This window comes from Watersipora subatra, chromosome 11 (genome assembly GCF_963576615.1).
Source record: "Watersipora subatra chromosome 11, tzWatSuba1.1, whole genome shotgun sequence".
Lineage (NCBI taxonomy): Eukaryota > Metazoa > Bryozoa > Gymnolaemata > Cheilostomatida > Watersiporidae > Watersipora > Watersipora subatra.
Window position 1 is genome coordinate 39878393 of NC_088718.1, and position 144179 is coordinate 40022571.

The 144179-nt window shown below is 36.0% G+C and overlaps 4 protein-coding genes across 7 annotated transcripts; 2 read left to right on the top strand and 2 right to left on the bottom strand.

The window, feature by feature from the left end:
* Positions 1–824: 824 nt before the first annotated feature.
* Positions 825–3110, top strand: LOC137408520 (ctenidin-3-like). Of its 2 annotated transcripts, XM_068095077.1 has the most exons (5): positions 825–960; positions 1236–1357; positions 2012–2266; positions 2443–2677; positions 2726–3110. In XM_068095077.1, the coding sequence occupies exons 2-5, from the start codon at positions 1280–1282 to the stop codon at positions 2887–2889; spliced, it is 732 nt and encodes a 243-aa protein (XP_067951178.1). In that variant the 5' UTR covers positions 825–960; positions 1236–1279; the 3' UTR covers positions 2890–3110. The 2 variants fall into 2 exon arrangements, with proteins under 2 accessions (XP_067951178.1, XP_067951177.1); XM_068095076.1 differs by having other exon boundaries at positions 2443–3110.
* A 4387-nt stretch (positions 3111–7497) lies between these two features.
* Positions 7498–77878, bottom strand: LOC137408781 (unconventional myosin-VI-like). Its single transcript, XM_068095364.1, has 28 exons — positions 77842–77878; positions 74920–75081; positions 74189–74255; positions 71624–71697; positions 62541–62670; positions 58355–58519; positions 55482–55595; positions 53087–53310; positions 51021–51204; positions 47769–47913; positions 46252–46385; positions 43211–43326; positions 42418–42490; positions 41848–41973; positions 40898–40995; positions 39643–39855; positions 38603–38827; positions 35814–36021; positions 30912–31002; positions 29447–29597; positions 28711–28928; positions 26945–27023; positions 26575–26723; positions 25828–25922; positions 19541–19672; positions 13948–14076; positions 11024–11110; positions 7498–8164 (listed from the first exon to the last, which is right to left on the bottom strand). Exons 2-28 carry the CDS (start codon positions 75037–75039, stop codon positions 7956–7958), a joined length of 3756 nt encoding a protein of 1251 aa, XP_067951465.1. The 5' UTR covers positions 75040–75081; positions 77842–77878; the 3' UTR covers positions 7498–7955.
* On the bottom strand, positions 75473–77853 carry LOC137408783 (uncharacterized). Of its 2 annotated transcripts, XM_068095366.1 has the most exons (5): positions 76943–77853; positions 76763–76810; positions 76441–76647; positions 76076–76251; positions 75473–75926 (listed from the first exon to the last, which is right to left on the bottom strand). In XM_068095366.1, the coding sequence occupies exons 2-5, from the start codon at positions 76787–76789 to the stop codon at positions 75635–75637; spliced, it is 702 nt and encodes a 233-aa protein (XP_067951467.1). In that variant the 5' UTR covers positions 76790–76810; positions 76943–77853; the 3' UTR covers positions 75473–75634. The 2 variants fall into 2 exon arrangements, with proteins under 2 accessions (XP_067951467.1, XP_067951466.1); XM_068095365.1 differs by having other exon boundaries at positions 76763–77853.
* A 272-nt stretch (positions 77879–78150) lies between the features above and the next one.
* LOC137408438 (SET domain-containing protein 4-like) lies at positions 78151–94122 on the top strand. 2 transcript variants are annotated; one of them, XM_068094967.1, is made up of 9 exons: positions 78151–78288; positions 82118–82324; positions 82844–82973; positions 84482–84688; positions 86210–86417; positions 90109–90283; positions 91542–91614; positions 92072–92252; positions 93228–94122. In XM_068094967.1, exons 2-9 carry the CDS (start codon positions 82162–82164, stop codon positions 93396–93398), a joined length of 1308 nt encoding a protein of 435 aa, XP_067951068.1. In that variant the 5' UTR covers positions 78151–78288; positions 82118–82161; the 3' UTR covers positions 93399–94122. The 2 variants fall into 2 exon arrangements, with proteins under 2 accessions (XP_067951068.1, XP_067951069.1); XM_068094968.1 differs by having other exon boundaries at positions 84482–84680; positions 86214–86417.
* The last annotated feature ends 50057 nt before the right edge of the window (positions 94123–144179 follow it).

The window sequence follows — 144179 nt, forward strand, 5'->3', positions numbered from 1 at the left end:
TGTATATATATACTGTATACATGTACAGTATATATATACTGTATATATACTGTATATATACTGTATTTATACAGTATATATACATGTATATATATACTGTATATATATACATGTATATAGAGTATATACATGTATATATATACATGTATATACTCTATATATATTGAGCTTTCAGATAATGTATATATATACTGTATATATACTGCATATATATACTGTATATATACTGTATATATATGTATATATATACTGTATATACAAGTATATATACTGTATATATACCGTATATATATATGCTGTATATATATTATATATTATGTATATCTATTTATATATACATGTATGTATATATATGAAATATATATTTATATATGTATACTGTATATATATTATATATATTTATATATACTGTATATATTATTATTTATATATATAAATATATTAAATATATAGATTTATATATATACATATTTATATATATTAGTGACTGCATAATCAAACTGATGGAACACAACATAATGTTATTAGCTTTGAACCAATGAGAAATGGAATGAGCTTGGTACTATATTCATAAATATTATCTATGCCATTTTTCATAAATTCATCGTATTACAAAACGGCTTGGGTTCATTGGCGCAGCCTTTGGCATGCAATAAATCAAGGCAGAAATTTACCATGCAGGAGGTTGATAGACCAGCCTTTGTAGAGAATACAAGCGGTGAGTTCTACCTTAATCTCCACGCAGTAAGACTAACACCGCGTAGCACATCCAATTTAATCACATTAATATATATGCGGATTAACTCGAGCTCGTTGACGTATATTCCGCTAATCCGCGAAGACAGAGCTATAAAATCCCTAACAAACTTTGAGAGAAATCAGTACTGGCCTAGCATTGGATACTCGAGCAACAACTAGCAATTTCTGTCACCTCAGGAGCCGGACTCCATAAGATAGAAGGTTGGTTTTCAACAATTCTCTTTTCGCAAGAGAAGTCTCTAATTCCAAGTAAAGACTTTCAGTGCAAAGTTATCATTTCAACTCAAAGTGATAAATTTTTTTTCTATTGAGGGCTTCAGATAGATTCAACTTTAGAGGTTCATTTGTAAAATCTTAAAAAAAATGTTATAACTCTATAAAGCTTTAGACCAACTTGCTGAAATGCTCTGAACATATTTTTATTTGTATTAACTGTCTATTTATATTATTAATATTAACTTGATTTCTCTTTCCAGTGCTAAACAAAACATTCGTTGATCGAAGCTAAGAGTAAAGGAAGATGAACAAGTTAACATTAGTCGTCCTATTGGCCGTCATATGCGCCGTATACGGTCAGAGTTACAGTAATGGCAGAGGGGTAAGTTTACAATTATTTAATATATAGGTCACTTGACCTGATATTCTAATGTATAACTATGAGTGAGGGTTGTTGAATTTACAACAATACTGACATGCTGCAGGGACATGACTAATTAGTTAAAACTAGCATTTCATAGTTTATAAAATTATTATAGTTATTTTTTTGGTACGTCATTAAAATTCATATATTTTATAGAATAGACAATACTATTTTGTAGCTACTATATCAGCTCACACACTGCTTTCTAACACAACATAGTGATGTAACTTGCAATATTTTATTGGTTTTTGGGTACTTTATAGCATTTACAATTATTGTTTGTTATATAATATTATATATATTTGTATAATTATTACTTGTATTACCTTGTGTAAATTAACATAGTTTAGATATAGTAATTCTTTTATGATTTAATTTAAATTACATCCTAAGAAGTTTTTGTATTACAACTATATTGTAAAATGTTATGTTGTATTTTGCAATACTATGTTATGTTTTTTAATCTATATTATATTAAATCGCACATATTATGCTATTGTCTTGTTATGTACTTCATACAATTAAATCTTATTGTAATGTATTACACTGTATTATATAGCACATATTGTATATTATCTGTAACATACGTATATTCTGCCGATTTTCTTATAGAGCTGCAGGGAACTTTGGCGACGCAATAACTGCGCTCGCAATACCAGAAGTCCAGTATGTGCGAACCTAAGAAGAAGAGGTTGCGGTGGAGGAGGACCAGGACCACAAGTCGGATTCAGCTCAAGTAGTTCCAGCAGTTCCAGCAGTTCCAGTTCGTCATCATCAAGCTCATCATCATCATCATCATCAACATCGACACCCTCCAGCACCTCCTCAACCAGCACCACTCCATACTATACCTCATCATATGCACCAGTAAGTAGGATCTGAGGTTAATAACAAGGAATCAATTTTAATGAACACGAATACAATTGATAAGTTGGTAGTTATAATTAGCCATAAAGATCTTGGAGGTAAATTACAAAGCTCTTAAAGGCAATCACTGACCGCTGTTTCCAAGGCTCAGTTTCACTAGCTCATCTTTTTTGCAGGTACGAAGAAACCCTGGATATAATGGGGGTGGATTTCCTGGAGGTCCTGGTGGTGGATTCCCCGGAGGTCCTGGTGGATTCTCTGGAGGCAACAGAGGTGGACCCGGAGGCAACCGAGGTAGACCCGGGGGCAACAGAGGTGGAAATGATGGAGGCAACCGAGGGGGAAATGACGGAGGCAACAGAGGTGGAAATGACGGCGGCAACCGAGGGGGAAATGACGGAGGCAACAGAGGTGGAAATGACGGAGGCAACCGAGGGGGAAATAACGGAGGCAACCAAGGTGGAAATAACGGAGGCAACCAAGGTGGAAATGATGGAGGCAACCGAGGTGGTGGATTTTTTGGAAACCTCGGTGGTATTATCAACCGTTTCAGCGGTGGTAATCAAGATGACGGAGGTCATAGACGAGGTGGCCTACTCGGTAGTTTCAACTTTTTAAAGTAATTTTTATGGATTGTGAGGACTAAATACATGGTTTTTAACACTAAATTGGTTCAAGCTTCAATCTAACCATGCTTTTGTACAGTAATAAGACGCAGACCCACTACCTATGCTGTATACAGTCTCCTTTTTATTGCACACAACCATTGGTTTTTGAAATATTTTTTACTGACGTTCTTACTTCGATACTCAATTAAATGGTAATATAATATTATTTATTTATATATTTCTTATTGCTAACAGTACTATCACAGCGAGACAAATATACATGTGCAACTGAAAGTAGAGACACTTGGCTGAAGAGACACGGAAATGTTGGCAGTAAATTACATGATGCCTACAAACTTGAACAAATATAAGATAAAAAACAGCTTTAAAATATAATCTGTAATATTAGATTTATAATTTACAATTAAAACAGTTTATCCAAAGATAATGTCAACTTAACGGTAAGCTAGTTGGATTATGCGGATAAATGTTCGGAGAAGGGATTAAGTGTAAATCCTCCTGGATTATCTCAAACAAAGGAAGAGAGATCATTGACTTAAAAGTCATCAGCTAGCTATAAAAACCTGATGTGTTCATACTTAGCATGTTGGTTCACATGGAATAATGGCAAGCAATATGTCTACGATGTGCAAATAAACGAACAAGGCTGCAAGCATCCAACCACCCATCATAGCAAATAGTCTACCAGAAAACATACATGTACATAAACAAAGCACCGACCATGGATGTGACAAAGTGGAGCTCCTCTACAGGGCAGAACTGAATGGTAACAGATACAACTGCAAATGGTCTTTCAACATCATAAAACCAAGTGAACAGTTACAAGTTAATCTGAAAGACGTCATTTGGTACATCCGATTTGTCCTTGTTATGATACCTAGTTCACAAACTGAGTATCAACATGCCTGACAATTATCCACAACTCTCTAAGCAGCTTGTTGAGGCGTAATGCCATAAAACCTAGTTAGTCCCAAAATGGGCCGCCAAAATACAAAAAAACACTAATAAATGGCAAAAAGGAAACTTCCAAAACAAAAAACTTTCTATCGTAAAAACATTCGATAACTTCAAAGACTTGTATGTCATGTGAACAATACATGCCTTCAAAAAAGGGTGATATACATGTATCAAGTTAGAATGACAAAAGCTAAAAGACTCAGAAACATACATGCGTGTGTAAGTTTGCAAAAATGATTTCACAACAAGATACTATGATTAAATGACTCATTTAGAAATATTAGCTAAATATCCAACTATATTGAGAGATTATTATTATTATTATTAACACCTTTGGACACTAAAAGATAAAATCATAAATTTTAATCACAAACATACAACAATTAATTTACAACAGGAAAATAATTTGTATAATTTTCATTATGTTTTATATAACAAAATAATATATTTCTTCATGAACCTTCATACCTTTGTATATGTACATATACACACATACATACACAGATATATATGTATGTGTATATATGACCGTGAGGCAGTTTTTACACTCAGAGTTACTTGTCTGTCTGAAGTATAGGCAGAGCTAACAAAACGCCTTGTATAAAAACTTGCGCAAAAACATTTCGTTCTACACACTAAACTGATACAGGTTTTTGCATAAAATGTAGACTTGATACATCAATAAACTAACCTTATGTTCCGAACTATTGATGAGTTATCACTGAACACCTGCTAGTAACCGGCTGCCGTGAACGATGAGTGAGATAAATAATAGTACACCGTACAGACAAACCTAACATTGATGAACAAGAATTGATGGATTACAATTTACATTGCATTTCAAATTTCTGATTGTCTTCTTGAGACTTAGGATTATTTAAATTTCTTCTGTGATGGCAGGAATTTATTAAACACACTAAATCGGTATTTTAGTGTTATCCCATTTGTTTGTAAAGCAAGATTAAAGTTCTTAGGCTAAGCCATATTTCTAAAATGTTACTTGTTCTCACTTCAGTATGAAAAGGAGGTCAAAAGTGATAGAACTAAAAGACTTACACTGTGATGAAAGACTACACTGTGGCAGTTTTACCTTTAGATGCAATGATGAAGAAATAATATTCTAACAAGCTAAAAAAATGACTATTTGCAATGTATCAAAATATACAGCTTATTTCGTGAATATAGATTACCAAATTTATAAAGTGTATTAATGAGCATCGGTTTATACACAGTTTATAAAGTTAATTTTCGCGGAAAGTGACACCAAATAGGTGCATGATACATCCATCAATTCTAACAAAACAATCAGTAAAAGATAATTATTCATAAAATTAGCTCTGATTGGTTGAACGATCTGAAGAACAGGCGGCGCGATATTACATCCCAAAAACTGCTAACAATAAGCAACGGAGTAGGTGGAGCGGGATGCAGTGCATGAAGAACCGGATTGCTTTTGGTCAAGAGCTGAGTAGAACATAGAAGAGTATAGACAATCATGTAAACATCATTTTATATAAAGCCTCACTTCCGGTGGCGGTGTACGTTCAGAAAATTTGCATACACTTGCATTGAGCTGAATTTTTTACACTTTTTGAAGCTTACAACCAGTGCTAAAAATAAATATTGACTGGAGGAATGTTATGTTAGTCTAAACTAAAAAAAGACTTTAAATTCTAATAATAATCCAAAAATTAATTATTATTCAAAAAACGGCTTTTACCAATTATTTGATATACAAATTTGGGATTGTTTTTAAACATTTAGGAATGGAAAACTTATAATACAGGGGAATCACCAACAAAGTAAAGAATGGAAAAGTAGAATTGTTGTGGATAAGTAACCCTAGCTACTTTTTGAAGTGGGTTTTTGGAAGGTGAAAGTTAGTGTCTCAGTAATATGTTCTCAATTGGAGGCATGGCATTTCCGCCGCCACGGCTAACTAGCTATGACGTCATTGTCTAAACTCTTATAATCTCAAACTCAGGTTCAGAGTAAACCAAACTTTTAGCATTTGCGCTACCAATTTGTTTCGTGCGAAGCACTCATCAGACGCGATTGTACTAAAATGTACATTTGTGTCTGATGAGTGCTTCGCACGAAACAAATTTGTAGCGCAAATACTAAAAGTTTACTTTTTTCGCAATAATTTTTCAAATATATATATATACTGTATATATAAACAGCAAAGTAAACTTACTGGTACAAGATATGTCGAGTTACTCTACCAAATCCTTAACACACCCAACCCGAATAACACAAAAAATGCAAATCGGTACTGCTTCCATTATTTATACTAGCAAACATTCTATCAAATACAGTTCTACTTACCAGAATGTCTGTAGATTGAAAAACTGAAACCATGACTCTAACATGAAGGAATTCTGGTCCTTACCTCTACAGGAAATACAACAAATAGTTAACAGTTAACAAACAGTTAACACAACTCGACAAATAGCTTAGTAATATATGATTCAAGTCATACTATAATTCTACAAAAACGTAGTGTATATTTATGGAATATGTAACAAGGAAGAGAATGTGAGTCATTCAAGCAGTTATCTAACAGTGTGCGTAAGAGAAGTCTTACAGCGGTGTGCAAAATAAACCGGGCTTCTTTGCTGGAAAACTGAAATTCTGACTTTGATACTCATTGTGAATTTGGCAAATAGCCATTTAATATATATAAAATTAATCCTTATTTTGTCCTGATTTCAAATATTTAAACCAAACAGCTGGAATATTATGTTTTTGTATGATTATGTAGGCTAAATTCTATACATTTGGTTTTTCAATGGTTGAAGATAACAATCTGTACAGATATGAACACACCACAAACATTTTCATTTGCTTACTTCAAGTCATGTACATGGTTTGACTTATTAAACAGTGTGCATAAGAAAAAACTGTATGAACAAAGCTCTTAGGAGAGGAAATACATGGTGAGCTATTTATTAAATCAAGAGCCTGAAGACTAACTGATCATGAATACATATGTTGAAGCATCTAAGACAGCAAATTTTGAATTTGTAGAGCTGACATGAAAAATAACTTAATAAATCTGTGATTTTGTGGAACAATAAATAACCTTGAGCGGAATAAAATCATATCTCTGATACAAAAACTGCATGAAACAGTGAAGGTTGTTTGAAATGGAATTGCTGGCCAAATTCCACACGATACCTGGTCAAACCAAAATATCACCAACGAGTAAATGACACTTCGGCGAAAGCATTACTGATGCATAGAACTTTCACCAATCAAATATGTCAAACGACACAGACATTAGTTGTTCGACATTGCTCTAACAACCTTTACTATGACGACAGCCATGCCTATCCGCCCGAAGTCTCGGTTGGAGTTTGGAATAGCATTTTATTTCATAAAAGATTCCAACTGTAACCATCAGCTTTGAGGACCGATGCATTAACACCTGCACAAATTATTATAGAGCATCATCATTTGTATCTGAATAGAATAATTGCGCATATAATTATTCTCAGTGCTCTATCAGCACACCTGACTGGCTCTCGCAGCTTACTGGAGTGATACTAGTGAGATACTTGTGCTTTATCAGCACTAGTTTATCAGAGTACTAGTATAGATAAAAGCTCAAACCGGTAACAAATACTGATTGACACGAATCTGTTTGTGAATGTTGTTTTTAGCTTTGTTAAAAATATGGGTGAAAGAATAAATCACAAGAATTACCTAAATAGAGTGTCTTTGACAGCAGAGTCTGTCACAATAATCTGATGCCATTTAGGAATACAAAAAGGATTAAAAATGCTGAAAACCTTCCTGGGAAAATATGAAAGTTAAACGAACCATGGACGTGCGAGAGATTAAAATACGAGATGCTATGCAGCCCTAACTGATGAAAATAGAATGGTGAAAAGCGAACTAAAAGCCTACTTATCATAATTATAATTTTCCAAAAGCTAAAGCCATATAAATAGGGAAATAGTAGAGAAATAGAAAGAAGATTAACAATATTGCAAATCACAAAAAGGTGCAGAAATAAAATGTATGTGAAAAGACAAATACTAATGCCTACAAATGAGGCAACTTATTATAGTCGTAGAATAAGTTCTTAATGTGACTTTTTAGAATTCTGCCGGCAGGACAGTCATCTTTCCCAGGCGCTTCCTTATATATTCAGAAGATATGTCGTTCTTATTCTGTCGTATGTACCTATGACCACCCTGACCGTTCCACTCTCGGTCAAAGTCGGCAGCGAGAATCTCAGCACCCTTCTTGCGACACAAGCCTGTTTCTTCTAGAGACAGCTCACACATTTGCATATCATCCACACCTGCAATATGTAAGAAGTTTTTGGTAACTTTTCACTGAATCTCTCGGAAATAATAACATGCATCTATTCAGTATTATTCTCTTACACTTAACTTTGAGAAACACCATAAACAACAAACATAAATAAAAGTTTATGAAAGCAAAAATGTGATCTAGTTGAACCATTAAGTACAAAGTTGAAGATGAAATTACCCAAAACTTTAGTAGATTATATTAGAAGGCATTGGTATTTTTCTACCATTTGCGATTGTTTTTGATGTGATCTGATTGTCAAGATGTTTCATGATTACAATCGACAATCCTTGATCGTGGTTAAAACGCAATTAAAACAAAAAGAAAAATACGTATGAAATGATGTCACTAGTTGCTATCGTTGCTATAGTTGCTATCGTTGCTATAGTTGATATCGTTGCTATCGTTGCTATAGTTGATATCGGCTAGTGTATTCAAGTTGCAGCGTTACGCGTCTCGACATCAGTCTTTTTACAAGTAAAGATGTCATAATCGCCCTTTCGCTTGACCTTACCGTTTTAACCGCGATCAAGTTTTATCAATTTTAATCTTAAAACATCTTAGCAATTATATCACCTCAAACATCAAACAATAATCGCAAATGATAGAAAAACGCCGATACTTTCTGATAAAATTTATTAAAAGTTTGTGTGAGTTCATCTTTAATCCGTTTTGATATTTGCATCGTATTTGACAAAAATATTAATGCACTAAGGCTATGTTTACCACTAGCGCTCAGTGTAGTAATACCTTGAGATAGGAGTTTTCTGACATGTGAGCAATTTGAGATACAAAAAAGATTCCAAGCAAACTTTTGCCTTGAGATACGAGATGTATTTGCGATACAAGCATACAAGACTGTACTCGATGCAGCCACTAGGTGGCCGTGTGTGAGGGGCCGCTTACGAGGACAGCATCGTTCCATCTATTTCATTGACTAGTTTCAAAAAGTTTTAAACAAGCCAGCTAAAAGTGAGTCCAAAAGAGTCAAACAGGAATACGAAAAAAAATTAAAATGAAATTAAAATTAAGTTTAGTATAATGTACGATTAAAACTTTAAGTTTAGTTCAAAGTTAACGTTTCGCAGTGTCACAAAAGTTTAGTATATCGAACGTGTTCGTGTCAATTATCTCTACCAATGCCATTAGCCGTTACTGCCTGTCTAACAAGTATGAACTCCATACATTTCTGTACATAATAATATCATATTTTATAGCAGATCATAACCACTAAATAGGTATTTGTTATTTTGCCAATTTAACTAATCCATGGTGAATAAGAGCAATTGAAATCATGTCTTTCCATTGTAATATTAGAGTTTTTACAAGGGTGGGAACAGATTAATTTGTATTTAGTTAATTTATATAGGATAATTTGATTCGAGATACAAGTGAATTGACATACATTGGCACAAGAACGCATGTAGCTCCTATTCCCAGGTATCATGCACTAAGGCAATGCTTCAAGCAACGACAAGGTTAAAGGTCAACTGACAGCACAAAACATTATTTCCTTAGCCGCAGCAGATAACATACAGACTGGGGTTTGAATAATATTCATGAGTAATTTCAACCAAATACCAGGTTTGACCACCATTTTAAGTCATACAAATTCTTAGAAAAATTTGCAAAATATCAACTAAAAACAGCAGCGACGCTATTACATTAAATTTGCTTACCCTTGAACTAGATCATCGTTTCAAAATCCTTCATACTTTGATAGGTTTTAAACAGATGACGTCTGAGAATAGCTAATTTTTACAAACATTTCTATTAGATTTACTATTTGTGTGAAGGAAGAATTTCTTGCTTGTGCACTTCACAAGATGTATACACAAGTTGATAGGTGTAATTCTATAACCGCCACTCGGAAGACTATGCAAAGCGTATGAATACAATGCAGACTTTGTTCTGTATTTGTTAAATCTGCTTTGCCCTTGCTTTAGATGTATTATTAAAACGTAAATATATAACATAAATTCAACTTACAGCGAAGAATTTATGTTAAGTATTTGCACTTTATTACGTAAGAATTTCCATATAACGTAAAGCGTTAAGTCGGTGCAAATTCTCAAATTTGATTTGAATAACAAGAATCCCATAGTTGGCCTTTCAAATGTTGTTTTCAATCAATATTACCCAGATTATTATCTGCTATATTAGGTAATTAAAACATGTAGCGGGGTGACTAGAGGGGAAAATGTATTAGAGTTGCACCAAACAAAAACACTTGTCTCGCCAGCATTGACATCATGTCATTTGCTGAAAAAATACCTCCTAATGTCACAGCTCAGAGGTTGCATTTCAAGTGTTTTTGTCTCAAACCTTATTTTTGTTCTTCTAATATTAAAACCTTTGCTGAAAATGAAATATGATTATACTGATACTAGCCGAATGACCGGTGTTGCACGGGTAATCAAAAACAGCTTAAAACAGTAGCAGGTCATGTAGTTGCAATTGGCTAATTTGAGTAAGATAGTAGCATAATGCTAAATTTACTGATAAGAGCTGTGAGAGCAAACTTTAGTGACGTTGCGTGTAACGCAGTGCAGCCTCGCTATGCATATTTTAACACATGTAATGAATAGAGTCTGTCTTCTCAATGAATCCATTGTACCCGTGTAGGTTAATGGGTTAGGTTGTTATCTTGTGAACCGGTGGTTCTGAGATCAAATCCTCTGCGATACAGATTTTCCATTGCTAGATTTTAATCCCTATAAATGGCCACAGAATTTCACAGAAGATAATCACTGAGATTTATATAGATATATGTAAGTGAAAATACTGTTAGTTAATCTTTAAGAAACCTTATCCAATGTGTGTAACTGGAAGTCATGGGCAAACTCACCAGCCAATAAGAGCACAGGCACCTTGTCCGGATGGAACTCTAGTTGTCTAGCTATCCACTGACCATCAAAGTGGGCATACCACCAGCCTGTACAAAAACACTTTTTTTATGACAGAGCGTAGCCATAAAACCGACAAACACTAAGGGTCAACTTTGAAAACTAGAATAAACAGAGCAAGAAAGACGGTGTGAAACAATTTTTTAAATCAAATTGTAGATGGTGTAATGAATGTTGGCACACATAAAGTAGAACTAGAATGCAATTATTATTATAGAACAAAATCAAATGGCAGAGCTGGCTGATCAGCATATAAAACTGTGAACTTAGTAATGACTGAAATCTGCAGCATTCCATTAAGCAGACATAGAGCTGGTTTCATTCGATTTATGAATACTTTGGTAAGTCACTACATTTCCATGATATGGTATTCTTTGAATACACTAAATACTATTTCAAAAATTAAAATGTCTGCACTCCCAAATAATATATATTTTTTTGACTTTGAGTGACAAGTAAAGGGCACAAATATGTAAACATATAGCCTATGGCCAACATTTAATTCCATTAACTAGCTAATAATAAAATTTAGGCAAGCCACTAGGTGATTGATAAACTTTAGGCCAATGACTAGGTGATTGATAAAATTGAACCCGAGTAGAAAACTATATCTACTGAATTGAGTAACATATTTGTTACGGTATCAGTTCCTTAAGAGGAACAGTTATGCAAGAAATAATGAGAAAAAACTTGCTCCTTTTGTTTAGGTTTCAATGATATAGTCGAGCTAACTCAATAAGAAAAAATAAAGCTATGCAGATACAAAAAATAATATTCTCTCTGCTTGTGAAGGAACTGGGTTTAACAGCTAGCTATCACTACTCTTAAAGGTTGACTTGCAACAAAATTCACATTACAGTTATTTTGTATCAAAAGATTCACCATGTCTTACTTTGCTGTGTTGTAGGTGCAAAATATATGGAAATGTGATTACAAGCACTTAAAAGCTCAAAAACCAACAGTTAATCGCCGCCATCACGAAACTGCCGTAGATTAGATAAATTAAGATAAAAAATAAACAATGAATACATGGAAGTGTGTGTATAAAAAAGGTTACTGTTGCACCAGAAATTGTTTTCAAGATTTTAATGAGCGATACTGGTACAAACGTAAAAATGAGATGTTGGCCTTTTTTTGTCTGACCGAACAGAAAGAGAATGCAGAGGCAATTCCTACTCGAGATAATATAATTGTCCACATAAAAATATTTAGCCTTTACAGATTTAGCGATCAAACCTTAGGAAAAAATGAAATAGAAATGTAACAGCACATATGAAATTGAAACCGCACATTTGAAAATTACAAATTAAAAACAGGTAACAGTAAAAAATAGTTTTTATAAAATTTCAAAAGAATAACAAATAACGGTAATACAATGTACTCTTACCATATGATTTTATTTCATTCCAGTGTTGGCATCATAAGGAGAAAATGTCATATTTAGGGGTATAAAAATCCATAGTAATTATCTAATGCTAACAACCACTGGTAAAATCATCAAAATTTTATATACTTACTGTACATATCAAAAATTAGTAACAAAATAAGACATTAACCTTAGTAACTAGAGTCACCTACAGTAACTTTAATGTATTTAGTGGTTATGATCTGCAATAAAACACAACATTACCATGTTCAGTATGTACTGTAGGGAGTTCTTACTTTCAAGACAGATGTATAACATAGACGTTGAATTTAACTTAAATTAATTTAGCTTACTAAACACATACTTAAAACCAAGTTTTACTAGGTATTTTACTAAACTAAACTTCAACTTTTTCATCGGCTAAAATTTTATCACCTATCTGTGGTTGGTTCTGTTTTCACTACAACTTATAGCGAATAATGCTGAACTGAGATAGAGAGCAAATGTGAATCGCATCTCTTTGAGGCAGTGTGAAAGGGATTTTAGCAGATAGCATTTCAGCATCTTCGTTATTTCGACATAATCAGCACACTGACTGCCACATTTTAATTTCAAGAGAAATTTTTGTTGATATTGTATGTCAAAATAAATTATCTCCTCGTATGGGGAGGACGAAAGTACATCGTGTTTCACATCGTAAGGTGAAAAATCGTATAACAGGAGCATCGTAACCCGATGGCACGCTGTATAATCGATAATAAAAAGTACATATTTAGCATGGAAAATCGCGAAAAGGATATACATTACATTATTTGGTAAAAGCGATGATTGTGCTAAGAATGTTTAGCCTTGTTGTTATGGGCAAGCACTTGTTAAGAGACTAGCGATTTGAATGACACAAATTCAAATCCAGTTTGAAAGTGATTTTGCATCGCTAAAACTTTATCGCTATAACCGGACAGACGAATGACAAACACTGAGATTTATATACAGTAGACTAGCCGAATGCCCCGCGTTGCAAGGGTACTAAAAACAGCTCATAAACACTGGCAGGTAATGTAGTAATGTAGTTGCCATTGACTAATTTAAGCTAATAGCTATATTGCTAAACTTACTTATAAGAAACATGAGAGCAAGCTTTTGTGACGTTGCGCGGAACGCAGAGTTGCTATGCACATTTTAACCCGGATAATGACTCATATCGCCATATGATTCCGTTGCATCCCGTGTAGCTTAATGAGTTAGCTTGTCGCATTGAGATCAAATCTTCTGCGACACAGATTTTTCATTGCTAGATTTTGACCGCTCTAGCTGGACAGACGACGAACGATGACGACAAACTTTTAGATTTATATATATATATATATAGATTGACAGCGGTGCACACCTGTCACCAATAGTCATCAGTGTCATCCATCCATTTTCAATCAACAAGGAATCAGACTAAAACCTAAAGACACGAATATCTTTCACGTGACACGCCTGAGTAAGTTGTCTCACCCTTCCGCTCGTATTCCCCTGTCCTGTTCTGGTCACATGGTCTGACAAAAGGAATCCTGAAATATCGCTGCTCGGCCTCAGAGCTGCCACCAGCTGGCACTGCCATCCCCATGTGTATTGCTGCCTCTCCTATGACAAATGGTTAGGCGTCAATCTTCTATCCTGCTTTCGTATCACATGGGCAATGATAAAAAAACTGGCCTAAACTTAAAACTAGAGCAATTGTCAGGTCTAGCAGAAAAACACACATAAACAACTGCAAATATCTTTTAACACATTAAAGCCTGGCGCCGATATAATTCGGGGAGTTGTTTTCCCACCTGATCCTACACCTGGGTAAACTTTGCTGCACAGTTTCGGTTGTTTTTCTGCAAATATATTCAGTATAATTCCAAAGTTTCAAGTCGATTGGATTATTAGTTTTTGAGATATTGTCGAAATACCGTGGGAACTTCTAAGTAACCGAGAAAAAAAAGTGGCTCTTGACAGAGCATTAGTTTCTAATGACATGCTGATTGAGATTTTTGGTAACGAAGGATAAAAACTAGACAAAGCTAAAAGTCTTTTCTCCCTTTCTACCAATAGCTTTACACTAAAACCACTTGTTTTTCTGTTCATAACAATTACTCAGTCTATCAGACTCGGTGTACTGCAGCCACTATGTTTTTCCAGTTACTTCTACAACATAATTTCGTTGGAAGAATGTGAAAAAAATCGATTTACTCTATTTTATTTCTGTTCTTTGCATTGAGTTCTACAAACTTGGAGCTTAAATATGGTATTTAGTTCAAAAAACTTGTGCCCTTCTAGAGTTCCTTCACAGTTGATGGAAAGGTATTAATATAGTCTAGGATCAGGGGTCCTGCTTGTAGCTACAAGATGAGGCATCAATGTTTTGAAAGACCAAGTTTCCAATGCGATGTGACAAAATTACCAGTTACCTAAATGAGTTGATATAAAAACGATTTTCAACACGACTTCTACAGGTGACAACTAACTCTATTTTAAAAAATCTCTCCACTAAATTTACTAGCCAAGGAGCCAAAATTAGCAGAACGAGGAAAGAAGTTAGTTAACTTGTCAAATATTACCTCGTAAACAATTAAAACAGTCCTAGTACAATAGACATATAATGTAAACCTTGTATAACATAAATTCAACTTAACATAAAATATTTATGTAAATATTTATGTAAATATTTTATGTACAGAAACTCCATTTAACAAAAGCGTAAAGTTGATGCAAGTTCTCAAATTTGATTTGAATAACAAGAGTCTTATAGTTGGCCTTTAAAATATCGTATTTCTATCTTGCTGCACGATGGAGAGAAAATGATGTATAGAGGTACATTATGTTCATTTACAATGTTATATCATGAGTAAACATTTGCTATTCAAATTTCTAACTTTTTTTTCAAGTTGAACCATCACACCAGTTACTATCATATGATCGACTTTATATTAATCAATATACATGTAACATCACCCAACTCCCCAATATTAACTAACTAGGCATGACAGTTGCACAATGCATCTGATTAAAGCTGTGCCAATGTACACGGAAGGATTATATAAAAGGGTTTTGGCTCTGGTATGGAGTTTGTCAACCGGAATCTTAAAAGATCCTCAAAATTTAGCAGAGGTTGCCAAGGAGCCCCAACTAAGATTTACTTTCTCCAATTTCATGGCTATTCTTATAGCGATCCACGCAGTACGTTACCCAATATAGATGTACAAAGTTATTCTTATAGAGATCCACACAATATGTCACCCAATATAGATGTACAAAGTTATTCTTATAGAAATCCACACAGTATGTCACCCAATATACATGTACAAAGTTGTTCTTATAGAGATCTACACAGTAAGTCACCCGATATAGATGTTAAAAAGTTGTTCTTATAGAGATCCCCGCAGTATGTCACCCAATATGAATGTTACAAAGTTTTTCCTATAGAGATGGTGATATTATGAATGCTCCTGCACTTGGTTCTCTAGCAATATTTTAAAATAGTTATAACTAAACAAAGAAATGGATTTAGTGTTACAAGATATGTTGATTTCATCAGCACAAATTTTCCATAAAAAAGGAAAGGCATGATGGAAACGGTAATCCTTAACACTGTCATACAAAACAGCACAAAAAAGTGTAATAAACAAGACGCACAATGAGCTTTTAGTAGCAAACATTTTACCCAATGCAGTTCGTCTTACTGGAATGCCTGTAGTTAAAAAATAACTCTAAAATGATAGAAATCTAGTCTGCATTCAAAGGACAGCTTTTGCAAAGCTTTGCAGAAAATCGCAATGAACAGAATGTTATATAAAATGGTGTGATAATTTGTGATATGCAATTTTTTTAAATTGTAACAGCAGCAAAGCTTACATATCATGCAAAACTCTTTTAAACATGAAAATTTAATGCTAATCAGAAGTAATCTCTTCATGAAACAATCTATAATCATTCGGCATGGTCGTGTTCGATGAGTAGTACAGGCAAATGACAAAAGCGAATTAGTATTGTTACGAGTTTGTAGCCAGCCAACTACCTAACTATGGTATGGTAACTTGGTATGGACAACCATTTCCTTTTACCTGAAGATTTGTTTAAGATGGCCTAATTACTATCAGAAAAAACCTTATTACAAATACAATTATGGGTACATATTTATCATACCCAATTTTCCGGGAAACCATAGCTAAGGAATTTTTACTATTAGTCAAAGCTACTAATAGTAGATGCCATATTATATCGCTGTCAAAATAGCACGCAATTCAGCAAGGTTTAATATTACTTGAATATATGTTTTGCTTTTAGCAAACTTGTTCAAGTATCACCAACATGGCGCAAACAAAATCTCTCAATTTTAGCTGCTCTAAAAACATAAAAATAGTTGATTCGGCAATTTTTTCGCTATAATTATGCCAATATGATATACTGCATGGACAGCAGTATTTAAAAATGTCAGTGCAGCAGTGAAGATGCACCATCAAAAAAAGGGCGGACAGAAAATGATAAAGCTAAAATTGGTTTTACTATAAATGAACATGTAAAAAGATTTTTACTGTGTAAAGCTTTTAAAATTCTCATACCATATTTGTTTTAACAAATTGTTGCCTTTGCAGATAACCAACAACAATAAAATAAAATAATTCCTTTTAAATACTAGCTACTATTGACTGAAAATGTTTATGAATAAAAACTGCAATACGACAAAATAAATAAAAGAAAAGTGAGACGAGTCTTTAAAAAAATTGTGGCCAATCGACTATGATAACTCCCTCCAGTTTAGCATAAACAGATTGCTGCCGATTATCATGAGCACACAACCCATCGTTTCCTGCTTAAACTTGAAATTCTGCAACTGTTTTGAGATTGTAACGTTGCTCACAAAAACAGATACAAACCCTATTTTAGGGTGCTGAATCATAATTTGGAATAAAAATAACGGCCTTATTGTTTCATAAACTAAACTTGTGTTTTAAAATTTTGCTCTTTTGAATCATAAGCTGGTTATAAATTAAAGTCAAACAAAGAAAACTAAACAAAACTAGAGAGTATGACTATGAAAAATTTAGAAACCTCAAAAACATGCAGTTTGAGAATTTGAACACTACAGCACTATAATAGTATACAAACTATAGTATATAATAGTATAGCAGAACTATAATATACTAAGCAAAGCCTTCCCTAATTTGGCATGCGCTGTTTACACATGTACGATGAGTGTGTAAGGGCAATAAGCTTTGAGAAATGAGCTAATCGCGATAACGATTTCCCAGCAAGCTTTTTCAAGTGTCTTAACATCATCGGAGCCCGGATTAACATCATGACAAGATAAATGCTTTGGCTTATCGGCTAGCCTAGAGCAAAAAGTGTACGGAGGCATTCCTGCCATGTCCCACAAATCTAACTTTATACCATCCAAAAACACATCAAATACAATAGTAACTAAATAATGGTGCTATGATGAGCAAAGCTCCGGAGCTGTCTCCACGGATTAAAGCCTCCTATAATCCTATCAAAAATTACTTATTGCCGGTAAAATGTGGGTTCTGAGTACCGGCCCGCAATCCTTCTCGAGTATATTCAGGTAATCACAGCGATGACACTAAACAACCTCTGCGTCGACTTGCTGAAAACAGTAATTAACAAACGGTGGCCATTACAAAAGGAAGAGCCATTTTGCATGAAATACGCAAAAGTTTTGTAAAGAAACCTTACTGCCAACGTCAATATTCTTGTACTGTGACCTCTGTGAACATCAAAGGGCTGAGAATGTCTATAGAAACGGCGTCGAAAAGCTGCATATGTCTTTTAATAACAAGAATAATTTCGCTACACCCAGAGAAGCCTATGCTTGGGCTACTACAAATGGTTAGACAGATACTAAGGCAACATCAACTGTACCCTAAGGTGGTACGTATGATAAACTATAAGGAAATATTTATCGTTGAATGGGATATGCAAAAGGCATTTTCTGAAGTTATCTTTTATATACTGTTTTCAATGATGTGCAACTCTATTAATTTATTGAGGACCTGTGAGCGAATCCACTAAAAACATTTCTAGTATATATCGATTGCGTTTATTGTAATGTAAGCATGTGGTTATGATAGGCTAAAAACATAAAAAACTGTTTATAAACCTCTTGAGTTGTTAATCTTGATTGGTTAATTAAATCTTAATTAACCAATAATAATTAAACTGTTAATCTTGAATTGATCAACAAACCTCTTGAGTTGTTAATCAGGCATCCACCGCGATCCTCCTGCGATTGTGAGGGATGCACAATTGGAATATGAACGCCAAATGTGTACCCATTGTACACTCGCTATGGGAATGAGAAAACACGTCTAACCAGGTGTAAAAAGCGCAGGTACCGTTGTTTCTTGCTAATCTTTAATGCGAGCCTAATTAATGTTGATGGTAATTCATAAGCAAATTATTGGGAATGGTTAAAAAATCTTCAGGAAATATTTATGTTTTAAAATATATAAAATGCGACAAAATTTTTCACAAATACTCATGCTGGTCAATACCATAGTTAGAAATTGTCTGACTCTTTGATGTTTGAAGGTCATAATGCATGAATAGGCCAAGGTGACACAAAGGTAGTGCTCACATACCTCGCACAGGCCTCCTCGGGTCCTAATTTTATGGCTTATATAAAATTAACGATTACAACATTTAAAGTAATATCGGGATGATGGTAGTAACCAAATAAAAAATAACAGGGGTTGACAACTCCTATATATTTCTACACAAAACTTTCAAAAATTGAAGATCTTGCTTTTGAAGATCTAATTAGCCGATATAGAAATGACTAGCTGTAAAAGGTACAGCAGTGGTTGACCTGATACTTTGGATTAAAGCCTTAACAGACCATTGTTTAAACCCAAAGCTCTGTATTTTGTTTTAGAATCGGGAAGACATTCACACCTTTTTAACTGAGGCATCAATATCCAATTTGCTAGATTCTTTTAACAGAACTACATGCGAACATTTTTAATCAAATGGTAAAAGCTGAATCGTAAAACAAGATATTTTGGAGTTTTCAATACCATATAGATAATCACTAATAACATTTTACCTGCATCGACAACATCCTTAGGGGCTCTCTGTTCAACCTCTCCACCCTGTTTTCTGTTCTTTGTTTTCCAGGTATGGTAGACCTTGAGCCGTCTATGAAACTCTTCACGACATGCATCCAGCAACTCCATATCTTCAAAAAACCAAATTTATGATATAATAACCTTAAAATGTCGATGAACAGTTGAACAAAAGAAATTACCTCAAAGTTTTGTGTTCTACGCTCTTACATTTTAGGTTGGCTAGTGATCTATCCAGGTTAGAACTAAGGATTAAGTACGCTATTCTCAGAAATGAGGTCAAATCGATAAGCAATAGCAGGTGGCTGCTGAGTGCCAATATGTGAAAGTCTTGTATCTACTGCTGCTAGCTAAGTTCACTCGATGCTTGATTCAATTGGTTAATGATATTCACGATTTCTGTTGTTCGTATTTTAATGTAGCAGCTTAAAATTGTTTTTTACAAATATCAACTTAATATTGATCTCAAACTTGACCTTAAAAAGCTCTATTAAACATCCAAGCTTTAACAAGCCTTAAAAACCTTAAAGCAACTAACCTTAGTAAGTTATACACAGGGCAGGCATTGAGGTTACCTTGCTGCTGTATTCAGACATGTTCAGCTAAAACCACAGAGCTAATGTTTGTGTAACATTGATCTTAAATAAAAACATGTAAGCCTCTATTTGCAGTAAGCTATGAAGACATCATACTTTATTTTCAAGAGATTGCTCCAACACGTAATCACAGCAATAGAGCATCGAGCCAAGAGAGGACAACTTCTAGTCTTTAGAAAAAGCCTGAGTCCAGCGTGCATAAATGCATTAATACAATGCAAGAAAGCTCATGAGCAGGCAAAATAGGCCGGCTGATCAGCGTGGTGAACGCTAATCTCTCTTCCATACGTATTCTTACACGATATTAGCTTATTAAGTTAACTGAATGATTAAAGTTTAAATGATTCTTAAAATTCTAAGTTTGTCATCATACTTGAGTGATATCCGCACAAACTCCATTTAATATTCTAATGAAATTCTCCGGTTAAGAAAGGATCAAACGCTCAGTTTCCATTTTAACTAAACGTATAGTAATTCAATGTGATGCACAAAGTATTTTGTTATTGACGATTTTTGACAACGCAAACAGTATTCCAAATACCAAATTCATCTTTTCAATAGCTTTCCTCAAAATATTAGCCTTTCAGACAACTTTTGCATTGCGATAAATACTAGACCAACTCCATCCACTGGAGATGGAGACAGCTTAGTGACAATTCTGAGTGCACATCTGACTTGTGACATTAAATAGATATTTATACTCCAGTGTAGCTACTTCTCATACCAGTCTTATGTATGATCTATATATGGCCTATTATTACCGCTATTACAAGTCCAAATATAGGTCAGACTAGCGCTCCTTGTAGAACCAAAGTACCAGCTTACAGGAATGAATAAATTTGCGTTGATTAAGGTAATCTGGCAAGACAACTGGGGGCCTTGACATACACTGTTCAGCAAACCTGCCTAGTGATTATGTAGAATGTCAGGGATAAATGAGGGGCGTGGCTAACATATTATCGGACTCAGCTGACATGATGGATGTGCTGTGTGTAGCTTAACAAACCAAAAAACTCCATTAAAACATATCAAATGCAATTTGCAACCTGCAGACGCACTGTATGACCATCCATGTTAATCTGTTTCGGAAAATCTCAAACACATCTATACCATCAATTAGTATTCCCGTTCAAATACTGCTGCTATGGTTTTTGATTTTGTCAGGATGTTCTTATAAACTTCAACTTTTAAAAATTTCTAAAAACAGTCCTCTGAACCATGTAATAAAATATATCTGCAGGATTTATGAGTGTCACAAAGAGGGCAACACAAGTAAGAAATAAATCAAATAATAATAATGTCAAATAAATCAACTCTAAAGTGTTAGTCCTTTCTTTTTATTATATCAACACTTTTCAATAATGTATTTTTATACAAAGTTATTGTTAACTAATATAATTCATTGAGTTAATAGAAAAAATCCTATTCATAGGAAACTCGAGCATTTCCATGATTTACTTCATTCAACGAATCATCACATTTTACTAACACCAGGCCATCAAAATTCACTGAAGATAACAAACTATACTGCTGTTTAGAGACCTTCAATATATAGCTGTAGACTGTATTGCCAACAAGTCGAATGCACTACCAGGGCACTATTACACATAGAAGCTGAACTCGGATCTGTCACGATCAGTATGGAGATTAGCTAGAAACAGTAACACAATTCTATGTCAGACTCGAGAGTTTTTGTTTAGAACAGCGCATACTCTTTCACTACCCGTTATGTTAACTTATTTTACTAACATTCAAAATACTCAATTTATTAGGATTCACTCAATCTACTGTATTCAAAATACTGAATAGTGTAACTCTCTCATACATCACTGATATGTTTCAATTCTCTAGCACCAAATATCAGCAATGTGATGATTTTATATTGTACTTACTAAAAGAAGCACTCAACAATTGTATTGCTAAATCTTTTAATCTTTTGTCAAAAGAGATATATTGTATGCATAAGGCCTAGTAATTTCAAGTATTACCCGTATAAAGTTTTGTTATTGAGTCAATGACACCACATGGCAATACCACTTGTTTCTTTATATATTTTTTGGCACCATAATTATGTAAAACATTTTTCCTACAAAAATGTTTACGGACATCCTAATAAATGTATATGTATATATACTTGTATATAAAATTTACTGAGTATCAAACAACACAAGAGTTGTGATTCCTTTGAAGAACTATTTGTAAGTACATGTAACCCTATTTTTTATTAACTAATCCATGGCTGTTGCGTCATATAAACATCAAGTATACAAATAAAGTAGTTGACGAGAATAAGAGTTTCAGCTTTTCAAAACTCAGTCATGAGAAGGCGATTCCAAACCAAAGTTAACTAATTGAAAACAGCTGTGACTGCAACATACCAAGTATATAAATTCGAGTACAACTTAGAAATCTTTTTTCTTGCAGAAAGTTCCTTTTTTGAAAACAAAGTCAAAGTTAAATCAGAATTCTGGTGTTGTCTCATCCTGGTCTATTTTTGTTAAAATTTTTAAAAAAGCTAGTTTAGTCAAGGGTGCATTGAAACAAGGTTTGCTTATTATTATATCTACTAGTACCCTGGCAGTCTAGTGTGCAGTGAGAGATCGTCAGGAGTGCCGATAAAGCATAGCGAATAAGCATATTCACAACTGTTTCCCAATAATGGAAGGTAAACGATTTGCCTATGTATTAACACGCCTGGCTGCAAAGTGGAATGTAGTGAGTTCAAATCGTAAAAAAGTGAAATATTTTCTACTGAATCTCTCTCCGTGGCTCTGGATGGACAGTCACGGCTCTTGTTAGAGCAACGATTACTGCATTCACCGGCAGTTCAGCCATAAATTTTTAAGATACAGACTGCTGTATTCTAAGCTCTGTGAAAGGAAGGTAGAACGAAGATGCACTTCGCTCTTATTTAAGTTACCAAAACAGCACAAAATGAAGTGCTGAAGCAAATCTGTGGTCAAGCAAAGCTAACAGCAGAACCTTATGGAGCTCTGCCACAAATGGCTATACCATTTGCAGTTGGAACTGAAAAGACTGACAGCAAACGTACATACAGTAGGCGCTCCTACAACGTAAATAAACCGTTCCAAAAACATTTGTGTCATGATCACAGAAACCATGGTTAAGTCGGAATTATAAGATTTAGAGTTATCTGCATTAACAGAAGGAGAAAATTCTCACAATTATTTTGCAAAATAAATTTTTATTCTAGCTTAATTACATCAGATTTTATGGTCAATAAACTGAATGCATGTTTACCATCAATGCGAAAACATAGTTCCGAGAAAACTGGTGTTAAAGTCTGAGAAACGAAAACCGATGCACAGCTTTGTTTACATTTCAAAACGTCATAGCAACCAATATTAAGAGGTTGTGATATTTATCTAGATTTCTGTCTCTATATCAAAAAATTATGCTGAATTTAAAAATCTAAACAGATTTTGGCTGGTTGTCATAGAAATGGCTGTATATCTATAAGAAAATGTATTACCTAATTTTGCAGATATTAAAAACGGCTTGGCAGTGCCGCGATATTGAGCACAACCATAGTATGATCAACAAAATGTTTAAAAAATAGTAACAGTAACATATTGCACATCATCGGTCACTCTATACTTTGATCTTGCAAAATTGAATAATTTTTTTATAATGAAATCTTATAAAATCAAATAACTATTCTTATAATTAAATATTGTAAAAATCTTATAAGAATGGTTAGGAATATATCATGGTCATTCCCTTTACTTACACTGCTTTTGACATCAGTTGGAAAACCAAAGTACTCATTATAAGTGTCCAAAATGTCAGAATTATCCTTCAAATCGGCAAAAAATAAACGATTTCGTTTTTCGGACGCCATTTTTCAGTACTTCCTGTTTAGCATAGCAACGGTTTTAAGGGTTTTTTTTCCGAGGTTTTAAGACATTTATTATCTAAACTGACTTCAGATTCAGAAAGATCACTCTTTGATTGGTCCAGAAGCACGTGTTACAAAAATCCTTATCAAAATTATAAATTCAGTTAGTGCAACTTTAAAGTCGAATAACTCAACTTCGTGATTTGCGACTTAACCATGGTTTCTGTGACCGCGACCCATTTACATCATAGGGATTTTACGTTATAAAAACAGTAGAATACACGTAATTGGCCTAATCCGTTCCACGATCTTTCCAAACTCACCACTTTGGCCATAACAAAGAAAAAACTAGACTCAAGGTAACTTTTTACTGGTTTGCATCGACAGCTTTTTAACTTTTTCTGATCAATTTCATTGGTTTTATAGACCATGACTGTAGTAATTTGACAATAAGTTGATGGGGAACACACATTTTCGACATTCATTTACAACAATTTGTTTATTTTTTCTAAACAGCAAAGTGTATTGTGTCTAGTAAAACTAATGTCAACTATTTTATTCATCTACAATAGAGCTGAACAAAAAATATTTTTACTATAAAAAAGCGGCCCTACCTGTCCGTCGTCTATCTGTATCCAGGGGTCAAAGTTAGGATAAAAAATAACATTTGACGATACTCAAACTCGTGACATTCAGATTGGTAGACTGACGCTGTAACACCTGCACCAATCTATTGCCTTTAAGTATTTTTTAACAATTGTGCATCTACCTATTCTCTGTTTTGTCGACACATTTGTCAATCTGTCACAACAAACTAGAATGTCATGGATGGAAGTTGTATATATAATAGATGTAACGCTATATGCACGTCATTTTTTCTCTCGCAAGTGCGATGAGATAAATTACCATTCAAATTGAATTTGAGCGATTGCGCGACATGACACTAGCTTATATGGAATTATTTACCTAGTATGAAGCAAAAACTTCACATAAATTCTCTACATTATCGGAAATTTACATTACAGGAGGAATACGTTATAGGAGCGTCTACTGTATTCTATTCTCAAGCTATCCTCACTGTGCCTAGTCAACATAACCATGATTAGAAACATCAAAATTGGGTCAGAGAGAAACTTCCAGCCCAAGAGGATGCCAAGCAAATACCAAACTTTTACTATAATCAGAGCCGTGCCCTTCCGTCCGTCTGAAGCTACGATTGGATGTTGCGCAAAAACGTTGCATTAGATGGGATTTACGACCGCAACCGTCCGCTTCTTAGACCAACACACTAACCAATAACCAATCATTCGCCCTCCATGATTGTGAATGATTGCGCAGTTAGTTACTACATCTGACGATCGCTCATGGCACACTAGACTGCCAGGGTACTAGTATGTATAATGGACACTCGTACACTAGACTGCCAGGGTACTAGAATGAATAATGGACACTCGTATACTAAACTGCCAGTGTACTAGTATGTATAATGCACACTTGTACACTAGACTGCCAGGGTACTCGTATGTATAATGGACACTCGTACACTAGACTGCCAGGGTACTAGTATGAATAATGGACACTCATACACTAAACTGCCAGTGTACTCGTATGTATAATGGACACTCTTACACTAGACTGCTAGGGTACTAGTATGTATAATGGACACTCGTACACTAGACTGCCAGGGTACTAGTATGTATAATGGACACTAGTACACTAGACTGCTAGGGTACTAGTATGTATAATGGACACTCGTACTGCGGAAAAGACTTTGAAGATCAAATACGACTATTCAGGGACCTCTGAACCTTACCGCAGGAAGTGTTGATGGTGTCCCTCAGGTCTGCATACTTCCAGTTGGCCAAGTCATGCTTCTTGATCGAGGGTCTCTTAGTTGCGCCTGTCGACCTACAAGTAAAGTATCCCTAGTAAGCAACTACCACACAAAGCTATCTGATATAGAATTTCTGTCACTATTAGTACAATAGCAGCATGCTGAGAACACTTTCTTCCTAGTTAAATGAAATTCTAGATTAATTTGCACAAAATTTTAGTTGATTTTATCCGAAAATATCAGTATTTTTCTATCACTTGTAATTTTTGATGTTTAAGGTTATCTGACTGCCAGGATGTTTCAAGATTGAAATCGCCAAAACCGGCTCAAGGTTACAATGCTCAGAAAAAAATGTGCGAAATGACATCTCTCGTTGCTATCATTGCTATAGCTGATTATGGCTGATATAGTTGATATCAGCTATTGCATTCAAGTTGCGGCATTATGCGTCTCTATTATGCCAGTTTCTTTACAACTATAAATGTCATAATCGCTCTTTCGATTGATCTTAGTGTTTTAATCGCAATCGAGTTTTTCTGATTTTAATCTTGAAACACCCTGGCAACCAGATCACCTCAAATATCAAAAACCATTGCAGATGATAGAAAAATACTTATACTTTGTAATAAAATCAACTAAAATTTTGTAAGTTTATCTTTCAAAGCGACCCCATCTTTCTAAAGTTTTGTTTATTCTGTGCTTAATTAATTTTCATGCTGCTCTTACGGGGCAGGAAGTGAGACATCTTCTACTTGGTCTTGATCTTCCTGTGCAAGCCTGAGAGCCAGCTCCCTATCTCTTCTCTCCTGCTCAATAGCCTCGCGCCTCCGCTCCTTGTCTTCTGATTCTGCTGCTAGCTGAGCGGCCAGCTTTGCCTAAATTAAAAGAAGACGACTCAGAACCATTGGGTAAGGCAGACACATGACTAATATTTAGAGTACCTTATTATAAGAACTTTAACTTGCCAAAGATCTCAGATAAAGGAAGACAACACAACAATGTTGACATCTGGTGAAGATGTGAAAATGAAGATTTCACTCTCAGGAAATCTGAATGAACTTATGTATATTTGAATAAAACATAAAAAAGTTCTCACAGCGGTGATTTTGTCTTCTTCTTCTTGCTTCTTCCTCTTCTCTTCCTCCGCGCGCCTCACAAGCTCCATCTGGATTCGCCTACAAGATGAAGCGACAAACTTCACGAACCAACCATACGTTCAGCGTCAGGTCACCTCGAAAAATCTTCTCCAGTCAGCTTCCCATTGCTTTCACCTTGAGGGATAACTGACAGCACACATCTTTTTTGTGTTAACAGTGGCAAATAACCATACAGAATGATGTTTCAATAATATTTTTGTGTAATTTCGACCCAATACCAGGTTTTATCAAAATTTTCAAGCTGTAACAATGGATAGAAAGATTAGTGATCTTTGCGAAATATCAACGAAAAACAGCTGCGACGCTATATTTGGCAGAAGTCTGACCAGATGTGGACATGTAACACAGAGTTGATCAATCACGGTGGACATTCACTCAGAGTTGGTCAAATTTGTGTGGCTTGGCAAAAAGTAAAAAACTTCCCTTATTGACGTGAAGCCATCAGTCCTAGGCAATACTTAAAACCAATTTACTGCAGGTGAGCCACCTCTTTACCAAAAGTTTGTATTATTGTGGTAAAAGCCAGTCGGCCCTGTGTCCAAGCACGTGCCTCTGGAACGAATGGGATCAACTCGGCTAAGCAATGAAAAACAAAGGGCCCGGTGATCGGTAAAGGAAAACGGAGCTTACTCAACCAGGATTGTTTATGTAAGGAAGATTCACACAAAATAGTCGGAGCACCTTTGCGCCTTCTCTGTGTATGCGCATCACTACATTTCTTATATACAAATAAATATATCTTGACCAACACAGTGTAGTTATTTTAAGATTGGTGTGGTGACACAAAGCCATCTTTCAGGCTTCCTTTACATCAATGATATACAGCCCCCCAAGGATAGGTGACGGGCATCATATGGGCGGGTTTAATGACCCGGTCTCTGTTGGGATGAACCCAAACACAGCACCCGAACAAACAAATATGCTGAATATAGGCCCCTGTAAATTTGCAAATATTATGAACTACAGTGGTTATTTTACCGATCTGTTGAATTCATTTTGTTGTCAAATAAATATAGTATCCCAATATTGCCACCGTTATGATCAGCCAGTTGCCATTCACAAGCATTCGTGATATTAATAGTCACAATCGTAAAATAGCCCAAAGTCGGTTTTATATTTAGATTTTGAGTATAAAAACTACACTGCACAGCCTTGCCTGCTGTCCAATCCTATTGGCCAGGTAAAACAATGTGACAACGATGAAAGACTGTCATTTTATATTAGGGGTGGCAAAACATCAATCAAAAACTAGGAAAAAACGGCCGTTGTTCGGGTAATTTTGGGTAAAATATATTCAACTCTAAGCATATACTACGACCTTTACCAATTTTAAAATTAGTAAAAGTAGGTAATTTGAAATGTTTTATTTTGCATGGATCCATTATTTTGGTTAGGTATTATCTCCTACATTGTAGAAGTTCAAGGTTTGCTATTGTGAACCGCGGGGTCTACTGACTGAATGAGCTAATGAAACGATAACACTAGTCGTGTTTTCCAAAACCTAACAAGGCAACGCGACCGCCCCGCGAGAGTTGTGTTAGCTCTGAAACCCAGGCTAGCACAATCCTAACAGAGAACGATCACTAAACCCGCCCATATGATAGCCGTCGCCTATCCTTGGGGGGCTGTATATCATTGTTTACATTATGCAACACATTGTCATGTTTAAACAATAAATTTCAACTACAACAACAGAGCTACTCACTGCTGCTTCCTCTCCTCTTCTTCGCGCCTCGCCTTCTCTTCCGCGAGTTTCTTCAGTCGCTCTTTCTCCATCTCCTCCTCTATTTTTCTTAGTCTCTCCCGCTCCTCCTCGATGCGCTGCTCCTCAACCATCTTGGACACAGACGCCAATTGCCCATTCACTTGCGCTACCAGTGCTGTGTATTCCGTGTCAATTTGCTGCCTGGTCAGTGACTGCGTCTGTCAAGGTCACATCAAGGTCATAGCAAACTTATATATGCATGTGAAAGATTTGAAACCATATAAAAGTGGTTTGATATCGTTCGAGTTGTCAGAAACATACTACTTAAAACCAAAGCCTATGGCAATATACAAAGCACTTCAGCAAACTGGGTGAATTTTTTGTGGTAACATGTCGAGTGAATCAGCTATTAAGATTGTCTTTCCTGACTAAAACTCAGTCTATTTTCTCTTGAAGAGTGCCAAGATAGTTCGCTAATGAACGTAATATACAACAATATAAACGGGTATAATGACCAACCAGATTTCCATGTCATAACCATGTCCAAAGGGACATGGTTATGACATGGAAAACACCATTGATAAAGACATGCTAATATTTGGTCAATGATGTTAAATTGATTTCAAGGAAACTGTGGAATGTATCATTCAGTAGCACCGAATCACTAGTTCATATGCTAAGCATTAACAGAGCAGAAAATGTGCTAATCAATGTTTAGAAGACTGAAAGTTAGCACCTTGATCTTCTGCATTGTCATGTTGATCAGGTTAGTGAGCTGTGATGACTTGGCCTTAGCCGGATCTCTGCCCTTTTTTAGCTTTCCAATGATGGACTCCATCTTGCCCAACTCTGTATGCAGTGTACGCACCTTCTTTATACCCATGTACCTATGAATAAACGCTGCCATACATGTTTAGACTCAATTTGCATACAACTGTTATCTAGCTGCTCATTCATACACAGGATCATTTCTAGATACCTACATACTATATACAGTCAAACATGGATAACTCGCCCTCAGATAGCTCGAACACATGGTTAACTCGAACGGTTTTGTTTGGTCCATTCCCACGCAATGATAAATTGCTTCAGATAACTCGACCTCAACTTTGTTAACTCAAACAGTTTTTTGCCCAACAGCTACCGAGATGGTTGCTATCGCTTTAGAATATCCCTTTATTCCAAGCCATAGAGATAAACCCCAACTTTTAGTAGTTCATAGGCATCGTTATAACCATCATCGGCAAAATATTTTCGTCAACGACTTTTCTAAAGGTTTAATGAAATTCAATTAAAAAAAAACATCCGCTTAGCGATGGTCCTACGAAGGCTAGGAAAAGCAAGGTAACCTTCGAATAAACTTCAAGAAAAATCGGCAAAATTGATCTTGGTTAAAACGCTCAAAAGAAAAAGATGTCTTCTCTTCGGAGCATTTCAACAGTGATCAAGTTTTGCCAATTTTAATTTGAAAACGTCCTGGTAGTCACATCACATGAAAACAACAAACAAATCTCAAGTGATAGAAAAATTTCTATACCTTCTGATAAAAATTTTTTAAACTTTACATTAGAAGCATTTAATTTGAAACAGGCCATTCATGCTTTTGATTTATATTATAGTTTGTATATGTACATGTATCTACTAATAAATACATGGACTCATGACAGTGCTCTGATAACTTGAACGCTCTGAAAACTCGAACACTTTCACTCGGTCCCATGAGTGTTGAGTTATCCATGTTTGACTGTATATACATACTATACATACATTTTACAACTAACAGAAAATGACCATTATCAGGAGTTATCTCCACAACACATTCTCTAGCAAAAGATATCTAAGACTAATTAGTTTACAGAAACTAGATCGTTCGGCACCACCTTTAACACAATTGATTTTGAAACCAAATGTTTACTTATTGTTATGACCAGTACCCTGGCAGTCTCATTTGCCCAAAGAGAGATCAGCATGTAAAGTAATTCAAAAGATCCATATATCCGTGGCAGTAAATTGGTGTAGTCGTTAAAGCATTATTTCACTACACCCAAAGTTGTGAGTTTGAATCCCACAGGATGCAACCTTTTTTCAACCAACAATAGTGGCTTCGCACGGACAGACAGACATGCCTCTTACTGTAATCTAGGATCAGGGAACCTGCTTGTACACAAAACTAAGCATCAAAGTGCTAAAGATCAACGTACTTGGGTCTGAACTTCTTCTTAGCTATCCACATCTTGACTGTCTTCTGTACTCTGATTAGCATCTCACACCTCCACTCTATCTTCTTCCTCACTGCAATAAGAAAGCTTACGACTTATTATATAACCTTCAACGAATAATGCAACAAGAGAGAAATCAACACATGTTAAAGAAAATAGGTTGTAGGCAACAAAGAGTTTAAGTCTATGATTAAACTACAGGTATAAACTTTTGCTGAGACAGGAATAAGCAGGAATACCACTACCGATTTTGTTCATGCATCTCAAATTTTATGCAACTTTCTGTAAATTAATTCAAAAAATGTATCTTTTAAAATTTAGGCAAAACAAAGTGAGAACGAATATTACTGTAAAAAAAACCTATTTAAAAGCCACAGCTATTTTTCAACCCTTCCCTATAGTGCCGGTCAAACAGAGGTGGCATATCTTTTAGAGGTATCTTTTAAAACTAAAACGATGCAAAGTGAAAGCGAATACTATAACACCAGAAATTTCACCAAAGAGGAAACAACTCTTATTTCCTTTAGACAAAATTTCCCAAAACGATAACTTGATAAAATTCACTCATTTTGCAGATGGGACGCCTTAATTAATTGAAAAAGACTTAACATAAAATTGTAGCTGGTTTTATCAGAAAGTATCAGCATTTTTCTATCATTTGAGATATTTTTTGATGCTTGGGGTGATTTGACTGCCAAGATGTTTCAAGATTAAAACTGACAAAACTTGATCCCGGTTGAAACACTCAGATCAAGCAAAGGTGTGATTATGATCCCTATAGTTGCCAAGAGACCCGACAGAATAGAGATGCATAACACTGCAACTTGAATGCAATAGCCGATATAAACTATCGCAATGCTAGGAACTAGAAATGTCATTTCACACATATTTCGATGAAGTTTTTTAATTTTAATCTTGAAACATCTTGGCAGTCAGATCCCCTCAAACATAAAAAACAATCGTATATGAGAGAAAAATACCGATACTTTTTAATAAAATCTCAAGGAAGTTCATCTTTAGAGTGACTCAGAATGATATTTTATGAATTTACGGTTATTTTGCGGAAGAACGAGCTTATCAATGACTTTATAGGTTCCCAAGTGCTCAACAATAATTGTTTAAACAAACTTTTTATAACTGTTTAAAATGGCAAAAAAACACTATTTTTTCTATGTAATACTTAAGCCCATGCCTAAGCAAGCAGGTTTTTCACATAGAGCAAATAAATAGAGCTATAACAAACATAAATTGAATAGCTAAAGGTCTAAACTGCGAGATCTCGAACAGCAATTTACATAGAACTCTATGGTTTAGTGGATAAACTGTGAATTATATAAAAACAATTTACATAGAATTGTATAGCTAAGTAATTAAACTAAGACTTCCATTGAAATATTTTGCAATAACACCTCTAAAAGTTGGCACCTTTCAAAAAGAGATGGCGGTAGAAATGCTAAAACACTGGCAAGAGTAGATTATAATAGTAGGTCAAAAAATGGCGCCATCGGCCAAAATGAGCAAAACTTTAATTCGCAGATAATATCAACATTGACTGTAACCCAGCTCTTAAGGATCTACTAGCGCATGAACGAATTTCTTTTTATAAAATTAATGTGATATCTGTTCGAAAGTCTCATGACACCAACTACACCAATAAATGTATCGGACGGATCTGAACAGGACATTTTGGTTGGCTGGCAACATAAGCTTAGGCTGCTGTGTTTCTATGTTCAGACAACACATGTTGTCACTTCGGCCTTTTGATTCATTGTATCATGCCATAAGGAACTATTATTATCATCACAAATCTCTTTTTTCTTGACAAGGTGAATTATTTCTCTGCTGCATAAAGCCTATTTTGGTCACCCACAAGTGATCAAACACTCTGCTGTTCCTAGCAACTTGTAAACAGACTGATTCTTTAAAAAAATTCGTTTTGTAAACCAAATGGTAAATTGATTTATGAATGGCTACACACTACAAAGTAGTGTACACAGGATGAAACAGCTTTTACATTTCTAAATTAAATTTCATTAAACAAAGTTTAATTTAGATGCATGAATATTCTCTAATAGCTATCTCTTTACCTGACCGCACATACCAATAAGTTTCACAAAACACGTACAGACGGTTCCCTACTTAGGAACATTCGAGTTACGAACAACAGTACATACGAACTTATGTACCGTTGTTCGTAACTCGAATAACTTTCGAATTATTTGTTTGAACTTTGTTTGAACTTTACATATGTATTGTAAAGGGATTTGCCGGCCTTTACTTGGCACGATCTCTACTAATAAATAAAAAGAAGAGAGTGCGTGTAGTTTCATTCAGCTTTTAATTAGCGAAGGAAATTTTCTAGCCGAGGAGCGTACGGCTATCTGCTCTGCTCAACTAAATGAGCGCACTCATTTATATACAATAATATCAACCGTTCCGGCTAACGGCAAACTGTAAGAACACCGGCTAACAAGGTGAATAAATAGGACCGCTAGGATAACAATAGCATAACGAGTGAAACAACGATATAATAAACGGACAACACATACAAAAAATAAGACAACAACGATAAGTGATAGCATAACGATTAAAACAACAATATAATAAAAAGGACAAGACATAAAATAAATAAGAAATGCAGTGTCATGGCCCGGCGTCCACCAAAGTATTATCTCCATTTTATTAAATATTTTTTTCAGTACAAACCAATACAGGTTACTTATACAAGCCTTAAACATCTACTATATAAACGGCAATCGTTGTCTGTCTATCTATCTGTCTGTCCGCTTTATAGAGTACCGTACTTTTCGGACTATTAGCCGCTACTTTTACATAAGTGCGTGTCTATTCTGTGGTTATTTTCACCGCTAGGGCGATTTAACGGGAATCTCCGGTTAGTACACGCCCCTATTATAATACGTAACCTGCTATTCATCGTAGGGATGGACGATAAATACTGATATGCTAATAGTATGAGTTGTCTTCTCGATATATTGAGTCACCGATAACTCCCAAATATGAGCAGTATAAATAAATTATATGGCGGTCTTTTTTTTCGATTCGATCGTACGAAGCAAACTTAATTAATATGTGTAGTAACGGTAAATACATTATAGAGCGGTCTTTCTTTTTCCATTCGGTCGAACGAAGCTAACCGAACTAATATGAATACTAAATATCGTAATTTGGTAATATCGTAATTTCGTAATATGGACTATTAGCCGCTACTTTTCTCTGACGATTTGAGCCAAATGGCTTATATAGAGGTGTGGCGATTCCGTTGTTTTTCTTTCACCGCTCGAGCGCATTAACCGAAATCCCCGGTTAGCACGCTTTTTAAACGGCAAATTTTCTGCCGTATTAAAAGCACCTTTCCTGAGTTCTGCGGCCTATACAAAGGTGTCTATACAGTTATACAAATGTACTATTCATTAAATAAAATAAATTAACGAATAGTTATTTACATGCAATTAATATTTACTGCCAACGTGTACCGAGAAGGTCACGTAAACGTTTGTTTCTTGGAGCCACTGGAAAAACGCATTTCTCACCTACTAAATTTCCACATCAAAAAGGTAAGTGTTTCTTATACGATGTTGTATTGTCTATGAATTGCCACATCTCCACTACTTAATAAAGTTGGATTTGCCGCTGTTCGTGATAGTGGGTCATGTTCATTTCCTTCAGCAGCCGAGTTACTAATTTTTTTCCAGCTACGAGTAGGCCTACTGTAACTTACTATTACAGAACATTCACGAGTACTCCGAGGGTTGCGATACGCTATTGTGAAAAGAAAGAGAGCAGCTGCTATCGACTTACTGTCACCCTGCATCAGCCATGACCAGCTATACGTCGCCTGCTCAAAAGTAGGCACACGCCGAAAACTGTTTCTTCATACGCCCGACAGAAAAACCAAAAATGTTGTCTATCCGCATGTGTTGCGTTGAACTAAGGGAGAGAGAGGGAGAGAGAGAGGGAGAGAGAGGGAAAGAGAGAGGGAGAGCGAGGAGGAGAGGGAGAGAGAGAAGGGGAGAGAGAAGGGGAGAGAAAGGGAGAGCGAGGAGGAGAGGGGGGGGGGAGAGAGAGAGGGAGAGAAAGAGGGAGAGAGAGAGAAAGAGGGGGGGGGGAGAGGGGGAAGAGGGAGAGAGGGGAGAGACCGAGAGAGGGAGAGAAGGGAAAAAGGGAGAAAAGGAGAGAGAGAGAGAGGGAGAGCGAGGAGGAGAGGGGAGAGAGAGAGAAAGAGGGAGAAGAGGGAGGGAGAGGAGAGACGGAGAGAGGGGAAAGAGGGAGAGAGGGGAAAGAGGGAGAGAGAGAGGGGAGAGAGGGAGAGACGAAGAGAGGAGAAAGAGGGAGCGAAGGAGAGAGAGAGGGAGGAGGAGAGGGGGGAGAGAGAGAGAGGGAGAAAGAGGGAGGGAGAGAGAGAGGGGAGAAACGGAGAGAGGGGAAAAAGGGAGAGCGAGGAGGAGAGGGGGAGAGAGAGGGAGAGAAAGAGGGAGGGAGAGAGAGGGGAGAGGGAAAGAGAGGGGAGAGACGGAGAGAGGGAGAAAGGGGAAAGAGGGAGATGTGACTGCATATTTGGAGTTGTTTTACCGTATGAAAGACAACTCTCAATAAACCTTATGCTGCCCGTGAATCTGCTCCTGTAGACGGGTAATGCAGCTAGTACTTATATAAATCTTCAATATACTTATATAGGCCTTAAACATAAATTATAATACAAAATATAGCACTGAAGCAACTTACGAACAAATTCACCTTACGAACAATCGTTCGGAACGTAACTCGTTCGTAGGTTGGGAACCGTCTGTATAGCAAAAATCTTTTCATTTCCATTTTTTTTGTTCAAAGATTTTAACAATACTAGTGTAGACAGGTTAAGCTTACATTTTATGACTGACCAAGCACCGTATTGCGCCTTCTTGAACCTTGATCTAATCAGCCAGACCTTGACCTTCTCGACAAGCTTTGCAAGATTTTCAGGGTCGGACTTCATGATCTGATCAAACTCCGCAAACTTTCCGGCTCTGAAGAAGACTTTGGTCATACCAAACTTGAAGTCATTATCGTCTAGCCCGAGCGCCTTAAACAACGCCTGGAAACACGAAAAACTACAGCTAAGAGCTAACAAGAGAAGCAAAGAATTCAAATATGATTCTTTGTTTAATACCATGATCACATGATCAAAATAAAAGTACACTTCTGATGACAGGGACAAGTTACTAGCATATAATTGTTTCTGAGTTGCAATGGAGACCAAGAATGCTAATGACAATATTATAAAACTGAAACATAATACTATCTTACAGAGAATTTTATACTTTAGTGCAATACAAATGAAATGATGGTTAAATATATTAAAACTGATACAATTTATCAATGGAAAAAATTCATAGAATAGAAGATACAATAAGAATTTTATTAAATATTAGAGTTTCACTACAAGTATTTTAAAAGGTTTTCCGGCATAAATTAGACATGAACCAGTATACATTTTATATAGTAGTAAATTTCTCAATTTAGATTATTAAATACCAAATTTAGACTTGTCTCCCTTGAAATGTCTTCTGCATGATGGTACAACTATGACAACTACAAATTTTACTAATTCTCAAAGAATTGTTTCTATAAATGTAAAGCAAAAATAGGCAGTTTGCACATTTCTAATGACATTAGAACTGAACTAACATACCCTAGGACACTTATGTATTCGCGGCATCTAACTTTCGCGTTTTCGCGGTGTCATCCTCTCGCGAAAGTTTCATGTGCGAAACTAAACTATCATAACAAACGAGCGAAAAAGCGAAACTAAATAGCTTTGTTCATTGATATTGTATAATTGAATTTTATAAGGAAAATTATTTTAATGTTTTTAACGACCACTATAGCATCGTTAAAATATAAACCGACAAAATAATTTGACTGTCAAAATTTATTACGTTATTATTTTGCAATTATTTAGGATTATTTTCCCATTAGGAATGATTTATAATGATAGGAATTTGATGTCAATGCACATGCATTAGTTAGCGTTATCGTTTGCTGGGGACATCAATCAATGCAGTGAGCACCGTGTGTTGAAAGAAAATAAGACACATGCACTGACACTCGCAGTACTACACAAGCAGCATGGCTCTGGAAAGGTTTGGATTCACCACTGACACCTCTTCAATAACTTGTAATTTTTTGAGATTTGTTTTGTTTTAAGTGATGTGACTGACGAGACGTTTTTAAATTAAAATAGGCAAAACATGACCGCAGTTAATACGCTCAGAAAAAAACATCTTTTCCTTTTGAGCGTTTTAACAAAGATCAATTTTGCGGATTTTATTTTAAGTTCATTCGGAGGCTTTTACGCTTTCGATGGGACACGGCCAAGCGGGTGATTGATAAAACTTAATCTTTTGCAAACCTTTATAAAGGTCGTTAACAAGAATATTTTTCCACTGATGATGATAATAATGTTTCCTAAGAACTACTAAAAGTTGATGTTTGTCTCTATGGCTTGGAATGAAGTGACATTCTACAGCGATAAAAACCGCGTCCATGGCCGTTGGGCAAATAACTTTTCGAATAAAGGATGTTGAGGTCGAGTTATCTGAAGGAATTTATCATTGCGTTGGAACTGACCAAACAAATCCGTTTGAGTTGACCTTGTGTTTGAGATGAAATGTTACATTTTATCTGAGGGCGAGTTTTTCGAGTTGGACTGTACTTACCGTAAAAAATTCCCAAAAAGTTGGGGCAGCTCAGCCGGCCAGCTGCCCCAGTGAAAACTGGCCTGTTGATAGTCCAAGAAACAAATGGCAGCAAGCGATCAAATTGCATTATCGACCTTGCCCACACCATTCTACCTGCGGTTCACAATTACAAACTAGTCGCAAATTGAAATTTTTTTATCGGTGAACCGAACCTGAGGAATATAATTATGTTTGTTCCACTGCATTTATTTTCACATCACTATATTTTCGCACTCATCAGAGCTGCGAAATTAAGTTGCTTCGAAATTTTACTCTGTGAGCTACTCACGAAACTAAATACTAGCGAAATATAAGTGTCCTAGGGTATATGTATACATATTCTTATTAATTAAAAGAATCGTATTAACAAAAGTAAAAATACCTATTCGGCACAATAGCACAAGAAGACGATCGATGGAAGCAATGCCAAATCTAGTTTCTGCATAACTCAAATATGGCAGAATTATTACCGCTCCAATTGTGGATTATTTTCCTGATCAACCCATTTCACTAATGAATTGATCCAAACAATTAAGCAAAATATGAGAACCACAGAATTGCATGACTTGAATAACTTGTGAAGTGTGGAAAATATTGTGCAGTAAATAAATGAAAGCATTTGCAAAAAGAAACAAAGCTGACCACGCCCCTTTTCAAAATATTTGATTTGCTAATAAAATTTGCAAAATTTAAGTCTTTAACATAAATTTTAACATATTTATAACATTTATTTAAAATTTATAACATCTTTGCATGACCAGAGTCATCAATGCTACAAAGTACAGTGAATTGGCTCTTGTCTTGCTCAAAACTGTTTCCAATACAGAACTCCAGATGTATGAACATGTACTCGATATCTAGCGTAGCAGAAAATACTGTAAGTAAAAAGGTGACAAAAGAAGTTTACAAATGCCAAGATCATAAGCAGTAACTCACTTTGCAGAATAACCTTGGATCTAACCGGGCGAGGGCTGGCGGAAGATAACCTTTGTACATGTTATAAAGATCGCTAAAGGATGTCCGCGAGGGAAATCCACTCTGCATGAGGTCTAGCACGCTGTGCATGCCTGCACATTGCAGTTGCGATAAGACATTTGATCCCTCAAACTTGTGGTCGGCCATAATGTTGTTCGGCTTGATACACCGAATAAAGCTAGTACCCTAAAACCAGTAACAAATTCTACATGCATAAGAAAGCCGTAATCAAAATATTTCATTAAATTCAAGTTACACAAAACCATAAAATTTAAGAAATGCATACAAATGTACTAGTTTGCTAAACTGCAAAGTTTCGTGAAACTTCAAACTTCAACATATAGGAAATGACTTTGTGTCACGACTAATTGATACTAAATACGTCTGTTGAGCTGATCATAACTTCATGTTTGACTGGAGGCGAATAAGATCATTAGTAACAAATAGTAGCAAGGAGGAACAACTTACAGAATAAAACCAAGCGGCTTAACACATTTCTATGCAGCTTAAGGGTGAAGACTCACCAATTTGTTGAGCGTAAAACCTGGGAGAATATCAAAGACCACCGATTGCAAATTTTTAGACATATTGTCAAATTAGAAGTTACTTTCTGTAGAGAACAAACAATCAAAAACACGGAGCCAAAGTTATACATATATACCGGATAGATAGATTCTATATTCAAGGGAAAAGCCTTTATAAACATGGCAAGTTATTAGGAGTGGCCCTATACGGACAGGACATTGTATGATAGGGAAAAGCCAATACAAAAAGGCCTTTATCTAGACAGATCTATTAAATTACTATGCAGGCAAGATTTTACCTGAAGAGACATAAATGTCATCTCTGCGTTTAAGAGAAACTCCCGTACCTACTGACATCATTTATAAATAGAATTATCTACCCACAGGCATAGCTACATAATAAAAAATAACTATAGATACATCATACTAGGGCTACAACGAATACAACATGATGACCTAAAGACCAAATATACTCACAGTCGCTTTCAACTTCTCCAGCAGAACAGTCAGCTGTGACCTGAACTTGCTGCCAACGCTGTCAAAGACCAACTTGCCAGCCGATTTGCCGGATGCGGCCTTGTTACCAGATTGTTGACTATACAGACGCTTGACGAGTCCATTAGAACTCTCGCTGACGAGGGACTCAAGGTTCCGATGTAAAGCATCGTTGTTCTTCTCGAGAAATTGCTCCTGCAATCATAAAATGAACAGATATTATTGTTGTACCTTCCATCTATTGACACGGTTGCAAATCTCCTTCCAGTAGATGTTCCTATAATGTAAACCTATAACATAAATTCGAGTTAGCGTAGAAAATTCATGTCGTTATTACTTTGTATCACATAGAAATTTCATACAATGTCAAGCACCAATTTGGTGCAAGTTCTCAGATTCAATTTGAATAATAAGAATCCTATAGGCAGCTTCAAAATATTGGTTTCTCCGCTGCCACACTTTGAAGAGAGAATGGCATGTAGGGTATCTCTATTACATATACGTGTACTAAAACCTGGAAATCTCGTGTGCCCTGAGAGATCATCAGGTGTGCTGATAAAGTCCAAATGACAATTATGTGCACAAGTATTCTGTATTGCTGAAACAAGTACTGATATAAGTTACTGCACAACTATTCGGAAATACCCAAAGGTAGTTGATTGGTGCAGGTGTTTCACTGTCGGTCTATCAAGCTGAATGTCATGAGTGAGTCTTGTTGAAAGCAATATTTGACCCTAAGTTCTAACTCTGACTTCGTACAGACAAACAAACTGATGCTGCTCTTATTATAGTAAATATATTCTATTGTTTTACTTTATTCCAGACATACAATTTTCTTTTTTGCAACATAAACCTTGCTGTGTAAAACAAAATTACAAGATTGATTGAAATTGACCTTGAAAATGTGGGCTCCTGGAATTTACCATAAAATTGCCGTAATCAGGGACCCTAGATCAAATGAAAGTAATAAGACAAAAAGGAAAAGCTATTGAAACAAATAATACCACAGTTACTGGTCAGACATTAAATTAGAAAGTTGGGTTCAATTTTTCGTAAGAGCCAAAATGGCGAGTTTGAAACAATCTTGGAAAAGATTAGGCAATTTAAATGTAATTTACTGTTCATATGACGTAAAATCCCTATAATGTAAATGTTCTCAGAGCAAATCATTTACAACGTAAGAGTATTTGCTGTATACACTGACATATGAAGGAGACACTAAGTGGTGAGTACTTACAGTGTTATACACAACTCCTCCTGCGAAGTGTCGAATCAGGAAGCCCTGATCATCCCGAATCTCTCTGTGTGCCTTCAGTTTGGACTTCCTGGGTAGACCTGTTCAGTAGGATAAAATGTATTATTACCATGACCATCAGATATACAGTATGGACAGTATGTTATTGACTGTATCAGCCAACTGCCTTACTAACTGAGCTACAGAGCTTGATCGATTCTTTAGTCTCTATATGGAAGAAAATAGGCTAGCACTTTATGTCATGACGTAAAGTCATAGCGTAGCTCCGTAGCTCTTATTAGTAAGCGTACTCAAATTTTCCATTGGCAATGTGCCAGGTTAATAGCAAGTGGCAAGCAACTCTCAATACCTCTCTATGTTGATAAGCTAATTCTTAATACCCGGGCAATGCCGGGTGACACAGCTAGTCTATATATATTTCTCAAAGTTTGTGTGTATGTGTGTCTGCGTGTCTGTCCTTCGGTATGTCTGGCTATAGTTATTAAAATCTTTATAAAATAGATATAATAAATCATAATAATAATAATCTTTAAAAATATATATATATACTAGCGGAATGCTCGGCGTTGCACAGATATTAAAAATCAGCTTATATACTATAGACCTATTAACTATATGTAGAGTATAGTTAATGGGTGTAGGTAATAGGTGTATCAGTTAATAGGTATAGTCAATTGAGTATAGTTAATAGGGCTATGTTATAAACAATGAGAGGTAATGTCGTTGCCAACTACTCGCTATTAGCCTGGCACATTGCCAATGGATAATTTGTGTAAGCTAGCTAATAAGAGCTAACTACTTGTTACTAACTATATATATATATATAAATATATATATATACTACAGGAATGCCCGGCGTTGCACTAGTATATATATACATATGTCTATTCTGAATATATGTCTATGCCATTTACTTTGATGCCAATACTCACCAATACGCCTATGGTTTCTATTCTGAGCGTGCACCTCATTGGTGAAATGGTCAAATGTCGGACGAGGCAGTTTGTTTTCCTCATCGAGAATGTCAAATATTCCATTTCCTTTCCGTTCGATCAGCTCTTCAACATAGGCATGCATTTTCCATACCATTATGTTTCTTAGCGTATACTATCCATGAACAACCCAAGATTCCGAATACTGTTACTAACTAATATTTTTGCTCGAAGGAACTTGGTAAAGAAAGCTGCAAGTTACATCGACATATCGTACAGTTAAATTCACAAACAGCAACTCTCTAGCTTTGTAGATGTTGATATATGATTTCCATTATACAACATAACCAACTATACTACAATGCATCTTTAAAAACACATCATAATTTTTTATGTAACTTTGCACAGTTAAATTTAGAAAGTTTCCATTTTAATAGTATCAGAGAGCTCTTCTATATTGCTGAGGGTATAGCCCTACTGCAGTCATCTACAGGCTATATCATTAGTTCTGCTGTAAGCTACTATATATGAAATTCATATGGTACCAAAACTATCATTATTACGACATACCAATGCAGTCCCTATTGTCTGTAAACTCGATCCTCTTCACCCCAAGTCCTTCTTTCTCGTACAATTCTTGTTCCTGACACAAAAGACTTCACTGATATTATTGTCACAGATAGCCCAAAAAAGATGAGTAGCTGGTAATGATTGTTAAGCTATTATCTGTTAGACAAGTCCTTTATTTAAATAATTTATTAAAATGTTTAAAATAAAAAGCACTTCGCTGATTGATAGCAGAAAAAAAATTCTCATTACATCGGAGCCCTGATTTTTTGAATGTGCTATGTCTAGCAACAGACATGGTTGTTAAAGACGTTTCAGAGATTCTAGCAAAATTATATTAGATAAATTATAACAACCAAAACAATGGAGTTACCTGCACTACCTAAAGCTTGCTTGACTTGTACATGGACAAGTAGTCCTCAAGCGCATACAAACATAACATCGAAATTCTATCAGGTGATGCTCCAAATTTTTACTCTGATGAATAGATAGACTCAATAAGCATGAGCAACTCTATAGATAAATAGACTCAATCACCCGAGCAACTCTATGGTGGAGACAGTCTCCATACCAAACTTACAGGTGGTTAATATAAATAGTTCGGACAGGTGATTTGTTTCAAAAATTTTATTAAAAAATAGCGATCAAAAAATTCAAAATTTCAACGACTGTTTAATCCGCATAAAGAAGTCTTCTGTAATCTAAGTAGCAATGGATGATGGGAACAGGATGATAAAATGCCAATTTATACAGTCGTCTAGACAGAGGAATGTAGATAGAAAAGGAAAAATCTCACCTCCTTGAGAATGCGCAGGTTGAAGAACTGCTGTAGCTTCTCATTGCAGTAGTTGATACAGAATTGCTCAAAACTGTTATGTTGAAAGTACTCAAAACCAGCAATATCAAGAATACCTTCAACAATGTCATAACCGCTGTTAGCTTCATAGGACAAGACGACCTGCTGCTAGGTGCTGTAGTCACCTGCCAATGACGCTACAGCTACCTGCTAAGGTTTACGAAAGATACTACAGTTACTCGCTTACATTGACAGACAATTCAATAATAGTACCATGTACACCGCTGTTAATTTGGCGAATAAATATAGTTGTAAAAAGAATTAATAGCTGAAACTATCGCTAAAACTAACAAAGCAAATGTGATAACAAAGTTTTACAGAGGTGACGCAGCCTGGCACCTACTTCACCAGATGAATTTTCATCCTGTTATTCCACTGAGATCAATAAAAAGGAATGATATTGAATATAGCACTAAACAAAACAGCTGTCATGTTATTGCAAAGGATAGGATATTTTTTACAACTAATTATATGATTCATGTATGATAACATTGACCGTGACCATAATTATATTGATAAGAAACAAAGGCACCACAATGCTGCTGTATATTGTCAACCTATTAATGTACTTCAGCAATGGTAACATCAAGATACTAAAAATGTTTAAACATCACTAAATAACTATAAAAATATTTCTAACAATATTAGCTAAGTATGGCTAAACCACTGTCAACCCAAACGCTCAGACGGCTTTTGTAAAAAAAACAGCTAAATTAGTCAGCTTTCCTGTTTCCATGTAGCAAGCAATTTCAAAGTTTCTATGCAGCAAGGAATTCCAGCTGTCAGCCATACTTTCCCTTTAAAGCTAATTCACCAATACAAAACTACATTTACAGATATTCAAAATGTCCTAAACAAAACTTCATCAAAAACTCTCCTTTAATTGTAATATTGTTACTGATTGTCGTGTGTAATTGTCACTTCAGTAAAATGAAATCCTATTTACAACATCCAACATTTTCCCTTCAGAATCTTTTTGCCACAATTTCCCAGTCAAAACATAACAAAAAACTTTTTAGAACTTCAGATGTAAGTAACCATAAATTACCAGCAATGACTGAGCTCGAAAACGTAAAAAGCACCACATTTAAATAAGAACATTTTTGATCATCTCCAAAAACAAAATGAATAGGCCATCAACATTGACCTCCACAATCATTTAACATGTAACAGGATCTATATTTGTCATCAACACGATGGGGCTGACGAATAAACCCAATGGCATTATAACAGTCTAACATCAATTACGGTTACTAAATGAGTTTTCTAACACCATGTAAAACTTGAGCAACTTTTTGTCGTGACATGCAGAAAGGTTTCCAACATATGATATGGGAAGTTTCTCAAACATCACAGTAATGTAAATCTGTTTCGCATACACGTAGTTTGGTTCTTCATTATTTATTAAATATATATTAAACAGTACTCCATGCTTTCTTTTGCCATTTTACAATTATAGATCCTAAGAAGACTAGTGGCAACTGTTGTAAAAAAAAGTTGTAAAAAGCCCAGGATTTTCCCTAAAATTAAGACAACGTATACCAGCAATGAGAAAGAATGTTCAAACACCTTCATATCAATTCTAAAGTCTCCTTGTAGTTGTAATGAGAAAGACATGTAATGTAAGCTGGATAATTAAAAATGAAACTGGTAAAAATATCAAATAAGCATGGCAATTATATCATATCAATATCATGCAAATAAGCAATATTAATTTACATAGTTCACAGACTAGCTCTGTATCTGGACCATGACCTTCATCTAAGTACTTACTGTTTCCTGTATCATCAGGAATACACCTCAATTAGCCAGCCTCGATTGTAGAAGAAATGGTACAATAAAAACCTATTTTGATTGATTATTACTTTATTCATTTACGGTAATTAGTTTCTTAGATATAATTTAGTTTTTTAATATAATTTTATATAATGTATTTGTTTTAATGTTATACGTAACTAAGTGACATATTTATCATTATGATTTTTTAGCTGTAAAAAACATTAAAGGACATGCAATGCCTTCTTATAAGAGTCCTTGCTTCGACGGTTGCAAAATACGGAATAAATATTTGAACAAAACAACCTCCCATGTTCAGGCTAAACTAAAGGAAAAAAAGACACAACATGCAGAGCCTGCATATGTAAGAACAAGCATAAAAGCAATCTTTACTATAATAAGAGCTGTGTTTATCCGTCCGTCCAAAGCCATGCTCAGAGGTTAGGAAAATAGATCGCTTTCAATGGGATTCCAACTCACAAATTTCGGCTTGGTAGGCCAACACTAAACACCTACATTGGTCATTCGTCTTTAACGGGATTAGAATCGTTGTGCATATTACTGTGCTTTATTGGCACACCTGACGATCTCTCATGGCAGTGTCGGTGTGCTAGTATAATGAAACCTGGTAGCCGCCGATCTAGAAATAAGCACCGCAGCCAAAAAACACACGATAACACTTTCATTTTTATTGTTTTATTTATGTTAAGTTTTGTTTGTGTATTAATAGTAGTATGTGAATTATATTTAAATTGTACTCATGAAATTAATTTAATTAATGCATATATTTTTATATCGAACTAACGATAATGTCATTGTTTACCCGGAACACGGACTATAGTCGACACGACCTTTAGTTAGTTTTCTCCGTGTCCGGGCAAGTTTTATCCAGGTTTTACCCGCAATTGGTAGTATATAAAAGAGGCCCGAATTTCATGAAGGATAGTTGGTGCTTAGACATGGTACCATACAATACAGATATTTTACTCAAAACAGTCTTATTTATTAACCCGGATTATTTGGATGCTAATTAGACACGACCCACTACGTTTCAAGGACACCGAACCGGACTACAACATTTTAACAGGGCTGTTGTTCAGACTACATAATTGGACTCGATGGCCAATATAGTCAATAAAAACAGGTGGTAACGGTGGTGCAGCTTTAAAGGCAGTTGCCCGCAATCCATTACACTAGAAGCTCACCAATAAAGCTTTTTGATGAAGAGAAGGGCAGAGACTGGTTGATCCTGAGTACAATATGGTCAAACAGATGGCTGTATATAGATTTAGCCAAAGCATCTCTGGCTGAGCAAGCCTCTCCACTCTTCAGAGGGACCCTAAAAACATTGAGTAGCATCTAATTGGTATAAGAACAGACAAAACAAGAAAAACCCTTAATAGGTAGTTGCGATACGAGTGCAGTGCAACAAAATTGGCAAAGGCAGAAGAACTGGATATATGTGACACATGAGACACTCTAAATTGACATGCATGCGAGTCAAAACACTCTAAAATGGCAGACAGACATATGACATTAGTGACAGACATGTGACATGAGTGACAGACACGTGACATAAGTGACAGACATGTGACATGAGCGACAGACATGTGACAGACAAGATCACTCTAAAATGACAAACATATAACACAAGAAATATTCTAAAGTGGCAGACATGTGACATGAGTGATAAAAATGTGTGACAAATGTGTGACACAAGAGATACTCTCAAGGATCCTCCATGTGATGCGTGAAACAGTCTAAGATGACAGAATAATGACACAAATTAAGGAGACATGAAACAGAAATGAACGCACGAAACGGTAGAATGACATAAATGTGACCTATATGCGAGACATCAGTGTGACCTACCAGTGAAACAGAATGTAGATTTACACACAATGAACAGGGAGCTATCTAGCACTCAAGAAGTGAATGGATGGAGATAGCAAAGGAACTCAATGACAAGCTAGGGCAGGTATATGAGAGATAGTGAAAGCACTCAAGGAAAGGCTAGGGCAGGTATATGAGAGATAGTGAAAGCACTCAAGGAAAGGCTAGGGCAGGTATTTGAGAGATAATGAAGGCACTCAAGGACAAGCCAGGGCAGGTATTTGAAAGATAGTGAAGGCACTCAAGGACAAGCTAGGGCAGGTATTTGAGAGATAATGAAGGCACTCTAGGACAAGCTAGGGCAGGTGTATGAGAGATAATAATTGCACTCAAGGACAAGCTAGGGCAGGTATTTGAAAGATAGTGAAGGCACTCAAGGACAAGCTAGGGCAGGTATTTGAGAGATAATGAAGGCACTCTAGGACAAGCTAGGGCAGGTATTTGAGAGATAATGAAGGCACTCTAGGACAAGCTAGGGCAGGTATATGAGAGATGGTGAAGGCACTCAAGGACAAGCTAGGGCAGGTATTTGAGAGATAGAGAAAGTACTGAAGAAACAGCTCAAGCCAGTTGATTAAAAAATGATCCATGTCGCCAATCTTAAACTGATGCATTATTTTGTCAGGTGTGAAATTTAGCTAAACATTTAAACATCTCTAAACTTTCATTAGCTTCAATTCCATAAAAGTTCTAAAACACAATATGCTCTGATTTAGATTTAAATGATGGAGATGGTGCTTCAAAACTACGCAAAAAATATTAAATATTGCTACTCTGGTCAGCTGGCATATATTTCAAATATACTAAACTCCGCAACTTGAGCACTTACATAATTGCGGTACTCTTGACTCCACTTCGAGTTGCTTGCATTGCCCGGCTTGTCAAAGACTGCTGGAGGTCGTCTTTATTTAACCCGAGGAGAGTGGCGGCATCAGAAAGACTATGTAGAGATTCAGGATTCACTATGCAACCACCTGTATAACAAAATTGCCAACTGTCTTGCCTTTACTAGTAAGCCAATGCGATGTCCGTTTATTAAGCTTTTTAATTGGTTTACTTTTTACAAATTTGCTGAAAATTATGCTGTTCACAACCTACATGTACTTTTGACCCTTTTTGTGCGGAACTATAAAACCTCACTGCTAAAACAAAAATGAACAAATGAAATGTTCAACATAAGCGGCACTCATCAAACTAATCGATGAATTAATTCAACTATTGTTGAGCCGACAACTCCGGCATCTAAGTACAATTTGAATACTACTAGCTGGGGTGGCTGTTCAACTAAAAACAGAGTACAGCATAAGCAGTACTAGCCTTGTTTGAATCACAAAAATACACTCATAAGAAACTTGTTAAAGATTATGGCGTGCTGAAAGAGTCATGAAAGAATGACTATACGAGTAAAAGTAGCAATCATCTTGAGAGGAGATGTGAACTGAGAAAGTTTGTGCTGACATATTAGTTAACCAATCACATGCTTAATTTCATCATGCACTTTTCATAGAGTCATAGCATATATATAATAGGCAGAGAAAAACTTGCAATTAAAAACAGCCTTATGTTATCTCAGATAACCGCAAGTGTGAAAGTCGACCAAAATAACCTGCACTGAATAATATTAAAAAAACGATGAGTCAATATTAGGAGCAACAAATAAAAAATAATTTAGAAACTCATGCATAAAACATTCAAATAACATGAACGCAGTATAATGATGCAGTGGCTTTATCAATGACATTTTGCACACCAGTTATCTTCCCGACCTATTTAACCACATCGTGATGAAAATGAAATTTGCGGATAATTTTCAAGAGTGCTCAACATTCCTGATAAAATGAAGGTGGTTTGTACTGCGGGTTTTCATACTAACGAGAGAAATAACCTGTTGACACCATTCATATGAGTGACATCAGTATCAACCAGGTTTAGACTACTTGTATAGTTTGATATAAATCTAGCACTAAAACTGAAAAGAAGCTCATTCAGGAAAGACATGGCAATCTAGTCACGATGCTGCTCGCCGACCTTGAAAAACCGTAAAGGGAGGTTTGTATGAACAGCTACATGGACACTTCTTAGATAGAAGATGATCAGTAATCTGTATATACTAATCCCGACAATGATTTTATTCAAGGTGATAAAAAGAACCAATCAAAACCGCCTGAAACAGTAAGCAGAAAACTCAGTGAAGAAAAAGAGAGGTTAACTTTCATGAAAATTGTGGGAAACAGAAGTGAGATACAAACCGGTTTTGCTCTTATCTGCGTAGATGTTCAAAGCAAAGATTTATCCTTCTTGTTCAACAGAAATTATTAGTTAGAGAAGGACGAACAAGTGCAGATACTATTGAAAATGTTCAGATATAATTAAATATGAAGATAAATTAAAATATAATAATATAATATATATATATATACCGTATATATCTGTTACTGTATATATCTATACAGTAACTTTTTCATGCTCGGTTTTATGCTAAAACTACATGTAGTTATAAATTTGCCTCCCTTCGTCTGTCTTTTATTCGAAGAGATGTTGGAATGCCACCTGCTACATATATTTATTAACTAATGGTGTATATATATATATATATATATATATATATATATATATATATATATATATATATATATATATATATAGCGAAAGGCTGCAAATATGGGCTGTTTTCAAATTTTTAAATTTTACTACAATTTTACTAAAATTTGGAGATGTTGTGTGAACTCCTTATGTAATATTTAATAAAGTTCGCTGAAAATGTTATAATATTTTTCAAAACATATATAAAGGGTGTGTCTTATATACGAATGAATAGAGGTAGTCAGTCGAACAACATGCTGTTGCTTGATTTGCTGATGGCTTGCCTAGGCATTGTATGAACTGCTTGACAAATTACCTAAATGATTTCTCCAAAGTGAAGTTTCACAAATTGTAACGCAGCAAAATGCTTGCTATGCTATTTCGGCACATGGGAACAAAAGGTATCAACTATTTCATGAAACTAGTAACAGCACTCAAAAATGATCACTAAAGGCTTCAGTTTAAAAGCATCCAAAACTGTAAACACCTTGCTGATGAGAAAAAAAAGGGTGGACTACTATATTCATGAAATTAATTTTTATTCAAAATTGTTTTATTGTCACAACATTTATAAGAATACAGAGATGTGAGCAAATGTTCATTGTTCCTAATAGCTAAGTATGTATTATAGAGATTTTAATATCAACTAAAATACAGTCTCCCACTCTGACGATATCCTATCCAACTATAGACAAAAGCAAATGAGAAAAAGTGAAAAAACTTGTATACCAGTTTTCATTCAAAAATTAAGAGCGTGCGTTATACACGAGTGTACTTTAAACTCTAATAAATATGATAACTCAATCTGTTTGCCGAAATACAAATCTAAAAACTATTATACATTGGTACATTCTTAAATATTCTAAAGTTTAATAGACAATTACTTCTTTTCCTCACGAGTCGTGACTTAACGAAAAGTCTTAACTTAACGAAAAGTCTTAACTTAACGAAGAGTCTTAACTTGATGAAGAGTCTTAACCTAACGAAGAGTCTTAATTTAACGAAGAGTCTTAACTTAACGAAGTGTTTTAACTTAACGAAGAGTCTTAACTTAACGAAGAGTCTTGACTTAACGAAAAGTCTCTACTTAACGAAGAGTCTTAACTTAACGAAGAGCCTTAACTTAACGAAAAGTCTTAACTTAACGAAGAGTCTTACCTTGATGAAGAGTCTTAACCTAACGAAGAGTCTTAACTTAAAAAAGAGTCTTAACTTAACGAAAAGTCTTAACTTAATGAAAAGTCTGAACTTAATGAAGAGTCTAAACTTAATGAAGAGTCTTAACTTTACGAAAAGTCTTAACTTAACGAAGAGTCTTAACTTAATGAAGAGTCTAACTTAACAAAGAGTCTTAAGTTAACGAAGAGTTGTAACCTAACGAAAAGTCTGAACTTAATGAAGATTGATAACTTGATGTCATGCACTCATACAATCAGCTATTCAGAAAAAACAGCGTAAAAATGGCAGACATTTCTATGACTGTGAAATCTCCGCTAACCTTTCATGTCATCTGCATCATCGATAAAAGAGATGTTGCCAAGGTGAAGGACGCCAGCAATGATAGCAAAAATTGACATCTTTTCATCATCTACCAGGCCCATATGCTCCATGGCAGTCCATGTTCTTTGAAAGTCCTTCACATCGTCTCTGTTGATGTCCAAGAGTGGTCCCCTTGCGACCATCTGCAGGAAATTAAACTCACCGATGTTCTTTTTCACAATTATTACAAAGTTTTTATTTTTCTATTCTCTATTTGTTTTTTTGTTGAGTTCTACAAGCTTGAAGCTTCAATATAAAACTAACTACAGAAGAACTGTGCTATTCTAATAATTCAATCAGCTTAAAACTTTTGAATTATGCTGACATTATATTCCTCAAAAAAGCGATAACAGTCTGGTAATGGCAAAAAATCCAATGCTTTGTCACCAGCCCTTTTTCCTTTTTTGGTCTGCTCGATGTGTCCTTATTTTGGCAATATCTCAAAAAATAAAAGTTTAATCAACTTGGACTTTTGAATTACACTGAAAACATATATTGCACGAAGCCATTAAAGTTTCGGAATTCTACGTAAGCCAAATGTCCCGAATTGCAAACAATATGTGTGTTCTGCCGGTAGCCATTTTTTATTTACGGTTCAGATAAAAATGTCATCAGTATTTTTCCTATATCTAAAAAACTAATAGCCCAATCGACTTTAAATTTGGAATTACATGTATACTTAGATCCTATGTCACACAAAATCCTCAAAATTTCATAATCTTTCATGAACCGGAAGTATGTGAAAACATAACAAAACCACGAATCAGAGTTTACAAGTGTGTAGGATTGGGTAGAAAAACATATTTCGGAGTTCTCGCGGGCCCAGGCTTCTGAGTGTTCCGTCAAGCGCACTATCACTAAAGACTGCAGCCATCTTGGCACAGCTTGGAATAATTGCGCCTATAATCGTTACACATCATGATTTCTCATGGCGCATCGGACTGCAAGTGTTGTTTTTGGGGAAGTCGGGGCACATACTTTTCTTCTAGTAGCTCAGACGCGCTAGCTCAAGTTCTTCTAGCAATTCAAGAGTGCGTATTTTAACCGATCGCTATAGACTGGACATACGAAAGACAAACAGACACTTGGATCTATATATTTATAGATTACGATTATAACCAGGTATGGAAAGAGCCAAACCAAATTTGGTTAGGTGTGCTTAAGAGCAGGTAACTCCTGTGTGTAAGAAATCCCTTGATAATTGAGAATGATGTCTGCTGAGCAGAGATTGTGTGTTTTATTTAGAGCATTTTTACACAAACAATGGCTCTGTGATCTTGGCTGGACATGACTGAGTTCAGTGGCAAGGGAGCCTCAGTGACTAGACACATGCCCAGTTGCAGAGAGCATTTTAAGGTTGGGTGTCATTCCTATCACCATTGGCGGACTTTTTTGAGACTTGAACCGCAACCTGTTGCTTGCAGGTCAGGAGGACACGACTGCTTCATAAACTTTGACTATCCATCAAATGAGAATAAAAGTGTGCATAAGGTGCACATGTAAATCTGATTCGTTCTGAGACATGCTTCATAATTTCTTAGGTTGGACATGATTTGTTGGACGAAATATTGATATTGGAATGAATACACTATGCCTTTCCATTCGTTCTACAGTCCAGCCATGATGAATATAATGGAGCCTAGCCTTAAAACAAATGCATTAGAAAGAGATCTAAAACCACAAAGAACAAAGCAATGAACAGAAAGATGACTTCTATTGTAAGTATAGTTACTTACTCCATCTTACACTAGATTAAATTAAATAAAATCAGATTGAATTTTTGTAATATTTTATAATTGTTGTTTTACTTGTAATTTTCACCTTTGACCCACAAAACCGCTAAGTTTCAAGCAATTTTGAACCAGAAAGGTTCAAAATTGCTATCAAGTGAAATATTTACTAGAATTTCATGTCATATGTCAGGGAGTTTGTGAGCCAATCAATAGTAGAGGTTTGATTGTACAGCTCATCCTTACCATTAACCTCTACCTTCTACACAAACAACCAAAGATCTCTAATGCCAACCTGCTTACTAAGACGGGACTTGTCGACGGTTGACCCCTTCTTTAGGAAGAACTGGGTACAGCCACGATTCAGGTAATGAAACTGGTCTGGTGGGAGAAGCCGCAACCGTTTCTGAATCTCTGGAGAAGCACCGGCACAAAGCTGATAGAATATGTGATAATTACGCTCCTCTCCATTTTGGACACACACCCTAGACTTCTCCAGCAAGTAGTGGGAGATGTAACCTACAGGATGTTAACAGAATGCTCGAAAAGTCTTCATACTGAGCAATTTTGAATATTGAGCAAACAACTCAAATATCTCTACCTTGATATACTTTCAGTATATTTTATTCATCAAGCCAGCAGATAGACAATGATGACAAGAATTTACAATGGCAATAACCTTATTAAAATATTAGTTAGTTATTTGATGTCAGTTGGTAGTAATACTCAAAATGACATTAAGAAGACAACTCCGACAAAACATCATACAAAAGACATTTGAAAATACGTCAAAGAATTTAACACCATGGCTTGAGAGAAAGAATTAACACCGATTAACTTTTGTTAATGTTTCATTAATACAGAGTAGATCTCAGTGAATGAGTGTAGCATACAATTAGGATGAGTAAAAGTATGACTCCGCTAACGATACAACAACACATTTTTAAAATAAACCTAACAAAGTCTTAGTAGACTTTATCAAAAAGTACCGATATGTGTTTTATCATTTAATATTGCTTTTGATACTTGAGATGATCTGACAGACAGACGCTTCAAGATTAAAATTGTCAAAACCTAATATACACCTATTAGCTCCGCTATTAGCTACACCTGTTATCAGCTCAATAGCTGATATCAGCTCAATACCTGATATCAGCTATTGAACTGATATCAGCTATTGAGTTCGTTGCAGCGTTACACGTCTTTATTCTGTCAGTCTCTTTGCAGCTATAGACATCTTACTTTTGCTTGAGCTGAGCGTTTTAACCTGATCAAGTTTTATCTACAGTGAGACTCGGATAACTCAAACTTCAAGGGACCGAGCAAAAGTGTTCGAATTATCAGAGTGTTCAAGTTATCAGAGCACTGTCACAAGTCCATGTATTTGCTTATTTATTAGTAGATACATGAACATATACAAACTATAATATAAATCAAAAGCACAAATGGCTTGTTTCAAATTAAATGCTTCTAATGTAAAGTCTAAAACGTTTTTATCAAAAAGTATAGAGATTTTTCTATCACTTGAGATTGGTTTGTTGTTTGAGGTGATGTTATTGCCAGGACGTTTTTAGATTGACATTGGCAAAACTTGATCGTTGCTGAAATGCTCAAAGAAAGGACATCTTTTTCTTTTGAGCGTTTTACCCACGATCAATTTTGCCGATCTTTCTTGAAGTTTATGGAAAGATTACCTTACTTTACCTGGGATTCGTTAAGAGCAACACTCCGAGGCAGTTCAATTAAAGTTTTTACGAGGTTTTACGGTACATTGTATATCACTCACGCTTTTTGAATGGATACTTATTGAATGTACACACGTATTTTGTGTTTAGGTCAAACGATGAATAGTTTTTTTAGCTAAGACAAAGTATATGTTCGATTTCAACAATTTTTAAGACGTTTTAAACATTCAACATTCCGACGTTAATTCAACACGGAATCAACGTCGGAAAACTATTCATCACGGGCTAGCTGGGTCACGCACTCAAGGATTTTCGCCACGCAAATACAAAACAAAAACAACATGCTGTTTTTGTTTTGTATGTGCGTGGCGAAATTCCTTGCGCCCGTGACCCGGCTAGCCCGTGGTATTCATCGTATAGCAGTATAAATCAAATTTCACCAAACCTTTAGAACAGTCGTTGACAAAAATATTTTGCCGATGGAGGTAATAACGACGCTTATGAATTACGAAAAGTTGAGGTTTACCTCTATGGCTTGGAATAAAGTGATTTTCTAAAGCGATAGCAACCGTTTCGGTAGCCGTTGGGCAAAAAACAGTTCGTTATAACAGTGTTGAATTCGAGTTATATAGAGCCATTTATCATTGCGTGGGAACGGACCAAGCAAATCCAGTCGAGTTAACCATGTGTTCGCTATATCCGAGGGCGAGTTATCCATGTTTCACTGTATTTTAATATTGAAACATCCCTGTAATCAGACCACTTCAAATATAAAAAACAATCGCAAATGATAGAAAAATACAGATACTTTTAATAAAATCTACTAAAACTTGGTGCAAGCTAATCTTTAAAAATTAAAATAATTCATAACCTTGTTATATCTATGTTGATTCTATTGGCCTTATCGAGTCCTGAAGTTCTAGTGTAGGAAAATTATGTGAATTATGGGGCGACTCCACACTTTTGCACGTCACCGATATATCACAATAAGACAATCAGACTTACCTCCACAGACAGAGTTTCTAGCGTCAAAGTGAATTTCCACAAACTTGCCAAAACGACTGCTATTGTTGTTGCGCACAGTCTTGGCATTGCCGAAGGACTCGAGCAGCGGGTTGGCTAAAGAGAGAACCATAGACATAGATCGACTGAAATTTTAATTTTATAAACATGGAGGCAAATTGAAGGGGTTTAGGGAACGATTGTCTCAAGGGGGTACTGTAGAGGGTGATACAAGGTGCTAGTAATAAGATAGAGCCCGCTATAATAACTTGAAGTTAGATTGATGTAGTAGATGAGAATGCTATCTGTGACCACTATAGAGGAAGCAGAATGTCTAAACTTGGATGTCCTATATTTCTGGATTTTAACATACTCAGGTTTACTAAAATTGTTTACAAAAAAGTGACATGGTGCCGAATTTGTGCTAATAACACATGGTGTTCTTGAAAAACCTCACCAGCAAACCAAATTGCCTGGTGCAAATTGCAATTGCCAACATATTTTTAATGAATACGCAGTTCAACATTGGTTTTCAACCATAATTCGTTCCAGGAAATTATTTGAAAAGTACATAGTTCAAATTCCCAAATAATTTTTTTCATTGAAAATAATTTTTACTATAATAAGAAATGTGTAAGTCAGTCTGTTCATCCGAAAACACGTTGAAAGATTAGTAAAAATATTGCATCATACAGGATTAGAACTGATGACATTCAGCTTGGCAGCCTGACACTCTTACACCTGGACTAATTTTCTGCCATCCAGCGTATCAGAATAGTTTTGCAAATGCTTACTCTTTTTGCACTTCATTGGCCCACCTAGCAATCTCTCACAGCCCTCGAGACTACCAGATTACTAGTGTAAATAATTTTAATTAGTTCCAAAACTAAAACTTTTATAACCATTTGTACATTATTTTACATAATGAACTGTACATTTAGAAAAGAGGTGATATATAGAGTGCGCCAGATTTCTTATAAATACTCTATTAAAAGAAAAGGTTCGCCTGAGGAATATATTGCGCGTAGAAACCTCGATTCCTTAAAATTTTGCTCACTCCATAATATGCATCAAAATAGCGTGTGTTTTATTCTTATAAAAGAATAAAACGCAGTACACTACTAAGCAGGTAATCGACAGATAATCATTCTCAGCTAATCTTCGTTCTTCATTTGAGTGCCAAACTTCTGTTCTGTATACAAAGCAAAAAGGTAACAATCTGTTGTTCATTATTCTATTGTTCATTTCTTCTATATGCAAGATCTGATAAATGTGGAAGCCAAGCTTGTACTGTGTATAGTTAACACTTTCAATTACTAATAAAGTACAGGCTACTAAGGTATTTACTATGTACATAAGCAATTTGAATAGCATGAAACACGCTATAAAAATCTTAGCTTTGATAAAAAGAGGTTTTTCCTTAAATGAATTGTGTATCTTCAACCAAAAAGTTGTTACACATGCGAGTTTCCATTGTATAATCCAAATACATGTACATATAGCCATTGCTTATCTGATTTGTAGCAAATGAAGAGCAAACTATGCTTTCACAACCTTAGATAATGCATTTCTAGCAAAGACTAAGCAATGCAAGTCTTCCATATTAAACCTAGCAAATGGTAGGCTTTTGAGGTCTAACTGGTCAGTTGAGCAAATCACTGAGTCGAAGCGAACCTATGCTCTGATTTTACGCTGCACGCTGAAAACTTAGATTGGAGAGGTGACAGTAAATCAAGGTTTGACTATACCTGCCTATATGAGGTAATCAGCACAAGTTGAAGGTCGGTGTTACTGCTAGAGTTATGAGTATTAAAAAGGAATGTGGTAATTCCCTCACAAATTATATTTTTATATTACTAGTGAAAAAATTCAGATTGATTCGTCTGGTACCACCTGAGGTAAGAACCGATCCACAGACTTGGAACTGATGCAGCGCATGAAAAATTGTGGTTAAATGCCCTTCCCAACCCCACTTCAGGTCCCCATATATTCAACCACTGACCTACTGATCATAAGCAAGCCTACTAACCACTGAACTACAGCTTCCTCAATATTTACTCCTACATACAGCAGACTTGGAGCCCCTTTTGAGAGGTCTACAGGCTTTGGACTGATATACCACAGGAGAAATTGTGGTTGGATGCCCTTCCCAGTCCCACTATGGGTCAATGGGTGACTCGAACCACCAACCGACTGAACACAAGTTGGCTCCCTATTCACCACTGATCCTCCAGTAAAGAACCCAACATTAACCCATTTACAGCATGCAAGTCAGTCACGATAAGACGCACCCTTGGAATTGAGCTGAAGACATACTTCAAACCAGTTTATTGTTTCACATATTGTGTGTAGGGCATGACGGCCCCTGCCTGTGCAGGAGTGCTTGAAGGAGCTAATAATAGAGCTGACAGAGCCGCTGACAGAGTGTTTCAGAAGGCTTATCAATATAGAAGCAAGTTGAAGGGCTGTTGAAGGGCTCTCAGCTTATAAAAGCTTTATAAACGTATTTAATTAGATTTGAACGAGGTCATCCTGGATGGCAATAATTACTTTGCCTTACAGTTTCATAACAGGAGGTATGGAGTTGGTCTGCATTTTCAACTCATCCTGTTTAACTAAAAAATAACTGTATGGTTCAAATAGAAAACATTCTAACTTGAATCAATAATAGGAGGCGAGTTGTTTTCTCATGTATGAAATACAGCTAAATTTTAGATTATCTCCGCACATAACTATCTTGTTTAAATTCATCGTACCCTTCACAACATTTTTATCCATAATGAATACAATTGAAACACCAAGAACAGCAAGAACCTCTTGAATCAACTGCAGGCTATAGGCTATAATTACATTAGGAGGTCGATGGCAGCACTTACATTGCCTGATGCGATCTTCAATGCTGCCAGCACCACTGCCCCAGCTTTCTGTGAGATATCGGAGGATATATTTAGTAGACTCAGTCTTGCCTGCTCCAGACTCCCCTGACACTATAATCGATTGACTGAGCTTGGCATGCAGCATGTCCCTGTAGGCTTTATCACCTGCATGTAGTGTCAGAGTGTAATCAGACAGTCCTTTGAAATCAATCGAGGTCCAAGCATACATTTGATGTCAAAAAATATGGAGTATTACGACTGCAATTAAGAAATTAGATTTAATCACACAATACGTAAGATTTGTGATCAATTTCTGATTGAAGAAAGACTACAAGCAATTAGGCTTATCAATGACCAACTCACTCGCTCTTTCATCTTTGGGGCTTACGTCCCAACACAGCACCATTACCAAACAAATAACTACAGCTATATAAATATATTTTTATTAGATTTATAAAAATTTTTGGTCAGCTTACCAAAAAACCACAACACTGAAGAGTGGCAGCAAAAATACAACTATATACCTGCACCACCTTTATTATTTGAATTATTTTGTTACATTTGGGTTATTAATCAAGCATACCATTAAAAAATGACAAAAACAGTCATGCAGATTAGAAAAAATCAAGGAGTAGCTGCAACCAACACTCATGAAGCTAGAGTCTAATTAAAAAGAAAAGCTAAGATTTAAAAATTCATAAGTTCACCAATCCTAAACTCAAGGAGAATTGGCATTGTAGAGAGTAACAATTGCATCTGACCAACCATAAACCAGTCTAATCATCCGTCAATTTACAGTTAGGGATTTTGCACCTATTTTGTAGCCTGAGTGGCTCAAATGGTTTCACAATGAGATCAGCTGATAACATATTCCCATGGTGCAAGCCTTAGCTGAGATCAGCTGATAACATATTCCTATGGTGCAAGCCTTAGCTGTTAGCCCAGATAATGCATTGGTATATCAGAGATCAAAAAATGGAGGGCTGTAGAAAAAAACCAAAGCTTGGGATGAGTTCAAGATAAGAGCGAAGTGTTTGACCTTCAACTTAACTTACCTCACCAAATCTATAACAACTTGCAGCATTTATAGACTTCTCACCAAAAATGGGCAAAGGAAATGAACATTAGCTTATTTTAAAACTCAAGGAATGTTTTTTTTAAAATGGGTACACATGTGCCAATTTTTTTCTGCAAGTTAATATTCCATGCACAGTTAGCACTTCCTGAAGTTGACTCGGTTTTAGAAGGCGGTGCAAGGGGTGGGGTTTCGGGGACATCAAAAGAAGTGCTACTAAAAAGCTAGTCATATAGACAGAGTTTCTCAATAAATAGTAAGCTTCATAAAATGCGTGGTCTTTACCTAACTGATCGGGAGGTCTGCATCAATTACCATGAACCACCATTTTCTCATTCAATGGTAGCGCGCTACATTAACAGAATTTTATGAAATATTAAAAATTGGATGCCTTCACATATCATAGACCATGACAGATTGTAGAACCATTTTTTACCGCAAAGGCAGCGTTTACGTAAAGAAGGTAGCCCTTATGTAAAGAAGGTCGCACTTATGTAAAGAAGGTAGCTTATGTAAAAAAGGTAACTCTTATGTCAAGAAGATAGCTCTTATGTAAAGAAGGTAGCTCTTATGTAAAGAAGGTAGCTCTTATGTAAAGAAGGTAGCTCTTATGTAAATAAGGTAGCTCTTATGTAAAGACGGTAGCTAGTGTGTAAAGAAGGTAGCTCTTATGTAAAGACGATAGCTCTTATGTTAAGTTTGAGCCTCTAACCTTGGATGTGATTTTCTAACTGAAGATGAGCGTCCAGATTTTGGTTGAAGCCATTTGAGCACAGGGCATTGAGTTCAAGTATTTATAGTTGACCTTGACCTTATAGTATATCTACTAGTCAGTAATAGCTGATCCAGTACTATTTACAATCACCCTTCACCCACACTAGCTCTGCTATAATTTATAAATTGCGAGAAAAATTGCGCAAAAAATAGCCATTCACATTTGTTCACCGGGTTGCTTTATCTGAAAATGAAGATCTAAATTAAATTTAAGGCTTCATTTAATTTAAATTTAAAATCTTGTGTGGTTGCCTTTATAATGGTAAGGAAAACACAGCAATTGGAGGCTTTGAGTAACAACAAGCTAGTCTTCAATCTAAGACAGTATGGTTTTTATTAGTTTTAAAATTTGAGTTTACCCTTCTCCCGTGTCACGTACATAAAATGCAGGTATTAAAAATCAAAGCGAGAGGGAAGGGCGAGACCCGAAGTAACAAGGAATCACCATATCATAACTCTAATAGGTAATAAACGGTGTAAAGCACAGGGTAAATTGTTTGGCACTTGATAGTATGTAGTCAACCACTAACATCTCCCTACTTACAAATCATTTATGTAAATATATATAACAGATTTATTGCTTACATAGGCAATTGTTCCATGAGCCAAAGTACAATGAAATCATGAGCAGCCCAAGTCAGCAAGAAATGAAATTATAGAAAAATAACTTGAGGCAATTTTTGTTTAGACAAAACATATACCTCTAGATTACAGATGATCCAAGGTCGAAGGTCAGACAGTAATAGCCAGCATTTGTTAAAAATGAAGACCCAGCTGAGGTTGTTTATAGGCAATTATCAGCAACAGTAATAATTATTGGCAATGGCAATAATAATCTGCTGCGAGGTATCAGCAATAATTTTATGGTTACCGGGTCGGTTGTATTGACATTTTTAATGAAGTTTCCGAACCTCTTGTTTTGACCATGCTCTATAACAGTACAGACTTGCATTACGTGACCAAGACAACGATGACAATTTACTAGAGCCTCTAGTAATAAATTGATATCTTCAATCCATAGGCTATTTATTTTGTGTCTTTTAACAAATTCTTGTTTTCTGTCTGTGCTTTTCACTCCTCTCATTGCAAACTGCTCCTTTAGAGTTTCAATTATAAGCTTAAATTATTTTTTACATTTCGACCAAAATTATGTATGAGGGAAAATTTATTTTATTAGGCCGCGAAAAACAATGAAAGGTCAAAAGGTTATGCCCACAATCTTTACTGTGGAGATAGCCTCATCACATTTCCAAAGCCACACTCTGCGTAATATCACTAGGAGAGGACTACAGTAAATAATCCATTGCGAGAATGTTTACGTTATAGGGACTTTATGCTATACAAACAGTAAAATACCTGTAAATAGCCTAATCCGTTCGAAGATCTTTCCAAACTGACCCCTTAGGCCCTTAAAGAAGGAAAAAACACTAAACCTAATTTTTTAGTTTAAAGAATGTACAGTAGCTGGAATATATTAGTTTGTATCGACAACTTTGTTCTTTTCTTATCACTGTCACTTGGTTTAGAGTTCATGATTACGGTAATTTTACATTAAGTTAAGAGGAGCGCACGCCGTCAATGTCAGTAAATTTTTCCACTTTTTCTATACGGCAAGATCTACACAGCAAGAAAAAATACTTTGTATTTAAACCGGGTGGTTTGAACTGAAAAGAGTGATTAGCAAGTTTCAAAATACCGGCTTAATATTCTGATGACCATATTAAGATATCGTGGGCTGAGCGCAAAATTGTTGTAACTTCCCTTATGTTCTATATATAGAAAGAACATAAGGGATGTTACAACAATTTTGCGCCTCAGCTCACGATATAGTAGATGCCCTGTAAACAAACAATGCTTACTCGTAGGAGTGCAATTACACTAAAGATATATCCAGATATTGAACAATTATGCCCAGTGTCTTTAGTGCAATTACACTAAAGATATATCCAGATATTGAGCAATTATGCCCAGTATCTTTAGTGCAATTACACTAAAGATATATCCAGATATTGAGCAATTATGCCCAGTATCTTTAGTGCAATTACACTAAAGATATACCCAGATATTGAACAATTATGCCCAGTATCTTTAGTGCAATTACACCAAAGATATATCCAGATATTGAGCAATGTTCTTATCAATGATTAATGCTATACCATGGAGTACCAGACTACCCATCTAGTCAGTTCCCTAGGAGGCAGTAGTATCTAGTCAGTTCCCTAGGAGGCAGTAGTATCTAGTCAGTTCCCCAGGAGGCAGTAGTATCTAGTCAGTTCCCTAAGAGGCAGTAGTATCTAGCCAGTTCCCTAGGGGGCAGTAGATAAACTCGCTACTTACCAATAGCAAAGACGTGAGGAGGAACTGTGCCCAGTGAGCGACCATTGTATGACTTGATAGTTTCAGTTGCATAGAGTTTTGGAATGTCAAAGTATGGATTCACAGCCACCAATATATTAGCTACGTACGTCTGCAAAATATGAAATAATTCTTTGGCGAAAAAGACATCTTTAGCTCACAGTGATTTCATTTTGATCATAAATACTCTAAAATACCACTCTATCGATGCTTGCTACTTGTCCAACATTTCTGATAAACATCTGCAGTTGTGTCTACTTCCGATCAGATTATCCAGGTACATAATTGCTAATTTGACTGCATCTCCATGATGCTGAATAAATTTTTCAAAAAATAAATAAGATTCAAGCTCAGCTGTTTAAGTGAGAGAAACTAATAAATTTTGCCATCAGATTAACATAGAGTAAAGTAGTAACGGCATGCTTCTGTCATGTAGTGACAATTCTTGGTAGTGTGGTCATGTTCTCTAGTAGAGAAACACACGGCCAGGACTAGTTTTTTATAAGCTACCTTGGGTGGCCCAAATACTTATCAAGGGCTTCTTGATTCTTGACAGAAATTCTGTCGAGATTTTTGACAGAATCTGACAGTTCAAGATTTTACAACACGTCCAGTCTGACAGAGTCTGACAGAGCCAGGTAACCATTTCACTAACCCGATGTGCTAAGGAAAGAGGTGGATCTTTAATGTGCCCAAGTTGTCAGTGTGGTACACGGGCCTCCAAGTTATGGTCTAGATCCGAAAGACCCAGCAATTTAGGATTGAAAGCTTGCTGAGAGATTTTTGTCAGAGCGACATTAAACAGGGCTCGAACCACCAGACACTACTGCTAGGCCACCCTGACGCCCTAGATGTACATAGATCATGCTAGTTAACTATCAGTGTTATAATTGCCTATGGACCCGTGTCTGCACTGATCCATCTGTGATCAAACAATCAGCTCTATATAAGATGTTGAGTAAATAGAGTAGTAACCAAGGCAAATAAAACCAGGAAAAATGTGATGAATACTGCCTCAAGTGCTTAGGTAAGAGGTGATAACTAACACCCTTCCGTGATATCATATTTACTATCTGCTGCGCTTGCATTCCCATGATAAGACTTCCCACAATCATACCTTGCTACTATTACCTGTTCTACTAGCAAACACCTACTAATTTCAAGGAATGCTTCACCCATCCTCTTCGGGAACTTCTAGGCAAATTTATGAGCAGAGCATGACGCTTTGACATGGTACTAAAAGTACCTCCAGATTCCTACTGGATTGGGGTATGTTTGTGAAGTAGGCCTATGTACTGTGGTGGAAAAGCAAGTGAGCCACCTTTGGTCATTGAACAAATTTATCAAACTCATTTATAATTTGTTGTTCCTGTTTTTATTAATTGTAAATAAACATAAATGGTATACCACTAGATTCAAAATCGTGTCAAGATTCAGAATATACCATCAAATAATGTGCAGGATGCACCCAAATCAGATTAGTTGCAGTTTTTGAACCAATATCATGAAAATGATTGGACTAAATATCACCAGGTTTTATGAAATAATTTCTGGTTTCTAAAAATTGTATATATAAATTCTTTGTTTCCAAAATCTTGTCCAGTAGGCATTGTAGATTTGAACTAAGCACATAAAATATATGAGGTATGATCAGAATATTCCACCATCAAAAAATTAAATGTTCAGAATAGTCATTATTATATCATAACATCATTTTCCAAATAATCATTCTAAAACATAGTTGTACAGCTGTTTAGTTTACATATTTGAAATCAGGACAATATGAGGATTAATTAGGCAATAAATATACAATTTACGACTATTGACTAAATGCACAATGAGCAACAAGGCTGTAAATAAATTTACAAGCTTTGTTATCTACAAGGTCAAGTTTATTTTCACGCTGTTGTTTCAGATTTCTAGATCGAACCAACAGTGTGCAGGCTGAGATATTGGTAGGCTAGGATAACCGAATGCTTGCTGTACAGTAAAATCCCAGCTAGATGTGACTCAACGGTGGCCAATTCAAGTATCCAGTAAAAATTCTCAAAAAGTCCAAAATTTAAGAAATGTGCTAATGGCAGTCCCCAGTGGAGCGGTATAAGGGTGATAATGATTTGGATCAGTTTATAATTATTCACGACTCAATATTCAACATTGCCGAGTTTTGATAGGTCTGCGATTAAGTTCAAGTGAATAAAATAGTAGAGTTCATAGCTTTGTATGTTAGTCGATCACACGTTGAATAACCGAGCCATTTTGGGATGCTTTTTCAGTAGACCTATTGCAATTGTTTCTTTTCATTCTAATAATCTATCATAAGTTTCCATTATTCTTTTACTTGAATTAAAATAGTTTCGCTTTCTTTGTAATATTTTCAGTAACTTTATCTCCTGTAGTAGTACATAATGACTATTGCATAAAACAGCACAATCAATAGACATACTGTAGGTAGCCATATGCATGTTTCGTTTTAATCATTTTTATTACAATACAGTTAGAAATCACTTATAAAATTTTGTTGCAAATAAATATTATAGCTTGTATAGAATATATTCAGAATTTCATTGCCAAGGAGGATACAGCCGTAAGTAAAAGGTTATTGAGTGATAGTGAGTGGTTTTAAGAATGTTTCATGTATCCCCGAATTTCCACATATGCAAGTAGTCATGGAATGATATCTGGTAGAGAATAGTGCCTGTTAGCAAACTTCATGCAACATATTCTTTGCAAACTGAAAACAAATTCTGTCTTTTATTACAGCTAACACATCTAGTATGAAGAATACAGAAACTTCAACACTCTTCCATAAACCCTTATGCCACATTCTCCATAATCGTCAGATCAAAACATCTGATCAACTCAACCATTCAGCAACCTTAGAGCAGTTGAATACAGCAAACCTAATGGTTTGATATGATAAACAACACGCTATACCTAATAACCCGTGACTGAAAAGGTAAACCCGTAATAAAATGGCAGGAAGTAGAAATGGTGAGCCAATGAAGACTAAACTACATGCATCATCCTGGCATGCCTACTGTGCAAGGACAAACGAGACACATTTGTATAGAAATAACTGTTAGCTATAGAAACTGAACGGCTGATTACCCGAATTGAAACCTGATATGAAAATCTAGAACTCAAAGCCATGATGATATGACTACTATTATACGTAAGTATTTATCAATCCTCATTTTTTCGTGACGCCATTTTATCGTTATCGGCCATCTTTGTAGACAACTTTATCGTTAAAAACACATAGCTTTTGCAATGAACTTTTGAAAATGATGCTTTGTAATTTTTTATTATGGTATCAAAACAACACCAAAAAGTACTATTAAATAATAGAAAAACGATCGTTTTCTACAAATATGGCGACTTTTGCGTGAACGAGCGCATGTGCAAACGACTTGATGACGTGAAAAAAAACGATGGATAGTAGTTACAAAGTCACCTGATGGTCAAACTCCTACAGTTGCTCTATGAACTAGAGAACTCTGACTAACATAACTGTAACCCATAATCACTGTCAACCTGCCACCCCCTCCTTTTGCCAATGAATTCCTTGTTTGAATTGTTGGTCTTATAGAATTCATTGTGTAACAAAGAATATCAATAAAGAGTGGATATTAGGTAACCAGTTTTATTAAAAAATATTTTTAATGAGCCAAAATAGATTGAAAAGTAAATGGCTACTGACAAATAGGAGGTTTGAATTGCTGACCACACTATTAGCTATAACACTGAGACAGATATAGAAACGAAGATATACCGCAAGCAAGTAATATTGCAGGTACAGTCTGTGCTAGTAGGCCTAGTAAGCCGTTTAAGCATGTAATTCCTCTTTTCCCATTTTTGAAACAATGAAGCGGTCAAAAATACTGCTTATTCTAAAAGTACTTTAGTGATAAGTAACTGTGAGGAGAACCAGCAATACTATATAATAATAAGATAAATTTAGCGATTAGTAAAATCTTTATTACAATAAAAGCCATGTCTGTTTGTCGGAAATCACAGCTGGGTGTTGTGAAAAAAAGGAGAGCATCCTACAAGATTTGAACTCGTGACTTTCGATATGGTACGTCGATGCCCTACCTACTACGACAATCCAGCACCCACTATCATTCCAGAATAATTGTATGTATGGTTATTACACCTGATGATCTTTCACGGTACACTAGACAGCCAGTGTACTAGTACAATTCATAAAATACACCCGCAAAATTGTTCAAGTCTGCTATTATCATTTCATTCCTGCACAAGACAGCAGAGATTAGGAGAAAGGGGATGAGGTAAATATAATCGACAAGGAGCAAATGCATACTAAGAGTCAAGGTCACCACAGAAACTAAACGCAGAAGAAGGAGATCAGAGGGAGAGAATAAAATCAAGTGGAGATCAGGTAAAGATGGCAAAGGCTCTGACAGGGCACTACCTGTAGCATAATCTAGTGCACAGGATATAATGCAGACCATATCGCGTTGATCAACAGCTAAACCTACATTGTACTTGACAGAGATTATATGATAACACAAACACCGTTATACCGAACGTGACAGTACTAGTGAATGTTTATGAAACCATAAGTTCTTGAATTACACTATGGCGCAGGTGAGCTAGGCACTGATGCAAATGGTTATTGGGGATGCGCAAGGGAGTGAAGGTCATAAACAAGGGCACTCAAGCAAAGCCCCAGAGATATGCATCAATAAACCAGTCACAATGCATGAATTTCTTTATAGCGATACTAGCAAAGTCATAATATTTTTGACGAAAAATAAAAGTTGCTTGGTAGACCTCTGTTTTATATTATTATATTTTAAGAATATGTACAACAAATCAAATAACTTTAAGGGCAACTAGCAGTCATTCAAAGTCACCCACTAAGACTAACGAAGAGGATGATAATAATAAAAATACTGTTCATGCATTAATTCCCAAGAGTCTTGATTTTATGGCCCTTACAGTGGACAGCCTCGCCCGGTTGTAGGCAACATTTTTTTCAACTGACTTAACGCAAATACGTGATAGCGACACTTTCAATCAGATGGAGAGTTGTTTGACATCACCAAAGACCCTAGCATAGAATTACATGTTTCTCTTGAGAAATCTTCACAGAAATCTTGATGTAATCACAAAACAAAAGGTGTATATATATATAATTTATAATAAGCTGTGTCTACCGGTCTTTCCAAAGAAGTCACGCTAGTAGGTTAGGAGAAAAGATTGCTTTCAATAGGATTTGAACTTGCGACTTTCGACTTATCTGCCCAGCTCACAACCACACGTGCTAATTGACCGCCTTGCTTCATTTCGGAATAATTGTGCAGATAATTATTAGTTCCGATGATCTCCTACAGCACACTGAACTGCCAGCGTACCTTACTATAATAAGTTGTGTCCACTCATCTATCTGAAGGTATGGTTGGAGGTTGGAAAAAAGATGGCTTTGTACTAAATTCGAACTAGCAATACTTAGCTAGCTATACTAACACTCTAACACCTGCACCAATCAACCACCTTCCGGCATTTGGAATAACTATATGAATAATTATTACACCTGATGATCTCTCACGGTACACTAGACTGCCAGGTTACTACTATTTGTAACTGTATATATAATTCATAGTTCATCAAAAAACACTTTAAATATCGATTGAAATAGAAACGCATGCAAGGTAAAGTAATGAAATAATTATCAAATATTTTGTAATTGTCTGGATATGCCGTCACTATGCTTAGAGTAGAAACCAAATTACCTAGCAGCAAATAAACTTTTGGCTTTGAGACCAAATCTAGAATATGTACATCCCATTTTATTCTAGGGCCAAGTATTAGTAAAATATACTACTATGGCAGTAATAAGAATCAAGTTAAAGTCACACAAACCCAAAGATAGCTGTAGATGTAAGGATATAATTCAAAAACAAAATGTGATTAAGTTTTACTACACCAAAAGTTAAATGAATAGTTTTAAAACAAAGAACTTGAACAATTTAAAGCCTATGCCCGAGACAGCTTGGGGAGTTGTTTTTCCATTTGATCCTAGGCCTGAGTAGCCTTGGCTCTGCAATTTCACTTGGTTTTTCAGTACTTTCAGTTTACGTAGGATTCCAAAATTTGGTTGCTTTGTGCGTAATACATCGTCAGTATAATCGCCAGTGTAATACTTCGTCAGTATAATCGCCAGTGTAATACATTGTCAGTATAATCGCCAGTGTAATACATCGTCAGTATAATCGCCAGTGTAATACATCGTCAGTATAATCGCCAGTGTAATACATCGGTCAGTATAATCGCCAGTGTAATACATCGGTCAGTATAATCGCCAGTGTAATACATCGTCAGTATAATCGCCAGGGTAATACATCGTCAGTATAATTCGAAAGTTCAGGTCAATTGAACTAATAGTTTTTGAAACATTGCGAAAAACGCTGCGAACGAAAAATGAAAAATGGTTGTTGACAGAACATTAGTGACTAATGAAACATTTTATGAAGTTCTTTGTAACGAAGGATAAAAAGTAGAGAAAACTAGAAAGCTTCTCCTCAGCAACAAGAGTTTTACACCAAAACTATCTGTTTTTCTATTCATAACAAATATACACATTCTATCAGACTGGGTGTACTGCATCCATTATGCTTCTTCAGTTGCCTCTAACACATCACTTCTTTGACAGAGTGTGACAAAAACTATTTACTCTATTTGATTTTTTATAGAGTTCTGCAAGCTGGGAGCTTCAAAATGATATTTAGTTCAAAAGGAAATGTGCTACTCTAAAAGCTTTCACAGTATATAGAAGGTTGTCAATACAATCTAGAATCTAGAGTACTGCATGTATAGCAGTACCCCACTTTGAAACATTAGGCATCAGTGTTAAGGACTCCTGAATTTAGTAGTTTAATCAAGCCATTGCAGGCCTAGAACTGTTTTATTTCAACTTAGACATAAGTTTACATTAAAGGGGAGAGCTGGCCACACTGACTCTATTACACATGGAAGCACACCTGCACAACAATATATGGTATGCTGCATTCACGCTAGTCTTGTCTCAACATTAGTCCTTATGACAGATGTTTCAGCTGCCTTTAACTAAGAATTGTGTACAAAAAATGATGAAAGTAGCAACGTAATACAGAAGCATACATATAAACTTTTACTCTAATAAGAGCCATGTCAATCCGTCTGTCTAATGTTGTGAAAAAAGGTTGCATCTTGCAAGATTTGAATTATCTAGACAATGGGCTTGGTGGCCAGGCCAGCTGTGACCGGCACCAACCGTTCGCCTTCTAGTATGTCTCGGTAATTGTACATATAGTTATTTTCTGGGGTTTATCGGCAATATTGGCAATCTCTTGCAGCACACTAGACTGTGAAGGGTACTAGACTACTAGTGGCATATAATATTATGAGCAGACATCCCTAACATGAGATGTTAGCTGGTATAACCTATACATAACAGATCTATCACTAGAGAGAATGCAATAAAAATGTACCAAAAAACCTTAGATTGAATGCCACCTTTATTTGAATGCCACCTCTATTTGACCACCACTATGGGAGTTGCAAAAAAGAGCGCCATGGTGTTCAAATAGAGGTTTTGCGGTGACTGTGTCTTGCTAATAAATAACTTCCTCTCCAGCAAAAACCAGAGAAAGTTGTCATAAAAAATAAGCAAATCGACATCTTACAAACAATTACATCAACTGGCATCCGTAATTGTAGAGTCATCTTTACTATAATATACCCTAGGACACTTATGTATTCGCGTCATCTAACTTTCGCGTTTTCACGGAGTCATCCTCTCGCCAAAATTTCATGTGCGAAACTAAACTATCATAACGAACGAGCGAAAACGCGAAATTAAATAGCTTTGTTCATTGATAGTCCAAGAAACAAATGGCAGCAAGCGATCAAATTGCATTATCGATCTCGCCCACACCATGCTACCTGCGGTTCTCAATTACAAACTAGTCCCAAATAGAATTTTTTTTCTTATCGGTGAACTGAACCTGAGGAATCTAATTATGTTTGTTCTACTGCATTTATTTTCACATCACTATATTTGCGCACTCATCAGAGCTGCGAAATTACGTTGCAGCAAAATTTTACTCTGAATGCGACTCACAAAACTAAATGTTAGCGAAATATAAGTGTCCTAGGGTAATGGGCGTTCAATGACACTAAAAGATTCTTGTGTGAGGGAGGTTGTAAGAGCAGATAGCCAGAGATCGGCGTATTATCTGCGACTTAACGTAAAAAAGCAGGCACACTCCAAGCAATTCACGGCTAGTTTGTCAATCTTAGCATCATTTTCCATATAAATTCACCATGATCTTCCTGATTAGAAACAAAAAAATGCGTCTTGGCATGCATTAAACCATAACTGCCCCGTACAACTTTTATCGGTTTCGCTAGGTAAATCAGACACGCTTATTCTGATTTTGTACTCAAAATAAAGATTGGTCCACTAACTTGCCAAGTCATGAAGGCTTTTTTACAGCATTTCAATATTGGTCTCGAAAACAACACAATCTCGCACAACAAGCTCCACCCATAAATATGTGACGTAGCCTAGCTTTTTAGGTACGGAAGTTGGAGATGTTTAGTCCAATTTAGAATGATAGAGATGGGTGTCTTAAAACCCATCATTATCTAAATTCAGCCTTCAAAATAATCTCAGTCTTTTATGAATGGTAGATGAACTATTTAAAACTGCTCGTAGCTTAGTACAGGATGTTTAATAGGCCGAATACCGAGAAAAATGAGCTCAAAAAAGCGCGATAACAACGCTAGCTTGTAATATAATCGCGCTTTTTTGTAGCTAAAAAATTGTAGCTATAAAAAATTTAACTATTCAAAATTTTAATATAAACAATTTTTTTTCTCGATGGTTCGGATGTATAGCAACTAAGTGAATTTGGCACATATGGCACTCCGGCTCATCACCCAGAGTCACACAGTGGCCATGCCAATAAAATAAATATTTCCTTATTACTATTATCACCTATCAATCTTATATTTGTCTAACTTACTAGCTTTGGAATAAAATAGCCACTCACGTAAATCTTATTCTTGAGATATCGTTGTCCAATATTGTTCAACAGAGTCGCTTCATTCAGATACATGAGAGCACCTGTAAGAGCATGCCAGGTAAGTTTGTAGAAATATGAGGCAGTACAGAATTTAATACATTGGAGATGATGCAATAGGAACTAACTGAACTCGGCTTCAGCCTAACTCAAACAGCGAACAGTATGAAAGGTTAAAGGTTGACTTGCAATAAAAATTTACATTACAGTTATTTGGTATCAAAATGTTCACCATGTCTTACTCTGCTGTGTTGTAAGTGCAAAATATGTGGAAATGTGATTACAAGCTTTTAAAAGCTCTAAAACAAACAGTTAATCGCAGAGATCCCAAAAACGGCTGTAGGTTGGAATCCCTCTCCAAAACAGCTCAAATGTGACGTAGTTGAACATAATGTGCTTCTGTTTAGTTTCATGTAACCTCATTCGTCAGAATATTTTCACAAATATACTTCACGCATTCAATAAAATCATGTCGATTGTCTTTACAGTTTTACATTGTCTATTTCATTATCATTGTAAAACTGTCACTTTGTGCACTATCTTAAAACCTTATCTAAAAATCAGTTTAGTTTTTTAACTTTAGCTTGAGGGGCGCATATCATCCTCTGATAAACATGTGAAGCCGGTTGGTCACCGGTGATGGTAAAAAATGCTGCAGAAAATGTTCGTGTCATTTGGCGAAAATTATGGGTCACATGATCAGATTATGACTAGATGGTTAGACCAAGCTGAAACGAAACTGTAAAGTATCGAGCATCTATATTTGATACGGGCTTTCCAGTAGAACCTGAAGTGTTTGTCATTAACTAGCGCTACGAAAAGTTTTATATTGAGCATTTTATTGGCCTTTCACTTCATGTGTAAAAACAATAACCACGTCGAGTGGAATTCGTCATCAAAATAAGGGATTCCAACCTACGGCCATTTTTTAACTGTTTGTTTTTGAGCTTTTAAGAGCTTGTAATCACATTTCCCAATGTATATTTTGAACCTACAACACAGCAGACTAAGACATGGTGAAGCTTCTGATAATAAATAACTGTAATGTAAATTTTGTTGCTAGTCAACTTTTAAAGAAAGCTTGCCAAAAAACAACAGCAACTGCTCAGATAGATATTGAAGAACACATACATTTGATTTAAAGATGAGCTTACACAAAATGTTAGTAGAATTTATCAGAAGATATCGGCATTTTTCTACATTTGAGGTGATCTGACTGCCAGAATGTTTCCAGATTAAAATAAATAAAACTTGATCATGGTTAAAATGGTAAGATCAAGCGAAAGGGCAATTATGAGGTCTATAGTTGCAAAGAGACCGACAGAATAGAGACACGTAAGGCTGTAACTTGAACGCGATAGCTGACACCAACTATATCAACTATTTCGGCATGCATTTTTATCTGAGTGTTTTAAACTTGATAAAGTTTTGTCGATTTTAATCTTGAAACATCCTGGCAGTCAGATCACCTCACATATCAACAACAATCGCAAATGATAAATAACAGATAAATGCCGATAATTGCTGATAAAATCTCATAGAAAATGGTGTGAGTTCATCCTTAACAATGTATAAACAAAACAACTTGGAAAAAATATAAAATATGACATAAAATATGGCTTAGATATAGATGAGCAATAAGTCATAAATTGAAGACAGATGGAAAGTTTGCAAATCTTTCTGGTTTAACGTTAAATTAAAAAGCTACCAAAATTGTAACGGTAGCTCACACCTGGAAGTCATTCGTCAGTAAGAAACAACACACTAAATTGGCCTTCCAATGCATGCATCACCTGATACTCCAGTTTCACTTTGTGCTAAACAATCTCATCCAGGAGTTAACTTTAGTTAAATCACAGACCTAGCACAATGCAAAGTAAGCCAATAGAGAATAAAACACTGAACAAAAATATTTGAAGCTGGAAGGGACGAAACACAAAGCGTTAGTTCTTTGTTATTTTTAATCTAAACCACTGTTCAGCTGTTAAATGAGGTATCAAAAGCGTTAAGATTCAACTAAATCTAGCTAAGACTTAAAGAAAATAAGCTATTTCAAGGATAATTATCACATAATTACCACTACTACATAGCTAATACACCTTTGAGCGGTCTAAAGGCATTTGATAGTTTAACATTTCAGAAATCTCTGACAATTCTGATCTAAGAGAAAACATTTGAGCAGGTCACACTGTCATCTTAAATCACAAAATGTGAATTAGATTTTATACTTCTCAAATTTTTAATTACCGTATATAAAATGTGCACAGAATTTTTCAGTAGCAGCAAACACTTAGCTCTCGCTCATAAAACTTTAGGTAGTAAGACAGATTCGAATCCTCGGCATAACTAGTACCACAATAAAAAGAACAAGCACATAACACTACTCTATATTACAAAACTTGTCCGAATTGTAGTTTTCCTAGGTTATTTTACTTTAAATCACCTCCGCTTTAATGTTTTAAGTGTTGCATTTTAGATCCAGCAAACCTCTTTAGCGTCATAAACATTTAAAATAAATAACATAGATTCACTTACAATTATCCTCGACATCTTTATCCTGTTCTTCAGCAGGAAATATCCTATCAAATGGACACACAACTGGCTAAAAAAACCAACAAAAAAAAACATTATACAACATGTAGTTCTTATTACAGATCTACAGTGGGGTATGAAATATACTGAACACCCACATTAGAAAACTAAAATTCTCATTTACAACATTGTTACTCATTGTGAAATTAGTCAATAACCATAAATTATCTATTAAATCAATCCTCATTTGGCATGATTTCGATTATGTAAACCAAACAGCTGTAAAGTTATGTTTCCAAATAAGTATGTAGGCTAAATTCTGAACAGTTTATGTTTTAATGGTTGAAGATTACATATTATATTTTACATTACGCATTTCTATTAGAAAACACAAGTTCATATCTGTATATGCATGATCACACCAGATATTTTTTATTGACTCATTTCATGTCACATACATGTGCATGAAAATGAGAACTTTAGTTTTCCGACAAAGGTGGTCCAGTTAATTTTGCACACCACTGTATGTGATACTGCTAATTTGAGTTGATAGACTAAAAACCTCGATCACACAATAAAATTTATAGCGCAATCTAGTATAACTTATCTAGTCTGTGTTTAGTGTTCCAAATTTCTTAACAGTGAAGAAATACAGGGTTGTGGCAATCTGACACTTTTAAATAATTTGAAAAATACTTGTCGTTTGGATCAAGTGAGAAATTGATATCGTTTACCTTGCCTCCTGAGAGTGGAGAAACAGTAAAAGCCTCAGTTCCAAGATCTGTTATTTTTCCTAGTGCAAAGCCAGATACTGGACAAGGGTACCAGATCAGTCTGCCATCTATCTGGGCCATAATAAAAAGCTGAGAATCCTCACAGCTTTATGCAATAGTTGCCTAAAATTCAATAACATTTTGCGTGAAATCACTGCTTGGATGACAATTGCCATTTTTCTCGTTGGAGAAAACACTGGTTAATTTAGCAAGTTTCTATGTTGTTCATTTTATGTCATTTCCTAACACCTGAGATTACATTGAATATGCTGAAAAGTTAAACAGCTGATGGATCTATTGTTTATGTAACTGATGCAATTGTTATTGATCTAAGTAACTGGTAGATGGACCACATACTGTGTTAACATCTACTAGTTACATATGCCCGTACAGAAGGCGCAGAAGGTATTGTCACAACTTCCTAATCTGTCATTGACAATTGGTAAGAATTTCTCTGCTTAGAGTTTGCCAATTTTGCCATACAGGATTTGAAGTTTAACAACAAAATATAGCTTTATTGATAATGAAATGTTAGTTGTATTACATAGTACAAAAAGATAAATAAAAAAAGACATTTAAAGGACAAACAAAAATTAATGTAGAGTCCGTCATCTAACTATTGAAACTGCAACAAAAGTAATCATTCAGGAAGACAAAAAAGAAAAAATCATGAAAACTAAATTTTTTTAACCAAAATAGTTGCAGTTTTGTGAGAATCTTTAATGTCTTCAGGCATATCTGAGAATGTTGCATATCCATCTGCATATGCCACTTCTAAAACCTTTTCAAATTGGAATGTTTTAATTTTGTTATGCTGTGTATAGGCACTAGTAGACTCTGCACGAACTACAGAAAATCCGAGACCCTTAGCAACTTCTAAAAACTTTGCAGTCATTGTATTTGCAATTCCTCGCTTTTTGTACTCCGGGCAAACAGTAGTAACTTGAATAGCCACTAGTTTATCCACCCTGCAATGACATAATAGCATAGGTTACTATTTGTAACAAATAGCTTTCACTTTATTCAACAACAATAGCGCACAACAATTACACAACAATAGCATCGCAGGATAAGACAAAAATCCATTTATGTCGATAAAAAGGCAATGCATACATACCCAAACTTGTTCAAGATGTCAGCTTTTTTGGCCAAATCCACAAGAAATTTGATCATAGTTTTGAGACCATGAAGAGTGTCTGGATCAAAGTCATATCTGCTGAAACTGTACAATGCTTCATCACTCTCTTCAGTCTTACCCACATGTTCACTCACAGCATACAACCAACCAGCTACCTGCAGTAAACAGTGTAGAAACAGTTAAGCTTGTTCAGTTTTCATTCAGTAGGCACAACATGATCAGTTCATTTCAAAAACACACAACCTCAATAATCTGGTTATCTACAAATCGTTTGCATTTACACAACTGAAGAAGTTGTTTAAAGATACAAGGCTTCAATAAATAATTGTTTATTATACAGTTACCCTCTTATTAACTTTATCCCAAGCTACGATCAGAGGCGTGTCATCAAACTGCATCATATCTCGTAGAACTAAGCCCAAACTCGTCTTGTTAGGACCTTCATCAAGAAGATGAGTAATCGCTGCATTCATGGGTTCGTACTTGCAAAAATTAAACCAAGCATCTAACAGCTCTTCCCATCTCGACTTCTTTTGCTCCTCCGTCCAAACCTATTTATATTTTAGCAGGTTATTCACACAATTAGCAGTAAAATGTATATTCACTACGAGTCAAGTTATAATTAATACAGTGAACTTAATTATGGAAAATATTCTTTTCACGCACCTGTATCTCAATGTCTTCCATTTCCATTGAGTTGTATTTGTAGCACAACTGAAAGAATAAAAAATAACTATTGTTCATTCACGCTAGGCATGCAAATAATAATAGTAAACACATATTGAAGTTACATACAAACACATAGCAAACACACTTCTCTAGCACATGAGAGGAAAATCTGCTTACCTTCTGCAGTGCCAAACAATGATTGTCACGAAACTGTTTATATGGCAAGATATGCCCCAGCAATATCACGATTCCTGTGTTAATGCACTTCTGTTGAGACAATGTCAATATATATACACACTGGTAGTTGACAGCTTTATGCTAAATAGGTAAGTAGGCATTTACCAGCTATAACATAATTTAGTAAGCCTTAATACGGCTTTCGTCGCTGGCTCGATTATACCAGCTGTTTTACTAGCAGCGTAAGCCGAATTAGATTATCCTGCTACACGACACACAACATCAAAGCTTGCAGCATTCTAAACTTGTCTCAAAATGTTTAAAAAGATCGACGAAGGGGACTAAACAACATTGCCACATGATCTTCTTTTTCACGTCTGCGAAAATGTAACATGTGAATAATATGTGCTACCAGGATTGTCAATCGTTATAATTATAAACCCGCTATAATATGCACATAAATCAATAACATATATCGTAAGACTGTAGCACAAAGAAACGTCTGGACACAACGTTTAAGCGATTAATACAAAACGAATTGTCGGGAGAAAGCTGAGACTAGACATAATGTACCGTACCAAAGGAAGGATAACAACATACAAAAATTAAAACAAAGTTTGTTAAACCAAGAGCTTTTACCTATTAACGTATAATAAATATGCTGCAAATATTAGTAAATATATGCACAACTAATTGAAAAATTCGAAACTCTATATCTGCCGACAATCAACTAAGTTCAGCGAAAGTACTTTTTCGGAGGCTACTTGAAGACAACGCACAGTCAATGCACTAGTACACTAAAAATATGTATATTATCCACAAGCCTACACATATTCATAGTGTAATCAGTACTTTTAGCTCTTTCGTAAAACGTAGACATTCTATAAAAAGAGGCTTACAGGAAGAAATGATTTCATAAAAAGAAGTATCTACGCTATCAGTCCATGGAGGTAGACTGCGATCGTAGATTATTTTTGGCGAATCTGATCAATCAAAAGCATAAAACGACAGACTATAAAAATGTATGTGTTATAAAATTAGATAAATGTGGGTTGCAAACTACTACGGTATGTATTACTTATTGAAACTCAGCGTTAGATCTTCTGGCGAAAACGTTGAAAAAACGTAGGCGAGACATAATGCAAACGAGATATAAAACGGCACTATAAAGCGTGGTTGGTCAATTTAATGGTTATGATTTACTGTACATGTAGATTTGTATGTTCTTTTTAAGCCAGTTAAGTTACCTATTCTACAAAAAGAGGTTAACGGTTATAAGCTGTTACGTTTAAAGACAAAGCTGATCTTATTTGAAGTTCACGTATTAACCTAGTATTTTTCGAAGCGTAAGTGAGGCTATACATTAGAAATACATGTAGGCTATATTTTGCATCTTCGTGGTTTCATGTTGATGCTCATGGTAACTAGGAACATAAATTAGATAAGCATTTATGGAAGGGTAGCTTTAAAATCTGAATGTTTAGTTAGTTTTAACTACGGTATTTGCAGCTAGCATGAATTAAAACATCGTACCAAAATATTGGTCAATGGATGTAAATTACGAATTATGGACGGTTGGGCGACAGTCAATAGGGCGACAGACACTTAGGCGACACTTTCGGTTCGAAAGGCGACAACTTCAGACGGAAAGGCGACACAGCGGACAAACAGGCGACAATTCTGGACATTGAGGCGACAATTCTGAGGGCAGGATTAATTCAAAATATTAAGTCCTGCTATGGCCTGTTATGTTGTTGTGAATTAGTAGTGAACACTAACAAGACACCAACTTTATTGATGCCCAGATCGGAAATCTTGCATTAGCATACTTTTTACGCATTGCTCCACCTTACTTCCTTGGCATCTATTACCTGCTTATATCCTCATTAATGCCATTAATCTGATTACACTATTCTTTTGCACACAGTAGAATTTCATATTGTATTAATGAATGTACCAAATATTTATTTAATTGAGATAGTTGTTATTTAAAAAAACTGCTGAGATTAATCTGTCTTTGATCGCCCAACTATTCTTCTGTTCATCCTTTTCTACAAATTTAACTTTAGAGTCTGTCAACACGCTCAGAAGTCATTTAGCCAGTCACTATTTTCTTTTTCACTTCCTTCCTTGAATGCTTGGAAAAACTAGCAAGATGCTTATCAGTATGGCAAGAGTCTGAGATTCCTTACCGCCTAATTTATGACATCATAGAGGTACCAACTTTTTCAACCCCTTTGAAGCGATGCATTCTTGAGTCACTAGCATACCGCTGTTGATGAGTCATTATACTACCTTTGGCTCCTGTATCATGTATTAGGACCCTCAGTAGTAGATCTCAAATTAATGTATATTCTTGTTCTGATCGCAGTATGAAAATAAATACATACATATGGGTTTAGCTTTATACATTTTAATAAATTTGCTTGTTGGTACATTTATACAAATATTAAAGCTGATTTTTATCATATATAACTTTTAAAAATACGTATATCAATAGTTTGCAGCATTAATTTTTTTTACAATGACTTTATTCTGATTGATAATATGTAGATAAACCCATCTAGCGATAGAACTTCTCTTTCCTATCTAGAATGACGAGATCAGGTTCACGGTTATAAACTGGCAACTGAATATTACTTTCTACTAATTCTAAAACTTACATGAGAAGATAATTTGAATTACAGGAGTATAATCGTACACAGTGACTCGCAGGTGCTCGAATGCACTTGCTCTTCCAATCATACACAAAAAGAATTGCAGGAAATTCCCTAAACCACTATTTAATAAAGTTGTTATTAAAGTTCAAGCCAATGGCTGTCTATGTAATATCTTCCCATCTTTTCTGAAGTCTGTCTTTTGTTAAAATAGTCGCATATAAAAAAGATTCATAGTGCGTGTTAAAATGCAAAATATAGTATATGATGTGGTACATGGCAGCATTAACCTGCAACTGAGTATATATCACAAAGGTCTTTGAGGTGTTGATCACTCCTCATAGTCTCAAACTACAGGTTGTGTGTGCCATCGGGATCTGTGACAAGGGTAATTCGGTCAAATATCTCAAGTGACTCTAGGGTAACATGGACCAGTAGATTTCTATGCTTTGAAGTGGATCATTTCTCCATAAGCTTTCTGTGATGCTGTTTAGTCTTCTTGCAACAAGCTGCAGAAGTTAGTAAAATATGGATATATCTTAGACACCTATGTCAGAAAAAGCCTTCACTCTTCATACTCAAATAAAATCTCAACAAAAATAGATCCGTGTGAACCGCAATTTAGCCTATTGAGTCTGCATTATAATGACATTGAATTATTATCATAATTGTAAAGAAACAAGGATAAGGAAATCATTATTTCCACAAGTAAATGAGAAATTACAATAATAGGGAATTGTCTTTTCATCTCACACCAAGAGCAAACTCTTCTCCCAGCTACGGTGAATTTTGACGATCGAAACCATAAAACTATTTCTTTTCGAGGTAAGATAACTCTAAGGTTTCAACAATCAGAGAAGGGATAACTCTAAAGTTTCAATAATCAGAGACAAGATTGTCGACAATTCAGCCGAGAACGTCTTTTTGAAAAATTTTGGACAAACATGCTGATACAAAAACAAGTTTTGGTGTTTTAATTGAATAAGCTAGATGCATTTTTAGAAAAAATACCTCAATATTTTGTTAATTGTCTGGGCTAGCATAATTAGAGAAATCCCAATCCCACCAATGGCGTTTAAAAATACATGTTGCAATTTCGATTTATAAAAAAGTCTGTAAAAAACAATAACACTTTCAAGGCTACGTTTCAAAAATATACGTAAGCATAGCACACAACGACAGCATCTCATAGTTTGTCAGTACATTACCTTGCCTTCAACCAAACAGCAAACCAATTTGTCGCCTTTTAGTCTAGAATTGTCGCCGGTTTGTCTGCCGTGTCGCCTTTCCGTCTGAAGTTGTCGCCTTTCGAACCGAAAGTGTCGCCTAAGTGTCTGTCGCCCTAATGACTGTCGCTCAAAAGTCCAGTTACCGTAAATTACATGTACATGTATTTGTTAAAAAGTCCGACTTACTCATTATGAACTAGAAGCACGATTTTGAAATACGAAGTTATTAAGCACGATTCCTAAAGCTAGCGAGCATTGACATGGGGCTTGGTAAACAATTTCAATGGGTAGGTGTACTATGTTTGCCTAAACTTTATCATTGTTGGGTGGCACACTTGAAAACAATAAATTGCATACTTTTATGGTCCAGAAATATAATGCATCCTAGCATGGCTTTTTAGTTGTGAAATATATTATCTTTTTTTTAGTTGCTAAATGCAATTATATTATAGGAAACACAAAATAAATTCAGCCCATGTTTTTTACAACGTAACAAATGCTCTATTTTACATCTAACTGTAATTGCGGTTGAGGCATGAAATAATTGGAGCAAATGTAAAAGGTAAAGATAGAAGGTTAAATTTCTTTGTGTAGGTACAAGCAAGGAATGTCATAGAAGACTCGTTTGATATTTTTTTAAAACACTCACACAATACAAGACAAAAAAGGACTTGTTTGTCCCAGCTATAAAAACCACTGCACTATTCAACTCTTTCTGGCCAAGAACAACCAGAGACATTCGTGACAAACCAAGTAGAGATGTAGATGAGTGAGGTACTTGCAGGGTATTTTATTTATTTTCTGCTCTGTCTTACCTTTAATCTAAACTGCAAAATATTACTAATTCAAATACTAATTAATAAAAAATATATATGTAGGCCTATATACATAACCACTGGCAAAAGTAAAATTAAAACAATGTGCAGATTTTTTTACACAGAGTTGCCACGCTGTTGCCTCATTTTGAGGATTTTAGTGGGAAAATTTCTGATCTGAGAGTATAAAAATCACACGTAGTTTTCATTCCGTGTCATAAATTAATCAAGGCATTTCTGCTAAAGCATAATAATAAAGTAGAAGTAGAGAGTAGAAGCTTTCTATCCTCCGCAATAACTATGAAGCTCGTTTGATGTGCACTAAGCTTCTACAAAACATGAATTTTGAACATTTGTTTTAATATTCTGGCTAAATTGTGTCAAAAGCTTTAGTTTTTAAAATGTTTTTTTTTTATAATTCTGCAAATTTTGAAAGAATATTGAAGCTTTTTTTACATTTTTAATTCATCATAGGACTATCCTGAGGTTCTACCAAAAGATTATGACACCTTCAGACTATGGGGCGGGCGCGTAGAAGGAGGCGACGTGGCCCAACTGATCATTCTTGTGGTATGGTTGAAGAGGCCCACTGTATTCATGCTAAAATTGGGCGGCTAGCTCGATTTTGTTTATCCAATGGCTGTTCACCCATTAAACATCTCCGTCCGTACAACTTCAAAGGTCTGTAAGCCATAGCCATTTTTTATTTTATTTTATCAAAGCTATTGATTACTAAAGGTTTATGATTTCAATCTGCCAACAATAAAAACATCATTTGAATTTAGAAAACTATCCTTTAGTATTAATAAATTTCTAATGTCTGCTTGCTAATCTGAAGATCAGAAGCAAATTTTGTTGCCAGATAAAAATAATGTGTTCTGACCCTCATTTTGTGATGGTTTGCATTTCTGTACAGATTTATATTTTTCTTAAATTCAATTGTTTTTTATATTACGAGCCACTCTCTATAATAACAAATATAATAAGCTCAATTTTATTACTACGATCTGTTAAATTTAAAACGAATGATTTCAAACTATGTATGATTTACCTTTAATTTGGTTTACTACATTCAAAAATTGCGTATTATCCACAGTAACAAATCTCTCGTTTATCAGATGTTACATGCTATGAAGTAAGAGAACATGAAAGAGAGCTCTTTTTTTGTAACCCTAAATCTCAAGTATTATCATTCGTTAGATTCGGGGAGAGGTCTGCAGACACTTAAGGATATTGAGCCTGGTGAAACGCTTATTGCTCTTCCTAAGTCACTTCTGATCACAACAAGTGTTGCCCTTCAACTTGATGAACTAAATCAAGCTGTCAGTCGGTACTGTCTAGTTTCATAGCTGTATCTCTTTAGATTGGATTGCTCTTCCAAGGGTTTGGGAGTTGGGAGTGCTCTTCCAAGGTTTTGGGAGTTTAGAGTGCTCACTTTGTTACTTTTATGTAATGTCATCAGAATCGAAGCAAACTCATTCAAAATATGATATTATAATTAATTCTGATAAGCAGCAGTAGGTTATGGTGTTTCAGTAGCTACACAGGAGGTCAGTAGTCTACACCAACTGCTAATTATGAAGCAGGACGAGTGTGTGTTAGTTGTACATGGGCAGAGAGCTGCTGTGGCCTAGTTGGCTAGACAACTAGACCACGGCAGGCTGGGGTTCAAATCTCAAAAAATGTCAATGTTTTACAGATATAAAAACTAAAAAGGTTATTCTGAATACATGTAACTAGCATATATTAAAACTTAGTTTACCCAAAACCTGGTCTCTTATAATTCGAAAGGTTTAGTCGAGATGCTTGAAAACGGAATTTTTTATTGGTTACAGTCAAACACATTAATTAGTTAACTCTAGGTGAAGCAAAGCTTTATATAGACATTTCAAAGCTTTTGTAGTTTGGCAGTTTCTAATTTTATGTTGAAGGTATGTGTTGAAAGTGCATTTTTGTAGTACCAGTTAAACGATAAACGCATTATTATTTGGTTTCTTTTTTATGATAATTAATGTTATTCAACATTTACCTACGCTGCAAAAATGGCCGCAATCATGGAACTCTCGGCTATCAGCATAAGAATATGTTTTGTTGTAGCCGTCATCTTGTTAGGAAAGTGTTAAGACTTTGATTAAATTGTGATTCAAAGTAAGGAGAAGCAACTTGAATGTTATACTTGGAAGGCGGTAGCAGTAGGCATTTGAAATTGCATTCAGCTAATAGTTAGTCTCACCTTAGCACTCTAGTTTCACTCGTATGTTTGAAATTTCAATGATTATTTTCTTTGATGATCAAGTACCTAACCAGTGAAAGTGGTTGGTAGATTAGTGATGGAATAAAATTCTGTTTTAGTTTGGTTCTTCAACACAAAAGCAGTCGTAATCCTTGACTGAACTGATATCTGAATCACTAATCACTTTTCTAGAAGGTCAGATGATAGTAACTCGACAATTAAAATGTAGAGGCAGATTTATTAATAATAATAATGTCTATTAATATAATTTAATAATTTAATTTTTTAATATTAAGGTTAATTAACGTAGTTTAATTTATTAATAATAATATCTATTAATATAATTAATAATAATAATTAATTAAATAATAATTAATAATTTACTTTATTGGTAATGTCTATTAATGTAATTTGATAATTTATCAATAATAATGTCTATTAATGTAATTTAATTTATTAATAATATTGTTTATTAATGTAATTTAATAATTTAATTTATTCATAATGTCTATTAATTTGTTTTAATTTATTAATAATGAAGTCTATTAGAATGTGGGCAAGGCTTTTAACTACAACTAATCAAATTGCGCTGTGATATCATTCAGAAGTGAGCTAAAACCAACACCTGTGGAGCTGATGTGTGCCTTCCTGTTGTCCGAAAAAAGAAAATTGACTAGATCAGGCTGGTACGAGTACCTTGATTCGCTGCCAGAGACCTTCACAACGCTGCTTTGTATACACTCGGAGGATGTTCAACTTTTGGATGCTGGCCTAGCCGAGAAATACCAGTCCATGCTAAGCAAGGTGAAGAGGTACTCTTATAATTCATATTTCTTTGCTCTAGACTCTCAGAACTATATGAGTCTAGCTCGAGAACTCCACAGGAAGTTGTCACTGTGTTTAAATATTAGCTACAAGCGCTGGAACGTGGATGAAATGAAGCAAGGAGCTGCGCTAGCTATCAACTAATAGAGTGAGGGTAAACGAGGTATGCCGCAAAAAGTTGCCTCCAAAATTTGAGATGAGGATGTTCTTTTAAAAATTTAGTACTCTAGCTGCTGATGGCGTAGCTCAGAGAGATAGTAAATTTTTCAGACCTGAAGGAATCTCCTACAACTGCTAAAAGAGAATAATCAGTGAGGTTGAAGAGCTGCTTCATATGTGAACCAGTTGTATCTTGCTTCTATTTGGGACAGAGTTGATATTACCACCTGATTGTATTGTAATCCTCTGATTGTATTGATTAAGTTTCTCAAACGAAGGTTCCTCCCAGATTTGACACAGCTTTTATCCACGTCCAAACTGAGTGGCTGTCAACGTAGTAAATGTTTGGCTCTTGAGCTCAAAATCAAAAAGTGATTTTTAACCGACTCACGAGTTTACCTTGAGTCATGAATTCTCAGCATGTAATATAAAGAAAGTCGACGTTGTGAAATGCTATTTTTATTTTACTGGATAACAGAAGGGAGAATTTCTATAAACTGTATAAGCTGATTTTCCCAGTAAATTCCAATTTTTCTTGGTAAAAACTTATTGTCCGCGGCTGTCCAGAAAAGATTGGGTTTTTCCCAAAAAAATTCCAAGCCTCGCATGCATGCAAGATGAAAAATTGCCTGCATGCCAAACCACACAACATTTAGGTTTACAAACAAGAGCTCCTCCACACAACTCCTCAAAGTTTTTTTTGTATTTCTCTCGTGTATCCGATCACACTAATTCTCATATTGTCATTTACTTGGCCAGTCTCGTAGTTCTTGGAGTCTATTATTAGCGGTAGATTGATTGCACCATTAACCACAAAAAGTTCATTATTTCAATCTGCAAACAATAAAAACTGCATTGAATTAAAGTTATATAAGTATCCTTTAAAGTAATAAATTTGTAATTTCAAAATATTTTTTGCATACTAATCAGAAAATCAAAAAAATTTCATTTTGAGATAAGATTAATATACTGAAATTACATCTCCTCAGTTTTAAAATATTCATTACTGAAGCTAAAAGTGCAGAAGCATCTGTATTGAAGTTAAAAAAAACAGCTTCTGGTTTCTTTTCAAGTTGTAAGGTCCTCTGCCACATTATTAGTTTGTAAATGTGCCTTTTTTCTGTCTGTAGGTGAAGTGAAGTATAAATGACTGAATAAAGTGCAAAATAATGCTCTAAGTCTGACCTAATTTATTGTTATTACATAACAAATATTCTTGATTTATGATGTAAACTCTTCACGTCTGCCTTGGTGGCACCTTGTTAAGGTTGTTATATACTGTATTGTTGAAATCTGCGTAAGAGTTGTCATGCCCCATGTATTGGGTAATAAAGCATTTCTGTTTGTAGACAGTATGAAGAAGTGAAGAATATATTTGCGCGTGTCATCGGGGATGTATCCTATACTGAGTTCCTATGGGCTTGGCATGTTACGAATACTCGCTGCGTTTTCATGAACCAACCAACTTTGAGTGATGTAAGGACAACTCCAGATGATTTGGATAATTTTGCCTTGGCTCCTTTTCTGGATTTGCTCAACCACAGTCCAAATGCAATGGTTAGACTCAGTATCTTCTATTCGGCTCGAAAGTGTCACATTATACAAAATAAAAGCATCTTCAAGGCTTGTAGGAGACCCTCCACATCTGGTAAACATAGATGGATCCTTGGCCGACAGTTGTGCGTATCTTTGAAGGCTGGTTCACGCCGTATGTCCTGTTGGCAATTATTCGTCGACTATGTGCGCTGTAAATTGATGGTATCATCGAGGTCACACAGATACGTCGGGGAAAATTGCGGCTGTCAAACATTCCTGATAGTTCGCCAAGCATCTGCAACATTCTCCAGTGCGCACCGCTTCGGGATGGTGGTTGTCGGTTTATATTGCTCCCATCTACCCTATATTTTCTTTTTTGACAGTTGATGCGGGACTTGGATTTCATTGTTTCCGCAATCGCATCGTTTAATAAGAACGCTATACCGCCGACGATTCGCTAATATAAATGCAAATAGGTTTGTGATAATGTGAACATTGTTATCGCGTACGATCACAGAAGTAATGTATTGTGATTAAAACTGACGTAAGACGATATAGTGTGAACCAGCCTTTAACATGTGTTTATATGTTTATATCTACTATATTAACGGCAATCGTCTGTCTGCGTGTTTATATAGCTCATAAACCAGAACTAAAGGCACATTAGCTCAACTATGCGGACACACTCGCTAGTAGGTGCAAATTGGGTATCTCACCAAAGAGATCAATTTCTCAAAAAGATTACAAAGGTTGCTGAGCACACTACACTACTCTACTGGTTTACATACACAATGCTTCCATGACGCGCATGATTAGCAAATTTGAGTCAATCCGCAAGTTAACCTCATCATAGAAACAGCATAAATCCGCAGGCTAAGCGAGTTTTGCGATTCAAAAAACTTCATCGAAGCCATAATGTTTGCGAATAATGGAAACAGCACTTGCGAATAATGCGCATTAAAATACCGCGTCAGCTGTTTAATTTTCAATACTTCTGTTGTCCTTTCTTGATCGACTTTCATGTGTTTGCGTTGCTAGCACATGCGTCACTAATTACTAACTCATGGCGTACAAGTCCTTACCTTTTTTCAACAAAGTGCCGGAGTCAATCCGCATCATGAGAGTATCCATAGAAACATTCAGTTCGCACGGTAACACAACTCCAAATCCGAGTCATGGAAACATAGTTATAAAAGCTTGTCTTTTATGGTTTACATAAATGGTTATGGTTTTATGTCTTTCCCTCAGTCTTTCATGGTTTACTTAGATGAAACATCCCTATCAAACCTCTGAAAGGGTTTATACACCAAACAACCATTTGTTGCAGTACTGAACATAGCTTGATACACCTCTACGCTTTGTATGCAAAGCTGTGACCTTCTTTTGTAAGGGATGAATTTTCAGACTCACTTCTAGCTTGGGTACCTTAGATACGTTATAGCTCCATACTTTAGGTCAATGAGCTAGTTGGTTTCCTAGTAATTTCCTAAAATCACAATCTAACTATCATATGAGTGCCTACACGGCTGATGTAATGTCAGCAAAATGAAACAAGCAAGCTAGTAAGTAGTATACTCCCTGAACATCTCCATCTTGTGTTCAGTTGAACTATCTTGATCTGAAGAAGAGATTGTAGATAGTGCATTCTTTTGTATTCATTCGAATCCCTAATGTTCACTATAGCTTTTAGATTTTTATTGTTTTCTGTATTACACAGAGTTTCACATGACTAAATAATATGCGTGTTTTACACTAGCTGCTGTCATTGATGCTTCAATAAGTGAATTCTATGTAAGTTTCACGGTTGCACCTTCACTTTTTACAAATAGAACCGACTAGCCAATTTACTGGCTGTTATAATACACCATCCATTTGTTTTAACTTGTTCAAATGCACATATTTATTATGTTGTTACCGACTAAGCATACTTGACATAAAAAATGATTGTAACTGATGTATGATGCTAAATATATTTGTTCATCACTTTACTCTAATCGCTGCGTTACATCCTTGTTGGTTTAGTTTGTCTCACTTATGTTTTAGCATGACAGGAGCCCTTTTATCGCATGTCTGATTCAAATGAACATGAAATGGAAGAATTGCCTAAAAGGGAATAGGTAGAATGTTTAGGGAGTCACCGAGTACTATGTTTTTCCGTTACAATTTACCATCTGCATGTTTCTCATAAAATTTTTTAATGTACAGACAACCCTAGCTTAGTCAAACTAATAAAGACTGGGCCATGTCTGAATATTGAACATTAAGTACTGTACATTGAACAGCCTATTTTGTCTCACATACATACTCCTTAGCTATAATATGGTATAATATACATATACAGTGTAGATCAGCTAAGGCCAAATGGCGGATCTAGATCCGATTGCGGATCTCTGTCATTTTTTTGTGGATCTTTCAAGTTGGCTGTCAAAAAATATTTTTGAAGTATTTTTTCAAAAATTTGGTTTAAAAAATGCTTTTGTAAACTTTTCTTGGAATTTTTGTAAATTTATTGTCTTCAGAAATGAATTTTGTAAAAACAATTATAGAGCACGACTCACAAATACTCCTCTTCATGAACTTTAAGAGTCGCTGTAAGTGGCAGGAAACTGTGTTTTGATAATATTGTGAAGTCAAAGCTCGCTCATAATTTTTTTCACTGACATCAGACATACTTATTACAGCACATTCATTTAGGGATTTTTAGTCAAATTATGTATATACACAATGTTTTTTAAAATCGTATTTGTCGCTTTGTTGTGAGATGTACACAAATAATTGTGTGTTTATATATGGCAAAAAAGAAAAATGCACATTTTCAGCTCGTTGTGGATCTTTAGTTTGTCAGATTTGTCTGTAGCGGGTCATGACCAAAATCATTTGGCCATCCCTGGTGTAGATGAAAGAGTGAAATATGGTTATACTTACAATAGGCGACACTATAATATTAATAACAGTAAGAATAACAAACAAAAATTACAATATATCACTCTGGCGAGAAACTCATGCGCACGAGTCGCTTGCATTAATTTGTCATGAGAGCCAGTTATCGGTCTAAGTTGTCATTCTTCGGACAGATACGGCCGCGTCAGACAATTGTTCAGACAATAAAAAGTCGGGGAAGCATACTTTCGGGGAAGTCCGAAAAAGCAGGGGTGACTGGAAATAATTACTGTTTACTGGATGAACCCATTATGACACTACTTCGGCCAGAAACCTACATTTCTTACGAAAAATGCCGGGTGTATTATGGAAATCTTATTTCTCAGGAGCAGTCTTTTTTTAAATAATTATTCATTGTAAATTAATTCATTTAATTCAATTGTTTTTAGCAATTGAGCAGGATTATTTAAATGTGTAAAAAAGATAAAAGTGTGTCTTGTAATTATGCCTTAACGTCGGTAACTTCCAACTCAACTTAGGTAATATGATATGATTTTTCCTTGAATAGCAATTCACAATTTCAGTCTTTCTTCGTCGTAGCATCTTTCATTTATGGTCATATTTGCGCCAACACGCACAACGCAAAACCTATTTGCATCTACAACGCGTACTGTCTGGTTTATAGAGCCTTTTAATAATTTTGTATGTCACCTTGACTGAAGAATCCTTCAAGCGCTCCCAGTTACCTTTCCACTACCATTCACCAATAATAGGAAAACAATTCACACCCTAATAAACTTGAATGCTTCAAGTAATAGTTTAAACCTTTTAGGCAGAGTACGGATACAACAGTGAGACAGGATGCTTCCAGATTGTAACCCATGAAGGCTACAGCAAGTACGATCAGGTCTTCATACCCTATAGTAGCCATAGCAATCGTGCTCTCCTTCTAGAATATGGCTTCTGCATCCCTGGCAATGAGGATGATTGTATCAACTTTTCCTTTGGTATGTCTGCTCAAACTCCGAATGAGAGATCACCTCACCTAGTTTAGGCTTTGAAGTTTTCTCCTCATATACTTGCAATGACTGCATTACGCTATATGGATGGTTGTTACAAAGTGTAGGTTTTGCGCTGTGATAAATGTATTTCTTTGTACATTGTACATACATCTCCATGGCAACACAGTTTCATGACAATATATACATTGTGGGCAAACCAGAGCTTTGGTTTGTCGCTTTACTTTACCATTATTGTACCTGATCGATGCATGAAAAAGATCAGTATAGGCAGGTTCTTATATGGGCAAAGTACTAGCAATATAGTAGTTTATGCTTTGAACCTCCTCACTTCAATAGCCCTACAATCACACTGTTTCCATGCTTCGAATGGGTTCGGAGTTGCCCGCTGCTGATGACTTTGCACCCTAACATTTTAACGACCCAGAGTTGTACTGTAGATCTTTCCGAGGTTCATGAAGTGTCCCTCATTATAAAACTTGTTAAAGTAGACTCGCTTCTGGGTCATGGTCACTTTTTAATTTGTGCCTAGTCCACTAGTTGTACTAGCTAAGTCAGGATGCTTGATTGCATTTTATTTTTGTGTTTCTTATTGCTGTTCTATATATTACAAGATATCGACAGAATTTACTACCTAATATAGGCCCTAAAGATCATCAGAGGTCCTGAAAAGTCAATCAAAAACAGCTGTGAGCAGCTGTAGAATGTTTTCATCGCGGAGACCCTCACGGTTGTGTGCTGAAATTTTTTTTATTCCACTGTGGAAAGCTTAGCCGAGTTTTATTGATTCGGATCTATCAGTGGCAATTGGCGAAGCGAAATGGTATCGAATGCATTTGGATTTTATCGATTTAGGATTCAGAGTGGAAGCAACTCCGAACCCCCTTGCAGCATGGAAACACAGTCACTGACTTTATGATGCACCTTGGTTCACTAGATTCTATTATATTTGTAATACTTTATCGTAACTTGATCATGTGCTGATAGCTACTTGGCAATACTTACAGTGTATCACAACTCCAAGTAGCGTCATAGCTGCGCTGAAATCTTAGAAAATATACATTGGAGGAAAGGATTGATGCATTCATAATTGTGTAAAGTTAATAATTTCAAATGCTAAGTTTTTTTGCTGACGTTGAATTTGTAATGAAAACAAAAATATTTTAGTCCATTTTATTAGTTTCTGTACTCAACACTTGCCTTGTCTCATCCTTCACTTGATTGCAACACTTTTTTTGTCATGCAGAGGAGGTTAGCAAGATTCTCATCCCAAAAAGAGCTGATATCAGCGAAAAGCTGTCGGCAGCAGTTTTAAACTGGTAAATATACACGTATCTGCCCTATGTTTTTAACTGGAGAAATTGTTCCACTTTTATTAATTTTTGTATTGTTGTTGATCTGACAGACAGCGTATAGGCTTTAAAATATCATTGTGTCTGTGATTGTTATCATCATTTCACTGTTCAATATGTTGAACATTGTAGCCATTGCTAAATCTGTGTGGATGTATTTCCTGTTTTATTACAACTGGCAATATCCATTTGCTTAGCATCCAGTAGCATAGTAATAGCGGCCGGTTTGTAAAATGGAGGGTTTGAGTTCAATTCCTGTGCGATGCAATTTTTTGCTAACGCTGTTAGCATGGCTACAGATAGACGGACACAGCTCTTATTATAGTAAAAATTGAAATACTTTCTTATCTATTTCAGTTTTGTTTTTAGTGCGTAGGCATTTCTGAATGGAAAGACCTATTCAACATCTCCTTGTTTATTTTAGTGGCTATTTATGCGATAGCAACGGTTTGTCTTGGAGTCTGTTCGAAGCAATGCATATCATCTCCAGCAGTGACAACATTGACCTAACAGAGCAGAAGTGCAAAGAGCTTGTTGTGTCAGCTGCTGCCGATCAGAGGCTCACCTGCCTCAGCAAACTAACAAAGCAGCGTGCTACACATGAAGTAGGTCTTCGTTAAATTTGCGCATTTTACGAATTGTTCACTATAGTTCAGCTTCTTTTCATTTAGGTTTTTAACTCTTTGGTTATCTGTTTCTCAAGGACAATAGTTTCGACAACGAATCAACTAAATTTGTATTAGTAGTAAAATGGTTTTCTTGACTAGCATTTGGCTGTCATGAGCAAGCTTATATAAAGCATTGGGTATAAAATGGGGCAGCAATATGCATCATCAGCAGTCTTTAGTTAGCTTAGTTGATCGTTGGCTTGTGTTGCCATTGTGATCAGCTTTTTGTAACGCTCTCGACGTTAAGGATTGTTCCTCAAGGAAGTTACACACAGTTCCACTATTTCCAAAAATCACCAGACAATTCGATTTGATATTGCAAATAGATAACTTGTGATATATCGCGGTATTATATTATTATATATTATATTATTATATATCGCGGTATTATTAGTATGTAAAAGAACTTGTAAATTTATTTTAATATTTTTTGTACATGAGAACTTAGAAAGAAACTGTTTTGTGTTCATGAGAATTTGAAACATTTATTTCATGAGTACCTGTGTGTGTGGAAGGCCATGGAATGAGCTTATTATAAGTCTAGAATAAAGTTGTAGTTCCAGAATTGCTCACTCTGAAAATGGTCAGGTATGAGATAAACCTCCATTACATAATTTGTAGCATTGGCGATGTCTCTTTAAATGGCTACAATTTTCATATCGTTTACCTTAAAAATTGCCACCAAACAATTAAAACGTCATATCATGAAGCTCTAGTTACCCAGTTTTAAAATAAAATTCACCCTCCCTTAAACGGCTTGTCAAAATGTTTAAACTGCTAACTTTACAGCTAAAGTTATTGTCTGCTGCCACGCTGATATTCTTATAATTTTAATTCTGTTGTATTGGTTTCATGAGCCATTGCATCTCCAGGACTGTTAACTAGCTGTCAGCTTGTTTACTTTTCACACAGAATCAGAGAAGTGCAGACGAGCTGTTTATATTGGACATGTTGGTCGTCCTCTATAAGAATGAGGTCGAGCTATTGCTCAATGCTATGACGATGGAAAGGGATGAATCAGATAGGGACGACTCTAATTTGGAATGCGTCTGGGATTGTTTTTGCAGCATCACTACTGATTAAACATTCTTTCCTTGGCTTTAAACGTGGTTTAAAGACTCTTATTTTAGCGACACATCTCTAGTCAATTGCTGAAAGGCGAGTCAATCTTAAGGCCATTCGTTCATTTTGTTCACTTCACTCTGATTGTAGGGGTTATAAGGTTAACTACTGTTTACTTCAATGATCGTCTTACAAAATAATAATTTGACAACAATACCTGACCAACATGCCTTGCATTAATATTAAAGGAAGTTTGATGTAGTTTCAGGTGGTTTACCAAAAACAACACAAAATAGTTCAATTACTGATAGTAGTTAAGTTAATTTTTCCTCTTAGTATTTGCTTTTAGATAACCCCGGCCAACCGCTGATCAACCTAGTCCTGCGTAATCTGCAGGTTTTTAGTTGCGAATGTGGTGCTTGGGCTAGCGGATGGTTGTAGTACTGAAGACCTTCCTACAATGTAAATAATCCGTTACAGGAATGGTTGCATTATAAGGGTTTTAGATTATATTCGCAGTAAAATACATGTAAATTGCTTTATCCATTCCAAGATCTTTTCAAACTCCCCTTTGTCCATACCAAAAGAAAAAACTTGACATATTTTTTTTAATTTGTAAGTTTTAATTTTAATTCAAAGCTGCACCGTAACTACAGTATTATTGGTTTGCATCAACAACCTTTCTCCTTTTTGCTGATCAGTTTTACTGGTTTTATAGACCATGATTGCGGTAATTTTACAATAAATTGACTGAAAGCGCACATCTTTGGCATTCATTGACAAATATTTGCTCATTTTTCCAAACAGCCAAGTCTATTATGCAAAGTAAAACTAATAACAAATATTTATACGCCAACAATAAAGCAAAACAACAAAATATTTTTATTGTAAAAAAGCAGTTCGAATGTTTCGTCCTCCATCTGTCCACCAGCATGAAATTGAATTGTAGCAGAATGGACGGAACCATAAAATAGGTTGATTAGGATAAAAGACAACTTCTGGCGATACACCAACTCTTGATATTTAGATTGGTGGACCGACACTGTAACACCTGCACAAATCGATCACTTTTAAGCATATATGAACGATTGCACAGCTACCTATTCTCCGTTTTGTCGACACATCTGACAATCTATCACGACGAACTAGGAACTCGTGGAAATCGTATGTTTATATATATCCATATATATATTTAGTAGAGAAACGATGATGGATTTGCTAAGCTCAGCTTTTCTAATAGCCATACGTATTGAGCTATCCTGAGATTAGCCTAGTAATACGCAAGCCAGCTTTCGTGAACAGTCAATGGACTAGCGCACAACTCCATATATATAAGCAGCTGTAAGCCAGTGTTAACAGGAGGGGCAAGAAAGTTCAACAAGAGAAGAAGCCATATTGAGAGAGGGAGAGCTAAGATTACAGAACAAGAAAATGCGAACTAGAAAGCCAAGAACTGGAAGGCAAAGAATTACGTTCCTTATCATCATAAAGAACTGCGTGAGCTTGAGTAATAAAGAGCCGTACTTATTCACCAGTCGCCTTCCTTACAACATTTACAGTTGTATATGAGAACTAGTGCTTATCCAGTATAAGACAACTTGTAGGCAAAACCCGTTTGCAAGTGGCTAGTCAGCGCTGACTTCCACAACATAAAGGTCTATGCATGTCATTTTTTCTTTTACAAGTACGGGAGAGGTTAATATTAAAATCGAATTTAAGCACTCGCCCGATTGGACCCTTTACGTTAAATAGAAATTTTTACTTCAAAACGAAACAAAACCTTGGCATAAGTTTTCAAGTTATCTGGAATTTACGTTATAGGAGCGTCTACTGTATTTAGATCAATATAACAGAAGGATGAGATCAAACTATATCACACTTGCACATGTATTAAAGGATTAGTGATAATCTTGTTATAGTTGCACCAGCATGAAATTGAATTGTAGCAGAATGGACGGAACCATAAAATAGGTTGATTATGCTGTGGGTAAAGATCTCTCTTAGAAAAATAAGTTATCTTGTCGCATTGTCACTCTGGAACCCATGAGTTGAAAAAGTCTAAGTTGCAATGCAAGCCATTTTATGGTTTCTCAATGGTGTATGTAATCCAACATGCATCCTCGAGAGGCAAAGATTCAACGCTTTTCAGGTCATGGTATGATGTGATGATGACGTCTTCACCAAATGCCCGTTGTGACAATTCCAATATGAGCTCGGGGCTAAGTATTCGGTAGCACATGTGATGGTTATCTCTACAAAAAGTTGACAGAAATGAAAGGTGAAATCATGTGACTATCGTTACAGTGTGATCATACAGCTATGGACAATTGCATGGAAATCGATTATTGACAAAAATTATTGCAAAAATCGATGATTGCAAATACTAGTACACTTGGCAGTCCTATGAACGTAGAGATCGTAATGAGTAATCACTATTTGCAAAATTAGTTCGCGAAGTGGTAAGTACCACTAGTCCCTAAATTGGATTATCCAAGTTCAATTCCTGTTTGAGGCAAATTTTTTCCTAATGCTTTTAGCATGGCTTTGGACAGACAAATGGATGGACACTGCTCTTATTATACTAAGAATTTGAGACAGGAAGTTCCATTGAATCATGGGAATGCCGAAATACTGCGCTAAAATGGAGCTCAAACAATTATTCCAAAGTCAGTTGACAAATGGTAATTAGCCAAATTGTCTTTGTCTCCATTTTTCAACAATGTATATTGGAAGGATTTATTTAGAGAACACACTTGTGCTATGTTGAATTCATGCTATATAAGTCAATAGATAATCACATACCCACGCGCTTTTTGATACTGCAAGAAAACTAAAGCAGGCTCGGGAGGTGAGGTTGATGCATGAATAACCATGGCCGTCACATCCTTCAGGTTGTTGTATTTTTCCTTAAAATAAACATATAAATTGTTACCAGGCGTGAGCCAATCACTTGAACATAGATTGATAGATACATAGACAGGGGGTAGCAAGATAGTTTAGCTACCAAGCCGCAATATCTAGGGACTAGCTGTTCTACCCGGCGTTTCCCGGGTAATACAAAAAGTCCTTAAAGACCCTTACATGTAAACTACGAAACAGATGATTTGGTAATGATACAGTTAATACAAAATGAGAAAATCAAATAAAAATTGTTACAACAGTCGCCAAATATTTATTTTGATTGAAATCTTTGTTGAATTGGTTTGGCGAAAATCATTGTGATTTATAGGGGTATAGTAACCCGTAGGCGCAAGGTATCCATGATTGCATCATTTAGCTGAAATTTTTTCATTTATCGGTTAGCGAATCCGTTTTTAACATAACGCATAAGGCTAAACTTGCCATGGCAAGCAACGTATATCTCTTAATAACGTATATGATCAGTACACAAATCGCCAAATATTGATTTCATGATAAATTATTGTTGATAGCGGAACAAATTAGCCCTAACAAGAAAAAGTAAAAAAATCGTGTTTCATAGTTAGGCCCAAAATATTTATCAACAGGGGCATTGTAACGCATCCATCACAATGTGAAATTTTAAATTCCAAGATTTTAATAGCTATAGCTGGACAAACATGATGACGGAAGACTAACTTTGAGAAATATATATAAATATATTTGTATATATGTTTTATGGCAAAAGAAGATTACTGTCAAGCCAATTTGTTCATCTATATATATATTTCTCAAAGTATGTCCGTATGTCTGTCTGCATTCCGGCTATAGCTATTATTAGAATAACTGCAGCTGGACAACAATGCTTACGCAATGTCATGGAGTACCATTATTAAAAGCCTAGCAGCTTACTGCTATTTTCTATTGGCAATGTACCAGGCCACTTGGCAATGGCCGGCCATTTGCTGGAGAGTTGCCTGCCAGCAAGTGGTAAGCAAATCTCATCACTTCTCATTGTTTATAAGTTGATTTTTAATACCCGGGCAACGCCGGAAGGCACAGCTAGTAGTATATATATATAAGCTGAAACATAGCTTATACTGTTATATGGTGGGACACTAAAAACATCAAGCAGTGTCTTGTGTGTGCAGTATTTTGGTGATCTAAACTGCTTGCTTTTGCAAATTTGCAGGTGTCGTTATGCAGTGTTCTGTTCATATCAAGGCTATCCTAGTATGAGCAATGATATACAGCCCCCTTATGGGGGCTGTATATCATGGGTATGAGTGAGAAACTACAAAATGAGGAATAAAAACAAAATATGTTATTTTAGACTTCAATGTTGAAAGTTAGAATCTAGAGTGAAGTAATACTCAGAAACCTTTATGGAAGTTTGGAATTAATTAACTAAACATTTGAAGTGGATGTTTTTTAACATTTTCTTTGAACAAACTTCGCCATGAATTCTGTGAAAATGGAATTAAAATGATTATGATACATAGGAGTTGTTTGCTCTTTTCTCGTATTGTTTCAAACCAAAGAGAAGACAATCATTTTGTAGCTACTGTAAATATGGACAAATGTGTTTGTGACTAGCAGTAAGGCCAGCTGTACGCTCAATTTCATTTATTTCCAATAGGTTAGCCAATAGGTGGGTGCTTAAGATGCTGGTTTGAGAGTCAGAAAAAGTTTTGAAGCTAAATATTTGTAGCGACCTGGCGGAAGTCACGGGGCAGATGTGTGTGAAGTTGGATGAAAACAGCTAGAAAATATAGAAATGCATTGCATTTATACAGACTAACAAACATATACAATGATAAAGTGGAATTCTACATATTTATTTCTCAAAGTTTGTGTGTGGGTAAGTGTGCACTTCTAGCTATAGCTATTAAAATCTTAAAATAAAGAATCCGTTTCGCAGAAGATTTGCTCTCGGACTCTCTGATTCACCAGTCCGACACCTTACCGATTCAGCCACACGAGCTTGATGTATTCGTTAGGCGATATATGTCGTTATATGGAAGCAAATACGCTACCGCTTTCCGTAACGTCGTGAGCAGGGGAGCTCTTATTAGTAAGCTTACTCAAATTATCCATTGGCAATGTGCCAGGCTAATAGCAAGTGGCAGGCAACTCTCATTGTTTATAAGCTGAATTTTAATACCCGGGCAACACCGGGTAGCACAGCTAGTATAGATATACAGTCAAACATGGATAACTCGAACTTCACGGGACCGAGCGAAAGGGTTCGAATTATCAGAGCGTTCAAGTTATCAGAGCACTGTCACAAGTCCATGTATTTACTTATTTATTAGTAGATACATGTACACATGCAAACTATAATATAAATCAAAAGCACAAATGGCTTGTTTCAAATTAAATGCTTCAAATGTAAAGTTTAAAACGTTTTTATCAAAAAGTATAGAGATTTTTCTATCATTTGAGATTGGTTTGTTGTTTGAGGTGATGTTATTGCCAGAACGTTTTTTAGATTGACATTGGCAAAACTTGATCGTTGTTGAAATGCTCAAAAGAAAAGACATTTTTTCTTTTGAGCGTTTTACCCACAATCAATTTTGCCGATTTTTCTTGAAGTTTATGCAAAGATTACCTCCCTTTACCTCGCTTCCGAAGGGCGATCGCTAAGCGAATGTTTGGTATAAATCAAATTTCACCAAACCTTTAGAAAAGTCGTTGACAAAAATATTTTGCCGATGGTGGTAATAACGACGCCTATGAATTACGAAAAGTTGAGGTTTACCTCTATGGCTTGGAATAAAGTAATTTTCTAAAGCGATAACAATCGTTTCGGTAGCCGTTGGGACAAAAACAGTTCGAGTTAACAGTGTTGAGTTCGAGTTATTTATAGCAATTTATCATTACGTGGGAACGGACCAAAGAAACCATTCGAATTAACCATGTGTTCGAGCTATCCGTGGGCGAGTTATCCATGTTTCACTGTACTTGCAAATTATTTCTCCAACTCCCACCAAATTTTGCTGAAATAATATTTGCTAATTTTCTAGTTATCGAATCACAGATTTCCTAGATAATGCCACAAATCAATTTTTGTTTGAAGAGTAGTTAGTCTTCACCACAGGTTGGTTATTCTTTTTGAAGCCTTCGATGACCTAGGGTCATAGTGTAAAGTCAGAGTAAACAAATTTAAAGTTTATCTAAACAGGAAATATATTGCATTGATTACAAAACTATTAATAAAAATATAGCTTACCTACGTGAAGGCAGTAAAATTTCCATGGAAATATAAGTTGATGAAGATTTTGTGAATAAAATGTAAAAATATGGCTTAACCAACCCACCAAAAAGTTGACAAGGTACATCAAGTCAAATCTAAATAAATAATATTCTGTATCAGTTTTTACGCTGATATAAAATATTTCATCGTTTTTTTCTGTTTTATGGCAAAAAAAGATATACTGTCAAGCCAACTTGTTCATAGTAAATAAGATAGGCTTACGCGTGTGCAAGGGTTGAATCCATTCCGATTCATTTTTCCATGCAGAACTGCTGGTTGAAAGTTTCTATGGTCCACGATCATCCCTCCTCCATTCTTTAACAGCTTAGAGACATTCGCCAGAGTTTTGGCTGTGTCTGCCAAGCTAGAAATATTTTAATCATTTGTAGGTCACAAACTCACCTACCGGTGGTTATTTAACTAAGAATTACATTTCGTGTGATAATCGCTTTCTATTCAAATGCACAACCAAACCCCGTAACGCATGTTTGTAGCTATGCTCTCAGAGCAACAAACAAACGCTACTGGAGCTTGACTTTATTCATAGTATGTTCGCTCAGAGTAAATTATACACAACATGAACTCTGTGGATAGAATCGTAGAAGCAACGTGTAGAGCAGCTTAATATCAACGTATCATGAAACCTCTAATTGAATGCTGTTGCGGTCTATGTTTCAACACTTCTTCTTTAGTGGTGGTCAATTGGAGGTGGCGTCAAATAGAGGCTGGCGTATTTTTCAAATGGCTCTTCAGAATTTAGGCGAAATGAATGGCGCCTATATTTTGCCATCTTTTCAATGGACCGATATTAAACCTTATGGATGCAATAAATCTGCTAACCTACCTCTAACTCGTCAGAGATTTCTAAATAAAATATGCATTGGGAAGCCAAAAAATATTTTTACTAGTTGTTATCTATTGCTTGCAATTTATCTGCGATGATATTATAGCCTGCGCCTCGCTTTGTAATTTGTTAGAGCTTTCAATTTATTATTTCATTCGAAATTTGAAGGCATATTTCTAATTTGATATACATGTATATATTGAACAATGTTGGTTGAATAAAAGCTCGTTGTACTCATTGATATGTTTGCTACAGTTTGCAGCCAAAACTACCTTTTTATGTACAATAGAAGAGGAGTTACGGGCGTCGATCCATTGTAAGCCGTGTCAAGATAACAGCAAGTGCATTATTAAATAATATGCTATAAATTTGCAAATTTTTAAGTTATATAATGATAATCTATCAAATGTTACAAATATATATTCATGAACAAGTGACATAAGCAAATCATACTTATAATTCATGCAGAAACAAAAATGAACGTTTTTAAAACAGAAATTTTTGCATCGTTTGCTTGGATAGCTGGAGTCTGATTGTTGCTTCTGGTTGTCCAATACCTTCCATAATATCTTCTAACTTCAACTCGTCTTCTGCACTGCTGAACTAGTCAATATCGACATCCAAACAATTTTTTGACTGAGCAAAACTTTTACGCAGTGCATTTAGCACAAATGCACCGCGTAAAAGTTTTGCTCTCTAAACGTAACCTTTGGTCCATAACTAGTCGTTCTTCTACCACCGTAAATGTATACCATTTTTATATACTACATGTACTTCAATGTATCAAGATCACATTTAACAAGAAACTACTATTAGCTTGAGGCTGTTAATAATTATTTCTATGGTGTTGCTTTCAAAGTTTTAACGAAAAAACGAAAAACTTTGAAATTGGACAACGAGAGAATTAGTTGTTGTTGATATAAATGATTCATTATTAATATGATTTTGTGGGCCCGTTTCTACTGATCAATTGATATTATGAAGTCATAAAGATCAAAGTGACGGTCAATTGGAAGTGGCGTTCAAGTAGAGGTAGCGTTCGATTTGAGGTTTTACAGTAACTTGTTATTAATTGTTATTACTTATGGAATAGTGCTAGTATCTGTTGAGCATTATTATTACATGTCAATCAATGTTATTACATGTCAATCAATGTTATTACATGTCAATCAATGTTATTACATGTCAATCAATGTTATTACACGTCAAGTATTGTTAGTACATGTCAATCAATGTTATTACATGCCAAGTATTGTTAGTACACGTAAAATGTTGTTATTACATGCCAAGTATTGTTATTACTTGCCAAGTATTGTTATTGCACGTAAAATATTGTTATTACTTGTCAAGTATTGTTATTACATGTCAAGTAATGTTATTACATGTCAAGTAATGTTATTACTTGTCAAGTATTGTTATTACTTGTCAAGTATTGTTATTACACGCCAAGTATTGTTATTACATGTAAAATATTGTTATTACTTGTCAAGTATTGTTCTTACTTGTCAAGTATTGTTATTACATGTCAAGTAATGTTATAGATTTTTCACAACTTATTTTTGTGTAAACAATCTGTGCATTTTAAACCATTATAACATTATTTTTACTTTCAACCTAGAAGACCTGAAGGTGTTAATGAAACATTTTATACTGTCAAACTTTGTTCTAATGTTGTTGCTGTTGTATTCAATCATACTAGTTTGAACAACTTGGCTACTATTAAAATTTATAATAAATAAACTTGATAATAAAGAACAGATGAAAATAATAATGATGTTGTGGTCAAATGAAGACTGAAAGAGAATATAAGATGGATACGCATTATTATTTTTACCAACTTGTTTTTATATGCGCATAAATGCTTGAAATGCTGACAGGTTCTATTCTGTTTGATGATGAATAAGATTTGTAAGATCAATCATTTTGTAAACTCTCCAAATTTTTAAGGTCATTACTAAGTATTGAACACCATCAGAGATTTCATACACATATTTGTCGTTACATGTGGTTATAGAGGTAATTTAACTGTCCCTAGCATTTGCGATGGTCGCAAAAGACAATTTCCAAATCTCATCTTCATGCCATGTGCTCATAGCACGTATTTAAACACTCTGGCACTTTGGTTGCACCTTCCGGCTAGCAAGATACACACCTTAATATGATGCCTAGAGAATTTCCAATGCAGATGACCGCATCATATTTTTGAGGCAGATCTGGTCGTGCAGCAATTATCTCTTTAATCTTTGTCATGTCAGCTTCAATGATTTCTAAAACAAGATTTTGAATAGACCTCACTAAAGGTTGCCAGAATGTATTTGCCAAATATACTTGCAAGGTACCTGTGAATCCGTTACAACTTACCCAAAAAGGGTGCACAACTCCTCACATTAGTGTGAAGATGGAAGGTGATTTTATAAAACGCTCCCTGACTGCTTAAGCATAATTTATAGACATTGAAATGCAATTTCAAAAGCTAATAGCTTGCTGCTTCTCGCTGTATTCACTTGATATATTTTTTCATGACTCTGACAATATGTATTCATCTATAAACATGGGTCAGCATAATTATACAAATATTTATACTTTTTATTTTGCTACTTATAATGACGTGATATGTGCATCTAGTTATATACAGTGAAACTCGGATAACTCAACCTTCAAGGGACCGAGCAAAAGTGTTCGAATTATCAGAGTGTTCAAGTTATCAGAGCACTGTCACAAGTCCATGTATTCACTTATTTATTAGTAGATACATGAACATATACAAACTATAATATAAATCAAAAGCACAAATGGCTTGTTTCAAATTAAATGCTTCTAATGTAAAGTTTAAAACGTTTTTATCAAAAAGTATAGAGATTTTTCTATCACTTGAGATTGGTTTGTTGTTTGAGGTGATGTTATTGCCAGGACGTTTTTTAGATTGACATTGGCACAACTTGATCGTTGCTGAAATGCTCAAAGAAAAGACATCTTTTTCTTTTGAGCGTTTTACCCACGATCAATTTTGCCGATATTTCTTGAAGTTTATGGAAAGATTACTTTACCTGGGATTCGTTAAGAGCAACACTCCGAGGCAGTTCAATTAAAAGTTTTACGAGGTTTAACAGTACATTGTATATCACTCACGCTTTTTGAATGGATACTTATTGAATGTACACACGTATTCTGTGTTTAGGTCGAACGATGAGTAGTTTTTTTAGCTAAGAAAACGTTCACGTTTAATAAAAACAAATTTTAAGACGTTTTAAACATTCAACATTCCGACGTTGATTCAACACGGAATCAACTTCGGAAAAATATTCGTCACGGGCTAGCCGGGTCACGCACTCAAGGATTTTCGCCACGCACATACAAAACAACATGCGATTTTTGTTTTGTATGTGCGTGGCGAAAATCCTTGCGCCCGTGGCCGGGCCAGTCCGCGCTATTCATCGTATAGCAGTATAAATCAAATTTCACTAAACCTTTAGAACAGTCGTTGACAAAAATATTTTGCCGATGGAGGTAATAACGACGCTTATGAATTACGAAAAGTTGAGGTTTACCTCTATGGCTTGGAATAAAGTGATTTTCTAAAGCGATAGCAACCGTTTCGGTAGCCGTTGGGCAAAAAACAGTTCGTTATAACAGTGTTGAATTCGAGTTATATAGAGCCATTTATCATTGCGTGGGAACGGACCAAGCAAATCCAGTCGAGTTAACCATGTGTTCGCTATATCCGAGGGCGAGTTATCCATGTTTCACTGTATTTTGCATATTTTAGCTGCAACATTGAAAACTCATTGCTTCCCATACTTTTAATATATTTGGTTGTAGCCAAATAAACTGCACTGTTTAACTTTATTATAATTATCTGGGACCTTTATGGTATTATGACCCGCTAAACGTTATGTGTATTTAAATATGGGCTATTAAACTGTATATATTTGGTTTACATAAATAATAAAGGAATATTTGTATGTAGCCTTCATGACGGTGTTGACAGCTGTTTTCAAAAACTGTTTTGTAATTATATTTTATAAAAGGAATCATCACAAAAGAAGGCTTAGTGCTTAGCGTAAAGTTTTACAGTTGCCCTAACAAAACTAACCATTGAGATTAATATTGACAGCATTTTTTAATCGTCTCGCTGTCAGCAAGCTCAGTTATTTCTTTAAGATCTTAAAAGTAACCTCACCTACCCCATTTAGCAAACTCTTCCCTGCCTTTTTTATAAACTTTTGCTTGTTTCCCTTAGATAAGGATAACCTACCATTTAGTAAACTCCTCCCTGCCTTTTTTAATGAACTTATGCCTGTTTCCTTTAGATAAGGATAGCCTCACCTACCCCATTTAGCAAACTCTTCCCTGCCTTCTTCTATGAACTTCTGTCTGTTTCCTTTGGCAAGCCGTACCATCCCTTCGCTCAGATCACAGCTGACTACATTAAATCCTTCGCTGACCAACAGCGCCGAGTCCTTGCTGAAAATTAAATCATATTACTTAGTCAAATCGGCATCAACTTGTTAGGAATTTTTTGACTCTTGATGAACTTGATATGTTAGTTATCAATATTTACAATATTGATAACTAGAGTATTATTGCCAGAAAATGGTGGTTATTCTTAAAATGTTTTTAATAGTTTATTCATAATAGTTTTTAAAGCAGTCGATACAATTGGCATTGATGCAATATTGGGTACATAGGTCGATGTTTTTTGTGCTGCCTCGTACTAAATACTTTTTTAATAATACCAGTGCTGTTTCTAAACTAACCAATCAAATTACGTGCTCAACATTCTTTGTGTGTTTTTGGTAGCCAAGAAATGAATTATCACAATGACTGCTTTCATTCCAGCAACTTTTAAAAATATAATATAATGCACTTTTATCTGACATTAAAAACTGATGAGACGAGAGCAATTCAGAGCACTTCCAATTGTCATCAGCATAACTGAACCTAGCTATGTTATCGTAAGCTGAACTCAATAAATGATCTTCTTAGACTTATTCCAAGAGGCTTTGCATACGCCGATGATACTGTCTTTGTGAGTCATCACAAAGATGTGCAACTTTTTGAGGCGAACTGCAATCTCATCATGCAAATTATCAGCAACTGGTGGGTTTCAAATCATATGACAATCAATTTACAAAAATCGCGCTATCTTCTTTAGAACACTAATAAAAGCCTTCAAAATGGCTTTACTCCTAAGTTTAACTTGAGAGGATTGCAAAACTTGGCAAAACTTATTGCTAGAATTAGTTTTGACAAATCGTCTCTCTTGGAGTAATCATTTTGACACTATCGCTTAGCTCTGCTCCAGTTTTGCAGGCCATACATTATCTCAAAATCTGCCATTGCATTTTATTATCAGTTTATCTTTTGACATATTATTTATGGTATACACATTTATTATAATATAGTTCGTCAAAGATTTGTAATAATAATACATATGGTTTATTTTTGTTGCAAAAACGAGCATTTCGACTAGTTGCAAATCTACATCATCATCATATTTCACTGCAGCTTATTCCAGCGAATAATTTTTCCAAATCTTTGCATCTTCTTAGTTTACCCACATGTATGCCACTGTAAATGTTTATTTTACGTCAATTGAAGATATCAAGATTTTTACAGGACAGTTACAGGTTTTTAACTCATTTCAACTTATGAAATATGTACAAATTACGTACAACATCTAACAATTATTTTGCAAAATACTATTGCTAGTCGCTTTAACAATTTTCCACCTAATATACGTTTACTTAACAGAGCAAGGTTTGTTAAACATTGTATGTCAAATCATTTAACAGAGCAAGGTGTTTTAAACATTGTATGTCAAATCATTTAACAGAGCAAGGTGTTTTAAACATTGTATGTCAAATCATTTAACAGAGCAAGGTGTTTTAAACATTGTATGTCAAATCATTTAACAGAGCAAGGTGTTTTAAACATTGTATGTCAAATCATTTAACAGAGCAAGGTGTTTTAAACATTGTATGTCAAATCATTTAACAGAGCAAGGTGTTTTAAACATTGTATGTCAAATCATTTATTTAATTTTAGTGGCTAACTGTTGCCCTTTTTTGCTATAGGCCTACATGTATTGTTGTAACATTGTTGTATGGCATAATTTGAAAAACAGTTCTATTTGAAACGAAATTATTGCCAATAAACTACCCTAATATTTATTTATATAGTAACTAAAAGCAGGTGCAAAAGTTGCGCCTGAAAACTGCATCACACGAAACGGATTTGCAGTGCTTGTACTAAAAATTTACTTTACTCCTAATATTTTTTTCATTGTATATATATATGTATATATATTTGTATAACTATATATATGTATATATATTTGTATAACTATATATATATAGTTATACAAATATATATATATATATGTATATATATATAGTTATACATGCACTTATTCTATATGCACTGCCCTTACCGCATTGAGCACTTTTTTGATCAGAAGATTTCCACTAGATATATTAGTATATATATATATATATATATATATATATATATATATAATAACTGTTATATATATAATAACTGTAATATGACTCAAGCTGAGTCTTGAGTTTAAGCTTGCAAGCTCAGGTTTCTATAGAATGAAGTACTTCTCCCAAATACACAAATTACAGCGTTTATTGGTCTTATTGTAACTACTCGCCTTTTTCAATACTCTCCACTTGATGTCGTACTGGATGGATTGATCTTTAAGCTGCCATATATAATTACTTAGTTCTGTTGGAGTTTGTTTTGATGGATTGTTGAAGCTGCTATGATGGTTGTAATATCTTTTCTTGAGTGAGCCCTCTGTCAGGCCAACATATGTCTGTTTGGTAGCATCAGGTTCGTTGGTCATAACTGTAGCCTGATAGATGACAGAACTGGATGAACATGCATTTGGTAGGGGACATGTACCTTTATTTCGACAGTTGCATGTTGCTGTCGGCTTTTCGTTTGATAGCTGCGCTTTGTTGTTATTTGCAATAATCTGTCCAATATTCTTCATGCAGCTATAGCTAAGTTTTAAATTGTTTCTATTAAATATCGTATAAAGTTTGTGATCTTTGGGAAATTCTTCACTCAGAGCTCTAAAAAAAGCTTTTTTATATTGGTGGCAACATTTTTAGAGAAAGGGGGGTTATACCAAAGTATATTTCTCCTGCGTTTGTTTCTGGTGTTATGCGATGTTGTATTCTCACTAAATGTCAATTTATGATGGTATCCACTTCTATTAAGGGCTTCTTGGTGTTCTTTCGTATTTTGTCTAAATATATCTTGATTGGATGATATTGCGGAGAGGCGCAGGTTGACTGATGCTGGAATGTTTTTGATTATTGAGGGAGATTGGTTAGATCTTGTGTGTATGTATCTAGGCATATTATCGGGCTTGCTGAAGGGTCTATATAATTCATTCTGTAGATCTAACGATATATCCAAAAAGTCAATGGTGCTTTTATTTGCATCTACAGATATTTTCAGCCCATATTGATGGAATAATGTGCACAGATTTTTCTTGAGCTTCTCTGTTTGTTTAGGAGTTGCTCTCACTATGCCAAGTCCATCATCTCGGTATAATCCAAAAGTCTCTTTTGTGATTTGGTTTATCTGATGTAACATAAAGCAGCCAACCAGTTCGCATATTTCTGCTCCATCATAAGAACCCATAGCCACATCGAAGCAGTCTGCATGTCCTGATTTTCCCCATGCTTCATGATCACTATATAGCAGGGTCTTTTTGGTCATGTTCGTCCCGTTCTGTCATCTATCAGGCTACAGTTATGACCAACGAACCTGATGCTACCAAACAGACATATGTTGGCCTGACAGAGGGCTCATTCAAGAAAAGATATTACAACCATCGTAGCAGCTTCAACAATCCATCAAAATGAACTTCAACAGAACTAAGTAATTATATATGGCAGCTTAAAGATCGATCCATCCAGTACGACATCAAGTGGAGAGTATTGAAAAAAGCAAGTAGTTACAATAAGACCAATAAACGCTGTAATTTGTGTACTTGGGAGAAGTACTTCATTCTATAGAAACCTGAGCTTGCAAGCTTAAACTCAAGAAACAGCTTGTGTCAAAGTGCAGGCATTCAAATAAGCACTTAATTTGTAATGCTGCGACATGAACCAATTAAATTGTTGTATTACAGTATATGTAGCTGGCCTTTATCGTTAAGCTACTCGATGTGTTTTTGTGTACAGTCATATGAGCTTCAAATCATTTTAATTTTACCTGATGAATGGTAACAACCATGAAACTTTAAGTAGTAAAATGTTTTAAAAGTTTTCAGTTCTTAATATATTTTATATATATATAATGTGTATATATATATATATATATATATATATATATATATATATGTATATAGGCCTATATGTACAAATGTATGTGTACATATTTGTATATACATGTATATAAACTTATATATTTATGTATACTAGTTGAATGCCTGGCGTTGCCCGGGTAATAAAAGTCGTTGCAAAGAAAATCTATTTTTATTTAACATATAATAGCAGTTAGCAGGGTAATAATGGTCTGATAGCAGGGTGGATGTGTGTGGGTGTGTGTGGGGGGTGTGTCTGTGTGCGGTGTGCGTGTGCGTGTGGTGTGTGTAGTGTGCGTGCGGTGTGTGTGTGTGCGGTGTGTGTGCATGCGGTGTGTGTGCATGCGGTGTGTGTGTGTGCGTGTGTGTGTGCGTGCGATGTGTGTGTGTGCGTGTGGTGTGTGTGTGTGCGTGTGGTGTGTGTGCGTGTGGTGTGTGTGTGCGTGTGGTGTGTGTGCGTGTGGTGTGTGTGTGCGTGCGGTGTGTGTGCATGCGGTGTGTGTGCATGCGGTGTGTGTGTGCGTGTGTGTGTGCGTGCGATGTGTGTGTGTGTGCGATGTGTGTGTGTGTGTGCATGCGGTGTGCGTGTGGTGTGTGTGTGCGTGCGGTGTGTGTTTGCGTGCGGTGTGTGTGCGGTGTGTGTGCGGTGTGTGTGTGTGCGTGTGGTGTGTGTGCGTGTGGTGTGTGTGTGCGTGCGGTGTGTGTGCGTGTGGTGTGTGTGTGTGTGTGTGCGTGTGGTGTGTGTGTGTGTGTGCGTGTGGTGTGTGTGTGCGTGCGGTGTGTGTGCGTGTGGTGTGTGTGTGTGTGTGTGTGCGGTGTGTGTGTGTGTGCATGCGGTGTGTGTGTGGTGTGTGTGTGCATGCGGTGTGTGTGTGTGTGTGTGTGTGTGCGTGCGGTGTGTGTGCATGCGGTGTGTGTGTGCATGTGGTGTGTGTGTGCATGCGGTGTGTGTGTGTGTGTGTGTGCGTGTGTGTGTGCATGCGGTGTGTGTGTGGTGTGTGTGTGCATGCGGTGTGTGTGTGTGTGTGCATGCGGTGTGTGTGCATGCGGTGTGTGTGTGTGCGTGCGTGTGTGTTTCAGTTTGAATAGATAGCTATTAAAATATTTTTCAACTAGCAAAACTGAATAATATCTGCACACCATTTAGAAGCTTTTAACCAATTTGCTCATGCCTCGAGGCATCAGTGACTTTTGAACAAAAATGGTAAAACTGGAACCAAAAACAACTCAAACATTTTAAGCCTAAACTTCAAGTAAATGACAGCAAAATTTAAAATATTTCATAGCATAATTTTGAGGGCTCCGACGAAGCCCTGAAGCACCACTCCTATTTCAAGTATTTATGATAACATTGACTTACTCAGAGATAGTAATTGAGTAGCGGTTAAGTTATGTTAACCAAGACCTGCTGAGTGCCATGACATCTTTACCTGGCATGAAATACTCAGCTGGCTACAGTCAAACGTCCATTTTCAATTGGTTACATCTGTCTCGTCTGCAGGTGTTCATGATCACGCCATCATGAATACTAGTATTGTTTAAAAGTTATGAACTTTCTGACAAATGTGCCTTCACTCTTCAACTGTACTCAGCAAGGTCTAAGATAAACTCAGTGACCCTTGAACTCCTTAAATAATGTTTATATTTGTAACCTAGGCTGAGTGCAAATGTTCCATGTTAAAACTCAAGTGCTTTCTGCTGTACGATAATGTGAGCAAGCCAATCACTCGCTGTTCAAAATTCTGCATTAATACATGCAGACAATGCTACTACATGCATTCTAAATAGTGGAAATAATCCCAGAGAAAACACTCACACCACGACATAGTGCCTTCTTCTCACAATATGAAAATGACTCACCAAAGAGGTAGTAAACGATTGTTTATGAGCCTAAAATCTAGCTGAGAGATACACAGGCAGCTGTTTAAAACTGATCTGTCAACATCTTTTACATTTAAAAAGTACGAAATACCAAAACACAAACCCTGATCCACAGGCTATGTCTAGGATCCATCCTCCCTCAGGGCTGTATTTTTTCACAGCGTCAATCAAGAACTTTTTCATTTCTGGTGTACGAACGTCAAGCAGCTCTTGAGCACTGATACTTGAGCTGAAGTGGTAAGAAGGGCCCATGTCATCTCCATAGTTTACTTGAGACAGAAGACCAATCAAAACCTGCTCCATATCAGCCATCTTGTTACCTATGATAAAACAAATCACCCCTGCTATATTACAGTGAGTGCAAGGCACTAACACTATAAACTGTATTGCTCATAATAACAGAAATTTAGTATCAATACTTTTATAAAAAGTATCAGTTTACTTCCGTTGTTTTGCTACAGTACTTATCTTCGTTAAATAGGTATTTTTGTATTATTATTATTATTATTATTATTGGTAGTTAGCACAGCACGATGTTAAGATGGTGTTGGTATCATTGGAATAGTTCGGAACAACTAATCTGGGAGATTATTATTGTGGAAGGTTTTTATCAGAATTAGGTTTCAAGGAGGTACAAAAAGTTAAATTAGCTAGAACACTGTTTAAGAGGTAACCATAACATATACACAACGTAGAAAGCTATCATAACCTATGTACAATGTTATGAGGATAACATAACTTGCACACACTGTTAGGAGACCATTAAACCTTGTTCTCCATTAGCAACTTAACGTGCTGTGACTTCTCCGACTTATGACATGTCAAAAAAGTAACAAAAAATGTACAAACAGATGCAAAATCTAGGTACAATATTTTTTGGGCTTATTGGTGCGATCATGAGTTGTAGGCAGAATGGCCAGTGTCGCACATTTCCAAATATTTTTTGCTTTTTTTCAAAACATTTTAGTTGTTATTAGAACTTATTTATTGTATAATATGTTATATTATGCAGTGCTGAACGATAAGTATGTAGGCCTACATAAAACAATAACCTGTCTGTTTGATACAAAAATGATACCATCCCAGAACTGTAGTGTTGGTTACACTGTATGTTTATTCAGACATCAAGTTTAATTAGATATTACAAAAGTGTCAAAAAACATTAGAAATCTGCTGTCTGTCTTTTTTGCTTCTTGAGCAAGTTGTTGGCTCGAACGCAAATCACCGTTATGCTTTTATGAGGCAGCATTTTTTAATGGCATCAAACTCTGATCTTGTTGGTAGTTTGCGTAAATCTTTGGCTCAGTGCTTTTCGAACTCTCCAATTTATTCACCGGCTGCACCACTTTTTGCTGACTAAAATAAATAAATACTTGAATCATCATTTATAAAATATGTGCTATGTTATAGTTTGTGATGAATCACATATCATTGCTGCACTGCACCCAAAATGTTAAATAAGTTACTAGTTGGAGACAATGCAAGAAGACAACTCAGTTACTGTTAATGTTAGGATAAAACTCATTCTCCGTTCAATTGCAGCGCAGTTGTAAAAACAAAGAAATGGCAAGCTTCTGTCATGTAGTGACAATGCTTGATAGAGTTCTCATGTTCTCTAGTAGAGAAACCACCAAGACTAGTTTTCTGCAAGCTACCTTGGGTTGTCCTAATACTTATCAAGGGCATCTTCTGGAACTGCCAGATTAACCCGTAGGGATGCGTTTTGCAACACGGCCAGTCTGACAGGATCAGGTAACCATTTCACTTGCCAATGCGCGAAGGACAGAGGTGGATCTTTAACATGCCCATGTTGTATACGAGCACGTTATATATAACTGCAGCGCGGTTGTATATACACTAATATTATGAACTATTATGGCACACTTAGTTAGCTCCAATCTATACTATGACAAGAGCAGTGTCGGTCTGAATCCATTCTTAGAATATTAAGAACAAAAATTCTCACACCTGGGAATCAAACCCGGACCATCAGATTCATATGCAGTCACACCACCACAACACCACTTAGTGAGTAGCTAGAAACAAACCTATCATATCTGTACTTGAACAAAAAGAAACAGTTATCTGCCCGCATTGAACCAATAGAAAATACTTTAACAACCCAATCTGAGTGTAGATTTGCTTTGCTAAAACTTTTATCGGAATTTATTGTTAGCAATGACCAGTCGCGCTGAACTCATTACAGTGCCGAACTTTAGATGTCTGGGCTTTGGATAATTCTATTGAACAGTAGTACTGCTGAGAGTTATTGTTCAAGTTTTATTTGTAATAATAGTAGAATTTTGATATATTCACCAGGGGGTGTTTGCGTTAGATAATTACAGTGGCTTTCTATACCTCTCAATGCGACATTTTCGCCTCACGATGCCAACAGTGGAATGAAAAGATGTCATACAGCGGGGTCCACTATATTAGGTTTTACCACATACGTAATTATGTTCTGGTAAAGAAATTAATTGTGTAGCAAAAGGTTTAATTATGCACATACTTATTACTCTTGACGATCTCTCACGGTGCATGAGATTTCCACGCGTACGAGTCATTATAACGCTAACAATTCAACAAATAAACGATCTTGCTTATAGAGCTTCATTACAAGGAAAACAATTCAACGAGTGTTGAAAATGTTTAAGATGCATAAATTATGCACTAGACTATTTAACAGAATGTTTGCAAGTCATGAGCTGCTAATCAAAACAATACCTCACTATCAAGCTTTATTGCAATACTATTGATCTCTTACTTACTTGACCTACATGTAGATGCTGTCAAGTGGCTGGCTAGATCTTTTTGTTTGTCTATCCGGCTATGTTTGTCTTCTTTACTGGTCTTTGTCTCTGTAATAAATGGTCTATTATGTTAGCACAATGAGAACAAAAACAGATTATACAAGCGAGTAACTTTGGGTTAATAACTAAAGCACACTAATCGATATATGGCTTATATATTGACATTACCAAATTACAAGTATGGAAAAAAGCTAATAAGATTTATTTGCACCGACACAAATTTAGAGCTACACAAATGACCATTGACTAAATAAAAACTTGGGTTTAAATGGATTCTTTTAGGGTGTCTCCTGATGTTTTGACATGACTGAGTTTACACTAGTTTTTAGTAGCACAAAAATCGAATATTGCATTGAACTCTATTGCAGCAGCATTTGGCAGATCATTTATGCATAATCTGAAAGTAAATGCATACTCATAGTCTGAGAGTAAATGCTTGTGATCACTTAGGCGTAGTCTGAAAGTAAATGCATACTCATAGTCTGAGAGTAAATGCTTGTGATCACTTATGCATAGTCTGAGATTAAATGCTTGTGATCACTTATGCATAGTCTGAGAGTAAATGCATAAACTCACTAAATTTCTGTAAAATTAGAGAGGGCTGGCGCCCCACAACACTGCCTATGTCACTCTCAGATAAGCCGTTATAATTTTCTTAGTTTTCTATCATTAGTTGGGTTAGCATGGATTTTTATCTGGACTTGACATTGATGCTGATTCGCCTGACAGTTGAAGTTGACCTGTCAAAGAACAGATCTGCTAAGTCTCTTCCACATCGCATAGCTGCACGCTTCTAACATGCAAATTTTTTAACTTGAAGGAAAATTTTGTAAAATGTCAGAGGCAGCATCTGATTACATCCATTCAAGAAAGCTGGCTATAATATAGGCCCAACAAGTATATATTACCGTAGCTTCATAATAATGCACACAGCACTAAAGATACACACAGTAGTTACTACAGCAGCAATAATTGATGGTTTCATTATACATACATGTACATAATCGAAGGACAAGTGCTTGTCAAGCACAGATAATACGCAGACTCACCAGATTCCTAAACATTTAGAGTAGATTCGCTTCAATACCCAAATGCTTCAAATGGTTCGCTGACGATTTTCTCTGTTCATCCTTCATTATTTCAGCATACACTGTTGTTATTGCCATTTGGTGATCCAAATGACTGCTACAGCCTTGTCTGGAAACAGGCGACTGGTACTTGTATTGACCCTGCCAGATTCTTCTAAAAACATGTAATAACAGTGAGCTCTAGAACCTGTTGAGATTGGCATAGGGTTTCTAAAATAAAATATCACATTTTAATGCTAGGAAGGTTGGGGTCATTGAGAATTATACAGGTTGCTACTTGCTCACTTTACACAACCACGAGCTCACTGCTCAGTTTTACAAATGTTTACTAAACTATTCATAAGTAAATAGTTAGAATAAAAAATATATTTTGTATTTTCAATTCCTGTAAAAGTTATTTAAGCCAATTAGACAAAAATGTCTTGTTCACAGTGAATCATTTTCAAAGTGATAGTTTGCTTTAAGGCCAGTTGGAAACTGCAATACATAGTAACAGAGCCTTTCATATTCATAATTATGCAAGAGCGAGTGATCAATGCTCTCGAGCAAAGACTAGGCATAACTACCCTAGATTCCATTGTGAGGCCAATGCTATTGATTGGTAGTAGAAAACGTACTAGGTAAAGAGGCAGCAACAGAACAAACAGGGTTTGAGAATAAGCATAGCTTTCTGTAAGCAATGAGTTGACGTGCAATATCAGTCACAAATTCTTTAGGGAAGCTAGATACTTTTGGCTGATGAGTGCAAGGGTGATGTAAAACCTAGCAAGTAGCAAAATTTCTTGTTATACAACTTTATTTGGTCTTTTCGGAGCGTTTACTGCATTAGATGTATAACAAAAATGAAGCCAAGAGAGCACCTACAGCAGTAATTGCATAGCCCTGGCTTCGACAACTGAATAAGATGTCGTGTTTAATTAAAATGTAACTTATAAATTGTTTTATGTTGTTTCCGGCAAGCTTCCAGCACAAATGTTTGCTTTGCAGGTAAAACAATATTGTAAACACATACGTTCTGCAATTTATAATAATGACATCACTGATGTATGTACACGGTACTTGGAAGATATTTGCTACATACACCAATGGAAGTCAAAATAGTTGAAAAAAACTTCGCAGACCTTTTGAAAAACAATGGCTTTTGCTGCTACAAAACACTGACTAGACCCAAGGAAAGGTAGTTTATGTTGTTAGACTGCTAAGACTACATTTGTTTTAAATATCAGATTTGCAACCACCAGTTGAGTGTTATATGCGATGGCAAAGTGTTTGTTATGGCCAGGAAATGAAGCTGCGTACTGCTCATGTAAATAAGTTGCCTACACTATCTAAATGACAGCACAAATCCACACCAACCAGGGGCGCAGTTTGAAAGTCGGCGCATGATCGAGCTGTGCCAACACTGGCGGGTGGAGAAGACCCACATGACACCCTACCACCTGCAAGCCAACGGTATAGTCAAGTAGAAAAACAGACGTCTGGGTGACTACCTGCGAGTACTGCTGCTGACCCTAGGTGGATGAGAGCATATTAAGGCACATCACACTCAGCCATGGAAGAGACGGCCAATCTGCTGATGCTCAACCAGGAACTGTGACCACTGGACTAACTAAAATTTAGCCTACCACCCGTGGAGGCCCAGCCCTCACACGAATGTGTAGTGGGGATGCCAAAGAGACTGGAGAAAGTGCACACAGCCCTATGAGACGAGCAGATAGCCATCCGGCACGGAGACCAGGAAAAATCTCCACTATACACGCCAAGAAACTGTGTTTGGCTCCTGAACAAGAGGAGAAAAGGGAAGACAACCTGAGGCTCCAGGTCAGTTTTTTAGAACCAGTCTAGGTTGTTAAAGCCTGGCCTAACCACACTTGCTTGATAGAGCACCAGGGCCAGTCTTCTGTGCAAAATGAAAGCCGACTGAAGACCTTCCATGCTTGCCCAAAAGAGCTAGGACGAGCACTAGCTACCACAGAAGCTCAAATATAAAGAGGGATAGGTCTAAGAAACAGGGAACTCAAGCTGAGTTGTAGGCTGAGGTAAAATTGGCAAAATGAAAGGTCGGGATTAACACTGACCCAGTTTAGTCAAGAACTCAAGGCATGGTTAAAAGAACTTAGAAAGCAGCTAGAAAACCAGAAGTGCGATGTTCCAGTGGAATTGACCCGACCTGCTAGTCCCTTGCCGGCCCGGTCTGCAAGCCTAGAGCACCTTGTCTCATTCGACACAACCTCTGGCTGGCTCAGACTATTCAGCAGCCAGACCTGTATGGGGAATGAGCGTGGCTATTGGCAGTGGTAGTCAACCTGGAGAGCTCTCGAATACAGGAAAGGATACAGGGGCAGAGGAAAGATGGCAATCAACAGGGATTAGTGAGTAAGGACCATTTGCTTCTGCAACCTACAGTAAGTCAGTTTTCTCTCTCTCTCTCAAAGACACAATGATATTCCTATAACAGCCACAGTTATCAATTCACCTTCTGCCAATCCTGTCAATATGTTATAGTCAGGAAAAGCAGTTACCTCTCTTGCGGACATGCTAAGCCTGATAGAGTTTATGGAGACAGAGGAGGAGAAGCGTTTGGTGGGCTTACTAGGCTCAAGCGAGGAGTACTTTTTTAAATAAAATCATTTTGTGTTGGTTTTTCTAAAGTTTTGCTTATCGTTTTAACATAGCCAAAAAGTCAAATATCATTACACTTTGAAATGCCATCTAACTGATATAATCTTTTATAGTTTATAGTCTATAATTATGTTTATAACTCTTCAAAACTTTGGGAAACAGAATCATGATTAATGTGATGTGATTTTGGTGCAAATTAACATTTAATTAGCAACATACCCATTCCAAGAAAGCATCTGACTTTGCTTCATATTATCCACCATCTGGTGAGTGTAATTCTAAGATAAAATGACCAAATTTCTAAAAATATAAAAAAGACAATTTTAATAACATAAAATGATGTTATACAGATAAAAACTGATACAAAAGAAGCATTTCTGTTTATTTGTTCGGCTTTTCAGCAAACTTGGAACTTTGCCTCCTTTTACTAAACTCCGTAAAATAGCAAAGCTTTTAATTATATGCAATATTTTACTACAATATTTGAAAATGCAGTAGATGCTACAACTTCAAACATTATACGGGTCTCACTTACTTCACTTACTTGCTTATGATTCTACCTGTAGCACTACTACTTACAAAATCATAAGTAAAATACATCAACTCTCGGTAACTCCGGTGATGGTAATACAATAGCATAATGATCATGATAATATCAAAAGTGTCTTGATTGTTTGGTAGTACCACTTTGATAACACTACTTATCAGTATAAAAGGCATCCCAAATTATTTTAATGATATCTGAAAAAAGGAAAATAGTTAAGAGAATTAACAGAGCCACTGTAATAATTATCAATTGTTATCTGTCATGTCTGCGCTGATGTTACAGAACTAAAGATATATACATGTATAATAATAATAAAGTCTAAAATTAAAATTTTAAGAAAAATATTGATATTTGTTCTTTATGGTATTACTAGCCGAATACTCGGCGTTGCATGGGTACTAAAATAATCACCTAAAGAATTTGAGCGACTTCCCGGAAAAGCTAGATTTTTACTAAAATATTTACTAAAGCAATACCTGTGTCTTGAGCCAGCTTAACAATTGCTACCCGTAACGGTCAACAGTGCTAGATATTGACCCCAAGCAAGCACTTTAAGCGTAAGTCTCGTAACCAATGTAATAACTATTTGCCCTTTAAATCTGTTGTATTCTATGTAGCTTACTGGTAAGGTTCACTGCTTTTAGATGTGTAGGTCTGGGATCAAATCCAGTGCCATGCAAATTTTTCATTGCTAGATTTTAATTGGCATAACTAGACGCTGGGTTTAACAAAAAGAGAAACACTGAGACTTATATACATTTTATATATAGATAAAGGTTTCTTGACCTTTTTATTTGGAATAATATCAGCAATTTGATGACATAAACAAGTTTAAAAAAACAGTACTAATAGTGGTCTGCGCTAAGCCCTTCAAAATATTATAATCATTAAAACAATCTTTTTTCACACGAGTTTTGAGCTGGGGAAATAATATATATATTTGTAAAATAATAATATTTATGCTGCTTTTCTACAACAGTAAGGTGTAAGCAATTCAATAGTAATTAAATTAGCAAAAAGATTATAAAACACTTACCAAATGTGACATGCTCACTTAGTTTCTCTGCTGCTACCAAGCTCTGGATGGCTAGACGTGTGACGAACCAATAATCTTAGTAGCAACAAATCTTACTGGCAGGTTTTACTTTGCCAATGCTATGTAGCTGTTGTATACTGCAATTATGCTTTTGCTGCTATATTTGCAAAGGTTTAAAAGTAAATGGGATGCCCAGCAACAAGCCCCTTCATTATAAGGTTTGGTTCTGTAAATGTAATTCCCTTTATTATAGTACTAGCTGTGCCTTCCGGCGCTGCCCGGGTCTTAAAAGTCAGTTTATAAACAATGAGAAGTGATGAGATTTGCTTACCACTTGCTGGCAAGCAACTTTCCAGCAAGCGGCAGGCCATTGCCAAGTGGCCTGGCACATTGCCAATGGAAAATTCCACTAACCTAGTTAGTAAGCTTCAAATGCTGGTAGGCAATGACATTGCGTCCGCATTGTTGCCCAGCTAGGCTATTCTAATAATAGCTATTGCCGGAATGAAGACAGACATACGACAAATGGACCTATTTTGAGAAGTATATATATATATATATAGACTAATTGTGCACTAAACATTACAATATGAATATGAAATAAGCATGAATTTTCTCCCTATAATGATATTAGTTCTAGCTTGGTTTAAGTTTTCATAGATACATGCATGTACCATAATTGGTAGAGCGTGAAAACATTTATAACAAATTCTTGCAATTAATTCTATTTGGTGCTTCATGTCTACCTTCAGTAATTTTGAAGAATGAAATTCCAGTTCATTCCAAAAACCATTTCTCAGGCAATGGGTTGTTAAGGTGCAGTTTTAAAAAAGGATTTGTATTCTCTTTGGGTGCAAACGCTGGAATAAACTCTGAGTTATACTAAATTAATTCGAAGTTTGTAGTTGTAACTACAAAACTTTATTTCTCTTTTTAAACAAATCTATCAGAAATATTAGCAAAAGTAACTGTCACCTACATATCAGTCATGCCACATACACCTACAGTCTGATGCTTAAACATAAGCTGTATTGCAATATTTGTTTAAGTAGATTGGGCAATCGACTTGAACCACACCAAACCACCTAAAAGCAAGAACATGTTGAAATTGATATATGCCTCAAAGTCTCATATGTAAGAGCCTCCTAGAGTTTAATATTATTTTACTGACAAAATATCAAATATTTTGGCTGGAGTCATCTTCTCGTTCCATATATATACCTCGATGTAGATACGGTATGTTAGGAACTTAGGCAAATTATTTTAATAAAGTTGACGCTGATGCATTTGTGTTAATAAAATGTTCTACATATAAATAAATATATATAAATTAATATATAAATATGTATATACATTGTATATTAATTATGTATTATATTAGTATTTATATGTTGTACTATTTATATATTTTGTTATATTTTGTTATATTGTATATATATTTATATATATATAAAGTATAAATATATATAAATATGTTTGTATATAAATAAATACAGGTGTATTACTGTAATATATATACATAAATATACATATGTATAAATAAATATATAAAAAACTGTATAAATACTTACATTATATATATAATATATATAATATATATATTCATAGATATGTAAGTATATGTATATTTATATATATATTATTAATTATACATATAATTATATATATACTTATATATATACATATATATATATATATACATATGCATATATATATACATATGCATATATATATACATATGCATATATATATATACATATGCAAATATATATATACATATGCATATATATATATACATAGGCAAATATATACATATATACACATATGCATATAAATATGCATATATATACATATGCATATATATATGCATATATATACATATGCATATATATATACATATGCATATATATATATGTATATTTATATACATATGCAAATATATATACATATGCAAACATATACACATATGCAAATATATATATATATATACACATATGTATATATATATATATATATATATATATATATATATATATATATATATATATGCATATGTATATATATATATGCATATGTATATATATATATATATGCATATGTATATATATGCATATATATAATACATGTATATATGAGCAATCTTTACATATTTACATACTTATATTAATTATATATATATTTATATATAGGGCCTATATAGCCAAATCAACAAAAGGAAAAAGCAGATAGAAATGAAATCATACAAATTGATCAAAAAATTTCTTCCAAACTTGAGCTAGACGACAGAATTGAACAAACTGCTCATAAACCAATTTTCAAGATATAAAAGACTGCAAACCTACCTTCCCTAGCAACGGTTCTTACCGACTCATCAACGCAACGAAATCCGAAATTGGAAATACATGTATAAGTAAACACTCTATACACCACAAAATTAACCCTCTCAGTAATCCCGAACTTTTTTCGGGCTACTTGCACAGTCAATAGGGTCCGATAGGGCCTGGCTTCGAAACGTACTTCAACATTAAAGCAACCAACGATTGACGATGTTACAAACTCTATCGTATTGCTATAGCAATGTTTGAGGAACAGTCCACAATTGCTTGAGCTAAATCCAAAGGCCCAATAGAATAGAACTTTGCAAATTAAAATAGTTGCACTTCCTTTCTGATAGCCGAAAGGCATCCATTCGACCGATCTTAAAACCCGATAGCTTTTGAGTTAAAAAATCAGGGTTATATGTTACACAACGAGTCGATCACCGTGTTGCCACACCGTTTTCAGTAAACTATTTAGACCTACAAACACTTCGAATATTTATAGCTCAATATAAAGTTTCCAAGCTAAGTTGCATATTTATTTTCACTTTTTTCATTATTTTTTGTTTAGTCTGCCATGGTTCGTTTGCTCAACACTTTTTCGCTGTTATTTTCTCATGATGAGGATCTTGACAGAGCAGGCAGCAATGACGATACAATTCATATTCAAGGTAATCCTGCTCATCCAATATTTGTGCTCAGAGCAGTCAAATAGCTTTTGTAATATTTATTTACTGAGGTGGACTTTGAAGCATATATTACAGTGAAGACAGCCTACTGACCTCATACACTAAAATGCAATCGAATAATAAAAAACACAGTTGAATGAATTTATAATCAAGGTAAAAGGTGTAAATAGTAAAACTTGCCAGAAGTTAAACAAATGTAATGTTCTTATTATTTTTGTTACAGTTCACTCTACCATTTTTATTATTGCTTAACGTTTATTAATCAGCAAAGTGTTTGACAATGTCAACCACAACAAACAGTTGTTGAAACTGGCACAATATGGTGTTAGTCACCAGGACGTTTCTTGGGTTCAGGACTTCTTGAATGATTGCACACAGAGAGTAGCTCTTGTAGGTTGCGGAAAGATAGGAGTCTACTGAGGCTGCAGTAACATCTGGTGTGCCTCAAGGCTCTTGTAAGGGAATACTGAGCAGGAATTACTATCTGTATTTACGACAACACGGGTGGAGGAGATCAAGGACAAACGAGGGAAGGAGAAATTTCTGGTTGGAGAAGGATAGCTGGATGGAAAAGTGGACCAGAGGCTACAACGTGAGGGGGATTATTCTGGTGTGGCTTTTGGAGGAGGAGCAACCTGCGTACGGATAATCAAGTAAGACCATATAGCTTCATATGATGTCAGAATATACCGAACCTACAGACGTAATCGTTTAAAACGTTGCTGTTTGTGTAACTGTATTTTACAATGGCGAGCTCGTGACAAGGCTCAGATTCTCTGGAAGCTGTTGCGTTGAGGCATAAGGATCGGATATCTGCTGAGACATCGCAGAAGTAGTGCGTACTATTGGTTTGGGGCAATATTTTCCAGATTTTTGCTACTTTGACTCTTAATGACAATAGTGAATTATTCTGTCATTTTCACATATTTTGGTGTTAACTAATTTGGTCCCTGTCAATCATGATCCGTCGTATTTACTTGATTGTGGTGTGCTGCCAGTAAAACAGTATAGATTATGTCTGCTAGTGGTGAAACCAAGTCTGAATAGTTTGTAAAACCCTTGGATTTTTCCTCGGGCAACCTGGCTACTGCTTAGAAAGTTTTTAAAGAGCAGTTTAATATGTATGTGATTGTGAAAAAAACTAAGAGAGCTCCCTGTAGATGAACAGATCAGGCACATGCTTATGGCCATGGATAGTGATCGGTACCAGTATACAATCAGTTCACCTTTGTGCCATCTGACCACGACAGCAAGAAAACCCTGGCCAACTGCATCAAATTTTTTGATGTGTATTTTGAGCCTGTTAAAAATGTTTATTTTGAGCGCTCAGTGTTTAATAAGATGGTGCAACAACCTGGCCAATCTCTGCATCAGTTTATAGTTAAGCTCCAAGTCCACAGAGAAAATTGCGACTACGGTGATATGCGAGATGACTTAGTAAAGGACAGAATAGTGGTGGAAGTGCGTGACATCGAGCTTCGCAAGTACCTGATTGACGTGCCTGATCTCACACTCAAGTTATGCATTCAAAAAGCGAAGCAGTATGTATCAAACCAGGAGCATGTAGCTGCGATGGCCTTTACATCTGGTGCTATGGGACCCTGTAAAGAAGAGTATGCTGGGAATGTCGACTCGGTACAGCGGTATAAGCCCAAATTGTCTGAACAAATGACTGACACTGAGGAAAACAAGAGCAGTAACGCAAAGGACAAACTATGCTCAAATTGTGGAAAGTGAAAACATTTTGCCAAATCACTTTTGTGATTTCAGCATTCTGGTGTCAGCACCTTGACTTTCTTAAATTTTGTGAGGCAACTTAGTTGTTTCATGGCAGAAGGTCAACTCTCATTAGTTATGGGATTTGTGTCCCTTGCCTGAGCTCTGAGCTGCACTGATGAGGCTTCAATAGCCGAAACAGTATTGTCTGTAGCATGAGTATATGTTCCCTCACTTCGGTTTGGTTGAGCACTCTGTGAGAGGTGCGACACTATTAGCCTTTGTGCAAAACTTATCACTTTTGTAATTTGAGCACTCTGGTGTCAGCACATTGACTTTTTTAAATTCTGTGAGGCAATTTAGTTGTTTCATGGCAGGAAGTCAACTCTCATTGATAATGGGATTTGTGTCCCTTGCCTAAGCTCTGAGCCGCACTGATGAGGCTTCAATAGCCGAAACAGTACTGTCTGTAGCATGAGTGTATATATATATATATATATATATCTACATAGATATAATGCTACATGATTGCCAATTTGTAATGATACGGAGTTCTCAAACTAACAGTTTTTAAATTTATTCCTCTCACATAGCACCTGGATTATATTACCGCGGTTTGCACGTCATATTATAAATATACATATTTATTTGTCAAACTATGCATAATTATTTGCTAATTATCATGGAAAACTCAGATTACCAATATGTTTTACAGATTGGGAGATGTCCACGCTCAAGTTCAGACCTATTCGAACTTTGTGCAACTTTTTTATTGTACCTGGTCATCTAGTCTACCCTGTAACTTCTGGGCCATGTAATGGATTGCAATGAAATTTTTTATACCTTTTTATGTGGTGCACTACTAATGCATACTAGATCTACAAAGCAAAAGGTGTATAGCATTTGGAGAAATGTGTCATGATCAATATTTTTTCATTCATGTAGGTGCTACACAATTTTACATAGATTGAGTCACAATCGAGCTACCATGTAAATCTATATATCAAAATTTGGAGAATCATATAGTGATTGTTATACAAAAATAAAAACAGAGCAGATATCTCAGGCTAACAGAGCCTGAGATATCTGCTCCAAGGTACCGCCATGTTTGAAGTGGGTGTGGGTTGAAAAATTAATTCAGGCCTGAGATGCTAATTAGTGGTAAAGACTCCAGAACTGAGAAGGTTAATACTTATGATGCAACACACATGAAGTCATCAACTAGTTTAAAGAAATCAAAAACAAGCAAAAGCATTCGTGCATCGTGTATGCGAATTCTTCCCATTTATAACACCAGAATTGATACAAAAAGTTCTAAAATTTGCATGACAGCACATGTACATACTAAAAGATATCAGGAAATTATAATGCACACCATGAGCGCATACCTGGCAAATAGATGAGGCATGGACCAAAGAACACACATGCCAAATTTGACCTGACTATGGGCAGCTCCGACCGAGCAGATACCTGCGAACTAGTTGGAATCTACATACTACCTTACTACTGGAAAAAGCTAAAAAGCAGTATAGGATTATACCACGATGATGAGTTAGCAATCTGCAAAAACACTCCAAACAAGCCTAAGGAACACACAAAGAAAATAACTTGTGAATAACAATCGGCGCCAATATAAAAGTCAACCTAGCCAACAAATCGTACACCCACTACAACAAACCTAATTATACCATTGTGTACATCCACAAAATGAACAACCATTTACTCGTATCACAAACAACCTGCCTCAAAACATAACCAGTTGATTGAACAATTTATCATCAAGTGAATTAAGGCTTGATAAAAGCAAGCACCCATACCAAAAAGCATTAAATCACAGTGGATATAACCACAAGCTTAGCTTTGACCTTAGCCAAACCACAAACAAAAGCAGCTAAAGATTGAGGCTGCATAAAATACAAGTAACTTCCTTCAACTAACAAACATTAAAAAAACAGACATTAAAAAGAAACTACTTACAGTATTAAATAAATGTATCAGCATAAGCAACCCCTGCATAAATCATTTAATAAAAACATGGCAAAACTCATTTATTCCACAATGCCTAACATAAAAAAACAAAATTGAAAACCACAACATGAAATAGCTCTACAACACAAGCGCCAACATGATTGATAATAGGGGACTTTGCAAAAAGAAAAGCCAATGCTCAATTGACCAAAACTGCCTTGAAAAGATTGCAACATACCAAGAAACAGTGATTAGACTCAACAACCAACAGACAGAAAGTTACAAAGGACCATGTGGAGCTGACTTTGAAAATAGATTTAGAAATTACAAAAGAAGCATGGACAATAGGAATAAGCGAAACCCAACTAAGTTAAGCAACTAAACTGAACATTTGGGCCCTGAAAGACAATGAAGTTGACCACAAACTAACTTTATAATAAAACATGCAAAATCATATCCCGAACGGAGTAAAAAGTTAATTTATTATCATTAGAAAAATATTACCTTACAGAATGAAAATATTTGATGGATTTAAGAATTCGCGAGTTCGCGTACAGTAAAATCCGTGAATTATTAAAATCCTCGAATAATTAGTTTTATGTTTAGCACAAGAGAGAATAACTACTACCTCAAACTAAAAACTAGCCGCTAGGCAGAGTTAATAAATGTAGCTGAGTTCCACTCTTTTAAAATCTTTGCCGGGTCTCTGAGTTAAGTTCATTGCCATTGCATCACATTTCTTTACAAATTTTTTCAAGGTTGTCACAAGTTATTCGGAATTCGGCACGGCATCATCATCGAAAAAAAATCTCCTGCAGTTCTCTACGTGGAAAAAGCTCATTACTTACCACAAGTTGGTTCACCAAAGGTCTCTAAATCGATGAACATTCATGAAAACCTCTGAGTGCAGTCAAAATCTTTTAGCTTAGCATGATCGACATAAAATTTTTTAGCTAAATAAAAACATATACACGTGTTATACGCATGCGAAGGTTTTACTCTATTGCTAGCTGCTTTTACGGGTTAATTTATTTGCGAATGTGTTCATCCGCGAATAATTTGGTCCGCGAATACGCTTGAAAAGACAATTTTCGTGAATTTAACTCCGCAAATAATTTCATCCTGTAGGGTAAATTGTAAACAAGCCAGAATTATCCAATCTTAATAAAAAAATGAAATTGCATCTATCTGTTAAGTTACACCTATGTGTTGCCATCTGTAATTTCTTATGGTTAGATGTCAATAAAATATGCAGGTTCTGTAAGATAATATTCGGTGTTTAATTCTACATGTATTTGACTGTATATCGAGTTGAACAGAAACAGGAAGTTTAATTATAATGATGATTGTAACAATTAATATGGTTGGCCATAGTTGAAACTATTAGCAATTAAAATGTAATGTAAGAATAGTACATGTATATATAAATGTATGCGATAGAATATAGGTAATTACTAATTAGTTAAGTGACATCAGTCCTGATTGATACTTAGCACTATTTAACTACATTCTAGGAGTTAGCATTTCTGGTTTATCAAGAAACAGACAATCAGGATAAGACAAAGCAGACCAATCGCTTAAAAGAGATCTTTTTTCGATCAACGCTTCTCTATCCGCTTTCATCGTCGAACACCCTACGACTAATAAGGGCAATCTCAACCTCCTTCTTTTGAATGGAACAAGAAGGGATTAAACATAATAAAAAACAGACATACTCGGAATACATGAAAACAGTATATTATTGGAATGTCATACTAAGAAGAGTCTAAAGTTTTCACAAAGCAACATATAGAAGACTTGTTGGTAGGTTGTGACTATAGTTATATAAAAAAAATTTTACCCCAGATTTTTTAAGATTACCGATACATTTTTTTCGGCTTCATGATTAATTTTTGCCAAACAACGTACTCCGTAGTGGTGTGAGCACCCCTAATCGGGAAGCTCTGTTCTAGATGTTACCTAGAAAACCAGAATGTTTGTCTGCCTTACCTTAAATTTTTCTTACTCGCTCACATTAACTACCCTGTAGCAGAGTTTCTAGACAAGTCAGCGTGGTGCTATCGCTGCCTGTCAATTGATGATATAATAACTCTGTCTGACAAGCTACTCTCTTCTCAGTGCACTGATGCTGACCTTTTGTTCCTGTCTCTGTTGGTATTATATAACTGTACACACGAGAGCTTTGGTTTTTGTTTCCTGTCTGTTCATGTCTATTTGTTTATAGATGAACGAAGCGAATAACCTTCAAATTTAACTTAAGTCAGAGCCAAACTTTCATCTTTGACCGTATCCAGTCAATAGCTTTTTAAATTATATTGAGTTAAGTCATGTAAGTTATATTATTATCTGTCAAACACATCGACTATTCTTTTGTATCGTTGCCCGTATCTCTTTGAAAGATTGTGCTAATATTTGGAAAGCAATGTTGTTCAACGCAACTCCAGCTAATTGGTCCACTATTTCGAAGCTTCCTCTATTAATGATACTATTTTCAGAAATGCTGCTCACAAGAAATGTCATACAGCATAATGAATGGAATGGGCCGTTTCTAATCATATCGGCTACAAAGATTTTCCATATATCGATTTACCATAATTATATCATTTCCACTTTTGACTATTTCCTAGTGGTGTCTTTAAATAATGTACAATATTCTAATGTCTGTTCATTTATGCGCATACCACATCATATGAAACTGTACATTGTGATTGAAGCCTTCAGGTGTCATCAGAAGTACGAGCCCTAACAAGAAGCTTAGACTATAACAACCCATTTCAACTATTTCGAGCAGAACGGAACTGAATACAGATTTTTATAACTAAACTTATATATTCTCATGACTTTAAACATGACAAGGTGTGACAATTAAATGGCAACATAACAGGTTCGCAAAGTATCAAGTGTCAGAGATGATAATTAATCCTACGACATACAGCTCAACTTTTTATCAGATACTATGTTGATTTTCCTCTGTAAATTTATTCCAAGTATGAATGGGTGAGGTGTATTGCATAGACTTCCCCCAACTCTGTAAATTTCCTGCCTATTTGTATCTGTTGTAGCTGAACATTCTAGAAGCATCTAAAAGTAGTAGAAGCACGCAGTAGTAGAAGCTAATAGAATAGCTCATAGGCAGCTTCCAGAATAGCCTAGTAGCATAAGGAGTGAACAACTACGTATCATACGATGTGAATGGCTCAATCGTGACTTGCGAAACTATCAAAAAAATAACAGTTAGGCATGCGATAGATATGTTACAAATACACGTAGCAAAGTAATTGCCTGTGTAGCTTATTTAACACTAAGCCAGTCTCCCAAATGGTTCACTCTCTTCTATTCTTCCCCAAGGGCTTGTCTGAGGTGTTATAAAATACACCCTTTCCACTGACTTACACATTAATAAAAACTACCCCTTATCACTTCATCATCGCAGACTAATGGGCTTTTTCTGCTCATAAAACCCTTTTCCACTGTGTGGCAAGGGGTATTCACGTACCAAGCTAAAAAGCACCCTTTTTATAAAAACACTCTAGAGTGTCAGGCCACCAAAAAACACCCATAAAACATGCTTTTGTTCGTCGAGCCCTTGAGGATGAAAATTGAGAGTGAACCCCTGGGATCAGTCTGTCAGTATCGTGACTCAGAGTTGGTGACACGAAGCTTAACTTAAAATAATCTTCTTTGGTTCACTAAACGTACAATATTCTATTTGTGAATATTGAAAACATGTCAAGTAAGAATTTTTGTTTAACATATAGTTCACTGCATATTTTGACATGACTCATGCTTTAAAACAATCATATTCTGAATAAACTTTTAGAGGCTGCGGAGACTCTCTTTAGCATTACAAATAACAATTCTGGTGACTTCTGCGTATCAACTAAACAAACAATTTCTCAAATGTAAAATTCCTAGGTTCCTGCTGATCGTATCATTGGTCAATGTTTCCGATCTTCCTTCTTCTGACCCAATAGTTTAGACTTTGTCCCAATCTAAAAGAAAGTAACTCATGTGTTCAACTTTTACAAGCTGCGTACTTGAACACTCTACATTTCTTGTTGATATTACTGGAGTTGTTTAAATAACATCTCTCAGTTGTCTGGCTACAAAAATACAAGGATTACACTACTGTATGTATTAGTTCTTGTAGATTGAAGCAAGATCAGAATGGGTGATAATACACAGTTTGTATTGCAAAAGAACAAGAGCACAGAACAACCAGCACAACTCAACCCTACACAAAATTAACACTAATCACTTTACGTTGTGCTTAACGTAATGAATAGCGTCAAGCCTGACCCTGTATAACGGGAAAGCAAGAAGCAATAAATGTCACATACATGTATACAATTGTGAAAGCCTTCGTATTCACAATATTAATTATTTCACAGGTCTTTTTAACTACTTTGTACTTTTTGGATCAATGAATAGAATGGAATAAATGGAGAAATCTAAGAGAAAAATCTTTTGTTACTAGCTTGAAAAAATTTTGATATTGTAATAAAATATACTAGAAATTCCCGTGTCATACAGCCCACGACCAAAGTGATATTGGAAAAAAGAAAGGGTACTGCAATATGAAATGCAATATTGGCAGTCAAATGGCACTGCAGTGCAATAGGAGAACTGCGATGGTAGCTGTAATGTACTGGGTGTTATTATGTACAACAAACAGCAATAATGAAAGGAAAAGATTATATGTTTATATCCCTCCCCTGCAATAGGAGAAATGCAATATTAGGAGTAAAATGGAAGCTGCTGTGTAATATACACAGTTTGAAAGTTGGTTGTGTTGAATGTAGAATTGTTTTGACAGCAATCTGTTACACAAAGAAAGCATTAGCATTCACATGTGTCTGGAAGTTTTTCGCAAACTGGAGCAAAATGGAAAAATGGGTCATGATCACAGAAACCATGGTTAAGTGTGTGTGTGAGATGGTGTGTGAGATTTAGAGTTATCTACACTAACAGAAGAAGAAAATTCTCAGTTATGTTGCAAAAAAAATTTGATTCCAGTTTAATTACAGCAGATTTTATGGTCAATAAACTGAATGCATGTTTACCATTAGTGCGAAAACATAGTTCTGAGAACACTGGTGTTAAAGTTTGAAAAACGAAAACCAATGCACAATTTTGTTTACATTTTAAAATGTCATAGCAACCAATATCAAGAAGTTGTGATATTTATCTAGATTTCTGTATTTATATCCGAAAAATTATGCTGAATTTAAAAATCTAAACAGATTTTAGTTGGTTGTCATAGAAATAGCTGTATATCTATAAGAAAATGTAGGCCTATCACTTAATTCTGCAGATATTAAAAACAGCTTGGCAGTACTGCAATATTGGGCACAGCCGTAGTATCATCAACAAAATCTTTAGAAAATTAATAACAGAAACATATTGCACACCATCAGTCACTATATACTTTGATCTTGCAAATTCGAATGATTATTTTCATAATTAAATCTTATAATAATCCTATAAAATCGAATAATTATTCTTATAATTAAATATTCTAATAATTTTATAAGAATCGTTAGAAAAATATCATCATCATTTTCTTTACTTTCACTGCTTTGGACATCAGTTGGAATACCAAAGTACTCATTATAAGTGTCCAAAATGTCAGAGTTATCTTTAAAATCGGCAAAAAAGAAACGATTACTTTACAGTACTTCTACGTTAATTACAGAAACCTTTGGCAATTGGACAATGCCATAGACTGGTGAAATGTGCACGCTTTTCTTTTGAAATGTGCTTAGCTTTATGGTTCTAATATCTGTCGCATGGCTTTATTGGCGATTTGTTGGCCGGTCTTAATTTTGATTAAAAATGGCTTGTCAGGTTTTATGGCAATTTTTGGCCAAATTAATCTGTCTAATTATGTATAATCCGATCAGATGGGTAAGTTTTAGGATATTGTCGACACTTTTCAAAGACTTGGTAACATATTTAAATAGGCTTATATGTGTTTTGTATCATTATTATACTTAAACGACTCCACAGAAAAATGGTTAAATTTTTCGAATGGATTTTAGTACAAGGGTTTGGGAATGACCGATGATAGATAATTTTTGGAAGTTGTGTGTGTGGTAGTAGTGGGAGTAGAGAGTATTCACCTTAGGTCTTGTGCGATTCAGTTTCACTGTGTCTTCCTTAGTATTCCGTAAGCTCCGTCTTTTCTTCGTTTTGCTTCGTCCTCGGTTCCCCTCGCCCAATCTTGTATCCTGTTCCGTAACCATACACCACACCTCCTCACCAAGTCCCATTCAATGTCACGTCGACTGGTGCAGTTACATCGTCCTGCCATGACCTATGTGTATTTTTTTGCTGCAACAACTGCATTAAACTAAGTCCAAAACAACGATGTATCCAATTTCTCCTTTTGTTTATCTCCCTTTTCTTTTTTTTCTTTTTTTAAACAGGAAAATGCTTCAAAACAAGGAACGTATGTACATTTCACTCAGAGATTTACTAGCACACACCAACACATGATGCGACAAGAAGAACACAAAATAAACAGACACGTGATGATGACATTAGCATATGTAGTTTACAAGTCCAGCTTATTTGGAGCTTTGACCAACCGGCCACTCCTAGTTGTTTTTCTGTTAGTTGAAGGGCTCGATAGTGGTCTGAAGGCCAGTACCTCTGGCAGCTGTCTGGAGGCAAGCACTTCTGGCGGTTGTCTGGAGGCAAGTACCTCTGACGACTGTTCAGAGGTAAGTACCTCTGGCGACTGTCCGGAGGTAAGTACCTCTGGCGATTGTCTGGAGGCCAGTACCACTGGCGGCTGTCTAGAGGCAAGTACCTCTGGAGGCTGTCTGGTGGCAAGTACCTCTGGCGGTTGTCTGGAGGCAAGGACCTTCGGTGGTTGTCCGGAGGCAGGTACCTCTGGCGATTGTTTGGAAGCAAGTCCTCCGGAAGGCTGTCTGGCGGCAAATACTTCTGGAGGTTGTCTGGAGGCAAACACCTCCGGAGGTGAGGGTCCCATCTTATGCACCTGAGATCGGTTCCTGCGAAGAATGTTCCCATTTTCAGTCTGAAGCAACAGTTCTCTACCATTCATTGCAACAACAGTAGCGTGCCTGGCTGGCTTCTTTGGGTCCTCCTGAATTCTGACAGTCTGTTGAGTCTGAAACGGGCTGCATGCTTGGCATTATAGTTGAGTTTTTGATGCAGCCTTATAACCGTTTCTTTCTTCTGCATGAGCTTCTCATCCACAGACTTGTGCATGAATATCCCTATGGAGTTTAGCTCTCTGTTCATTAACAGCTGGGCAGGAGAATATCCATTTTCGAGGGGCGTGTCCCTATAACTGCAGAGGGCTGCTTGCAAGTTTACGTTTTTATTAAGAAAACCTTTTACCGTTGCCATCGCTCTTTCTGCCGCCCCATTGCTCTGTGGATACCTAGGTGACGATGTGATGTGCTCAATGTCCCATCTCCTTAGAAACTGACTGAACACATCCCCCTTGAATTGGGCCGCATTGTCACTCATGAACGTGTGAGGGATACCGAGCATGCAGAATATGTCTTCGAGCTCTCTGCAGACCGATTCTGCCTGAGAGTTGGCCAGCGGTCGAGCTACTATGTATTTACTGAAGTAATCGAACAGCACTAGGTAGCGCTGATCATCTTTCTCACACAGATCAGCTGCCAAACGCCACTAAGTCTGCATGGGCTCCTTCGGTATCCGTCTAACCTTCTCACACTTCGGGCAACGCTTTACCAGTTTTCTTATCTCTGCTGTCATTCCAGGCCACCATACAAGCCCACAAGCTCGCCTTTTACTTTTACTTTCACTTTGGTGATCCGCATAAATGGCCTTGAGTATTCTCTCTCTCTCCGCTACCGAATAAACACTCGCTCATGAAAATAGATCAATTCACCAATCAGTGTCAGATACGCTTTGAAGGTATAAGATTTCTGAACTGCAAGGTTAACCTTCTTGTAGGCGGGCCATCCCTGCGTAATATACTCCTTGAGACAGCTCGCTTCCAGATCATTTACGGTGGCTGCTAGGAGTCTCGCCATTTTGCCTTTAGCAGTAGGCAGTGCACAAACTAGTTCAGACACAACGCTCTCAGTATCATCATCCTGGACTGGTACTGAAGACAGAGGGGACCGAAAAAGGGTGTCTGCAAGCAGGAGCTTCTACCCTGGTCTGTACTCAATCCGGTAAGAGTACCCCATCATCCTGAGACGGAACCTCAATACTCTGAAGGGAAGTTTGGCTAACTCTTTTTTCCCCCGTACAGGCACCAACGACTTATGGTCTGTCTCAATCCGGAACTCCCTTCCAGCTAGATAGTAGTGGAATTTCTCCATGGCCCAACATATGGCCAGAGCCTCTTTTTCAATCTTGACATAGCGAGTTTCAGCCTCGGTCATAGTGCGTGAAGCAAAGGCTACTGGTCTCCATCTGTCCTGTATTTTCTGAAAAAGGGCTGCCCCCAAGCCGAACGACGAAGCATCAGTACTGAGAAGAGTTTCAGCTTTCAGATCAATGGGGGATTAGAGTGGGAAAAGACGAAATCCTTTCCTTGAGTCTCTGAAAGGATGCCTTCTGCTGTGGACCCCATAAGAATTCTGCATCCCCCCATGAGTAGGCGGAGAGGCGTCGAGTCATCAGCGAAAGAGGGAGAAAACTTTCCCAGGTAGTTAACCATTCCCATGAATCTTCTCAGCTGCTTAGTTCGTGTTGGCTCAGGAAATTCTAGGATCGCTCTTGTCTTTTCAAGATCAGCCTGAATACCTTGCTGATCTATAAGGTGACCTAGGAATGTTACTTTCCTCACGTTGAACTCACACTTGTTTCGGTTAAGAGTAATCCCTGCCGCACGTAACCTCTCGAGAACGACTCGAACGCGACTATCATGCTCCTCCTGCGTGTTGCCAACTACCCGCACATCATCCATCTGGCATACTATTCCTGGTAAATCTAACAACACTTTCTGCATCTCCCTGTTATAAATCTCCAGAGCATTGGAGATACCAAATGGCAAGCGTCTAGATATCGACCAAACACAGAAATCGACCAAAGGAACAAGTGGGATGAATGTGGTCAGTATCTGGGACTTCTCGTGCAACAGCATTTGCCAATACCCACAGTTGGCATCAAGTTTCGTGAACTGCTTTGCGTTTCTCAGCATGCCTAGTGTCTCTTTCGTTGTTGGGAGTGGATGGCTCTCTCGCATGATGGCCTGGTTGAGTCTCGTGAAATCAATACACACTCTTATTGTTATGGCTATTGAGCTATAAGGGATTGTGACAATTATGAGATAATAGTTTATGGCTATAGTAATCCTTTTGCTTATAACAATTCTGTTTACATCTGAAGCAAGATAGCCATATAGCGCTCTATTGTATTTTTACCATATACTAAGCTAATATTTAGAAAGCTACTTTTGGTTCCATATAAATACCCACAACATTTTCAGTTCAAGTTGTGTGTTTCCGTCAGTGAATAAACTACATTACAATCTACACTACTTCAGACTTCAATTCTTTACAAGAATACAACAGGCTAAATTGGCGACAAGGATGGGATCTTCTTGAGTGGACATTGATACCAAGGGAGTTCTCAAAGTATATATCAGCTACATATACAGTCAGAGAGCTACCTACAGCAGAAGATTCACATTACTCACCTGAGGAAACACACCACCCTCTACCTACAACACCGACGCTGCAGTTGTTTTGTGAGTTAATACATTTGTATTTCTAAACTCCAACAATTGTTAAAATGAGCGAAGTAGCAGAGTTAGTTGCAATGCTTAAGGAACAACAAGTTGAAAATAGAAAGTTAATGCAAATGTTGGTAGAGGGCGCATCTAAAGAACCGAAAACGCACCATGCGGTTTCTATACCTAATTTTCATGCCTTTGATTGAACATCTGAGTTGTGGACAGATTACCGGGTTAGATTCAATACTTTTGCAGCGGCTCACACTATAGCAGAGGATCGAAAGCTTAAAATATTTCTCACGTCACAGTCAGCAGTAACATACAAGATTCTAACCAATCTTTCTTCTCAGATGACCCCACCAAAAAACATCAACCAGCTGACCATGGCAGAAATAACTGGCTTTATGAAAGAACAGTACGATCCGAAGAAATTCATCATCAAAGAAAGGTTCAAGCTTTGGAGTGAAATGCGGCGCAAACCAGGAAAGACCGTCCAAGAGCTGGCTGCATGTATCCGTCAGGATGCCACCAATTGTGATTTCGCCTCCATCACCAACCCACTTGATGAAGCTATGCGGACCAAGTTCATTTGCTTTGTAAGCAATGAAGCTGTTCTGAAAGCCCTGTTCAAAATTAAAGTCGATGAGCTGTCTTTCATCCGAGCAGTAGAATTGGCTACAGAAACTGAGGACGCCGCTAAAGTAGCTAAGGAGACTGCACATGGATCCAAGGCTACAGGTGTTAACAAAGTTCAGTCTGAGAAGAAACCAGCAATCAACAGGCCTAGCGGTTTTTCATCCAGCGCCAGCCAGGAGAACCGACCACCTCCAAGCTGTTATCGATGTGGAAAGAGCCACTTGGCTAACACTTGTGCGCACAAGAATTCTCAATGCAATTTTTGTAAAAAGCTTGGTCACATTGAACCTGCCTGCCAAACCAAGAAGAAGAATGCAACTTTAACTCAACCTGTCAAGATAATCAAATCTACAACTAAAATCAAGACTGTAAAGAGAATTGCATCTCTACCCCAACTACAGCAACAGTTGAAAATTAAAGATACGGAACTCACTATGGAGCTGGATACCGGAGCTTATGAAAACTTCATCACGACAGACGTTTGGAAGAAGCTTGATAAACCAACTCTGGAGCCTACCGAAGCACAATATGAATCAGCATCAAAGCATCCAATACATGTATTGGGACAATTCCAAATGTTAGCAACAGTTTCTGATAAAGAAGCGGATGGTCAGACATTAAACTTCGTAGTGACTGAAATTCCACATCTTAACCATCTTGGATGCGATGCTATACAGAAGCTGCAGATATCGGTCGATGATAAGATGAAACTCAGATCGTCAACCAAAGTTAACACAGTCAACATGGTATTTAAGGATCTCCAACCTGACCGATCTTTGCAGCAAGCCTGTGAGCAACTCTGCCAGGAGTTTCCAAACATTTTTCAACCAGAGCTTGGATGTCTCAAGGACTTCGAGTTAGAAGTCAGATTCAAGCCTGATGCTAAACCTGTTTTCTGCAAAGCCCGACCAGTCCCATTCGCCATGCAATCGGATCTACTCCAGGCATATGAAGCAGGAATCAAACGAGGGATTTGGAAGCCGGTGCAGTTCAACAATTATGGAACGCCAGTAGTGCCCATCAGGAAAGCTTTACTGCCAGATCAACAAAAGAGAAAGCTGCGAGTATGTGGGGACTACTCAGTTTCTATTAACAGCCAACTAGAAACACATCGTCAACCCATGCCACTCCTACGAGACTTGATGCAGAAGCTAAAAGGTGGTTACGGATTCACAAAAATAGATTTGGCTGATGCATACAACCAAATTGCACTAGCTCCTGAGAGCCAACGACGCCTGACATTGAATACGCACAGAGGAGTTCTTCTACAGCAGAGTCTTCCTTTTGGAGTAAGTTCGGCACCAGGCTATTTCCAAGAAATCATGGAGCAGCTCACTAGTGACTTAGAAGGTGTTGCAGTGTATCTGGATCGATATTCTAGTCAGCGGATCTACAGCGGAGGAGTATTTAAGCAACCTAAAAATACTAGAGCAACACTTAGATGAGAAGGGCCTACGCTGTCGGAGGGAGAACTGTGAATTTGCAAAACCTGCAGTCAACTACCTCGGACATCTACTTTCTCACCGAAGCATAGCCAAGGGTGAAAGGGCAGATGCAGTCAAAGCCATGCCCAAACCCACAGATATCTCATCACTTAGCTCATTTCTTGGATCTGTGGTGTTCTACAGCAAATTTCTACCGAACTTGTCAACAGTAACAGAACCACTCCATCAACTCACTTGAAAAAATGTGCCTTGGATATAGGGATCTGAAGAAGCCAGTTTTCAACAACTCAAAAAGATGCTATGCTCAGAGGCTGTACTAGCTCATTTCGATCCATCACTAGAAATTGGAATTTCCTGCGATGCTTCATCAGTAGGAGTGGGCGCTGTTCTTTTCCATCGATACTCGAATGGTTCAGAGCGACTAATTTTCAATGTATCAAAGACGCTGAACAGCACGCAGAAGAAGTATGGACAAATACAGAAAGAAGCACTTGCTATAGTCTTTGCACTGAAAAGTTTCACCAGTATCTATGTGGCAGACGTTTTATATTAGTCACCGATCATCGACCATTCTTAGCATTGTTCGGGCTGACAAAAGAAACACCAGCATTAGCGGCCAACAGATTAGCTCGATGGGCTCAACAGCTTAGGCAATACGAATACACCATCGAGTACAGGAAGACCAACAAACACGGCAATGCAGATGCGCTTAGTCGTCTCCCTGTCGGACCTGATCACCATTTTGATGAGGAGGAAGATGGCGAACATATGGACACAGTCTGCACGATACCCACCATTGGTCAACAACTAAAACCGACAGATCCAGGAGTGCTACATAAAGAGACTTTGAAAGATCCTATTCTGTCTACTATCATTCGCTACACCAGAGAAGGATGGCCTAAAGCAACCGAAGAAACAAACATCGAAGCGAAAGACCAAGTTCACCACGCGGATTACAAGGTACCATGTTTCAAGAAGATTGCTTGATCACTCTCCATTTCCGGTGGTTGTCTATTATAAGGATCGAGAGTTGTCATACCGCTCACCCTTCAACCACAAGTTCTACAGACACTTCATCTAGGACATTTTGGCATGCAACGCATGAAGCAGCTGGCACGATCTGCTGTGTATTGGCCGAGGATTGAGGCTGACATCATGGAAGCATGTAAGCAATGCACCTCCTGCGCCGAACATCAGAACCAACCAGCTAAGCCTTCTAACCATCTGTGGATGCTACCAGAAAAACCATGAAGTCGTATACATATCGACCACGCAATCAACTTTCTGGGATCAAACTGGCTGGTAGTGGTGGATGCTTATTCTAAATATCCATGCATTCACCCAACCACGTCAACATCCACTAAGACAACCACAGAGCTACTGGAACAAGACTTTGCACATTTTGATATCCTCACACTATAGTGTCGGACAATGCCACCACCTTCAAGTCAGAAGAGTTCCAGAGATGGTGCAGAGACCGTGGAATAGTCCACCTAACCGGAGCACCTTACCAGCCTACGACAAACGGAGCGGCAGAACGGCTGGTGCAGTCATTTAAACAAGCTTTGAAGAAATCGGAGTTACCACCGAAGCTCGCACTAACAGAATTCCTCATGCATTACCGGCGTACGCCACTGACAGGAGGATATTCACCGAATGAGCTACGGAATGGACGGCAAATACGCTGCAAAATCGATGTTCTTCTGCTCTCACCGGCGCATCAGGCCCAAGGATGACAAAGCAAGGAAACTGACAAGAACGAGGAAGCTGAACCTAAAACTACTATCGCAAAGATCTACGCCTACACAGATGACAGCCCTTGCTATGCTCTCTATTGCGGGCCTCGATGGGATAAAGAACCTCGATGGGTTCCAGCCATTGTCACCAAAGTGTTCGGAGCCCGCAGTGTGAATGTCAAGGTGATTCCCTGAGGACCAACATGGAGGCAACACATTGAGCAGATGCTACCCCGCTATGGAGTAGAGGAAAATTCGGAGCCAGCAGATGGTGAAAAGCAACAAAATGGTACTGGGGCTGAGCCACATTTATCACCAAGCCATTCAGAGGTTACCAATAGCCGCCAACCATGGAAAAACCCCAGGATACCAACAGGAGGAGAGTATGGACTAGAAAACCCTCGACGATCTAAAAGACTAGCAGACCGCCAGACTACATAGATGTACCAATGGCTAGGAAGGATGTGTTGTGGCTATTGAGCTATAAGGGATTGTGACAATTATGAGATAATAGTTTATGGCTATAGTAATCCTTTTGCTTATAACAATTCTGTTTACATCTGAAGCAAGATAGCCATATAGCGCTCTATTGTATTTTTACCATATACTAAGTAATATTTATAAAGCTACTTTTGGTTCCATATAAATACCCACAACATTTTCAGTTCAAGTTGTGTGTTTCCGTCAGTGAATAAACTACATTACCATCTACACTACTTCAGGCTTCAATTCTTTACAAGAATACAACACTTATTTTCCCATTTTTCTTAGGTACTACACATATTAGACTTGCACTACTTCACATATCAGTGCTAAAAGTGACCGCATTACAATGACGATAAAATAGACACGTAAGAACAATAGACATGGTTTTATTGAATGCGTGAAGTATATTTGTGAAAATATTTCAACGAATGAGATTGCATGAAAGTGTAAACAGAAACCATCCTGTAACAACTATGTCCCATTTGAGCCGTTTTGGAAAGCGAATCCAAACTACGGTGGTGTCGTGTGGCTGCGATTAACTGTTCGTTTTTTAGCTTTTAAAAGCTTGTAATCACATTCCCATATATTTTGCACCTACAACACAACAGAGTAAGACATGGTGAATCTTATGATACCAAATAACTGCAATGTGAATTTTGTTGCAAGTCAACCTTTAAGGGTACTATGTTGATGTGAATAAGATATTAATTTTTGTTGATTTTATGTAATTGTTATAATTGATGCTTTTGTTTAGCTCATTGAAATGATAATCCTACTGTTACTCAGTTTAAGGCTAACTTTCGCAAACTTATCAGCAAATGTGGTGCAAAATCAGATGCTGGTAAGACAGGTAATGTTACTGCTCAAAACGAGATTCTCATCATACAGGCTACTCCAGAAGTTGATCAGTTTGTGGATCTCACAATGATTTCAGATGTCAAATTTCTGTTATAGGTAACAGTATATTCTATAAAGCTGGCTACATTGTGCAAAAGCTAACTAAAGTGCTGTCACGTGACATTGGCCGTCAGTCGCTGGTTACCACTAAGTCAAGTATCCAGTACCGACATCTCTATACTCTACTCGAGCTACAAAACAATGGAAGATTGGTGCGTCCATCAGATGGTGTCATCAGGATCCTGCTAGTTACAGATCGATACTTTCGTATTAATGCAAAGCCAGATCCACTCCATTGTGTGGTGTATGTTATCAGTAGTGTAGGATCTATTGATGTGCTATGCCTTGGAAAACAGCTTACGAACACAGCCGATGGCATATAAAACCACTGCGCCATTGATGAAAAACCTTATTCTGTCGTTTTATGATCTCCGAGAGCATCATTATGCTAAAATCCTACATTCAAACTGCAAGGTGCATCTTTGCAGCATAAAATACTAAAGCAGTACTTTTTAAAGGCCAGTAACAATGTAATCACTGTGATATTCATCTGTAGCTGTTGTTGTGCTATTATTTCTAATCTAATTCAGTTCTAAGAAACTCTGATGCACCTTGGCTCAATATTCAGTGGTATACAAATCTCCTTTTACAGAGTTTCTGTAACGTGTATGTTTAAGTTTAATCAGCTGATTACACTAATTCCTGCAATTCGTTGTTTGCATTATTTTGATTATCCTCTATTACAACTGTTTTTAATTTCCGTTCAGTGGTTGCAGTAGTTTAGTCCATTTTTACAGATACTGTGTTATACATATCATACATTCATGAGCTATTAGCACTTAAATCTTGAAAACGGTTTCTGTTTTGGCAGCATATGTGTTGTTTTTATCGATATACTTCATGTGCTAAGTTTCTCCATTATGGTTTATGCATATGTAGTATAATCCCACGACCAAACAAGAGTGAAACGATTGATTGGGAGAATTATGATAAATGCACATGTGCACACAACTCCCGAAAAATTATCCGTTAACGGCCGTCACCAAACCCTTGCAACGAAATCCTATCAACAAATTTAACTATTTTTCAGTAAAGTCGTTTAAGTATAATAATGATACAAAACGCATATAAACCTATTTAAATATGTTACCAAGCCTTTGAAAGGTTGACGCAAATACCTAAAACTAACCCATCTGATCGGATTATACATAAATAGACAGATTTATTAGGACGAAAATCGTCACAAAACGCTTGAAAAGCTTCGTTTAATAAAAGTTAAGACCGGAAATTGAAATGCCGAGCGACAGAGAATAGAACGATAAAGTCTTGCCACAAATCGCCACAAAACGCTTGAACAGCTTGGTTTATTAACAGTTTCGACCGACCTACGAAACGCCAAAAAAGCCGTGCGACAGATAGTAGAACTATTTACTGTGTACTGTTTGTCTACTGTTAGAGGCGTAGACCGATTTACAGGTACGAAAATGTGGTACACAGTTTATCAGCCTACGGTTTTGTCCAATTACCGAAGGTTTTTCAAATTATCTAGAACATCAGCCAGATTTCTTTACATCTTATCTAAAAGGTAGGGCCGTTACTACAACTCCCTTTTATGACAAGAATATTTCTTTATTTCACTCCAATTTGCATAAAACTTCCAGACGTGTAAATGCCAACGCTTGCTCTTTGTTACATATCGCTAGATATGTAGTTATATAGTTATATTCGTAGATATAGTTAGATTCATCCACATATATATCCAATAGGGTGCAGAAGTTGGGGCGGGGCTTGGTGCTAGGATCGACTCGTGGCGGGTTTGGGGCGCTGCTCGCTGTCCTTTGCGGTTGGACTGTGACCGAGGAATGACGGGGGCGTGAAAATGCTACTTGGTGCTCCCAAAATACTCCTTTAACAAGGATGGCCTTCCCGGGCAAAACCAAATCTTGAGTACTCAACATGAAATAAAATAATGTACATGTCCTATCAGTAGAGACAAGTGTAGAGTAACTCTTTACACAATCATTATTACAGGTTAATATGATTTCTCAAATCATACTATATAAGATCATTTACTCAAGCAAAGTATCGAGTTTTCGCGCTCGCATGGATGTGTAACAGGGATATAACTTGTGCCAGACATCCAGGCACACATGGAGTCAGTGCAATGGTTCGACCCTCGTCGTTTGTTGGTCTCGTGTCCTCCCGTATTGGAACTTGCTGCGCTGCAGGCTTGTCTCGGGTGGGTCTTGGGGCCGGGCACCGCAATCTACACTGACGCGCAAATTCAAGGATATTTTAAGAAGACAATCTGTCATTATCATTTATCCCTTAATTACATTTATATCTATATTTTTAAATACTGTTAAGGTCTTTCCTCTGCCTGCAAAAAGAGGCTCTTTGTTTAATTCAATAAAGAAATATATATATATATATACATATCGCTGTCAAAACCATTCTACATTCATCACAACACAACCAACTTTCAAACTGTATATTACACATCAGTTTGCCGTTTAACGTTTAATATTGCATTTAGATTTACATTTGCAGAGATATAATAAACATATTTCTTTATTGTTGGCATTGTTGTTGTTAGTTAAATTACGTACAGTAGGTTAGGTCTACGGCTTGAATTAATGTTTATTTTATTATTGTAAAACATAAGTTTGAGATAGTTAAATATTTATTTTATTAATATTTATTTCTGTTACATATCGCTGTCAAAACGTTCTACATTCAACACAACCAACTTTCAAACTGTATATTACAATATATTTTACTTTTAACATTGCATTTCAGATATGTAATAAACATATTTGATTATTGCTGTTGTTAGTTTAATTACTTACAGTAATTTAGGTCTACAGCTTGAATTAATGTTTATTTTAACCAACAAACAACTTTCAAATTGTATATTACACGGCAGCTTGCCATTTACTTTTAATATTGCATTTCTATCTATCTATCTATCTCGATAAAATATCTCTTGTGGCCCGATAAGCCTTTAGAGATAAGATGCGACTATAACGATAAAAGAGATAAGATATTCCTGTAAAATCGAGAGTTAAATAAAATCTGCTATTGAGCTTGTTCCATATATATATCAAAACTTCATGACTCGGTTAAAAAATGAGAACTTCATGGCATCTGTATTAATAGTGTGCCTATTATAATAAGAGATATAATAAACATATATCATTATTGCTGTTATTTAAATTACGTACAGTAGTTTGAGTCTACAGTTTGAATTAATATTTATTTTATTATTGTAAAACATAAGTTTGAGATAGTTAATTATTTATTTTATTAATATTTATTTCTGTTACATTTCTGTTATTTCTGTTGCGCCTTTTTAGAGTCGTGCTCTCTCAAATTTATTTTATATCATCTCAAACAAGTCTCATTTACATTATACTCTGTCAATTCCTGCTGAGAACTACTTTTTCGACAACCATCAGTACCCTTTCTTTTTTCCATTACTACTTTGGTCGTGGGCTGTATGACAGTGGAATTTCTAGTTTTTAATATAATTAATAGTTGTTCTTTACCTGAATATATCATTTGCTGGGTTTATGCATCTGTAATACAACAGTTTGTATGACTAATATGGTCCACAAAAATCTATTTTACATCTACTTATCATTTTTTATATCCCACTCCATATGTTATAAATAGGTTTTCTTCTATCAGAGCACGCTAAGCGTTGTGCAAGAGGAGTTTTCATTAACACCCAGCTGGAAAATAACTATTCCACATGTATGTTTCTGTCATTTTTCACTGTTTGTTTACAAACAGAACTAATATACTATTAGCTCTCCAATATGGCGCGTGCATTACGTATCACTATCAATGTAAAAGTCACGTGATTGCCATTCTAGGGGTTTTAAGTTCAATGGGTCTAGATAT

What these genes read in the sequence shown, in the direction of transcription:
- LOC137408520 (XM_068095076.1), top strand. Translation starts at nt 1,280, where the DNA reads ATGAACAAGTTAACATTAGTCGTCCTATTGGCCGTCATATGCGCCGTA. An exon ending in GTTACAGTAATGGCAGAGGG is followed by an intron (nt 1,358 to 2,011) that starts GTAAGTTTACAA and finishes ATTTTCTTATAG; the next exon opens with AGCTGCAGGGAACTTTGGCG. An exon ending in ATACCTCATCATATGCACCA is followed by an intron (nt 2,267 to 2,442) that starts GTAAGTAGGATC and finishes TCTTTTTTGCAG; the next exon opens with GTACGAAGAAACCCTGGATA.
- LOC137408781 (XM_068095364.1), bottom strand. Translation starts at nt 75,039, where the DNA reads ATGGCCCAGATAGATGGCAGACTGATCTGGTACCCTTGTCCAGTATCT. An exon ending in TAAAGATGTCGAGGATAATT is followed by an intron (nt 71,698 to 74,188) that starts GTAAGTGAATCT and finishes ATGCTCTTACAG; the next exon opens with GTGCTCTCATGTATCTGAAT. An exon ending in GATGTCTCACTTCCTGCCCC is followed by an intron (nt 25,923 to 26,574) that starts GTAAGAGCAGCA and finishes CTTTACTTGTAG; the next exon opens with GTCGACAGGCGCAACTAAGA.
- LOC137408783 (XM_068095365.1), bottom strand. Translation starts at nt 76,840, where the DNA reads ATGAACAATAGTTATTTTTTATTCTTTCAGTTGTGCTACAAATACAAC. An exon ending in GGGATAAAGTTAATAAGAGG is followed by an intron (nt 76,252 to 76,440) that starts GTAACTGTATAA and finishes TGTTTACTGCAG; the next exon opens with GTAGCTGGTTGGTTGTATGC. An exon ending in GACATCTTGAACAAGTTTGG is followed by an intron (nt 75,927 to 76,075) that starts GTATGTATGCAT and finishes ATGTCATTGCAG; the next exon opens with GGTGGATAAACTAGTGGCTA.
- LOC137408438 (XM_068094967.1), top strand. Translation starts at nt 82,162, where the DNA reads ATGGGGCGGGCGCGTAGAAGGAGGCGACGTGGCCCAACTGATCATTCT. An exon ending in CTAAATCAAGCTGTCAGTCG is followed by an intron (nt 82,974 to 84,481) that starts GTACTGTCTAGT and finishes GATATCATTCAG; the next exon opens with AAGTGAGCTAAAACCAACAC. An exon ending in TCGGCAGCAGTTTTAAACTG is followed by an intron (nt 91,615 to 92,071) that starts GTAAATATACAC and finishes TGTTTATTTTAG; the next exon opens with TGGCTATTTATGCGATAGCA.